Source organism: Podarcis tiliguerta (assembly GCF_965153285.1).
Source record: "Podarcis tiliguerta genome assembly, chromosome: 2".
NCBI lineage: Eukaryota > Metazoa > Chordata > Lepidosauria > Squamata > Lacertidae > Podarcis > Podarcis tiliguerta.
This window is the reverse complement of record NC_139535.1, coordinates 49,954,234-50,088,342: the sequence shown is the minus strand read 5'-3', so window position 1 is coordinate 50,088,342 and position 134,109 is coordinate 49,954,234. Positions and strand designations below refer to the sequence as shown.

The 134,109-nt window shown below is 44.1% G+C and overlaps 1 protein-coding gene and 2 long non-coding RNA genes across 7 annotated transcripts; all 3 read left to right on the top strand.

The window, feature by feature from the left end:
* The first annotated feature begins 13,974 nt into the window (after positions 1 to 13,974).
* Positions 13,975 to 23,383, top strand: LOC310672425. Of its 2 annotated transcripts, XR_014508566.1 has the most exons (4): positions 13,975 to 14,554; positions 21,858 to 22,145; positions 22,414 to 22,491; positions 23,189 to 23,383. It is a non-coding gene; the product is annotated as an uncharacterized lncRNA (long non-coding RNA). The 2 variants fall into 2 exon arrangements; XR_014508565.1 differs by lacking the exon at positions 22,414 to 22,491.
* Positions 23,384 to 35,993: 12,610 nt separating this feature from the next.
* Positions 35,994 to 75,710, top strand: POC1A (POC1 centriolar protein A). Of its 4 annotated transcripts, none has more exons than XM_083429476.1 (12): positions 35,994 to 36,466; positions 40,130 to 40,214; positions 40,351 to 41,305; positions 43,849 to 44,028; positions 45,427 to 45,534; positions 47,626 to 47,741; positions 49,282 to 49,415; positions 52,954 to 53,022; positions 55,064 to 55,216; positions 61,896 to 61,955; positions 70,486 to 70,638; positions 75,421 to 75,710. In XM_083429476.1, exons 3-12 carry the CDS (start codon positions 41,073 to 41,075, stop codon positions 75,517 to 75,519), a joined length of 1,305 nt encoding a protein of 434 aa, XP_083285602.1. In that variant the 5' UTR covers positions 35,994 to 36,466; positions 40,130 to 40,214; positions 40,351 to 41,072; the 3' UTR covers positions 75,520 to 75,710. The 4 variants fall into 4 exon arrangements, with proteins under 4 accessions (XP_083285602.1, XP_083285603.1, XP_083285601.1 ...); XM_083429477.1 differs by having other exon boundaries at positions 35,995 to 36,466; positions 41,138 to 41,305; XM_083429474.1 differs by having other exon boundaries at positions 35,996 to 36,466; positions 41,134 to 41,305.
* A 21,551-nt stretch (positions 75,711 to 97,261) lies between these two features.
* On the top strand, positions 97,262 to 105,367 carry LOC310672422. The gene is made up of 3 exons (XR_014508562.1): positions 97,262 to 97,389; positions 101,041 to 101,196; positions 104,264 to 105,367. It is a non-coding gene; the product is annotated as an uncharacterized lncRNA (long non-coding RNA).
* The last annotated feature ends 28,742 nt before the right edge of the window (positions 105,368 to 134,109 follow it).

Below are 134,109 nucleotides of genomic sequence, written 5' to 3'. Positions count from 1 at the left end.
ATGGACAAATACAAATAGTAAAAACAAAGAAGGACTAAGAGACTAAGAAATAAGTTTATCATAGAAGGGATACAAAACTATATGCAGAACAAAAGTAATACACTCTAAACCAGAAATGGAAGTTGGGGGAAGTCGTGGGGGGTAGATTGAGTATGTAAATGTAATTTGAGTTTCTTGAATATGTTAAAATTTGTTTAAAAACCCTAATAATTTTTTTTTATTAAAAAAATGTCCAAAGAAAACTGAAAGCATAAAACTTACCAATAAGACAAGTAATAATATGCTAAGTAGACCCAAAGCCGATGGCAATACCTAGCAGCGCACAGCTTTTATAACTTGATTCTAAAGGCCAAAATTCCCACCACAGTTTTTCTGGCAGCTCTTTCATTATGCAGGCCCCTGGGAAAGGATGGTAGAGCATGGCAGGTGAAAGCAGTAAACACACACACACACACACACACACACACACACACACACACTGTCTCTCCCCTGGTTATTATCTGGCATTTCTATTAACAAAATCCTGATGAAAAGCGGTAGCTGTGCTGGCTGCGATTTATGGCATTTGTAGTTCAAAACATCTTGCAGATATCAAGTTTGTCTTTATAAACAACAACAGTGACAGCCCCTAAAACCCAAATCCAATGGTAACAGATTCTTATTGGTTGTTCATTGTGTTCAGGATGTCATGAACAGGCCTAACTGTGTCCTTTCCTTTCCTCAAGTGCAACCCAACATAGATACAGACTATATAGCCTGACTTGAATATGTGTAAGGACTATAGCCAAATGGTATAAGTGCTGTAGCTCAGGAGTATAGCTCATGTTCTGCATGCAAATGGTCTAAGTTTCAAGTTACCAGGTAGGAGATCGAAATCTCCTATCTGAAAGCATGAAGAACCACTGTCAGTGAGTAGACAGTACTGAGCAAGATGGAACAATGGTTTGGCTCAGTAACAAGCAGATTTCTATGTTCCCAATGAGAACATCTCAAAATTGAGATGGCAAGAATAAATATTGACATCCTGGGCATCAGTGAACTAAAATGGACGGGAATGGGTGAATTCAGTTTGAATGACCATCATATCTAATACTGGGGGCAAGAATCCCGTAAAAGAAATGGTGTGGCCCTCATAGTGAACAAAAGAGTGGCAAAAGCGGTACTGGGATGCAATCTCAAAAATGATAGAATGATCTCGATACGAATCCAAGGCAGACCTTTTAACATCACAGTAATCCAAGTTTATGCACCAACCACTGGTGCTGAAGAAACTGAAATTGAGCAATTCTATGAAGACTTACAACACCTTATAGAAATGACACCAAAGAAGGATGTTCTTTTCATTATAGGGGATTGGAATGCTAAAGTAGGGAGTCAAGAGATAAAAGGAACAACTGGCAAGTTTGGCCTTGGAGTTCAAAACGAAGCAGGGCAAAGGCTAATAGAGTTCTGCCAAGAGAACAAGCTGGTCATCACAAACACTCTTTTCCAACAACGCAAGAGACGACTCTACACATGGACATCACCAGATGGGCAGCATCGAAATCAGATTGATTATATTCTCTGCAGCCAAAGATGGAGAAGCTCTATACAGTCAGCAAAAACAAGACCTGGAGCTGACTGTGGCTCAGATCATTAGCTTCTTATAGCAAAATTCAAGCTTAAACTGAAGAAAGTAGGAAAAACCACTGGGCCGGTAAGATACAATCTAAGTCAAATCCCTTATGAATACACAGTGGAAATGAGGAACAGGTTTAAGGATTTAGATTTGGTGGACAGAGTGCCTGAAGAACTATGGATGGAGGCTCGTAACATTATACAGGAGGCAGCCACTAAAACCATCCCAATGAAAAGGAAATGCAAGAAAGCAAAGTGGCTGTCCAACGAGGCCTTACAAATAGCGGGGAAGAGAAGGCAAGCAAAATGCGAGGGAGATAGTGAAAGATATAGGAAATTGAATGCAGATTTCCAAAAAATAGCAAGGAGAGACAAGAAGGCCTTCTTAAACGAGCAATGCAAAGAAATAGAGGAAAACAATAGAATGGGGAAAACCAGAGATCTGTTCAAGAAAATTGGAGATATGAAAGGAACATTTCATACAAAGATTACCATAATAAAAGACAAAAGTGGAAAGGACCTAACAGAAGCAGAAGACATCAAGAAGAGGTGGCAAGAATACACTGAGGAACTATACCAGAAAGAAATGGATGTCTCTTACACCCCAGGTAGTGTGGTTGCTGACCTTGAGCCAGACATCCTGGAGAGTGAAGTCAAATGGGCCTTAGAAAGCACTGCTAATAACAAGGCCAGTGGAAGTGATGATATTCCAGCTGAACTATTTAAAATTTTAAACGATGATGCTGTTAAGGTGCTACACTCAATATGCCAGCAAATTTGGAAAACTCAGCAGCGGCCAGAGGATTGGAGAAGGTCAGTCTACATCCCAATTCCAAAGAAGGGCAGTGCCAAAGAATGCTCCAACTACCGCACAATTGCACTCATAGCAAGGTTATGCTTAAAATTCTACAAGGCAGGCTTAAGCAGTATGTGGACCGAGAACTCCCAGAAGTGCAAGCTGGATGTCGAAGGGGCAGAGGAACCAGAGATCAAATTGCAAACATGCGCTGGATTATGGAGAAAGCTAGAGAGTTCCAGAAAGACATCTACTTCTGCTTCATTGACTATGCAAAAGCCTTTGACTGTGTCGACCACAGCAAACTATGGCAATTTCTTAAAGAAATGGGAGTGCCTGGTCACCTCATCTGTCTCCTGAGAAATCTCTATGTGGAACAAGAAGCTACAGTTAGAACTGGATATGGAACAACTGATTGGTTCAAAATTGGGAAAGGAGTACGGCAAGGCTGTATATTGTCTCCCTGCTTATTTAACTTATATGCAGAATTCATCATGCGAAAGGCTAGGCTGGATGAATCCCAAGCCGGAATTAAGATCGCCGGAAGAAATATCAACAACCTCAGATATGCAGATGACACAACCTTGATGGCAGAAACTGAGGAAGAATTAAAGAACCTTTTAATGAGGGTGAAAGAGGAGAATGCAAAATATGGTCTGAAGCTCAACATCAAAAAAACGAAGATCATGGCCACTGGGCCCATCACCTCCTGGCAAATAGAAGGGGAAGAAATGGAGGCACTGAGAGATTTTACTTTCTTGGGCTCCATGATCACTGCAGATGGTGACAGCAGTCACGAAATTAAAAGACGCCTGCTCCTTGGGAGAAAGGCGATGGCAAACCTAGACAACATCTTAAAAAGCAGAGACATCACCTTGCCAACAAAGGTCCGTATAGTAAAAGCCAAGGTTTTCCCAGTAGTGATGTATGGAAGTGAGAGCTGGACCATAAAGAAGGCTGATCGCTGAAGAATTGATGCTTTTGAAGTATGGTGCTGGAGGAGACTCTTGAGAGTCCCATGGACTGCAAGAAGATCAAACGTATCCATTCTTAAGGAAATCAGCCCTGAGTGCTCACTGGAAGAACAGATCCTGAAGCTGAGGCTCCAATACTTTGGCCACCTCATGAGAAGAGAAGACTCCCTGGAAAAGACCCTGATGTTGAGAAAGATTGAGGGCACAAGGAGAAGGGGATGACAGAGGACGAGATGGTTGGACAGTGTTCTCGAAGCTACAAACATGAGTCTGACCAAACTGCGGGAGGCAGTGGAGGACAGGCGTGCCTGGCGTGCTCTGGTCCATGGGGTCACGAAGAGTCGGACACGACTAAACGACTAAACAACAACAACAACAATGTTCCTAATAGAAGTTTATTCACTTCATATAGCAGTATTCTCATTTGACATTGGACTGACCTAGTGGACATAGATGATTCAGCAACTTACCGTAATTCAGTTGCTTTTCACAAATCCATTTGAAGGCATATAATCAACGTTGATACATAATTGGGGCAAACAGCCCTCTGAAAAATAAATAAATAACAGGCTTCTATTTTTACCCAATCCTCCCTAATGGTACAGTTCAGGTAACAGCTTAAAAACAAACAAGAGGATACAACCCACAAACTACCAACAAGATGCAACCCAGTATTAAAGCTACACTTCCTCACATCTGTAATGTTACTTTTAACCCACAGACCAAATGAAGTAACTGGAAAATCTGCCACATATACGTGAGCTGGGACAAAACATCACACAGTGCCAGGTTCTTGCCTGGGAAATGTGAACATCGGAAGCCTATTGGGTCAGACCAAAGGTCCATCAAAACCCAGTATTCTGTTTCCAACAGTGGCAGCTAGATGTCCATAAGCAGGGCATGAAGGCCACAGCCCTCCCGTGTTGTTTGTGCTGAGCATCTGGGCTTCAGAGGTACACAAGCTCTGAACAAGGGTGTTTATACCCTTTATTTTATTTTTTCTAAATGTGAACTAATTTATATCTAAAATATTGTATCTTGCCTTTGGGGCAGAATCCCCCAAGACACCTTACAAAATTTAAAACAATACAATATAGATGTACTCAAACATCATGAGATAAAAACAGAGGGTCCACCCTTGTACCACCAGGTATGTTCATATACATAAGTGGAAGACATTTTCTCTCTAGATAGCTGAGGGATGGGGTGGAGCATGCTCTGCCCACCCCACCCTCACTTGCCAGTATCACACTTCTATTGAAAGAAAATCACTTGAGGAGGGAAGTGCCTGTAAAAGGTAAAAAGTAAAGGACCCCTGGATGTTTAAGTCCAGTCAAAGGCGACTGGGGTTGCGGCACTCATCTCACTTTCAGGCCAAGGGAGCCAGCATTTGTCCACAAACAGTTTTCCGGGTCTTGTGGCCAGCATGACTAAACCACTACTGGCACAATGGGACACTGTGACGGAAGCCAGAGCGCACGGAAACACCGTTTACCTTCCTGCCACAGCGGTACCTATTTATCTAATTGCACTGGTGTGCTTTTGAACTGCTTGGTTAGCAGGAGTTGGGACAGAGCAACGGGAGCTCACCCTGTTGCGGGGATTCGAACTGCCAACCTTCCAATCAGCAAGCCCAAGAGGCTCAACGGTTTAGACCACAGCGCCACCTGCTCCCTGCTGGAAATGCCTGCAGAGGTGAGGGGAAGGCAGAAACCACTGCAGGCCTGGAGTGTGAAGAATAAGCTGGACTGTACTTAAATAAAGGTGTTCATGTTTGAAGTCTACCTGAAGTCTGTTTCTAAGAAAGGCAGTCTTGCTGAGCAACAATCGATAAAAACAATAGACCAATTATGTTGCTTGTCTGGAGAGAAATCGCAAGTACAGTACGAGAGAACGGTATTTGGGTCAGTCTCCCTTGTCACTTGAGGCCAACTCAATATATCCAGAGAAACTTTTTTTTTCTTTAGAGAGCAAAAAGAGCAGGTAATAAAGAGGCATAACACCACCAACAGCAGCACTTTCCAGAGGTAACAATAGCAAGCAAACAGCCAACCTCAAATGCCTCCTGGAAAAAATAAAAGCTCAGACAGGCTTCTCAGTTATGTGTATCCATGATACTATGTTTAGAGATTTATAACAAACATTATGACATCAGAACTCTAAGGTGACCCTGATTTACTTGGATTGCTTTACTATCCCATCCTATCCAATGCTACAATACCTATATATTCATATATCTTGGTAGCGGCTCCCACCCTGTGGAATGCCCTCCCATCAGATGTTAGGGAAATGAGTAATTATATAACATTTAGGAAACATCTGAAGGCAGCCATGTATAGGGAAGCTTTTTAAGGTTTATGGTTGTATTATGTTTTTATATATGCTGGAAGTCACCCAAACCTCTTTTATATGGGGATAAGTAAAAGCGTTAGCATTTTCAGTACAGGTGTTCCCCAGCTCATGCGCAATCCACTCGTGCGCGACAGCGTATATGCGTGGCGCCGGGGAATAATTAACAAATTCAGTTCAAACCCGGAAATGGTGAGAGAGAGCTGGAGAGTCCTTCTGGCTTGCGAGGAGACTCTCCCCGGAGCCCGAAGAGGACATCAGTGAGGGCAGAGGAAGCCCTGAAGAGACTATAAGGTACAGTGACCCCGCCTAACAGCTGATGTGTGGGGTAGCGCAGCCACCACTTTCCTTCATGTCCTCCATTCTCTTGCCAGCCCCAGAGCATCAAGTCTAGTCGTGGATATTTTTGGACACAGTATTTTTGGTACAGTTTGAAGAGAGAGCAGCAAAGAGGGCATTTAAAGGGTGTTTAGAGGGTGCTCCCCACTTCATGCAATTTCATTTATGTACACGGGGCGCCCAAATGTAACCCTTGCATAAGTGTGTGTGGGGGAAACGCCTGTAATATTAGAAGCTTTTGGGGTCTGGCTGGATGAGCTGTAGTCCCATTAAAAACTTCCTTGCTGAAGTTCTCAGTGCTTTGATCCCATAAGGAGCAGCAGAGGTGTGAGATGGCAATGCTGATAAGCATCACCTGTTTTTTCCAGTCACATGCCTCCCTGAAGCAGGCTGGTAGGCTGTTGTGCTTAAAATACACACCCAGACATTTCTCAGAGGATTTTAGACACTTCTCATGGCTGTTGTAGCCAGAGCTAAGTTGAGTTAGGCTGCAGGCTAAGCGTTTCATCTCAAAGGTACATGTGCTAATGTTCATTAGTGTGTGCAACTGCAAGGGGGGGGTGTGGCTTAATATTTCTACAGCACTTTATTGCAAAACAGACTCTGCCTTAAACTGAGAAATCTTGAATGGCAGGGCAAAGATGGAGGGAAGAATGGTGTGTGTACATGTTAGGATCTGTTGTACAGCCTGGCTGCATGTATACACAATATATAGAAAGTAACAAATACCGTATACCGTATTTTTTGCTCTATAAGACGCACCAGATCATAAGACGCACCTAGTTTTTGGAGGAGGAAAACAAGAAAAAAAAAAAAATTCTGAATCCCAGAAGCCAGAACAACAAGAGGGTTCGCTGTGCAGCGAAAGCAGCGATCCCTCTTGCTGTTCTGGCTTCTGGGATAGCTGCGCAGCCTGCATTCGCTCCAGAAGACGCACACACATTTCCCCTTACTTTTTAGGAGGGAAAAAGTGAGTCTTATACAGCAAAAAATACGGAATAAGGTGGTATATTCAGCTGTGTATTCAGTATTTATGCTGAGGGTGCCTCAGTTTGGTCTTCTGGTGAACAAAAGGCAATGTGCCCAAATGCACACTACTGTTTGACCCATTCAGGGCTGGAATGGAGCGTTAGCATAGGTGGGAATGCGCAGAGAACCTGCACCTCATTAGGGAGCCCACAGCCAAGAGCTCCTTGGACCAGCCACACTGAGGAAGTAGACTCACTGGTGGGGGGCATGGAGGGGGTGTTGCCCAAGGATCCTCCAAAACCTGGAGCTGACACTGATTATAACAATACCATAAAAATAGCCTACTGGATCGGGCCAATGGCCATCTAATTCAGCATCCTGTTCTCACACAGCGGCCAACCAGATGCCTGTGGGTAACCCACATGCAGGACCCAAACATTAGAGCACTCTCTCCCCACTGTGGTCTCCAGAAATTGGCTGCATTATATGCAGAGCCTAGGTAAGGTGTTTGGTTTGGAATAGCACTTCAATTGGTCAGCATTATTCTGGCTGAATTTGCAGTAATGGGTTGTTGTCATGCACACTTTCTTGTGCTGAAATTATTACAGGAATTTATGTATAGGTTGGGGGGAGCGTTGCCCCTCCAGCAAATATCATGCACATGCAGCCCACTACCAAAATCAGCACAAACACTTTTGTGACTTTTGTGATTTGTCCCCACAAAACACTTCATCACAGTTTCTTCCTATCAAAGGGCCTTTGCTGCACAATACCAAATGTAACAATTCACTGATAAATGTATCTCTGCACTGGCTGACTGGGAAAACTTCAGAAATTCATATAGACATGTGAGCTGAGCTACTCAGCAGCCCCTCTGCCTTGGTGATTATCCCTGCCATCCTGATACCTGATTGCCAGACAGGTAGCCATTCCAGAAATAAGAAACCCAGATGAAGACAAAAGGGTGTGATTGGTTCATGGGGTCACGAAGAGTGGGACACAACTAAATGAATAAACAACAACAACTTGACAGAGAAACAGGGAAATGTAAATATCTCTTTTGTTACACTTGATAGGTGCTTGGTGGAGGGCAAGGGGAGGCATGGGGCAGGGTCCAGCATGCTCAGATTACTGCCTCTAGACCTCCCCTTTCATGATGTAACCATGATGTATTACTGACCGACTCTGGGGTTGCGGCGCTCATCTCGCTTTATTGGCCGAGGGAGCTGCATACAGCTTCCGGGTCATGTGGCCAGCATCACTAAGCCATTTCTGGTGAACTAGAGCAGCACACAGAAACGCCGTTTACCTTCCCGCCAGAGTGGTACCTATTTATCTACTTGCACTTTGACGTGCCTTCAAACTGCTAGGTTGGCAGGAGCAGGGACCGAACAATGGGAGCTCGCCCCGTCGCGGGGATTTGAATCACCAACCTTCCAAACAGCAAGTCCTAGGCTCTGTGGTTTAACCCACAGAGCCGACCGCATCCCACAACATGGGGATTAAAGGTAAAGGGACCCCTGACCATTAGGTCCAGTCGTGACCGACTCTGGGGTTGCAGCGCTCATCTCACTTTATTGGCCAAGGGAGCTGGCGTACAGCTTCCAGGTCATGTGGCCAGCATGACCAAGCCGCTTCTGGCAAACCAGAGCAGTGCATGGAAACACCGTTAACCTTCCCACCGGAGCGGTACGTATTTATCTACTTGCACTTTGACGTGGTTTTGAACTGCTAGGTTGGCAGGAGCAGGGACCGAGCAACGGGAGCTCACTCCGTCGCGGGGATTTGAACCGCCGATCTTCTGATCGGCAAGTCCTAGGCTCTGTGGTTTAACCCACAGCGCCACCCGTGTCCCAAACACATGGGGATTAGCAACTAATAAAAGTTTGGGTTCTCTTTTGTATGGAGCTTCCATCTTGTTTCACCTGGTGGCAAGTGGGAGTTCTGTCGCGATAGTCTTCAATAAAGACCAAGCCTTCAAGCCTAATGGCTGCTGTTTTGCTCTGGTATTCCTGGCTGGTGTCCTTGTTTTTTTGTCCAAGGGAGCCCTCAGATTTCTCTGTAAACAAATGATGATGGTACCAGGGAATTACGGTATTGATTTGAGGTTCATCAGTGAGGGAAGTGAAAGGCTCTTCCACTGAAGTAAATTATGTCCTTAGCCATAGATTATTTGCTCATTTTTTTTCATTGTAACAATTTTTGTGTTGAAATACAAATATCCATTTAAAAGTCAAATACTGGTATTAAAACCAAACATCAAAATCTCAGAATTGATTCCTACATTTCATTCTGACTCAAAAAGGACTACTACATCTGAGTACTGTATACGTATTACTTTTGAATACAGCTCATTGAATTTGATATAGATTTTCAAATGTTAACTTCTTTAAGGACACAATTTCAGATGTGATTTCGGATGGTTTTTGTTTTCAGCTGCTTTCCTTTAAAAACATTGAAATTAACCTTTCCTTGCAGTGTTTTGTTTAATTAATTAACAATATGCTACTTTTTGACTTGAGTCCCCAGAACAGCTTGCAGTGTTCAGCAGAAAGAACCATTCCATTAAAAATCTCACACTTTAAATATTAAAAGAAGGGGGGGAAATACTTTCATGAGTAAAAGGTATTTGGAGCAGGGGTCGAGAAAAAAGAAAATGGATTGAAAACCAGTGTAAAAATACCAAACTAAATCACAAAAACAGGAGGGGGGGAAATCACAAAAACAGAAAAACCCCAAAATAAGCCAGAATAAAGCTTCCCACACATGGTGAAGTCCAGGGGGGTTGAACCAGAAGCAGGCATGTGTTGACGTCTTCACATGCTTTTTTTCCATTTGTTCAGTTGTTTTATTACATGCTTGCCTTTCATTATATGTTATTCACACATTTAATTAGCTGACCAGGTGCCTCTTGAGGAAATTTAATTTGAATTGTTTTTCATCACCACAACTGGCCACTTGCCTGTCGCTAGAAGAACAGCACATTAAGCAGATCAAACTGTACAAGGCAATCACGTTGCAAAGCAGATTAGAATCTAGACTCTTGGCACTGTCTCCTGAAGAAGCCGCACTGAAATGAATGGAGTTGCTCAAGACTCCGTCCTCCAGCTACTCCCCTTCATTCTAGATAAGATTTGCGTCAACAGATATTCTGGATGAATCAGTTTCATAATCTGAGCCTGTACACCTCTTGAACCTCCAAGAATGCCATTTCCCTCTTGCTCTTGCTTGTTCTTACCTCTGGAGAAGGAAATGGGCTTATGGCATTGGTTAGCTGCTTGGTACATTTCAGACTACAGTGGTACCTCGGGTTACATACGCTTCAGGTTACATACTCCGCTAAAGCGTGTTCTCCAATAAATGAGAGCACGTGTTGCGGTGTGGGCCACCGGGCCAGGCCTCTTGTTGCCAGGCTGGTTAATAGTTATTGCCTGGCATCTGTGATTGGATAACCGGGTTGCTGGGGCAAATTGTATGTTGCAAATTGAGTGGGTGGGACCATAGTCTTTAAATATTGGTGCACTCTGGTTTCTCTTTCTCTTTGCAGAGTGCATCGGATCACCCGCCCACCCGCCCTCTTTTCCGGTTGACCTCGCTTTGCCTGTCATGGGGTCGTCTGCCTTGGCGCAGGGGCCTAGTAGGAATTTTGCCATTTGGTGATTGGCTGTGCCATTTGGTTTTTGCCTACTACTCTGCAATTCATCACAACTTGTAAGGTTGCGGTTAGGCATTGGTTATAATATGCTGGTGGTGGAGGGGGCTGAACAGGCGGTGCCTGCCCCTCCTATTGCGATGAAGGGAATTCCGTTATAGGAATCCTGGGGCTTGCCATGATTTTGTCCAATCCCTGTTATGGGACCGGGCAGGCAAGCTTTCGGGGAGCTGCTGGGGAGAGCGGCGTGGGTCCGACGCTTAGCTCAGGTGACCCCCCACTTTGACTTTCTCTTCTACTGGCTACCGATCGGACCTCAGGATGCCAGTTCTGTCCCAGGCGGGGGGACAGATAGTCATAACCAATGTCTAAACAACCACTCACTGATTTTGTATTTTAATAAAGTTGTGGCCAAAATAGTGCCCAAAAACCAAAACTACCGTATTTTTTGCTCTATAAGACTCACTTTTTCCCTCCTAAAAAGTAAGGGGAAATGTGTGTGCGTCTTATGGAGCGAATGCAGGCTGCGCAGCTATCACAGAAGCCAGAACAGCAAGAGGGATTGCTGCTTTCACTGCACAGCGATCCCTCTTGCTGTTCTGGCTTCTGAGATTCAGAATATTTTTTTCCTTGTTTTCCTCCTCCAAAAACTAGGTGCGTCTTGTGGTCTGGTGCGTCTTATAGAGAGAAAAATACGGTAAATTACGTGTTATGTGTGAAGTTATTTGAGGGGTGGCCTGGGGACCTACACGCGCAACCCAGAAATAGTGCTTCAGGTTAAGAACTTTGCTTCAGGGTGAGAACAGAAATCGTGCTCCAGCGGCACAGCAGCAGCAGGAGGCCCCATTAGCTAAAGTGGTGCTTCAGGTTAAGTATGGACCTCCGGAATGAATTAAGTACTTATCCCGAGGTACCACTGTACATTGGTGTATGCTGCTTTGCTTCAGTGCCCCTGTCCATGACACATTTCGCACAGCAACTGGTTTTTTCAGTGCCTTGAAAATTCTTCCTGTTAACTATCTGGTGACACATAGATCAGATGATGTATCTCCCCTGCCTCAGTCTATGGCCTTATTTTGGCTGTGGCCTAATTAATTATATGCTTCATATGTGGATCTTATCTAAGCTTTGCATGTGGATTGTATCTAAGCTTCTGCTGAAGTAAGTTAACTTGTCACGTTGGCTTAGTGTTGTTGCTACACACACACACACACACACACACACACACACAAACAAATATGATTATCAAGCTTCTTGCTGTATCATGTTACATTCATTTCTTTTGTGAGCGGCCTACTTTAGAAACTGTTTCTTGCGTATACTTAATACCTGTTTATAAAGCATTCATTCTGACTTGTTTGAGGGGAAGTTACACAATGCTGCATCAAGTAAATGTTATCCTACACCTGGCACATTTAGGCACCAGGCGAAAATGTTCCTCTTCAACCAGGCCTTGGGCTGACTAACACCCTTTTTAATGTTTTTGACGGAGGGGGTGTTACTGCTTTGTTTATATTATATATTATATATTTTGTGTTTTTATCTTGTATTTTTATGCTGTGAACCACCACGAGATAGAGGGCGGTATACAAATTTAATAAATAGATAAAGGTAGATAAATAAATATTGCAAACACTCTGATTTTGGGAGGGGTTTGTGGTACAAGAGCAACAGTTGTACAACTGAAGCCACAAAAGCTGCATTTGCTGGTATTGTATCCCACCAGAAAATTGCCTGGAAGTGCTCTGTGATAAATACTGACCTTAACTTGGGAGAACTGGGTTCAAATACGTTATAGATCCTGACTGTAGAAAAGATGGGATGCATATTCTGGCCTCTGCCATCAGGCAAGGGACCCAGGACCACTGGGAAGTTGCTCATACACCCATCTTGCAGGAAGAACAAAATGACAAGGGGCTGTTGGTCCAGCGACGTTGAGAATGGGGCTAGCATGTATGCCTCTGTCCCTCTGCACACTTTTGCCCATGTGTGTCCCATCTGAATGTCTACAAGGCTTAAATCCATGCCACAAGTGATGAAATATTATCCATACAACCAGTGCTTTTTTCCAAAAATATGTTTAGGGGTTCTCTCATTTTGACTCAAGAAAATCACCATTTTATAGTTCAAATCTGGAAAAATAAATACAGTAAATGGACAAAAATACAAAGATTCACAAAATGTTTAGGGATATGTGTACCCTTGCGTTCCCCCAGAAAAAACCCCACTGCATACAACCTCCAGCATGGTGTGCCTTAGTGCATTCTTTATTTGTGAACCCAGGCTTTTGGTTTGCCTCCCCAGCAGAAGCAGGATTGGGGGGGGGGGGGAGTGAAGTAGCAGTGATTTTTTGCTCTGTGTATCCACACACTTGCTTCTTCATGATTAGCTGTGGTATGGCTAAGTGGTATGGCTAAGCTGGACTTTATTGTATTTATCATGGGTAATTACAAAAGAAATCTCAAAGAGTGGTACAAGTTAAAAACAGGCAAAATAGACAATAGCACAAATTCTAGTTCCACAGAAAAAGTCTGTAAATGGGAAACATGACATTGGCAACCATTTGCAAATCAGTTTTCTATAAATACCCCAAGACTTCACCTTTCCGTGATCTGGTTACAGTAATTTTATCAAATTCCTGTCTCTGGGAATCATCAAGCAGGATTGGCCTGTTTCTGCTGAGCCAGTGACAGGTCTTCCGCTTTGCTCTTTTTGCAGTGAACTGAAACATTTTTATTTGTTTCTAAGGTTGGGCAGAACCGAAGGGTTTTGCTCCGCTGGGTTTTAGAAAAGAACACAATGTTTTTATTCCGCTCTGCCAAAACACTGGAAAGGATAATGCAAGTCTGGAATAGATCTTCTAATTCACTCAAGAACACTCACCAATAATCTGAGGCTGATGTTTGTGCGCACACATTTGTGAGAGAGACAGAGCACACATGCAGGAGTTCCAACGAAAAAAATATATTGCAGGGGGAGGTAGGTCAGCTACAGTGTAATAATAATAATAATAATAATAATAATAATTTATTTATACCCCGCTCATCTGGATGGGTTTCCCCAGCCACTCTGGGCGGCTTCCAACAGGATATTAAAATACAATAATCTATTAAACATTAAAAGCTTCCCTAAACTACAGTACCCAGAATTCTTTCAGAGAACTCAAAAGGTATATGAGATACAGTGGTACCTCGGGTTACATATGCTTCAGGTTACAACCGCTTCAGGTTACAGACTAACCCAGAAATAGTGCTTCAGGTTTAGAACTTTGATTCAGGATGAGAACAGAAACAGCATGGTGGCGGCACAGCAGCAGCAGGAGGTCCAATTAGCTAAAGTGGTGCTTCAGGTTAAGAACAGTTTCAGGTTAAGTACGGACCTCCGGAAGGAATTAAGTACTTAACCCGAGGTATTACTGTACTTGTTTTGTTTTAGCTTCCCCCTCAACAAATTGCTTCTTTGTTCCCTGGGTCTTGGTCTCAGGAATGTTAAAATGACAAGCCACCATATGTTCTAAGGTCTTGTCCAGGGCCAAAAATATTCCTCCCGTTGCAGTAGAAATCTCCCTGGATGCCTCGATATGTGGATGATTTAGCAGGGAAAGAACTGAGAGGAGGAGGTTGCCAGGAGTAACAAGGGTGTATGATGTCACCACTGGAAGAAAGGTGTCCGTTTGAAACAGGAGTGGTTTCTGCAAGTGCTGCTGGGAAGGGGAAGGAGGACGTAGGCAGAACTGCATGCTGGCTGGCTGGATCAGGCTGTTACAGAGAGACACGAGGCTGCTGCTGCTAGGAAGGACAAGCCCCTCTTGGGATGTAAACGCTGGGAACTTTCTCTCTCTCTCCATAAAACTCAGGTGTAAATACGTTTGAATAAAACATATTTCTTAAAGGAATACAAACCCTGGTTAAGTGCCAAGACCCCTGGAATCTTGCAACCGGTCAGCAGAGATTGGTGTGGCCTGGAACAATGCAAAATGAGAACACAAAATCCATACTAAAAACAAAACAAAACAGGAACAAACCAATAACCCCTTCCCACAAAAACATTTCAAAGGCCATATCAATCAGCCAAAAGCCTGGTTATAGAGAAACGTTTTCATCTGGCACCTAAAGGCGCCAGAAAAGGCCCATTCTCGTGTTGCCATCCTCTGGACCTCATGTAGAAGAAGGGCCTCAGGTGGTGATCGTAGGGTCCAGGTCAGTTCATATGGAGAGAGGCAGTCCTTGAGGTATTGTGGTCCTGAGCTGTTTAAGGTTTTATAGGTCGAAATCAGCACTTTGAATTGGGCCTGGAAACTAATTGACAGCCAGTGCAGTTGGGCCAGGATCAGTGTAATATTAATGTAATATGCTCAAACCGTCTTGCCACAGTCAGCAACCTAGCTGCCAAATTCTGCACCAGCTGAAGTTTCCAAACCGTCTTCGCAGGCAGCCCCACATATAACGTGTTGTAGTAATCTAACCTAGAAGTTACCAGAGCATTGACGACAGAAATTAGGCTATACTTGGGAGCTGAAGTGGGCCACCAACTGAAGCGGATGGAAGCCACTCTGCACCACTGAGGCCACCTGAGCCTCAGGCGACAGCAAAGGATCCAGACGAAGGACAGCATAACGTGTCTTCGTAAAAGACTCTTGATTTTTCCTTTCCTTCTTTCCTCTCTTACCGCATGATAAGGCGATGAAATGCTATGGTGGTGGAACTTGCCATTGTAATTAGACCCAAGTGATGGAGCACCATTGCAGAGAGCTGCCAGCCAGCCAAAGGAAAGGTTAACCAGAGCCCTGTGATTCCCGACAGAACCTGCAGCCATGTGAACACCATTTTGTAATTCTTCAGGGGGCTGAAATTGCAGCCGAAGGTTCTTGAATTTGTGTTTGTTCTCTTTTCTGTCAGAAACTCAGAATGCTGAGTGCTTTCTCCTCATGGGGCCCTCGCTCCCATTCGTATCCAGGAGAGCTGTTTACAGACTGCACAGGGTGGGACTGCAGAAACAAGATTGTTTTGATTGTTCTCAGAACAGTGCAGTAGGAAAAGTATTCAGTCCTTTTTTTCTCCTGTGCCACAGGGGAGGGAAGAAAAAACACCAACTGTGCTTCAGTGACATTGTATGTAGGTCATATTAAAGCTGAAGACAAGCACAATTAGAAAGTATGTTTTCTGAAACTGCTTCACAAACTTAACTGATCTTTGGAAAGAGTATGGTCACCTCCCTTTCCTTCCCCTCTTTTAAAGATTTTTTAAAAATAAGCAGCAGCAGGATAATAAGCAAACAAAGTGATAAGCACTGAAAGGGCCTTTTGGCATGGCCACGGAATGCCTGTCCTCCCAACAAGTTAAAGTGCAGCTTAGCCCTTGCATCATACTCCGTCTCCCTCCAACATTTTGCCAGTGAAAAATGCAGGCGGATTATTTATGGGGCAGATATTTAGCTAAGAGTCAGAGAGCCTTGTTGTAAAGGAGCAGTTATGCTGCTATTTCCTTCCCTCTCCCTTTGAAAAAAAAAACCACAATGATAAATCTGCTTTTGCAGTAGTGAGCTTTGCAGGGGATTAAGCAGCTTTCGAAGAATGTTAAAAACCCTTTCAAATTACCTAAACATTAGAACAGATGGCTAATTAAATGACACCGTTGCTGCTGCTGAAGAGAGGGAGGTGGGTGAAAAAGAACAAATCGTAGAAGAGCTAGTGTGGTAGAGAGTGGGGAGAGGCAGACTAGAGTTCAAATCCCTGCTCAGCTGTGAAGCTCATTGGGTGACTTTGGGCCAGTCTTTTTCTCTGAGCCTCTACTACAGGGTCATTATGAGGATATACAGGGAAAGGAAGAGAATCATGTAAGCTGTTTCCTTAATGGCTGCAGATGAATTGGATAGGAAAAGGTCAGACTGATAACATTTCAGAAACCTAAAAGATTCATTGATTTTAAAAATCTGCCAGTTTAAGACCAGAGTTAAAACTACTTCATGTTGGCTCAGATGCCATAAAGCCAGGAAATTGGAAGCTAAGGCAAATGACATAACAGATGTGTCCCATGATCAGTAATGATTTGCAATGTCATAAACTGTGCTTGCTTACCACTTAAGTGCCATACACCCAGATCTATATTTGGAAGGTGGAGTGCCTGGAACCACACTGTACTGATTCTATATTGCCTTATGAAGCATCTGAGCCATACTGTGTTGCTAAAGGCCTCTATTGGCACTCCCAGTCAGGCAACTTTGACTCTGAGCTTATATTTAAATGAAGAAGTAAGTCTCTATCCCACTGAGAAAGAAAGTTAAGAAGCAAAATGTGCAGGTACCCTTCTAAGCGATTTCTGCGGAAAAAAGCCATCCTGTCAGGATTTTTAGATAATGAGTTTTGATTGATAAGTGCATTGTTTGGACACCAGTAAGTAGGAATCCCTGGAGTCCTAAAGAGTTGTATTTTTCCTCTTCCATTTATAGCACTTTTCCAGCTTTTGTCCAGTAGTCCTTGGCATCTCCAGCATTTGCCCTTCCTTCCGCCCCTAGCAACCAGAATGCATCTTTCCTGGGTGTGTTTATTAGGTGCTTCCCAGAAGTTACCGGTATATTTTGCAAATGCTGTTATGTGATAAGTGAAGGTGGATGCTGAAGAATCCCTTTCCCAAATGACAGGTGCAAAATGTGAAAACTATGCACAGATGTTTCGGCAGGATCTAGAGCCAGACACTCAATAAAAATTCACTGTGTAGTTAGTTACCTTATAGTACAATGTCAATTCAGAAGTGAGTCTCTTTGTGTTTAATGGGGCTTATTCCCAGGTAAATGGGAACAGGATGGCATGGGGGGGGGGGGGAGGTTATTGTGCCATTAACAGCTCTATCTCCACAGTCAGGACCAGCAGGACATGGCTGATTTCCTACGGCAAGCATTAATTTGTCTAGGGTGTTGAGAGAAGCAGCAATGACCACATTTTTCCTAATGCCGGCTAGGGATGATGGGTGTTGATGAGAGACCAACATCAGGCTGGGGAGAGGGGGTCTCATCTGATGAAGTAGAGATGAGAGTGGAACCACTGCGAATGTTTGTGGGTATGTGAATCCCACCTGAACAGTCTGGAAGCACTCATACTCCAACTAAACCAGAAGGCCCTGTGGGGATGGAACAAAGAGCAAAAGATAAACTCACAGGATCCAGCTATGAGAGAATGCATATCCAGGCAGCAGCTGTTTATGCTTCTGGCAGCAGGGCAGATGTCCTGGGGGGACAGTTAGTGTGACTGGAAGGATTTCCAGAGGGGTAGACATGCTAGTCTGGCTATGTGTACACACTTCCAATCACTCTACATTCTATGTGTTCCCACTGGTGCATTGGAAAGTGGTGTACACACAATATTAGCTACAATCCTTATATATCCTTGTGTTTCTTATGAAAAACAGTACCGAGTCCCCCTCCCCAATCAGCATTGATCCGAATAGAGAAACCTGGCTGCGTTTTGAGTTGGTAATATGTGCATAGCCACGGTTGCAGCAAAAAACAGCAAAGAATTTTGAGGCACCATAAGTTGTCCTCAAGGTACTCAAAACTCTTTGTTGTTTTTGAAAGAAAGAACTGGCGTAGAATACTAATTCAGCTGTGAATTATTCCATGCTGTTTCAGAGTCATGAAATGCCCCCTCTCAGGTTGCTGTTGAGGCACTCCTTTAGGTATTTCTGCTTGCCACTTCCTCATTCTCTCCAGGAACCAGGAAGAGCTAGAACTCTGGAAATTTCAGACTTTCTCCCTTTCAGACTCTTTTTCCTCAAATGGGAAGCTATCCAGGAAGCCTATGCTGGGTGGACTGCAGGGATCAGATGGACTGCAGCAGCTCCGCAGATGAGCTTTGTAGTCACCCTTCCTCCTCACATGTTGTGTTAGCTTGGCCTGTGGGAAATTCTTTCCACTGTTCATAAGTCCACAGGGCAGATCCTGTTGTGAAGCCTTTCCCTGGCATGTATTGTCTCCATCACTAGAAAAATAATTTCCCTTCCCCTCACTGAGTGTGAGCTCATGTAGTTATTTGTGTTAGCACACGGAAGTGAGAATGTATGTCAGAGTTGTGTGGTGCTTGGCACTGTTCAGTACACTACCCAGTATGAGTAACCCATGCCTTGAAAATGGCAATTTTTCCATTTATTTGACTGTTGATTTACATATTATTTAAATACTGTACTGGATACCTCATGCTTTCAATAGCAGGAAGAATGGGGAGTTCCACAGGAAACTGTAAAACAGTAAAATAATATACAATACCACAATATAAAGCAATAAAAAAATCCATAAAGTGCAGTAAATGAACAATGACGCAACAGCATCACATTAAAAACACCAACAAAAGCATAAGCACACAGGGCATCATGTAACCGAAATGTGTGCAGGATCTGGGATCAGAGAGGGATCAGACGATGACAAACCAAATGTGCTCTATGCGCTGTGAAACTAAATCATACATAGTATTAGCAGGGAATCTTGCAGTGCAGGCATGGCCTCTGGCAATATTAAGATGGAGAGTGAAGCATATGACTACCGGTCATGTGCTGTGTTGCGCCATGGTAGTTTCACTTGAGTAAAAGCTGTAGGTGATTATTATTGTTCCCTGAGCATATTGCATCTGGCTCCCCACACAGCTACCCAAGTTACTGTTTGGTGGTTTCAAGGTTTTAGGGGGGGGGGGACCCATCAATGTGAAATTTGCCCACACCTGCTCTAAGCCATCTCATCAAGACCAGATTTGAACTTTGGTTACGGAAACCCACTGCCCTTGCCTCCAACTGTCTCTCCATACCAAACAGCAAAAAATTTGGCACCCGGCTTAAGGCACTCTGGTTTTCTTTGAAAGACACGTCTCAGTTGGAGAGTTGAGTAGCACAGTCAGCAATAGTGTGTGTGTCTGTCTGTCTGTCTGTGTGTGTGTGTGTGTGTGTGTGTGTGAGAGAGAGAGAGAGAGAGAGAGAGAGAGAGAATCTTGCAGGGAATAAAGAAGTGTGCTTATTATTAATGTCTACTGGCAGACGGTCTCATCAGAGTGTAACGTGCAAAGATACTGAACAGACTTTGTGACCACAAACTGATGGCCTTTTATGCTGGCCCCAAATCTTGGTATGATCAAATCAAAACCATAAACAGCCTGGCTTGCTACAGATCACTGCCTAGGATCATATACAGTGGTACTTTGGGTTAAGTACGTAATTCGTTCCAGAGGTCTGTTCTTAACCTGAAACTGTTCTTAACCTGAAGCACCACTTTAGCTAATGGGGCCTCCAGCTGCCGCGCTGCTGTAGCACGATTTCTGTTCTTATCTTGAAGCAAAGTTCTTAACCTGAAGTACTATTTCTGGGTTAGCGGAGTCTGTAACCTGAAGCGTATGTAACCTGAAGCGTATGCAACCCGAGGTACCACTGTATTTACACACTGTACTGTGATTAAATGGTTGGCTTGTGCTATTTCATAACAGAGGCATTAGGCCTCTGAATACCAGTTGCTGGGAATTGTAGGTGGGCAGAGTTGTGTTCCGTTCACATCCAGGTTTCAGGTTTCCCACAGGCATCTGTTTGGCCCCTGTAAAGACAGGATGCCGAACTGGATGGTCCATCTGCCTCATTCAGCAGGCTCTTTTGTTCAATGCTGCATGTGCATGTAAGACACGTTCTAACTTATCAGGCAGATTCACAAAAAAGGTGCATTTAACAGAAAACGCAACAGAGCATAATCTAGAGGTTCTGTGTAGTTCACATATTACCTTTTACATGGCTGCACATCCTAGCCTACAGTTTTTACCACTGGCACTTTAGGAGTATCAGTTGCAGCCAATTCATCCCCCAAAATGCAGCTGCATGCCCTGTGAGTGCTGCACAATTGCTTCCCCTGCAAAGAAAGAAAGAAAGAAAGAAAGAAAGAATTTGAGAGGTTCACCCATCCCCTCTAAGATCCGCTACTGAACTAGTTAATTTAGACAGAACAGTTTAAGCAAACAAAGGTTTTTGCAATGTGGTGTTTGTAGCACTGGAAAGATGGAAAATACACGTTTGCTGCAGAAAGCCAGGTTAACATCTAATGCTTTATGAATCAGCGGGTGATGTGCCTATCAAGGTGGCCCTTTCTGACCTACATTTAATTTTCATAAAGTGGATTGAAAAAGTACTGTTCCTAGTGCTCTTCCAGAAGAAAGTTTACATTACCCTAAGGATCTTCATCTAAAGGATGGCTGTTCCCATTCCTCTAGGTTGTCAGATGGCTCCTGAGATCTGTTGCTAACTTTCTCTACTTCATGTTTTGCCATGTTAAATCTCTGTTGGGGTTCTTTCACCAAAGAGTGCTTGCCTCAAACTTGAATCTTGGCATCCGGGAATTAAACGCTTCCCCCAACAGTATCTTCTCCCATGCTCAATCCGCAAACGGACACCGTTGCTGTTTTGGGGTTGGATTCAGGTTGCGCAATTAAAGTTGATTTGGTGCAACAAACCAGCTTTCTGCAAAATGTGACTTTCTGCAATAAGGAAAGTGATGAGAAAATGTGGGATAACAATTGCTTGGCACAATGGCATATTACCTCCCCGCAGAATGAATGCTCAGTAAACAGGAAGCCGGGAAGCAACCTATACGTGTAACTGAAGCATGTATCACAAAACGCCAGCAAGATTCCAGTGACCTCTTTTCAAGGAAATGAAATGAAGAATTGGAACACATTTAACAATATGTTTATGACTCTGATGCCTGCCCTCAGGCTGCTTTGCAGGGTTGTTGTGAAGGTGAAATGCAATAATCCCATATATTCTATAGGGCTATTGGAGGAAGGACATGATAAAAATGTTAAACAGACATTATGCATTTAGAATAGGCTGACTGAGCCAGAGATATGGAGGTTGCAGCAACTTGTATTTTTCTGTCATAACCATTATCCAGCTCTCTTCATCTTGGGCGATTCAGGGCCTTTTTCCACAGAAGAGGAAAGGAACAGCATAATAATGCTGCAATACAACACCACAATAACTCATAATAGGCCAATGTGGTCGTTCTGCAATTATTTACGCTTTAAGTGGTTTATGTTCCCTTTGGCATGGCTGCTGCACAGCACATCCTGGTTGTGCTCTGAAAAGACTCACCCATCATCCCTCAGCTCACTGTTCTTGACAGGTGCGTTTTGTTGTGTTTCTTTCAGAATACACTCCCTGTGCTATCAACAACTCATGGTTTTGACATCCCTTTGGTTACACTCCAAGATTTTACCTCAAGTGCCCATCATCCTGAGGCACGTTTGCTTCTAAGTGCTAAATTTTCCTCAGGTGGCAGCATCATGTGGGATGAAATGAAATCTGCTGGGTGTGCATTTTATTCTTTCTGGGGGTGTTTATTTTTAATATGCCATTTAGAAGCCAATTCATTGGGATCAGTTGGATTGTACGACACATTTTTCCTTCTGGGTCAAACCTCTCTTCAAGACCAAAGGGTGAGATGGGTTGAAGTTTCAGTCAGCACTTTTAAAAGAGATATTTTAATTATCTGCTTGCTGGTACTAATCTCCATGCTAAACCACCATCGTGATTAACTACACAAAGATAACCGAAACCCTACACCAATAAAATGATTAGTTATGCTATCTGAATATGATGTACACAGTGTATACATTGGTTGTAGTTGTATAATGTTATGATGATGATCTATAACATTTGTAAAAGCACATCATGTAATGCTAAACAATAATCTGTTTCTGGTAGGTGTGGCCAAAGTGTTAACGCTGTCCAATACTGTGACGCTCTGGGAACTTTGGGAGGATGGAATCTGGACATTACCCTGTATTTATTTATTTATTTATTTATTTATTTATTTATTTATTTATTTATTTATTTTTATTGCATTTATATCTCATCTTTTCCTCCAAGAAGCTCAAGGTCTTCCCCTCCTCATTTAATCCCCATAACAACCCTGTGAGGTAGATTAGGCTGAGAGGCAGTGATAGGCCCCAAGTCACCCAGTGAGCTTCACGACCAAGTGAAGATTTGAACCCTGCTATTCCAGTCACACTGACTCTCTTGTTGCCTAGTTGTTTACTATTTCTGGAAAGAAAACGACTTTGCTCTGACAAAAAAAGTATGTTTGCTCCATTAATTTCTCTGAACATGTGCCATAATAGGTAGATAAAGAGCAAGGCCATGTCCCAGCCAAGTGAACATAGCCCTCCATTTGTGACTTGAGGGATATTTTTATTTAGCAGCATCGCTTTCCATCATCTGCAGTTGCTGCCTCTGAAGCTGCTCAAGGTTCTGTGGGCTGGTTGCGTCACGTAGCATTTAAATGTTTAAAATCGGCTTTGATGTTCCTGTGGAAATTAGCAGCATGCTGTCTCCCACCTCTCAAGGCTCTGGGGTTTCAGCTGAGTCTCCTCCAGTGCTGTATTTTAAATACAGTGCTGTGCAAGGGGATCAAGGCAGGGTGATAAGCCGTCATGAATGTTCTTGTTCTGACAGTGCTTGTTTCTGTTCTGCCACCCAGGCTGAGAAATGGTCTGATGCCGAATTGAAGGCTAGGAGCCAAAAGGACATCTGTGTCCACAGACTGATAGGGAAGAACACCACAATGATAGAACACCACAATGACTTCAAAGTTTTGTACAAAGGAAGCAAACCTCTTGTGGGAAGACTTGGGAAATTCTGTCATTGAGAAATAAACCCAACTTGCAGAATGTGACTCAGTTCTCTCTCTCTTTTTAGACCATGCTTCAAAAGTAGGTAATTTGTTATGTTCTTTATCAGTGATTAGGATCTTTCTTTTAAAACACAAAACTGGACCCTGACTTTAGAGAAAGTGCTATGCCACTTCTGGTCTAAAGCCTGCTTTCATATGTGTCATATCTGACTCTTACAACAGAGTGATGAGTACAGACACAGCTGTTCTTGAGCCAAGATGGGAATGTTCCCTCTGAAAGAACAAGCTGAGATTTACTGGGTTCTTGTGGATCCACTTTTGCTGCTAGAAGCTCAGGTAGCCTCAGTGGCTAGGAGTGTCCTTTACTAGCTACAGCCAGTGCATCAACTACAGCTGTTCTTGGACAGGGATAGTTTGGCCAGAGAGATCCCTACACCGGTAACCTTAAGACTTGATTATTTTAGCATAGCCTTGGGTCTGGTCTAGAAGTTCCAGCTAGTGCAAAATGCAGCAGCTAGACTGTTGACGGGGCAGATGACTGTCAACATATAACTCCACTGCTCAAAAGCATGTGCTAGCTGCCCATACGCTGCTGAGCAAGCTTCAAGGCTCATGTATCAATTTACAAGGCCTTTATAATAATTATTATTATATTATTATTTTTACCCCACCCATCTGGCTGGGTTTCCCCAGCCACTCTCGGCGGCTCCCAACAGAATATTAAAAACACCAAACATTAAAAACTTCCCTAAACAGGGCTGCCTTCAGATGTCTACTAAAAGTCAGATAGTTGTTTATTTCCTTGACATCTGATGGGAGGGCATTCCAGAGGGCGGACGACACAACCGAGAAGGCCCCCTGCCTGGTTCCCTGTAACCTCACTTCTTGCATCAGATAGGCAGCCGTGTTGGTCTGACACAGACAAAATAAAAAATAATAAATAAATAAATTGTCCAGTAGCACCTTAAAAGGTAAAGGGACTCCTGACCATTAGGTTCAGTCATGACCGACTCGGGGGTTGCGGCGCTCATCTCGCTTTATTGGCCGAGGGAGCCGGTGTACAGCTTCTGGGTCATGTGGCCAGCATGACTAAGCCCCTTCTGGCGAACCAGAGCAGTGCACGGAAACGCCGTTTACCTTCCCGCTGGAGTGTTACCTATTTATCTACTTGCACTTTGACGTGCTTTCGAACTGCTAGGTTGGCAGGAGCAGGGACCAAGCAATGGGAGCTCACCCCGTTGTGGGGATTTGAACCACCCACCTTCTGATCGGCAAGCCCTAGGCTCTGTGGTTTAACCCATAGTGCCAGACTAAGTTTGTTCTGGGTATAAGCTTTCGTGTGCATGCACACTTCTTCACATACACTGAAACAGAAGTCATCAGACCCTTATATATAGGGTCCCTCCCACTATATATAAGGGTCTGGCATCCCAGAACATGGTACCCCAGTTTTCGCCTTTGAAGGACCCTTCCAGCTGAGATCAGACAAGCACCCCTCCCTGTTGAATATCTGGTTTCATAGTTCTAACTGGTTTTTAACTTTTCTGTGTGATATTTTCTGTATACTGCTTAGCGACAGTTGCAGTTAAGTGGTACATAAATTGCTTAAATAAATAAATATAAACAAATATTTCTTTCAAAGCTGCTGTATGAAAAAGAGGGAACACAATCAAACACAAACACATACACCTGTAACTGCTAACAGACAGGCATGTGAGGTAGCACTGGCCAACAAATCAAATGAAAACCTTCTAAATGCCGGAGCACAATGGATGTTGTGGGCTTAGTGCACATGTGCCTCTGAGATTTATATAATACCAAACTCCTGCGGCAAAGACTTCGGCAGCCGCAGCAAGGAGACAAAACAGCTTGACTTCTTTGTGTGGCAGGCTATAATGAGGCTCATGTGGCGAGTGAAAGCTGATGCACTCTACAGTGGACTCTTAATAATTGCTGTGGGTAAGTATTAAAGGCACATGGCAGTTCTTATGCAGCTGACTGTCCTCGCAAAATCTCCACTTTGCCAGGCCTCCTCTATACCAAGAAAGCAAGCGCAGGTAGTTACTACTGATTGCTCAGCATCATCTTGATAGGGGCTCGTACCCTCCCTTGAGACAGCCAGAGAGAGAGAGAAGATATCCCTGAGTCTTACACCTCAGGTGCTACCAGAATCAAACATGTAATTATATTTCATTATAATTTAGAATAATATGTTGATAAAGTCAATTACTTAAAAAAGAATAAATATGGTAGTTTACACTAGGGGTGTAGGTAGGGATATACTGGTAGATTTATGGGTGGTTTAAAGCATATCAAGGAGGATTTGTGACTCCCAATGGCATAACAAAATGACTTCCCCCCCTCCAAATTATACTGCTGAAATGAAAGCTCAACAGTGGGTGGGCTTTTAGTATGGAAGGATTGAGTGCTCGGTTAGTTCTGGTACTCAGAATAATTCTTTGACTCTGGGTTCTAGTGAAAAGCAAAGCAGGTCTGCCTTCCCATGGGTCTGCATAACATCATTGATTACAACTCCTGTGGTTTGTATTATGCACTGTACACTCCCAAGCATTAGAAAGCATCCTTATTCCGTAATCTCAAAGAGACTGTGGAGTACGCTTTGGAATATCTTCTAGACTATAAATTTAAACATGGAGTTTGGGCATGTAAAGGAGTAAAGGAGACGTTGGGAAAGAAGCCCTTTGGGACTCAACTTTAGGCTTGGAAAGAAACTTGCAGGCAGTCCAGAGAGAAGACTTAAGAGCCTCGGACATAAGGGAACCGGGTTGATGGAATTAATGGCTGGCAGAAAAGACAGATAAAATCTGTAGAAAAGACTGGCAGAATCCGGAACCAGGGGGAAGAGATGGTGGGGAAAAATTGGGAATTTTTAAAAACAGCATTCAGTATAACATAGTATGATTAAGGACTCTTGGGAGATGGTGGAATGAATTTATTTGGCTTTAGTGGAAATAAGATAAAGATTTGAGATATTAGGGTTTAAGGGTATATGATATTAGGATTTAAGGGTATAAGATTTAAGGCTTTTTTCTTTTTTTTCTTTTTCTTTTTTTGTCAACTAGATTGGAGCTTGGATAATTTTCTAGATGTTAATGGGAGAATAAGGTTTAAATGGATTAAGACAAATAAGTGAGTAAGCAGTGAAAGATGGAAAGAACTTGCTGATCTAATTAATAATTGGAATACAAAAAGGGAGGTGGGAGGAGGTCGAGGAAATAAGTTATCGAAAGATGGAATTTGAAAAATGGAAGTGCTTTATCTTTTTTTTTATTAAATGGGTTTTTTTGTTTCCTTTTTTTGTTGGTGGGGTGGAGGGGTGGTGTTTTTATGTATTCTTAAATTTTTACTTTTTCTCTTTTTTCTCCTCTTATTCTACTGTATTTGGTCTTTTTTAACTTTCTTTTTGTATTTGTGGAAACTGGAATAAATATTATTTAAAAAAAAGAAAAGAAAGCATCCTTATTCTTTTACTGTTTCAGAGGCTCCAGATTATGAAGCAAGGATATGGACTATTAAAACATTATTCTACAAAGTTCAAGCCCCTCCCTAGTAAGAGACAGACATTTCGAATATTTACAGTGCAATCTTATGCACATCTAAGCACATTTCATTTATTTCAATGGGGTTCTCTCCCGGGTGAGTGCAGATAAGATCGTAGCCCTAATTTTCGGAAGCAACTCCAAGGAGGCAAGAATCATTCAAAACAATGACTCATAAAGCTGAGCTAAACAACAACAAGAACAACAACAACAAAAGCCTGGCACAGATAAAAGTCTGCCCAGGCTGGTTTTTTTTAAAAAAAGGCCATGTGGCAAGCAAACACATGGATATTTTTAAGCTGCTCAAGCAAGGGCTGCTCTTGCATCACAGTAATTCCTTCTACCCTTTCTGAGGCACTGAAGTAGACAAGTAAGAAAGATACATGCCAGTTGGTGGTGAAATCACTGTCTCTAAAACACGATTTTGTTTGAAGTAAAGATGGTGCTTACAGAACTCTCTCCCCCCCCCCCCCCGCCCAATGTTGCACAACAGCCAAAAGCTGTTCTGTAATCTTGGCACATCTATTTTGCACCTACTTCCAAGACTTGCTGCTCTGTTCCACTCTCAAAAGCATTCTTTCATGCATGAGACATGTAAGGCAAGTTTCTCTCTTGTATTATTTATTGATTAGTCAAATAATAGTCCTTCTTGATTAGAGATACCAACAGTACCATTCATATTTGCATTCAGTCTTGAAGTTTCGTGGTAGAGATTAGGTCTGGGTGATATATCGATGTATTGTCCAAAACTGGTTTGAAAATCCGTATTGTGATATTAGTTTCATAATTTTTGACCTGGCAATATATCGCAAATCGTGATGTGTGTTAGGCCTTGTCCAAAACAGGTTTGAAGCCATGAACTTATCATGGCCAGTGTGGTTCACCAGACCAAGTCATGGAAACACCCAGAGTAATACCAAGTTATGGTGATCCTCTGGTATAGATGCAGGTTATGGTTCACATGGCTGAGCCCACAATCTGCACAAGCGTGCTAATTTTATTTTCCACAAATATGGAGCACATGATCAGCACATCTTCATTTAATTGACTTTTAGAGTGGCCTGGTAAAAATGACAATCTATATGGTGAATCACCCAGGAAACACCCATATGGATTCATTGCATACCATGCTAACCTGCACCCTAGTGACCAAAAGGGTTGTTATTTTAAGGCACCATTCGACTCCTAGTCTATTGGAATAGCCTTATCAAAGGAGGTTCTGCTACCTGCTTGGATGGTACACTTGGCACCTTTCTAGTTAGGCACTCCCAATCAGCTCTGTAAGATCACTACTAAACAAACGCAGAAGGGTTTAAGTACTTTGCCTACAATTAGGCTTCACATTTTGCCTCCTTAATGCTGATTTCCTTTAGATGATCTTGTAAGTCCCGAGACACTTGGCTGACTTTGGTGCAAACATCTGAGAGCAGTTCTGTTCCCTGTTGTATCTAATATGTCACATGGCTTTCGCTTTGTGCCTTTTCCTCTCTGAAGGATATGACTGATTTGATGATCTCGTGGGTGAATTTCTTCCATCTATCAATATCCCTGTTGTTATCTACAAAATTGACAGGCTCTTCAGCTTTTCTCTTATGCTCCATACACATCTAAACTACATTTTTATGAAAGGTCTTGTCTTATTGAATAAATCCCTTATTGTATGTGTGTGTTTTAAAAACAAAGCCCTTGCTATCTGTATTTATCTGAGCTTTTCCATTGGAGTTTTTGCTCTCAATGCAAATAGTAAGTTGTGCGGGGAGGTGGGACATGGCGGCATGAGTTTTGCCAGAATCATGAGGGGGGGGGAGGTTAAACAATTAATTCTATGTCTACTTCTAATCCTCATAGAATCATCCTTGTGCATTTCACTGGCAGCTTACACATGATTGTGATTTTTGAGCCAAACTAGACATGATGCTAAATGTGTCACATGGAATTATGTTACTTAAAACACACACAACAAAAAGCAATCTAGCAAGCACAAGGAAGAATGGGGAAGTCCTTCAAATTAGGGGCTATGTAGGGCAAGATCAGGAAGATGGATTAGCCCCAAGTCTCTAGTAATGTATCCATCCCTGCTCTGTAATTTACAGGGCCGGCCCTACCATTACAAAGAGTGTGGCAGCTGCCTCAGGTGGCAGATGTTGATGGGGTGGGCAGCTGCAATGCATACACAGTATGTTTAGTTTCTGACATCTCAAAGTAGGACTGGGAAAAGGTCCTCTCTAAAATCCTGGAAAGCTGCTGCTAGTCAGCAGACAATACTGATATACTGAGGCAAAGCAGTGGTCAAAAGCAGTGTTGCAGACACTCACAAATAACAGTGCTTACTAAGACTGGCATTAAGCTAATCGGGCAACTTTCAGCAGTTATATGTGGAGATCTGGCTGAGTTGGTCTCCAAAGAAATGTGGTAGGAGATGAAGAAATACAACAGAGGAGCTGAGATGTTTGCAATGTGTCTTAATTCACAATGGTGGAGCCAACATCATCATCATCATCATCATCATTACCCTGCCCACCTGGCTGGGCTTCCCCAGCCACTCTGGGCAGCTTCCAACAAAATATTAAAATACAGTAAAGCACCAAACATTAAAAGCTTCCCTAAACAGGGCTGCCTTCAGATGTCTTCTAAAAGTCTGGTAGTTGTTGTTCTCTTTGACATCTGATGGGAGGGTGTTCCACAGGGCGGGTGCCACTACAGAGAAGGCCCTCTGTTCTCAGAAGACAACAGAACACCACTCATGTGTTTCCCTCTTCTGTGTTCTCAGTGGGAATGCACAGACAAGGAAACCCCCTTTCTACTTCTTCTCCTAGGCTGCTTGGACTCTTGTAAATGATTAAGCTGGATGCCATATTCCTCCCCCCCTCCCTTTCAATGGCAGAGTCCGTAAACATAAACTGTAATGAGAGAGCAGCCATAAATGGCTCAGTGAACTGGACAAGTGCAGAGAAGCAGATTCCCAAATCACAGGCAATGGAGAAAGGAAATAAAGAGGAAACGTGCAACAGGAGGATTGAAGCTGGGTACAACCGGATTTTCTTTGTTCTGCCCTGTACAGTGCAAGAGCCTTCTGTAAAGACACATTTATAAATAAGCCTGTGTGTCCTGCATCCAGATTCAAGTCCTTTACAGACATCCTGCCAATTAGCTGCCAACAAAACAGCAATGGCAAACTTTCCAGGTCATCTGCTTGACTCCCACACAGAGAGGCACGTGCTCTTTAATGTTTCAATGAAAGTAGAAGGTTGGGCAACTGTCTTAGAGATATTGCGTAAAGTCTGAATTACCCATGGGAACTTTAAATATTCTTGTTTGTTTGTTTGTTTGTTTGTTCATCTATCTATCAGTTTTTAGTCATGCTTTTCTATAAAATGTATGACAACTTTCAAGACACTTACAGTACAATCCTACGCATATCCACTCGGAAGTTAAGTCCCCCACATCCTGAATGACACAAAACGTTAATATCATCTAATGCGATAAACATATGTATAATCTTAAAAATTATGATATGAGCAGATAAATAAGCAAGCAGTAAAAAGTAATACATTTAGACAGTGGGCTGTGAGGACACACAGGCTCGCTGCAAGTAAATGAATTCAAGGGTTCTGTACTTTGAACCATTGCATTAATTTAATTGCACAACCTCTTCCCGTTGCATAAAAGTGACATACATATTTAATAGTTAATAAATGACACAACATAAGATGCCCAAATGCTTGTTGAAACAAAATCGCCAGGCATGGCAATACTGAATAAACAAGGAATAAAATAAGCAAGCGCATGCTGACCATGCTTGATAAAAAGTAAGCCCCAATGAGTTCCTAAGGAAATGAGCATCAACTTCCTATGCTCAGTGTATACAAAAGGCCCTTGGTTCACTTCTCAGCACCTGCAGTTCGGGCTGGGAAAGAAGTATGAGAGCTGCTTTTCTGGAGATTCACCCCACAAGACTCCTGCAATGTCCTAAGGCTTGGAACCAACTGGGCAGGGCCAATTGTGCAAGCCTTTACCACACAGTCGCCAGGGATCAAGTAATGATTGTTGGAGGGAAAGGAACAGTGTGAGTTATTCTGCCCATATTGTGCTAGGACTACAGCAGCCCTGTGGGGTGGGAATGGAGGCTCTGAACAAAGGCTCTCACCCACTGCTGTACCTGCAAAGCAAGCCTTGAAGTTGTCTATGAAGATTCAGACATGCAGGACATCATTTGAAATTGCGGGGGTCAAGTGATAATGTATAGCGTCCAGAAGAGTGACAGTATAGTTTGCCTTGGAGAAGAACCCAGATGTGAATCTTGAAGTCTCCCCGCAACCACCACCCTTTTTTTTTTATTGCTGCTACTGCTGCTGGCCCAACAAGGCGAGTGAGGTGGTTCCTTCTGACTGGGGCAAGCACCAGTGCTGTAAACACCAAGATCTACAGGAAACATCTAGAATTCCAAATCATTACACGTGGCATTCAGCAAGTTTTTATCTAGACTAGGCAATCTCTCATTGAACTTGTATGAACCAGCTGGCTCTGTGTCATGAAGCCAACCTTTCAGATTGAAAAATTTGCAGAATGAGAAGAGCGGGGCAGAAAAAGGGCTGGTGATAAAAGATAAGAGTTCTGGATTCCGTTCAATGCTACAATACATCAGTGTTACTCATCCTTTGCCAACAGGGTTCTTGGCAAGGCATAAAGCAGAAATAAACAGTGTGTGTGTGTGTGTGTGTGTGTGTGTGTGTGCTCTCTCTCTCTCTCTCTTTCTCCTCTTATTTATTTCATCTACATCTCACCCTTCCTTTAGGGAGCTACGGGTTTGTCAGGCTCAGTCTCACCAAAACCACCTTTTGAGTTAGGATAGGCCAGAGTTAGGCCTGGTTCTCATAAATGTGGTAAAGCTTGGCCAGGTTGGTCAGCTCTTTCCATTCCAGGAATAACAAAATAAATCAGCATTCAAATGGGGTAGGAAACCTGAGTACACAGAATGAAGTCCGCTTGAGCAAGGAGAAGATTCCCACCTCTCTTCTACCCACCTCCCTGAAACTGTTTTGGGTTCCACCCCCACCCAGAGCACTTTTAGGGGGACCAGGGGGAGAATTGAGGAGGGGGTCCCACTGTGTGAGCAAACCTTGTTCTGTGCACACAACGTAGCTGAATCTCGCAAAGAAGCTTCTACACACCACCTCCATATGAAACATTCTCCAGGTACTGTATAGGCAATACATACACAGGGTTATATTTTGAGGACAAAGTTGTGCAATTGCTACTTTGACTTGTGATGGGTTTGCTCTACCGACAGATGGGCTGCAAAGGGGGTGCCTGTTACCTACACACTTGTAGTTCTCCCAGGCCTTTGGGTGTTCAGGATGACTCAGCAGTTAGACCTTGAGGGTAATCAGAGGGAGCAGGGAGGAGGTGAACTTCCGTGAACTCCAGTGGCGTTCACCTGATACTAATCTTGGCATATTTGTGTCAATGTGTCCCTGAGTGCAGCACAGGTTGCGAACTTTGTTGACCTTCGTCAGCCCAAAGGAGTGTGTGTGGTGGTCCAGCAACAGAATGAGTACACATCAAGGCCAGAACTTTGTGCAAAATGAATGTCATGATTTCTCCCCTCTTCTTTAAAGGAATGTTTATTAAAAGGCTAAGTATCTCCTGCGTCAGACGTTTCAGAGCACTTGTTCTCGGGTTTTTGCTCAGTTATCCCTGCCTCTTTCAAAGACCTTGACTCCTCCTGAGCTTTCCAAGTGATGGTTGGGCAGAATGTCCTCCAAGCCCAGTTGCTCAGCTGGTCTTCTGCTCTTCCTCAGGTATGTTGTCACTTGTGCCAGTGTCGGTTACTCTCCTGCCCTGCTTCAGAATGCCATGAAGAGGCAAGTCCCTCTTTCCATTTCCTGTAGATCTTGCGTGTATCTTCTGTGAGGTTTCATCTAAAGGTTTTGAAAGCCAGCTTGCTTGGAAGGGAAACATCCTCACACTATTAGAATACAGAGACATTCATCAGTAACGATCCACTCTTACAAGAGAGGATTCTGGATTAAGAGATGCATATTTTTAAAGAGCTGCCATTGTGGAACGGAGTCAGACTCATTTTCAAACCATTTAAGAAGATCCAAAACATCCATCTTCCAGTCCCCCTCCCAGCTACACACACACACACACACACTCCTCTGCATTTGCCACACAACCACACAAAAGCTGCCTTAGCCATACGTACTTTCCCTCTCACTGTTTTCCGAATTGGAGATACCATCTTTTCTTACATAAAAGGTCATCAAACTGATTTGCTCTCTGAATTTCTATGACAGGAAAGAGTCCATTATTGTGAAAACAGTTCTCTCTGCTTCTCTCCCCCCACCCCCGCATCTGTTGTGTCCAGAGATGGAGGAAGGGGAGAGGACACTGATAGGCATTTTATTTTATTCTACAGTACTTAGTGGCTGAGTCAGTATTTCATTAAATTAACCCAGATAACTGGAATTTGAGACAGACAAAGGAATATAGGACACAGTCTTATACTGAGCCAAAGCACTGATCAACCCTTGCTGACTGGCAGTGGGTCTCCAGGATTTCAGGCAGGGATCTCTCCCAGCCCTGTTTGGACATGCCAGGGAATAAAATCTGGGTCCTCCTGCATGAAGAGCAGATGCTTTTAGCCCAGGATCGCCTACCCAGTAGTGAAACATTTGTTTTATATATAGAGAGAGAGACCAGGAAATGCAAATAATATAGAACAAAGGCCCATCCCAGCACTGCTACTTGAGATCTTAAAACACACACAGAGAGAAACTGGCAATGTCAGGGATTCAGCCTAGGATCTTAGAGATGTAAAACATGCACACTTATCATTCATCTCTCTGTGGTGAAATACCAGCCTTACCTGCACTGCAGGAATTTTCTCTACCTTTCTTACAGGACTAGCAAAGAACTCAAAGGCGATACAAAGTCAATACTCAGAAAAACCATTTGTTACAATTCAGCAGCAAACAGCAGGTTTTCCCAGGGGAAAGCAGAAGTGTGGCTGAGCCCTCAAATATTTCAGATTAGACATTGCATTCAAAAGACCATTTTACGTTGCACTTTTCTAACACCTAGATTTTAGTCGCCATCTGGTGGCTCCAATATGGAACAACCATTGGAGGAACTTGTTAACGTGCATTTTCCAAAATGAGGGTTGATCAGTTAATGCAGTCCGTTTTGGGGGCCTAATCTGGTTCCTGTAGCAGTATATGTCCCGGAGTAAAATCCTAAAAAAAGCTCATCAGCAACTCCAATCCTAAAAAAAGCTCAAGAACCTTGGTCGGCCCTCACGCATATTCACTTCATCAAATCTGGCCCTCTTTGAAAAAAGTTTGGGTGCCCCTGAGTTAATGTAATTTATAGAGAAGAAAGTTTTCTTCACAGTTAAGACTAGCTCATAGGAATGTAGTAAACTTCATTATATCAAATCAAATCAAACCAAACCATTGGTACATCTAACTTAGTATTGTCCACACTGACTGGCAGGGGCTTTGCTGTGGATTGAACCCGGGACCCCAAGGAAAAGGCAACTCAGTGCAGCTGAGGTGCTATATTGTTCAGCGATGCATACTCCTGAATAAGTGCTTTCTGCACTTTTCCCAAGTCACAATTACTTGGGAGTAAATCTCGCTACACTCAGCGAGACTTACTTCTTGAGCTAACATGCATAGGTCTGTTCTTTTAGGCACCCTTACTTGGGAAAAAATACTGATGAGATCAGTGGTGATTATTTTTGCAGCAAAATGCACTGGAAGTAGGACTGATTTACTTTTCCATTAAAACAATCACATTCATATGTTGCTGGACCACGGCTCCTATCAGCCCATCAGTGCTGGGCAATGTTTGTGGTAAACTGCTTGGTGAATTTTAACAACAACAACAACAACAACTTATTTATACCCCACCGATCTGGCTGGGTTTCCCCAGCCACTCTGAGTGGCTGCCAGCAGGATATTAGTAATAATAAAAAAGCGATAAAACATCAAACATCAAAAACTTCCCTAAACAGGGCTGCCTTCAGATGTCTTCTAAAAGTCAGGTAGTTGTTTATTTCCTTGACATCTGATGGGAGGAGTTCCACAAGGCGGGTGCCACTACTGAGAAGGCCCTCTGCCTGGTTCCCTGTAACTTGGCTTCTCGCAGTGAGGGATCTGCCAGAAGGCCCTCGGCGCTAGACCTCAGTGTCTGGACTGAACAATGGGGGTGGAGACGCTCCTTCAGGTATACTGGACCGATTAAATAAATAGTAGGGCCCTCAGTATCTAGCCATTTCCAACTTGACTCCCCCCTCCCCACAGTCTTAGGCTGTAATCTTGTACCCACTTTCCTCAGAGTAAGATTTTCTTCCTTTATTGCGTTTATATCCTTCAAGGAGCACAAGGAGGAGCACATAGTACTTCTCCGCATTTTATCTTCACAACAACCTTGTGAGGTAGGTGAGCAGAGCCGGATTTAGGTTTGATGAGGCCCTAAGCTACTGAAGGTAATGGGGCCCTTTATATGTCCAGCAGTCCCTTGTCAACAACACATTGTCGCTGTCATTTGTGTTGAATATATGCTATATGGCAATTTATGAATCTAATAGGTATCTAAAGCCATTTGCCACTGTTGCTGTATGTAGTTTTTATTTTATATGTGTTTTATCTTACATTTTGGAAATGTAATTTTTTTGGGGGCCCCCAAGAGAGTGGGGCCCTAAACTATAACCTTTTTAAAGGTAAAGGGACCCCTGACCATTAGGTCCAGTCGTGGATGACTCTGGGGTTGCACACTCATCTCGCTTTACTGGCCGAGGGAGCCGGCATACAGCTTCCGGGTCACGTGGCCAGCATGACTAAGCCTCTTCTGGCGAACCAGAGCAGCGCACGGAAACGCCGTTTACCTTCCCGCTGGAGTGGTACCTATTTATCTACTTGTACTTTGACATGCTTTTGAACTGCTAGGTTGGCAGGAGCTGGGCCTGAGCAACTGGTGCTCACCCTGTCGTGGGGATTCAAACCGCCGACCTTCCGATCGGCAAGTCCTAGGCTCTGTGGTTCAACCCACAGGCCACCCGTGTATAGCTTATACATAAATCCGGCACTGTAGGTGAGGCGGAGAGGGAGTGCCTGGCCCAAGGTCACCTAGCGAGCTTCACGGCTGAGTTGGGATTATGAACCCTGAGCTCCCAGGTGATAGTAAGACACTCTTAACTTTTGCACCACTGAACTCAAGGAGGCTTATTCCTGAGTTCACCCATCCACCCATCCATCCATCTATTCGAGACCCCTGCAAGCCACATTCTGGCGCCGAGAGCGTCTCTCGTGCAGCATGAGCTCCCCGCCCCCTTCGATTCGAAAACCAGGCGCCGCTTCCTCCATTCAAAGGACGCCGCTTTCCAGTCGGCGGACACTTTCCCGCTCGCTGCCCCGCCTCCCCTTTAAGCGCACGACGCCGTTACTAAGGCGGCCCGAGGAGCGGGCAAACTGAATCGCTCCGGCGGCGAACAGCAGCGGCGGCCTGTCGGTTCCGCTCCGGCTCCGGCTCCCGCAGCGCCATGGCGTTCGCCTGCTTGGTAAGGGGCCGAGGAGGGTCGGGCAGCCTGGCAAGCGGGGCTTCGAGGCGTCGGGAAGAGGGAGGCCCCTCGGAGCAGGGCGGGCGATGGAGACCGCGGCTGCTCGGTCGGCACAAGTTTGCAGAGCCGCAGCGCCCTGTTAGCAGACAAAAAGGGGTCGGTGGGCGCGGGGGGGGGGGGCGGCGACCAGCACCACACGTTTCTCTATTGCAGTGGTTCCCAAACTTTTTTGAGCCCCATCTAAGCATCTCTAAAATCCTAAAGCGCCCGCCCCCGACATATAATTCTTATTACAGTGTTCAAAAAGTGAACTCCTATTCACGTGGAGGAAGCCTAAAAGGCCATTAACTGTTCATAACTCATTCTCGAATTGCCCCCCTTAGAAATCCAATTGCTCCCCTGTGGGAAACCATGGCTCTATTGGGGCTGTCTAAAAAGTCACAAAGAGAGGAGCCAGCAAGCTTTTTCAAAACAAAGCACGTTTAGTAACATCTCCTTCTCATAAATATATAGTGGGGCGGGCGGAGAAAATAGGGTTTGAGAGCGAAGTACGTGGTTTGGGCGCAATGTTAAACGCTCCTGCCTATAACACGCTTAAAAATGGCACTTTGGGCTTGAAGTCGGTTGGATTGTGCTTGGTGCAGGAAGAGCTGCTTGCCCTTCTGTGTCTAGGAAGTCCTGCCGCCCGTCTCCTCCCGCCCCGTTAAATAACAGCTACAGGAGAGTAAGTCAGGGACCATTTCGGCTTTGCAGAATCGCTCTGCTGGGAAAAGCGTCACATGAATGCCTGCCAGGCATCATTGTAATGAATAAAGACACCGGCGGGGGTGGGGAAGGCTATGGGTCCTGATGTGTTGTCGCAGTTTGTCAGATTTGGGATAATTCTGATCCCTTCCTAAGGCTAACCCTGCCCATTTTTGCTTCTTTGCAATTTTAGGTTGTATTGTTTTTCACATTGGCCTCCTGAGTGGGTTTTGTCAGGGTTGTTTTGCCTGACTTGCAGGAACTACCTGAAAAACAACGTGTAGAGATAGACATTCTGGAGCATTGCAGTTTTTATATCATTTTAGTGGTGCTGTAAAAAAACCTAAAAACGTTTTTAGATCAAATACCACAAACCCCTTATTGTTACTTAGAAGCAGTGCTTTTTCAGGGGGTACTCAGGAGTATGCAGTACTGGCACCTCTTTTTTGTTGTTGAAAAGTGTAGCACTGTAACAACTTCATGGTTGTTTTGTTTGCACAAAGTTTGCAGGAAGGTTATTTAACAAGCATTCGTTCTGATTTGTGTTTGTGGATGTTAGACAGTGCTGCATCAAGCAAATGACTTCCAAACTTTCCAGTGACTTTCCTGTCAATTTCCTTACAGCAAAAAAAAGTCTGGTTTGTGGGGAGAAAGTGGGTTTGTTGCATGAGAGCTCCTCAATTTGCCTGTTGCTGGATTTGAGTCCCACTCCAAATAGCGATGACCTGGAAGCTCCCTAAGTCTCCGTTGATTCTAGGAGAGTTTCCAAGGAAATATACTTAGGATTGTGATGTAATAGCTGCTACTCACAATACATTTTAAGGAGACAGGTGTGTACACCTGTGGCTGAAAATATGCATGAATGTAGTTGGGTGTTGCATGTACACTGTATGTCAGTGATCACGTTATATAAACTGTAATTCTTAGAACTGTTCTATAAAAAGTTATCACAAGATTTAGTGATGGCCACAACTTGATGCCTTTAAAAGAGGATTAGACAAATTTATGGAGGATAAGGCTATCTCAGTGGCTACTTGCCATGATGTCTGTTTCAGAGGCAGTACAGTATGCCCTTGAATACCAGCTGCTGGGGATCATGATCAAAGAGGTGCAGTTGCACTCATGTCCTGTTTGTGGGCTTCCCATAGTCATCTGGTTGGCCAGTGTGAGAACAGGATACTGGACTAGAAGTTTGGTCTGATCCAGATACCATTTGGTCTGATTCAGCAGGATCAAACTGTTGTCATGGGCACCTTAAGGACTAACAAACTCAATAGATGGTATTGGCTTTTGTAGGCTAAAGGCTATTTCATCTTCCTTTTTTATATTAAAATCCATTTTGGATAGCTTTCTTCCCCAAAATTATCCCAGGTCTATGTGTATGGTGTTTAGTAAAATAAAATTTTACACAAGAACATCCAGTTTATGTAACAGGATGAGCTGGAGTATTCAAATTAAATCAATTTGCAATTTGAAACTGCTAAACAAATGCAAGAAACCTGGCTTCTGCAGTTTTAGCAGGATTTGATAACACACAGACAAATATGGTATATTTTCACAGTCACAAGGGATAGAAACTTTTAAAAAAATGAGTACACACTTTATTAGGAAGCTGAATTCTGAACACTGCTTCTTTGGAATTATAGTTTATATACAGCCCTGCACTGATCCTTCCAAAGAAGTATTTGTGTGTTGAATGTTGAGAGTATCTAATCAGAGTATTAAAGTATAATCCTTGGGCAGAGCTCTGTAGCTTAAAATGGCCTTGTGCATCCTAAACTAGATTCTGAAGAAAAGAATCCCAGGAAGAGAGGTATACTGCAAAGCTCAGTGTACAGAATATACATGTGTGAGTCTGGTGCTTGTCATTTGTCTCTGCCGCTACTGCACTTCCCACAGAGTATGCAGAATGGTACAGTATTTAAATGCTTACATTTAAGAACATGGCTCCAGCATTTTTGTGAAATAAAAAAATATCCGTATGAATTCTGCCCTTATGCTCTACTCTCCTTGCCTTTGTGTGTTTTGTAGTTGTTAACTTTTTTACTGATAAGAAATGCATTGGAAAACAAAAAGAAACAACAACTAGCAGTGCTTGATTTATAACATAGAACACAATTACTTTATAATACAATCATTGGACATACAGAAAGTATGATGTTTTGCACAGCGATTCTGGATCACAACTAGGATTTTGTCCTCAGTATCACTTGGCACTCCTGCTCTCATTTTGAAAAGATATCTATCCATATTATGCAAATAAAAGAAATAAATTGATTGAAAATGTATTGTAACATTTGAATAAATGTTTTTAAATTTTTTAAAAAGAAATATTTTGGTAATATACTATACTATGCTACACTGAAATGTTAAATTGTTTTTTGATTGTCATTGAATCTTTCTGCCACACTTGCCATCTTCTCCTGCCACACCAATGTGGAGAACCACTGACCTACAGGATTGTCTTACTTGGTTTCTACCAAGTGAGCCAATGGAGAACAGATGGATCTTTCCAACCCTTGTCTGCCTTCCAGTTCCAGCCCACTTGGTTTCTACACTGGCTGTGGAGGACAGGACTTGCCTTCCCCTATGGCCATTGCGGAAATGCAGTGGGCGGGCGGATGAGGAACTGAGTGGCTTGTCCCTTCTCTGCTCGCGTGCATCCTGAGCTGATTGGAACTCCTTGTTGCCTGTTCCAAGCAGGCAACTCACAGTAAAAGGCTGTGCTATTAATCTGAAACTAGACTGAGCAAATTAGAAAATGAAACTGTTAAACCAGTAAGAAATCACAATAAAAACGATGCCTGCTATGGCAGATATGCAGCATCCAGAAACATATAAAGTGTGCTTCTTGCTTCGGAAATACTGTCTGTAGTCGTACAAAAATTTAGTCCAATATCGACTTCTTTCCTCCTGCAGGAAGATCCAACATTGGAGAGGCATTTCAAAGGGCACCGTGATGCTGTAACGAGTGTGGATTTCAGTCTAAATAATAAACAGCTAGGTAAGTTGTCAGCTAAGCAGAATTTTCTTTAGTATAGTTTTCTTTCATAGAACAAAATAGCACTCAGTCTGCTTTTAGCAGTTCTCCCAAATTGTTTGGACTTGACAGCATACTAAAGTACCTTCCTTGGTTTTAGCTATCAGATATTAAGAAAAGTAGCAACAAACCTGAGATTTTACAGCAGAGCAACTGAGTCATAAGATGAAAGGCTGGTTCAACCATGCAGATCTGTTAAGTTTTATTCAGTTTTTGATTATTATTTTTTAAAACATCACATATATTTATGGATTATAATCTTATTTTTTTAGTTGAAATTCCCCTTGAACTTTTTTTGTTGGATAGTATATAAATATTTGAAAACAAATAGCTTGGTGGAAGCAGCTAAAATGATGTGATAATAAAGGATATTTGTACTAAATTCTCTAAATGGTTGCTTGTAATTCTTTGGTTTCCTTCCTTGCCTGTTTTTAAGGTGAGACTGCATATACTTCAAGAGGTATTTCTCTCAATTACGGGGATGAACTGGAAAGCTTGTGTGCTTGCCTTCAGTTCTGTGATTAGTGAATACAGTAATACCTCCGCGAATGTCCGCCGTGTCGAGCGTCCATTTCGGCGAACGTCTGCGGCAAACCCGGAAGTACCGGAACAGGTTACTTCTGGGTTTGCCACTCGCACATGCGCAGAAGCGCAAACCGCTCCACGCGTGTGCGCAGAGTGGCTCTTTGTCAAGCGCCCCTTTCGCTGAGCTTCCGGGGCTCCGGAACAGATCCCAGACTCAAAACAAGGTACCACTGTACTTTCATTCAGGGAAAGGAAGAGAGAAATTGAAATAGTGACTGAAATTCCTGCCAAGTGTGTATGCCAAGTGTGATCTCTCCTTTGAGTATAATTTTGAAAGGTGGTATATTCTTTTTGTCAGTAAGTGGCTCTATGGATTCATGCCTGATGATCTGGAGTATGAAACCTCAAATGAGAGCCTACCGCTTTGTGGGTCACAAAGATGCAGTCCTGAGTGTGCATTTTTCACCATCCGGCCATCTGATTGCTTCAGGTTCTAGAGACAAAACAGTTCGCTTGTGGGTTCCAAGTGTGTAAGTATATGTATCTGAGCACTTTGTATGTGTGTTATTTCTCTTATTAGGAACACAGGAAGTTGCTTGTACAGAGCCAGACCATTTGCTGATCTTACTCAGCATTGCACTGACTGTCAGTGGTTCTCCAGCCTTTCAGAGCGGGATATTATTTCTATCCTTGCGTGGGGATCCTCGTCAGGGATTGAATCTGGGATCTAAAGTAGGTGAAGCGTGAGCTCTGCCAATGAGTTACAGCCGCTCTCTCCAAAGTCTTCCAAGATTTGAATTTGGCTTTTTGTTTTAACCAAGTTCAGTTACGGTGAATATGACAGCTTATTAACGATGAAGGCGGACATTATTTTTCTGGATAAAGTGCATCGACTTTCACTGTAAAACAGGTGTATATAAGGGAAGAACAATGGCAAAGACACTGTTGCTGTTCACACTAAAGACAAGGTTAAGAAGTCCTTTGTGTGTCAGCTCATGTGGGTACACTTATTGGACGGAACTCACATTATTGACCTCTAGTTGTAGATTGATTCCAAATACAGCCATACCTTGGTTTTTGAACGCCTTGCGAGTCAAATGTTTTGGCTCCTGAACACCGCAAACCCAGAAGTGAGTGTTCCGGTTTGGAAACGTTCTTTGGAACCCGAATGTCCAATGGGGTTTCCGCAGCTTCTGATTGGCTGCAGGAGCTTCCTGCAGCCAATCAGAAGCTGCTCCTTGGTCTCCGAACGTTTTGGAAGTCGACTGGACTTCCATAATGGATTGCGTTTGACTTCCGAGGTATGACCGTATGGTCCCTGTTAAAAATGAGTTGACGATCAGCATATTGCTTCAACAAGAAAAAGCTACTGCTTCATCCCATCTAGTTTGTGTTGCATTGGAAGGCCTCGGGGTACACTTTCCTTGAGGAAAGGTTAACTATATCGATATTGTAAATGTTCCTTCTGCGATATTCAGGTTTTTTTTGAAACATGCTGAATTAGAAGTTTTTTATTCTTGTTCCGTGTATGTACAAAGAGCTTTTCACTCCAGTTTTTAAAAAGTAAAAAGGTAAAGGTACCCCTGCCCATACGGGCCAGTCGTGACTTACTCTGGGGTTGCGTGCTCATCTTGCTTAAGAGGCCGGGAGCCAGCGCTGTCCGAAGACACTTCCGGGTCACGTGGCTAGCGTGACAAAGCTGCTCTGGCGAGCCAGCACCAGCGCAGCGCACGGAAACGCCATTTACCTTCTCGCTATAAAGCGGTACCTATTTATCTACTTGCACTTAGGGGTGCTTTCAAACTGCTAGGTGGGCAGGAGCTGGGATCAAACGACGGAGCTCACCCTGCCGCGGGGATTTGAACCACCGACCATACGATCGGCAAGTCCTAGGCACTGAGGTTTTACCCACAGCGCCACCCGCGTCCCTTTTAAAAAGTAGCCACACACTATTTGAGAAGAAAATACAGTGGCACCTCAGGTTAAGAACTTAATTCGTTCTGGAGGTCTGTTCTTAACCTGAAACTGTTCTTTACATGAGGTACCACTTTAGCCAATGGGGCCTCCCGCTACTGAGCCGCCGCCGCCCGATTTCTGTTCTCATCCTGAAGCAAAGTCCTTAACCCGAGGTACTATTTCTGGGTCAGCAGAGTCTATAACCTGAAGTGTCTGCAACCTGAAGCGTCTGTAACCCGAGGTACCACTGTATGTGTCAGTTGGCAGAGCTTTGGGGAAGGACTGTAGCTCAGTGGAAGAGCTTCCATGCAGGAGGTTGTGACTTCAAATCCTTGCATGTCTAGGTAGAGCTGGGCATATTTGTGTTTGCAATCCTGGAGAGCCACTGCCAGGCATTGCAGACAATATTGAGCCAGATGGATGGGCGGTCTGACTTGCTACAAGGCAGTTCCTATGTTTCACACACATTTCAGGTTGTTTTTTTTTACAATCAAGTGGTGTATAAATTTTATGAAATATATTTAGAAGAGGGAACTCGGTGCCCTTTTTATTTTTTAAACCCTGGCTCTGACCTTTCTCAGCTTGATGTTCTGTACTTTCATGTAAGCAGTAGAATCATATACAAGAATACACAAATATGCTTGTAGCTTGTCACTTATTTGTGCAAGAAAGTTCAGGGCGGAATGATGTATGTGTATAATTAAATGTGAATTACTCTTGTAAAGTTTCTCAAACTCACAGTATGCCCCTCATGTTTAGATGTCTTTCTCCTTTTTGTAGCAAGACCTATGATGTGATGTTCTTACATGATATTTCTTTAAATTGCATCATTGGAACGAGTCTGTTTGACGTTTACCACTTTAAACATTTTTTTTTTTTTTTTTTAGTTCTGCGTAAAAGATACAAACACAGGCTGTCTTGCGTTAGGAGCCATTCCAGTAACTAGATTTAAGTAAAACAGTTTTCTTCCTGTATTTGGTATGCTCCAGAGGCCTAAACCAACAGTTTTAGCCTAATGTAAATATATATATTAGAAGCCAGTAGGCAAATGTTCATTAGCTTCATACTGTGTGGAATGCAGTATGTTAATCTTTTGTGTTTCCTCCCCTAAACTTAGCAAGGGAGAATCGACTACCTTCAAGGCTCATACAGGAACCGTCAGAAGTGTTCACTTTTCTAATGATGGCCAATCATTGGTTACAGCCTCTGATGACAAAACAGTTAAAGTTTGGGCAGTCCACAGACAAAAATTCTTATTTTCACTAAGTCAGCACATAAACTGGGTTCGCTGTGCAAAGTAAGTAAAACTCTTTCCCCCCTGACATTGTTGCAGTGATATATATATGGCATAAAACCAGTTTGTATAGCAAAAGTACACAACTGTAGGAAGATCTGAAATTCTGCTTAACTCACTTATAAACCCACTCATCTTTTAACCTGGCTATCCATATACTTTAGGAGTTAGCCCCCTTTCAGAGCTTCAGTTGTGTTTCCAACTAATTCCTGTCTTGTTGGAAGGGAACTGTCATTGTTAGAAGAATCCGTCAGTTGGATATAACCAAGCAGCATTATCTTAACTCATCCTGAGATTTCATAGATTCCATAGATTTCAATAAGTGCTTTGGTTTCTTTCTTTTTTGTAATAAATTTTTATTATTTTTTCACAGTTTTATACATACTATATTATCTCTTACATGTATCCAATTACAAGGTTGTGTGACCCTTCCGATTTCCTCCCCTCCCTCCCATGGGTTCTTAAATTAACCCCCCACACACATATTTGTAATTTTTCCAACTATTGTGTGTCCCTAATTTACCAATTTCACGTTACAAATTTCATTACAACGCTACCGATGATTTTAACTGCTTACTGTGGTTTTTTAAGATAAACTACGAATTTATTCCAATCTGTAACAAATACTTGGTCTTCTTGGTTTCTGATCTTCCATGTCAGTTTCTCTATGTGCTTTGTTTTCGATAAGTCTACTGACTATGACCACTGTTCTTTAAAATGGTTTCTAATAATTACTGGTACTGCCAAAGAGGCTTAAATGTTAGATAACAAAAAGAGGGGAAAAGGGGAAATAATTGTAAGGAAAAATAAGACTTACTTGTACAGTATTTCATTAATACAGTATTTCATTAATTACTGGTCCAGTAGGATTGTTTAATAGAAAAGCTTACATTTTAATGCTATGGTTTTTGTTGGTTACTGTAATATCTCAAAAGGATTGTCCATGTATAGAAAAGTCCATTGTTCTGACTATATGCATAGTTGATGGAATCTTGTTGAGATAGATTGTCAAAGAGGAAACTCCCAAGAGTTAATCAATAGCAGTATTTATTATTTATTGAATTTCTTACCTGCCCTTCATTTTATAGTCCCAGGGCAACTTACCAACTATAAGTAAACATTACAATTGGTTAAAACAAATTACAATCAGAAGAGTCCTTGAAAAAGGCCTATGGGTGGTATTCAACTACGTTTTAACTCAGAGTAGACCCATTGCAATTAATGAACATGACAAAGGTAAGTCTATTTTGAGTAAAAGTTAGTTAAATAACACCCTCTTTGCTTAGCACAAGTGCCTCTTAGCCATTGACTTTTGAAATAATGGTCTTGTTGTCACTGAGGACAATCCAGATCTAGCTTATATTGCTCCTAATCTTGCTTTAATGAATGTATTTATTTTAGGTTTTCTCCAGATGGAAGATTGATAGTATCATCCAGTGATGACAAAACTGTCAAACTTTGGGATAAAACAAGCAGAGAATGTATACATTCTTTCTGTGAACATGGTGGGCAAGTATTGGTGCAATTCCTTGGGGCTTCAGGGGACTGGCCTTCAGCTTGTGGAACCTTGATTAGAGCTTTGCTATATTGATGTACAAGAACGTATCTCCTTATCTGCTGTATCTTTCATTCTGTGAACATTCTCTGTAATTTGGTCACATTCTCTAAATTTTTCAATATAACGTTTTACACCACACTAAGCTTAGAAGCCAGATAATAACAATTGCATTTGTGCATAGGTTGTTGTTTTTTGTGTAGACTCGCAAACATTTATTATATGAGTTTTCAGCCTGAGTCACACTAGTGCTCACTAGTTGTCACAGTTTCTTTAAAAACAATGTTGGTTTTACATGGTGGCTGTGCCCATTTGAATGTACCCACGTGTGATAGAAATTTGTATTGTGAGGGAGTCTTGTTGAAGACTAGTGCCATAAATATTATTTGTAGTCTATGCTTAAAACGTGTCTGTGTTCTGGACGTTGTTTTCGCTTCGCTCAGCCATGCCCCTTAGGACAGCTCCTATTTATCTCAAACATTTCTGTCACACCTTTCTTTGAGCCCCAGGTGGCTAACAACATAATATAATATGGAATACGTAGAAATAAAACAATGAAAGTCACTCCCACCCGGGATTTGGGATAAGGCTCACTTTTGTCCCCAATGGGGGACTTGAGGACATACCACAGAGGGTGTTGGATTCAATTGGGTCATGCATGAACTTGTCTTAGTGTTCTAGCTTTCCTAGAGTGCTGGGGAATAGCAGATACAGTTGTACCTTGGATCCCGGACGCCTTGGTACTTGGACGTTTTGGCTCCTGGGCGCTGCAAACCCGGAAGTGAGTGTTCCGGTTTGCGATTGCTCTTTGGCACCCGAACGTCCGACGGGGCTTCTGAAGCTGCGCTTTGGTTTCCAGACGTTTTGGAAGTCGAATGGACTTCCGGAATGGATTCCGTTCGACTTCCAAGGTACGGCTGTACTTCTCTTTTTTAGGCTCTTCTGTGGCAATGCAAGGTTTTTTGTGATTCCTTCTCAGCCCTGAAGTTGTTTGGGTGACCATGGGCCTTTCACTGTCTTTCAGCCAGCCTACTTCATCTCACAGGGTTGTTGGTTAAGCTAAAGCAGGATAAGTGTGGAGAAGTGTAACCTTGACTCCCTGGTGGAAGACTGAGGCAAAATATAATAAACATTGATTGTCAGCCAAGGGCTCAGCAGTTACTTGCATCTGGAGCTTAATTGGAGAAAGGAATGTTTAATCTTTGGGATGATGTTGCTTTTTTTTTAATGTCTGTTTTAAAAATCCGACAGCAAAACAAACCCACTTACAAAAACAAAGTTTTATCTAACGTAACTTGAAGATGCAAATTTCAATAAGCTATCAAATTCATTTATTGACAACATTAATAGTCAAAATAGTTGCGCCATTAATGGTCTCAGCAGTTCTCAGCTTTCAATTACTCCTGTTCATTTCCCCATGTCTGACAGCTCAGATGTTTCAGGAGACTATAGGAGACTGAATGTTGTTCCATTTTTTAAGTCCTCAGTATTTTAGCAGGAATCGGTAATTTCATAATCACTGATTTCAACACGTTAGGTTAATTTTATTTATTAATGTTATGTAAAATCATTAAAGGCTCTAATTTAAGAGAATATTGTGTTACCTGTGAGATTGTATGTTACAGCTTACAGTAGTTTTGTGCAGAGAGGACAAGACTGCTCTCTGGAGTGAGCAGTGTTCTGTAGGGCTCCTTATAATCACATCCAAAGAGATAAGCGTCCTAATGGAAGTTTCTCTAATCCCGAAACCATGGGGAAGATAGTGCAGCCCACCCTTCTGTGGCTTTCTTTGCTGCACAGAGAGCCAGTGTTGCAGTGAAATAGTCAATACAATGGGCTGAGCAAAGTCTCATGGTGACTTTACCATGTGGGAAGGCAAATACTGGCTGATAAAATTAGGGGAAATTTACTATGAAGTAGCACAATGTTTAGTAAGAACAACTTTTGAGGAGCTAGTATTTTTCGCTACTTGCTTAGATTAAAATATTGTTTTCTTCCTCCAGAATAGAAGAGAGATTTGATCTTGTCTTCCCATCTTTTTGCAGCTTTGTGCCTCATGTGGACTTCCACCCTAGTGGTACATGTATTGCTGCAGCTGGCACAGACAACACAGTGAAAGTATGGGATGTTAGGATGAATAGGCTTCTGCAGCATTACCAAGGTAAACAATGCGCTGTCAGAAGTCTTCATTGCTAAACTTGTAGCTTGATTCTTGAAGTGGATAATTAAACAAAAAAGGTAGTTTCGCCATCATAGCTTCCAAGCATCAGAAAGAGCTGCATGCAGAATTTAGAATTAGAACCATTGGCTTAGGACAGGCATAGGGAAGCGTTGACCCTCCAGCTGTTGCTGTACTACAATTCCCATCATCCTTAGCCATTGACCATGTTTGCTCAGGCTGATGCGAGTTGTAGTTCAGCGACATCTGGAGGACCAAAGCTTCCCCACACCTGGCTTAAAAGAAGATAATTTTTCTAAAACGTACAGTACCAAAGCTAAAGAAATCAAATAAAAAGTGATCACACCATTATGCAGAGAGAGTGCGCTAGGTTTTAGTTAAACTTCAGGAATGACATTTTTGTTTCAATAAGGTATTTTGTGTATAAAGCTTAATATTCATAATAAAATGCTACTGCAGCTGTAGGGAATTCCTCTGTGTAAACAAATTGGATTGAAGACTCCAGTTTCTCGCTTCCTTTTCAAATATACAGAAGCTGGTTTAGGTTGCTTTTAATCCAGAGATATTTCACATACCATGGTCTTTTGAATTACACTTTGCTTGTGGTATCTGAGCCATACATACTGTTTAATTTAATAGATGATGCTGATGAACTTTGGATTTCCAAGTCTGATGTCTGTCTCCACAACTCTCCCTTACTACTTACCGTATTTTTCGCTCTATAGGACGCACCTTTTCCCCTCCAAAAATTAAGGGGAAATGTGTGTGCGTCCTATAGAGCGAATGCAGGCTGCACAGCTAAGCCCAAAGCCAGAACAGCGAGACGGAGGGCTCCGTCTCGCTCTTCTAGCTTGGGGATGGCTGTGCGCAAAGCCTCTGCAGAGCAGCGGGGCGCTGAGCTCCAAAGGCTTCAGGGATCTTTGAGGCTGGCGGTGGGGGAAAGCAGTGCTTCCCCCCACTGCCAGCCCCACAGGCTCGGGTGAATGCACCTTGAACGCACCTTGTTTTAGAGGGGGAGAACAAGAAACACCCCCCCCCCTGTTCTCCCCCTCCTATGGTCCCGTGCCTCCTATGGTCCGGTGCGTCCTATAGAGTGAAAAATACGGTAGTTGCCTTCTCATGGCTTCTCACGCCCTATCTGACATCAGTGCAGCTAACCAGAGGGGCTCAAGATGGGTGTACTGGTCAGAAATCTTTGAAGAGTTGCTTATTGCTACAACTGGGACTAATGTGTTTATTCCGTTAAAAATTAAAATTTGGAGGAAAAGAAGTGTGTATGTGTTTTAACTTGCAGTTATTGCAGACCTTGAGCTTCTGAGGCAGTGCCAGTTTTCATAGGACTAGATTTTTCTGAGGGTCCTTGAAAACTTACATAGATATAGGATGAAAATCATAAGAAGGGGGGAAATGCCATTCAGCCATTTTTTGTATGGATGTATGGACCTTATCCACCTTTCTATTTCAGTTTGTATTTTTTTAATGTCAAACTGTATTGGTAACTTGTGCTGTCTTTCTTTTTTAGTTCACAGTGCTTCAGTGAACTGCCTGTCTTTTCACTCCTCTGGAAACTACCTCATTACTGCTTCCAACGATTCAACTCTAAAAATACTGGATTTACTAGAGGGGAGACTGCTATATACACTTCATGGCCATCAGGTGAGGAGAACTTCTTTAGACATGAGTCGTTTATTACTGTAGACCTTTCAAAGCTCCACACACATGTTTGTGTACACTACACCTTCTCCTGTGATATTATAATGGACTCAAGTAGATTTGCCTCCCCTCTCCTCTCAAAGGCAGGAGTGCAGTTGTCTCAAAAGTCTTTTTGGGTCTCCTCTCTTATGCTCCTGCCTTTGCTTTGAGTGGTTCACTGAAAATTCTTCTCCGTATTTCTTTGTCTTCTCCTTTCTCCTTCTCTTTGGCTTCCAAAGAGTCTGAAACTCCATTTCATGGAGTACGTTTCAACCAATGCTTGCTTGGCAGTACAGAAAAGCCATTGCTCTCGTTGCCATACCTTTCTTCATTTGCCTTGCTGCCTCACCTGGATCCAATGTAAAACAGAAATAGAGCAGGGAGTGTAAAATCTCTGGGTGACCTTGCTCATCAGTTTCATGTAGGTGCTAACAAGCGTGGGAGATGAGATGGAGTTCTGTGGGACCTAATAGCATAGATGTTCTGAATCTTATAGGACTATCTGACTCCCTCCTCTGGCAACCTGCACATAATTTTGCCATTAATTTGATTTTAATTAATTTTTATAATGAAATGTTTTTAGAATGTTGGATTATTTGATTGTTTGATTATTTGATTGTTGTTAGCCGCCCTGAGCCTGGCTTCGGCTGGGGAGGGTGGGATATAAATAAAATTTATGATGATGATGATGATTAATAATTAGGCTTTAAATGGCTTTTGATAGAAATGACAGTAAGTCAAGTGACTAGTCTACAGGGAATATTCGTTACTTGGATGAACAGCTTGTTAAATTCTTGTAATTTGCGTGTTAGTGCCTGGTTCAGATTTGGTTCTTGTTCTGACACTGGACTGGTGCTCTGGGACAATTACTCATGAGAGAAGCCTCAGATTCCTTAGAAGCGCTTTGCTTTGACGCAACTATTGGTTTACCAGGAATTCATTACTAGCTGATTAGTACTAGTTTACATAGAGAAGGCTGCCAAGTTTACATTGCTGTCTTCAATTATAATGGTGCTTACTCTTCATACCAGAAGGATCATTGGGGAAATGGTGTTTTAACTCGCTGCTGATATTTGCAGCTGCAAAATTTGGTTTGCTGTGATTGCGTCTTAAGGCTTTCAGTTTATGGAATACATTCTTCTTGAAGTACAAACAGGACTTGGAATGAATACATAGGCCCACTGCTGACATTTTACTTGTACAGAAACAGAACGCTTCATTCTTGGGTGGTCATTAAAACCTGTGCAGAAGTACAGCGTCTCTCTCCCTCTCTCTCTTTGTGTGTCAATTGGAGGGTTGTGGGGTTTTTGTTTGTTTTTTGATAAAGCTGTACTTGCTGTCTAATTTGTCCTACATGATAGAACAATTCATCCTTCCCCAAGTTGGTGCCCTGCAAATGTTGCTGGACTCCAACTTCCATTAGCCCCACCCAGCATGGCTGATGGCCAAAGACGATTGGAATTGTATTCCAACAACATCTGGGGGGGCACCAGCATAGGGAAAGCTGGAACAATTATTGGGATAGTAGGTTAGACCCATTCTCAGGACATGTAATTGGATAGATAAACCAGGCTTGATACAGACAAGGCTATAATCATCTTTAGAGACACAACTTTTTTTTAGTGGGGAGCCATAGAATGTAACGTATAGACCACAAATGAGAGTCTGTTTCAAAGAATTAACAAGACTGAATAGGTGTGGGTACAACACAGGAGTACTGTATAATTCAAGTAGAAGCAAATCTAAGCATATTTATTGAGTAGTTTTATCTGGAACAAGTCCCAGTGGATGTGTCTATATTAAATCTGGACTAATATTAAAATGCTTCTATAATGCTACTGTTTTTTATGGTTTCTCACATTAAGGTCCCATCTGCACTATATATTAGATGCACTTTAAATGGTCGTGGTTTCTACCAAAGAATCCTGGGAATTAAGGATGATGAAAGTTGTTAGGAGATCCCTATTATTCTCATAGAGCTACAGTTCCCAGAATGGAAATTGTAGCTCTGTCAGTGGAATAACAAATAACAACTTTCAGCATCCTTAACAAACTACACTTTGCAAGTTTATTTAGGGGAAGCCATGGTTGATTAAAGTGGTATCATAGCTCTTTAGATGTATAGCGCAGATAGGGTTTTAAGATTAGTTTTGCAGTAGAATCCATATACTCACTGTGGTTGCTTTGTTTTAATTTAATCAAATCAAGGAAGATAGTTGTGGGAATTTGCATTGCTCATTATTATAAAAAGGTCCCTAAGCATAATGTTGAGGATAATGTACAATTGCAAGTACAGTATCTCCCTTGTGTGAAAAATTTACATAGATTATAATCCGTTGAGGTAGGAATCATCTGATTGTAAAGCTCAGTAATGCACATTTCACGTCTCCTTCAAAATGAGATCTGGCAGATTCTGGACATAAACGTTTGGAATTATATTTCCCACACACTTATTTCTAGATTAATCATACCAGTGACAAAACTGCCCTAAACAAATGGTTAGTCTCTTGTTTACATTCAGTGGCCATGATTTGTCATCTGGGGATGCACAGATGGCCCTGTGCATGTGTGTTATAAGTCCCATTGAGTTCAGAAATAAGTCCCATTGAGTTCAGTGGAGCTTAATCCCAGGTAAGTGGCTAGAAGAGTGCAGAACAAATCTGTGGGTACATTCAGTTTTTACTCAGGGGAATTTATCTTCGGAGAAGCACTAACCTTGGAATATTGGGATTGAATGACTATGCTGGTTGAGCATAACATTATTGTAACCAACTTGTATTCCAGCTACTTTCAAAAGTTTGCACGGCATGACTTTGTTCACATAATTTAATCAGCCAGCAATTTTTTTGAGGTTAAATCTAGTATTTTAGTAGTTTGGAACCTATCGTACACTCTGGAGATCTTTTTTAAAAAAAGGGAGTAGGCACTTCTAAATTTTGCATCTTCCCTTGCTCTGCTTGGCTGTGGGTGGTTCTGTGCAAATATAATTGAAGGTTCAAGATACTATCACTGGGTAAGGTTATTTAGCGTGTCATAGCTGTACATTCTCAGCTCCACTCCCTTGCCTCCGAGGACGTCAGTGGGAGTTGTTGCCTGCCAGCAAGGGAAAACATGCTGCCATCATGGGTTGCGTGTGATCTAGCTGCTCAGCCTCACCCCCTTGCAGCCTCAGAGGACCTCAGTGGGATGCAGGTGGGAGGGGGAATGCCACCTGAATAATCTTGGCATCATGGGGACACCATGTTATTTCTGTTCCTGACTCCAGAGAATATTTTGTAAGCTGCTGCGGCAACCTCTTTGCTTTATAGCCTCTCGGGGCTGCAAAGCAGGATATAAGTATGCTTTCAGTCAACATTAATGCTTAGTTGTGATTGAACTACATGGGGATTGCAACAAATATTTTGCAATAGATAGTAGAGAAAAGCAGGTCCACTCCCACTGCCCGTTTCAATATATAGTTTCTGGCTGTTCAATCCATACTATATGAGTTGTTCTCTTACAGGGACCAGCTGCCTGTGTTACTTTCTCGAGAACTGGAGATTTCTTTGCTTCTGGAGGCTTCGATGAACAGGTATCTGCTTCATGTTTATTTTCTGTTAAACTCCCCCCTTTTTTTCTAATTCATACACTTCACTCAAGATGGATTACAACAAATTACAAGTGCAATTTCACAATAAAGACCTATTTTATTTTATTTTAATATATATATATACAGACAAAATGCAGTGGGCCAAGGGCAGGCATCACAGATAAGAGTCTCCTCTGATTCCTTAGAAAACTTTTGTTCAGCAAACTGTTTTTCACCTGAGTTTGGTGATCGAGTATAAAAGGCCATCAGCATGTTAGTATTGCCCAGCCCTTTCATTCCTTTTCATCAGAGTCCAAGATTGTGGGCTGTGTTACAGTGTTTAGCCATGACTGGTAGTGGAAGACAGGATAAACCAGCTGAAATGGAGCTCAGGAAAATGAGTTGCAATAAGTTAGATAAATATAACTCTGTCGTGTCTCAACAGTGGGATTTTAGGGCCAGTTGGAAGACCAAATATTTTGGTGGTGTTTCTAGGCCTAAATGGGGAAAGAGAGAGAGCAAGAGCTTTAGCTATGGTCATGCTGTTCTTCTGTTTACAAACTTGCCTTAAAATATTGTCTGTGTCTGCAAACTTGCCTTAAAATATTGAAATCTTGTTTTTTATTTGAAAGCAGTTGAATGCAATTTAGAAAAGAAAAATTGCTACCTTTTCATAAAAATGCCCGAGGCAGAGTACAAAAGAGTATTGCAACTAGAAACAAACAAGAAGATATCAAAAGCAGCCTTTTAGAAGCATGGAAGCCTGGAAGAGTGGAAATATGGCAAATTGGTGTCAGAATTAAGGAAGTTCTTTGATGAGCTTGCTCTAGAAGTTGCAGCACTGCTAGAGAGGAAGCCCTGGCCTCCTGGTACTGATATGTCTGGCATCACTGGGGTGATGGAACTTTGAGCTGACACTTCCTGCTGATCTTAAAAGAACAGGGAGAGATGTATGAGGGAATGCATTCCTTCAGGTGTGCTGGGCCTAAGGATTCCAGTACAGTGGTACCTCGGGTTACATACGCTGCAGGTTGCATACGCTTCATGTTACAGATTCTACTAACCCAGAAATAGTACCTCAGGTTAAGAACTTTGCTTCTAGATGAGAACAGAAATCGTGCTCCGGCGGCGCAGTGGCACCGGGAGGCCCCATTAGCTAAAGTGGTGCTTCAGGTTAAGAACAGTTTCAGGTTAAGAACAGACCTCCAGAACGAATTAAGTACTTAACCCGAGGTACCACTGTACCTACCATCAGTTAGCCGTCTCAGTTAGCGGTATTCCCCCTGTAGTCTGCCCTTGCCAAGAGCTGCTAATAGGAATCACAGACATTACCCAAAGGATCTAATCTATGTTTCTTACCTATTTATTATATAGAGGCAACTTACTAATGGCCTAACTTCTCATTTTTGTACTGAGCGGCTCTCTCTCTCTGTTTCTGTTTCTGTGTGTTGTTAAAACAAATAAAAATGGGAAAGCATTAATAAGTGGATCTTCCAATGAAGGCTTGTTAGAGCCCCAAACATTCTGCATGCTTTTGAAAACTTTTTTAAAAAGTAGCCAGTTTATTTACTAATCTCAAAGTTGCTTTTGATCATCTGAAGGCAGCCCTGTTTAGGGAAGTTTTTAATATGTGACATTTTAATGTATTTTTAATCTTTGTTGGAAGCCACCCAGAGTGGCTGGGGAGACCCAGTCAGATGGGCGGGGTACAAATAAATTATTATTATTATTATTATTATTATTATTATTATTATTATTATTAGTTTTATTTTGCATCAGTGCTCTCTGGCAATACGGAATCATAGCTTCAAAAACTTAATAGCATCATGTGCTCTCTGGGCCAATCTTTCAAAAGCTTTAAAAAAAATTAATAGCTTGTAATGAAACTACTCTGCTGGGGAGGCAATCTTACTTAAACATAGTTTGGAAAAGCTTCATAGTATTATTTATTCTGGGGAAGATGTAATCTTAATCCTGTGAATTGTACACAAGCTATTACCCAAATCGTTGCATGTTTGAAAGCTGTTTCAAAATGGCTTTACAGGTAATGGTGTGGAAAACAAACTTTGATGCCGCTGATTATGGCGACCTGCTGAAAACACGGAAATGCAATATGAATGTGAATGGCACTGACTATGGTGATGCACTGAGAACACAGAGGTCCAGTATGAATGTGAATGGATCTTCCAACAGTGTGGTAAGTTGATGTCCTTGATGGTCATTCTAGATTTTTCGGCTCTCTGGTTATTCCACACTTTGGTAGAACCGATAGCTCTCAAGAAATTCCATTACCAGAGTTCTAGTTTTCTGGGACAGATTATTTGTAATCCCGGTTGAGCTTCTCATTGCGTGTTGATGATAAAGAAAGCAAAGCCTGGCATTCAAGTCCAATAGCCCCATTATTACCCATCTGGTTACTGTGTAAGGCACAACACTTCTTGCATTTTGTCAGTGGTCTCTTGGGCTGTTTCTGTTGCGGACGATAACATTTTGTTCTTTTTCATCCAGCTATTCTTTATACAAGCAAATTCTTCTCAAACTGCTCATATGCCAGATGTGCTTTCTGTTCTGACCTTGTGGCTCTCAAATTAGGAATTCATTCTAATTTGGGCATTTGTTCATCTCCCTCCCCCCACAGCAGATTTTTAATGCATTTTGAGGGGATGAGGGGGAGTAGGATAAACAATTTCCTTGGAACTTCTCTTAGGAGAAGTGATTAAATTAAATAGCTTACATCGTGCGCAATGTAATTCTTTGAGTATTTGTCATAAAAAGCAACTCCAGTGCTATTTTTCTAGGGAAAAAAGGGTGCCAGAGCTCACCATAATAAGCCTTGTTCTCTTATAATGGCAATGGCATCCACCTGAGAGGTGCAGGAACTGAGTTCTGGCAAGTTCCGGCTGACAAAAAAGCCCTGAGCAAATTTCTATACATAGTGCAGCCTTTTATAAATGTCTGTTCAGAAGTTAACCTCATTAAGTTAACCTCACTAAGTAGAGCAGTACTTACTCCTAGCTAAGGTGCGTTATAGGATCATAGCCCAAACCTAATTTTTTTTTGCAGAGAACCAGTTATTGTTTTTATTATGTCATGCATTTTGAATTTTGTGTTGTAAACCACCCTGTGATCTTTGGATGAAGAGCGGTATATAAATTTTATAAATAACAATACTATCCCGAGGCTTGTGGAAGAATGTCTTGAAGAATCAACCCAGAGTTTTGTAAGAGTTCCTCTTTGTCTTTCTTGACTACTGTTCCCTGTGCCTCTTAGAAGCCTACACCTATCCCTTGCTGCTATATCTTTTCTGTTTATCCTGTCTCTGTGGCCCCTGTAGGATAAAAAGGTTCATCTTAAAAACAAAGCAAAAAAATTAACCAGGTTAGTAATCATGAGAGATCTGAATACCTCTGAGCACATGATTTGGTTTTTTTCTGCCTTTAGTCACTTTTGCAGTCCTCTTCTGGCCTGTATCACTCTAAACAGGTGTGGGTGAGTGTCGAATAATCCTTCCCTCTTTGGCCTGTGCCTTCACAGGTACATTTGTATACATGAAGGATTCCATACAACCTGGAACCTCAATTGTGTGTACAGGGATACCACGCACATTCCAGCTCCCATTTAGAGCAGCACAGGATATGCGATGCTTCAAGAGGTCTAATGCATGACGTGCTCCTTACATAACCTTCTCAGAATTGAATGGCTCTGATCTGTTACCCTTTTTTTTCTTTAAAGTATCAGAAAAAGAAACGAGGGCAAAAGGTTATGGCAGTGTTCAGTCATTCAAACTATTTAAGTGTTCTTCATATAAAAGACACCTTCAAAAACTTATTTATTTATTTATTAAACGAATGTTTTGGATTTGGGGGAAATAAAAATGAAAGTGGTTAGATTTCCTGCCTCCCTCCCTCAACTTTTCCCAGACTGTGTATAAAAGAAGTAGGAAGGAGGAATCAATGATAATTGGTTCCCTATCTTCAGTGGGGAACCTTCACTGGACTGCAGTCTCTTCTGTTCTTTGGCGGGGGGGGGGGGGGGAGCAGCTCTGGGTCCACCCCACTGCTTATAATGAACACCACCCTGGTATGCATTTATCGAGCAACGGAGAAAGTTGCAACAAAACGTTGCTGAGCAACCATGAAATTGCTTATATTTCTAAATGCAACTTGGAATTATTGTCGTGTGCATTCTTTTATTTTTATGGTTGACCGAAGTTCCAAAAGACAGAATGCAACTTTTCGTTCCCCACACTAAACAGTTTTAAAATGGCACAAAATAAAACAAAACTATCAGGTGGCACAAATAACTCTAGAGTAGAGAATAGTGACATGGTGTGTATTGAAAGCTGAGGGTCCCCCCCCCTTTAAAGTGTTTTTTTATCTCAGCTCCTCCAATATTTGAGGCAATTTTAATCAGTTTAGATTAGAATAATATGGCATAATCCTAAAAGGACTTCATATTTGCAGAGCGCTTGTGAGCATCACCGTCATCATCTATTTATCATCCTCATCTATTTATTTATATCCCGCCTTTCTCCCTGACAAGGACTCATAAGAACAGCTAAAAACATTTGTAATCCTTAAAAAAATATACACTAATAGAATTAAAAATTGTAAGATCTATTACCGTATTTTTCGCCCTATAGGACGCATCGGCCCATAGGACGCACCTAGATTTGGGGGGGGGGGGAATAAAGGGAATTTTTTTTATTTCCTACCCCCCCAGGCGCGGGGCTGGGGCGGGGGAAGCCTGAGCTTCCCCCGCCCCCAGCCCCCAGAGCGGGTCGGCGAACGCTGGCGAAGGTGTGCGCACGTTCGTCATCGCTCCCGGAGCTTGCGGGGCTGGGGGTGGGGGAAGCCCGAGCTTCCCCAGCCCCCAGAACGGGTCGGAGAGCGATGGCGAAGGTGCTTCGGCATCGCTCTTGGGAGCTTGCGCGGCTGGGGGCGGGGGAAGCCTGAGCTTCCCCCGATCCCAGCCCCCAGAACGGGTCCCAGAGCGATGGCGAAGCTGCACACAGCTTTGGCATCGCTCTTGGAGCTTTCCGGGCTGGGGGGATAGCTTCCTGAAGCCTGGAGAGCAAGAGGGGTCGGTGCACACCGACCCCTCTCCCTCTCCAGGCTTCAGCGAAAGCCTGCATCCGCCCCATTGGATGCACACACATTTCCCCTTCATTTTTGGAGGGGGAAAAGTGCGTCCTATAGGGTGAAAAATACGGTAAATATGTACACATAATTACAGTAAAAACATTGCAGCACCAGCCCTTTTCATTAATAGCAGTCAGTTCCCAAAAGTCTGTTGGAATAAGGAGGTCCTCACTTCCTCATTAAGTAATTTGCTAGTTCTACTAAGCAGCACTTCCAAAATCAAAACCAGATTTTGCATTGTCTTTCATTGTTGCCTAAAGAAATAGCTTGTTTTGATTGTACAGCGCCTTACTAATTTTGATGCTTATTATTTATTTCTAATGTTTGTGAGCATACTTGACACGTTTTGTTTTGAGCTGAACCAGACTGTTGATGGGTTTGGCTTTCAGGTTTCAAGAAAGCTTTTGGAAGAATGTAGATTTATTGTCTGGTTGGATTATCTTCCAGTTACCTTGACTTTATCCCCTTTTCCTTCTTATCATGCATTTTATAACTCTGCCAGTTTTCTACAAAAACTCATGCCCCAGAGGATCTGATGCTCAGTGTTTTCTTTTTCTTAGGAGAGTTATTCCACTGGGTGTCACTCTTTACTCTTTTTCTGTGCAGCTAGGGATGAAATAATCCTTTACCCATATCTAAAATAACTAGTCTGATAGGTGAAAATATTTTTATTATGACCTGACTTTTGTCATGAGATGTAAGCATTCTTTAGTTTAAAAATGAAAATCTAATGTTTCTCTTTCTATTCCTAACTAGACTATCTGATGCATTAGACTAGCCATATACTTTCAGTTGTATACAATCTCCATAACATTGGCTACTCTGAGTGAGAGTGGACTTTCTAGTTCATACCATGGCTACACAAATTCTAGGGAGGATAGGAATACAATTTGCTTTCTTTCTCTTGTTCGGAGTTCCCTTAAATGTAAAACTGCAGAGGTCCCTGGTTCATATCTCACCTCTCCCATGAACTTGCTACATTATGTAGTGCTAGGAGGGATTTCAGCCTCAATCTCCCCCAATTTGTGATATGGAAATTAGAACCTAATCATAAGATAACGTATAAAGTACTAAAACATTCAAAAGCAATATATAAATGCCAAGTAATGATTGTTGAATTTTATGTTTCTATGAAGGATGGCTGCTCTTTATAACCCAATAAATATGGACTGACACCATTGAAACAACTTGTGAATAAAGTTCAGCTTCTGCAGGCCCAGATAAGTTGCTGGACAAACAACCTTTTTTTTTTTTTTTGCAAACACTTGGCAGGAGCGAGCCAGCAGTAAATCACACTGAGCAAGTTGGAGTTAACTCTTTGTTAACCAAAACAGGATCTGCACAGGACAATGACTCGTCTGCGGCAGGTTGCCTCCATGAAGCAGTTGCTGAGTCTGAAGCTTCATGTCTTCCCACAGCTGCCTAAGTCCCCTCTTCGTCAGGGTTTTCTCCAAGACTTTGCCTCCCACTAAGCTAACCTCCTCCCTCTTCATTCCTCTCCTGGTTCTGGGAGACCAGTGGGAAGGGGAGCTTGTCACAGCAGGAGGGGGGAGACTCCCTTGCCTCTTCACGAGCGGGACTCATCTCATTTTCTTGGCCTCCCTCCTCTCCTGCTTCAGCTTCTGCCCCAATTCTGGACTTCTCTCAGCCACAGACTCTCCCAGCTCACTAAGCCCTGTTACCTTTTCAGCTTCCAACACTTCCTCCCAGTCTTCTCCCTCTGAGCCTTCTTCACTTGGGGGTTCCCCTGCTGGTTCCTCCCACCATTCCTCTGGGTCCAACCAGTCTGTGACAACCCCCTTAGTTAGCAAGACTAGCCTGCTGCCTGGGAGTGTGATAGGGATTTTCAAAAGAGGATTGCTTTTATTCTCCCCAACCCACAGTAGTTGCAGCTCTCATCTAGTAGAAGCTATAAATTAGTCAATTATGTTGTTGCCAATAATAGTCCCACAAACGGCTTGTCTCTCCTACCGTTCAGTGTTCTGTTCTTTTGAATATTTCCAGTACCTGTTAAGTAGGTACTTAGTATCAAATACCTTTGTTCTGTTGTGCTCTTCAAATTGTGCACAGGAACAATGAACTAAAATAGGATTATTCTCTGCACTTGTGTAATTATACAGTACCCCTTCTAAATAGTCCCTGTTTAGAATTTTGCATATTGGCTGCGAACAAGCTCTGAAAAATGTCTTGTGCTTAATTTTTCTTTCTGTGGCTTGATAACCATTGAGTGAGTGCCATTGTCTTCATGCACATGTATGTGTGTTTGCTTGGCTGAAAGGGTCTGAAGGCTCCAGCTTCCTTCATTAAAAAATAAAGTTAAAAACTAAGTTGTGGATGACGTTAAGTGTGTGCTAGGAATTAAGGACTTTGGCACTGATCTTATGATGCTGTCTAGATAGTACCAAATATTGGTTTGCTAGCATTTGTCTTTGATCATCGGTACTGTGATTCTGGGGTGGGGGCTGATCTTCTTAAAAGGCTTGGGAAAGCCCCATTTGAACCTTGTGTAAACTATAGGTGTAATTATGGAGAACTTGAGTCAGTTTTACATGCCCTTCTTTAAATTTAGTTTTTTACCACAGTGCTAGAGAAACTCGTGATATGCTCCAATATGCAGTCATTATCAGGCTGAACTTCAGAATATCCGTTTGATTTTTTTTATTGGGAGGTTCTGTTTTATCCTATTTTTTAATCAGAGCAAGTTGAAAAATTCTTAAATGGAGCCATTTCACTTGGCCGATCTATGATTGCTTTTATTTTATGTCATACCTTTTAAAGGTTTGTGTCCAGTAAGGTACAGATGAAATGGGTGGCACTGTGTTCTAAACCACTGAGTCTCTTGGGCTTGCCAATCAGAAGGTTAGCAGTTCAAATCCTCGCAACGGGATGAGCTCCCGTTGTTTGGTCCCAGCTCCTGCCAACTTAGTTTCGAAAGCACGCCAAAAATGCAAGTAGATAAATAGGTACCGCTTCGGTGGGAAGGTAAATGGCGTTTCCATGCGCTGCTCTGGTTTCGCCAGAAGCGGCTTAGTCATTCTGGCTACATGACCTGGAAAAACTATGCAGAACCAGACAAACGCTGGCTCCCTCGACCTGGCTCCCTCGGCTCATCCCTCGTGATGAGCGCCGCAATCCCAGAATCTGCAACTGGACTTAACTGTCAGGGGTCCTTTACCTTTACCTTTAAGCTACAAATTATGTGAAGCCTCAAGGAAACTAAAGGAAGTGATGGTGGGGCTGTTGCCCATTATGGAGAAGCCAGGCCCCGTAATCCTGGATGACCTTTCCTTCTACTCACAGTGCAGCTGCTTGCTAAGAAATGCTTACTAAACTCCCTGCTGTTCTATCACCCTCTTTTCCACAGTTCTAGTAAGGCAACTGAAATTATTCTTGAGGATCAAATTATGGGGAAAGCCACTTAACTGTAGATCTTGAGGAGCAGCGGCTAATGCCACAACTTGTGAGAATAAGTGATGAAAGCGCTTAGTCTTCATTTTTTTGACTGCATTATTTGAAACAATCTTTCGGGGCAGAACCCCAGGTTTGGGGGCTGTCGAATTGGACATCAGGGCACTGCTTTGCACTGTGACATTGAGGTCAAGTGTGCAGTTCAAGTCAGCAGGTAGCTAACTTTTGAAAATCTGTCAGAGACAGAAGGGAATATTTAGGGTGCATCGAGTTTCACATCTCAGGTAATGCAGAATAACACAACCCTCTTGGATTCCTTGCTTGTAGAAACCAATGGATACTGGCAGTAGAGAGATTCAGAAATCTGGAATTTACAGACAAGAAAAGGTAAGTGAAACCAAACATCTCTGTAGGGTATTTTTCCTGTTACTGTGATGAGTAGAGGCAAGCCTTCACAAGTATTTTGACAGAGCTTTGTCACAGCTTCACTTATTGACTTTGACAGAAACACACTTTGTGAGCTGTGGAAAATGATAATCAAATGTCCGCTCTGAGCTGGTTCGCATGTAATGCTAAGACATGGTTTTAGCACTACCTACATAAGCTAGAATGAGATCAAGCAAAGCCTGAAAATTGCATACGGCCCCCTCTCTATCCTGCTACACAGCCAGAAGGAAGACTTACGTAGACTTTTTTCCAGCTTCCACAAATACTATCATTGTCTATGACCTAGACATAGTGGTTTAAAGCAAACATCTCAAACAACTACATTATAACCCATGGCTTGAAGTTAGCCTGTATTGAAACTTCCATGGGTTTGTTTTGAACCATCATCTTTGCTTCAGATGCAACAAGAAGCCAGGATTTGTGGAAACTGAAAGTAAACACTGTCAAAGTCTTTCCCTAGCATTGAGGAAAAGAGAGAAGAGGGGATTGCGTGGCAATACCCGCCCTCTCCCACAGATGTAGAAATAAAGACACGGACACAATAATATAAGGTTAATTGGGCGTAAATGGCCACAACTTTATTGATTACAGGTAAGAGAGGTATTGGCTTTAGGCATTGGCCCCTAACTTTCAAACCGGTCTAACCGGGAAGGGTTAAGCACCAACAGGGGGAGCCCCCCGAGATGTACATCCGTAGGCGCCCCCCCAGGGGTTACCGCTCGGGGGCGCGCTTTAGGCCCTAGCCTCCGTAGGTTTCGGACGAGGCGACGCCCCTCGGAGTCCTTTAACGAACTACCCTTCATGATGTGGGGGAGGTGATGGCGCTCCTCCCCCCGTCCTCATATGCATAACAATACCCCACCAATGCCTAACCGCCACCGAGCTGAAGCTCGCCGCCAATACCCTCAGACCTGTAACCAATCCCTGATCCCTTGAAAGATATCCGCCAACCATAAGCCATTGCCGGCATCAGAAAGATACACGCCATCCCCACGGTAGAGTGCCTCGTTGCTGAACTGTATACCTGGGTGCGTGATGACCCGACCACCCATCGCAGCCAATCTGCGTGCAACCGAGCGCACTAAAAGCCTTCTGGCCTTACTGACAGCCACCTGACTCGTGGCGTCCCTTCAACAGCGCCTCTCCAGCAAAGAGGACCATAAGATAGACCGGGTTGGATATGCTTCCTGCACCCGACCACCCATCGCAGCCACTCTGCGTGCAACCGAGCGCACTAAAAGCCTTCTGGCCTTACTGACAGCCACCTGACTCGTGGCGTCCCTCCAACAGCGCCTCTCCAGCAAAGAGGACCATAAGATAGACCGGGTTGGATATGCTTCCTGCACCCGACCACCCATCGCAGCCACTCTGCGTGCAACCGAGCGCACTAAAAGCCTTCTGGCCTTACTGACAGCCACCTGACTCGTGGCGTCCCTCCAACAGCGCCTCTCCAGCAAAGAGGACCATAAGATAGACAGGGTTGGATACGCTTCCTGCACTTTCTCCAGGTCCCTAATAATGTTCCACATCAGATCGACCCCTTTTCTGTATGCCAGGTCGTTCCCGCCCAGTTGGATAACGAGCGCCTCAGGCGGGCCCTCAACTGCCATCTTGTTTGACACCATTGGGAGGAATTCCTCCCAGCGCATCCCCCGTCGGGCCACCCAAGAAATTTTAACATTACTTGGGAGGTGCAACTCGGCCCGCCGGCCCATAGTGCTCAATCTCAATCTCGCCCAGTGGACGATGCTGTGCTCCACAATCCACAGACGAACCGTCCCAGCACCTGAAATAATAAAGCAAGAGAGGCGGGTCAGGGGGGGAGCGTGAGGAAAGGCGGGGGGAATTCAACGCGGCTTCCGGATGTATCCTTTATACGCATTCGTTATACGCATTCGATTTCCACCGGCCAAGGTCCATTATACACTCGGCCGGTAACCCCATGTGCACAGCGGTGGTAGCAGCCCCAATGCAGAAGGAATGTGCTGCGAACTCCTCGGGTGGGAGCCCTAAGGCTGCGATCGCCTTGCGCATAACCCTCGTGAACTGGTGTTTGGACAAGCAGGACCCGTCCGCATGTATTAAGAAAGGTCCCCCAATTTTTGGCCTCAATGCCGGTCTCGGGCCTTGCCTTGATTTACCGTCTGGCATCTCGACGCGCAGTTTGCAGGCGTGTTTGGGGACGGTTATGCTCACCCCCGCCCTGTGGCGTCGCGCCGGCTGTGGATGTGGAGGGCCCAGCTAGGCCCTGCTGACTGGAAGTGGTATCCGGAATGCAATCTTGAGACAATTCAACTATATTAGGGGTTGGGGCCGCTGTAGGCCCACATTGCGCGTAAAAATTTTGAATAGCCGAAAACAGTTGAACCAGGGCTCGGGGGTTGCCCTGCGCGGCAGGCAGTAAGGCCCCATTCGCCTGCGCTGACTGTGCTGAACCCCTGTTCACCATGTCAATTTTAAATTGTGACAGAGAGTGAGCGTGAGAGTACTGAGTATGTATTGGTGTATTTATTTATTTATTTATTTATTGATGCTGTTGGAAGAATAGAGTGAATGTGATCTACAGCTCCAACGCTGCCTCACTACGTTTATTGCTGCAGCAGGAGGAAGAGTTTGGATTTGATATACCACTCTGTCACTGCCGTGGTATTGATAATTGCGCAGCAGGGAGAAGAGTTTGGATTTGATATGTTAGCCCAACACTGCTTCAAGCAGCCTCGGCGCCACTTGAGCTCTCACTCCACCTATCCCCTCAACGCCCACACCCTGCGAAGAGCAGTGTGTGTATATCAGTAACACGACTTGTGTTTCTCTAATTTTCTATTCCTATTATTTCTATTTTTTAAGATATATATATATATATATATATATAATTTTATTTATTTATTTATTTATTTATTTATTTATGCACTTATTTATTATTACTATTAATTATTACTATTATTTATATGTTTATTCAATGAGATTATACGCTTATTTATTTATTTATTATGTATCTGTCCCCTTAATGTTTATTGGTTAGGGTTACTTCCCAATGTCAACCAATAAATAAATGTACTTATAATACAGTATGGCTAGTTTTAAACCGAAACAGTTGCTATCCTCAGCGAAAACAGCGGCACCAGGAGGACGAATGCACAATGCTGTGCCCGATTATCCAAACACGTACCCCCATGTTTCCTGTAAGAAAATTGACAGAACAGGCCATTGCTATACCACAGGAACTATGCACGGTGAAGTATGCATCGTTCGATCAAGCGGTTAAGTTAGTCATAGGCAGAAAGGTTGTAATTGTAAGCATGAGCCCTACCTCTTGAGTGCTTTTGTGTAGCTGGAATGTGCCCTTAAAACATCACGATGCCTCTTGCATTATGGGATGCTAGGAGGATCTAGGAGTCTTGGTTGACCACAAACTTGACATGAGCCAACAGTGTGACGCGGCAGCTAAAAAAGCCAATGCAATTCTGGGCTGCATCAATAGGAGTATAGCATCTAGATCAAGGGAAGTAATAGTGCCACTGTATTCTGCTCTGGTCAGACCTCACCTGGAGTACTGTGTCCAGTTCTGGGCACCACAGTTCAAGAAGGACACTGACAAACTGGAACGTGTCCAGAGGAGGGCAACCAAAATGGTCAAAGGTCTGGAAACGATGCCTTATGAGGAACAGCTAAGGGAGCTGGGCATGTTTAGCCTGGAGAAGAGGAGGTTAAGGGGTGATATGATAGCCATGTTCAAATATATAAAAGGATGTCACATAGAGGAGGGAGAAAGCTTGCTTTCTGCTGCTCCAGAGAAGCGGACACGGAGCAATGGATCCAAACTACAAGAAAGAAGATTCCACCTAAACATTAGGAAGAACTTCCTGACAGTAAGAGCTGTTTGACAGTGGAATTTGCTGCCAAGGAGTGTGGTGGAGTCTCCTTCTTTGGAGGTCTTTAAGCAGAGGCTTGACAACCATATGTCAGGAGTGCTCTGATGGTGTTTCCTGCTTGGCAGGGGGTTGGACTCGATGGCCCTTGTGGTCTCCTCCAACTCTATGATTCTATGATTCTATGATTCTCCCGAGGATCTGTCATTGGACCCAGGGACACGTAGACTGTAATTATGTGTGAGGATGCATAAATGGATTGCTACCCAAATGTGGAACCCTAAATAAGGAGGGCAAAGTACAAGGGAGCACAACCAAGCTCCCCAGGAGCCCTTAAGCACTTTTACAATTAAACAAGTGAATTAAATATAGCCTTAGAACTAGCAGATCTACTTTTAAATATATAGAAAGGCTTATTTAAAAGTGAGTACATTTATTTAAAGTACTCACTATTTGTGAAGAGGCCGCAGTGACCATGGGCCAGAATTGTTGGTAAAAGGTTTCAAAAGCAGAAGAGACACTGACTAGGCCTGTGGGTTGCAGGGCACAGGAGGCTACCCTGACCCATCTCGGACACAGGACATCACTGTTGAATCATTGGCTACTCTCAGCACTGCCGCGGTGGCCGCGGATGCCGGGGCGGTCCACCACGTTAGGTGGCGTATCCGGGATGCATTCTTGGGTGAGCGCCAGAGTTGCCGCTGCCACCTGGTCTGCGGGCTTATATTGCCTATAAAATGTCAAAAAGGCATTGAAAAACTGTGCCAAAGCCTGAAGGTTACTAGACACTACGAAGGCCTGAGGCCCCTCTTCCCTTGTGCCCCCCCCCCAGATATAGCGGCATTATGCTGGTTCTCTTGAGGAGACATAGTTTGATATCCTTAATTAGCCTGGTACAGTAAAAACAACGCCAACTAGCTTGAATTATATGCGTGAGCTGCAAGCAATTACACGGTAGTTCAGTATTGTCTTCACTGGTAAGTTTAAAGGACCCAAAGATGCCTAACCAATCTCCAACAAATTGTATTTAGCTGCAAACAATATCGCCGTAGCTCAGTATTATCCGCACCAGATAGCAGTCCAAAATACCAGCACATACCTGAAAGTAATGTATTTAGAGGAATACTGAGTCTATAATAGACAGAAGAGAACCTTTGAGAAGGTGAGCAGCTATGTAGCAACCTAGAGGTAGAATTATAAATTGTAACCCAGCAATACAGCAATGAAAAATGATAAATTAATAGTAATAATAATAATAAATTTTATTTATATCCCGCCCTCCCCAGCCGAAGCCGGGCTCAGGGCGGCTAACAACAATCAAATAAAACAATCAAATAATCCAACATTCTAAAAACTTATGCGACAACCTATAAGCAAAGTGAAGCTCCCAAGAGCCCTTAAGCACTATTATCAAAATCAACCAAATGAATTAAATTGCCAGATTAAATATATACTTATAAACTAACTGATGAAATACCAGAAAGATGAACGTAGAAGAGACATGAGCTATTTACCTTAGATTCCCTATAAACTTGTATGCAAAGCTTGCAAGAGATTGTGGGCGAAGAAGCCCTTTAATAGATCAAATGATATAAAACCCGGACCTCTTTTCCCTTATAACTATGAATTGACTATACCAAATTATAAAACTTTATGCCTAGGTAGAGAGTAAATGACACAGCCCCACAAAGCACCGCAAGCTGAATGAAATAATTTGACTTCCATATACTGTGCACTAATGCTTCAATTTAATTTAAATGAGTTTCGTAAATTCCCAGAATGAAATTCTTAAGAGTGTAAGTATAAACCAAAGCAGTCAAATTAATTAGAGGATATTAATTCTACGATCAGCCTAGCCAGAGACACTGTATCCAGCTCTATACTGTACAAGCTTATGCACCAAGAGGAGGGGCTCCCTGCAGCCCCTTGTGCACTCTTATTTAAGGTAGGCTCTTTTAATAATTGCGCTATCATCCTTTGTTTATATTGCTTATGTTTATGTCCTTTGTTTATATTGCTTTGCATTTAAAACCAACGAGAAAGTGCGGGGCACTCGAGAAGGAGATAGCTCCCACGTGGTTTTGCCTCTCCTAAAATGGCTGCCGCCGCAAGGCCACGTGGGCAATCAAAATGGCGGCCGTAATGCGTTCCCATTGCCTAGCGCGAAAACACTACGCTAGCCCTTTAACACGGAAAAAATTCCGCAGCCTCAAGAGCCAAACCTGCAGGCATTCCCCACGTACCCCTTATGGACGTTAATTATCTCCCTGGTTTTCTCGCCGGTAAGGCTTAAAAGGGAGGGTTTGTAAAATTTCTTCCCACGTGGAATGCCTATAGTAAAATGGCGGCCGCCCGGAATGCCGCATGGGCGGATGGAATGGCGGCCGGGGCGCGCTGGTTGCCCGGCAACGGCGCAGCAGCTTCCGACGCTTTCCAAGTCTAAACTTCCGCGCGAAAATAAAACATCCTGTAGAGGAAGCGATGCCCTGCGGAAGCCCCTCACCCCCTCAAGCATGCTGCAGAAATGATTATTTAACAAGTAATTCTGCCCCTCACCCCGGCAGGAAACAAACACAACCGGCACAACACACAGCCCACTCTCCTCCCGCAGCTGCCGTTCTGCCTAATTGCACCACGCTCCCCTGCACAAACCCCTAGCTAAAACCTGAAGCCCCAACAGCAAAACCTGATTGGATGGGTGCGCTGCGTCCTCCGAACGGCCGAGGAAATAAGGAAGAGGAGCCAAACGTTCTTCCTTGAGCTCCTTGCAGAACAGGCAGTCAGCAGCCGAGAGCACCAGAAAAAGCTCCACAGAGCTGAATAACTTCCTCTGAAGGGGGCATGCAGCAGCAGGCACGGCAAGCTCCTGAGGGCAGGGAACTTGCACTGAAACACACAGAGCTCCCTGCAAAACTGTAGACGTGAAAGAGATGCTGGAAGGAAAGCACACAAACACACACAGTGATTTTAGCTCAATTACAGCAACTGGAATGGAGCGCAAAGGGGGGAAACCCTCAGAAGGAGAAAACCCCCAAATTGGTTTCAGCTCCAACTAGAGATAACAACTCCTGAAAATCAAGCAGTTTAGAAATCAAGCAACACCAGCAGCGAATGCTGGAAATTCTCAGTAAAAGAAAGGGAGCTTTTCTGTGAAGCTACAGCATATTCCACGAGGTGCCCTGCAGCTCAGGAACAAAGGCAACAAGGAAGCAAGGCAGGAACGCTCCAGGCAACGCAGATAAGATCAAAATCCGGTGGCTGGCGAGCAGAGAAAGGGGCGAGCCAGGGCTGCCCCGACCTTAAATTCACCTGGTGGGACTGCCCCCCCCCGCCAGCCGATTGGCTGGCCCGGGAGGAGGTGCATATTAATGGGACTAGGAGGAATCCCTGACTCCCGCGGGGCTTTCCTGCCCCCGCGAGACTGTAGTCGCGGGACGGCAGCCCGCAACCCCACCCCCTCTCTAGGTCGGGAGTGGCTTTGTGCAAGACTGAGGCAGCACATGAGTCTTTGTAGCCCATGCATGTAGCTGAACTATGACTTAGCCTTCAGTGAGTTACGGACCTATGCGTGCTTGTAGTGAACATTAGAATACTTGAAGGGCAGGCTTCTGCCTGCAAGTGTGATTAATAAAATCTTAGAGGCCCTAGATGTCTCCTTTGCTGCAGGAATAAATCTCCTGTTATGGTGGAAACAGTGCAAATGCTCTTCTTCCCTTTTGTGGGAAATAGCCCTATGCTAGGATTTGAACCTGCATTTTTCCAAATTCCACATTCGTTGTAGATGGACTCTCCTGGCCTGTGCACCTGACAAGAAACACTGAGGAATTATTGAAAGAGAATGTTGTATGTGGATTGAGCTAGAAAGGATGGCCAAGTATCCAGTAGGCTAGGAAAAGACTGTGCTGTTATTTAATAAACACACACTTTACATTGCATTTTGAGTTATATTCATCTAAAGGTGCAAAATATCAACTGAAGTGCCTTGGGGTGTGAGAAATGTTCCTCCCCTGACATCAAATTGAGGAGCCAAGGGCTTCTAAATTTCTTGATGAGTATAAAAATATCAGTTGTCTGCTCTTTCTTTTGATTCTCTGGTTATATTTCACTTTTATACAGTCATACCTCGTGTTGCGTTAGGTTCATATTGCGTCTTTTCGGCTTGTGAACGCGGCAAACCCAGAAGTGTATACTTTCGGGTTTTGCTGTGCGCGCAAAAGTGGCACTTTACTTATGGACTTTTTGGGGTGCGAATGGCACCCCGGAATGGATCAAGTCGGTAACTAGAGGTACCACTATACTTACTTTAATTGAAAGATAAATGCTGCACTGGGAAAGGGTGGGTGGGGATGGCTTACGGGCAGAATGTCTGTGTTGCTGATCACTACTAAGTAGCTTTCATGGCCACCATGCACAAATTGGAAGGTGTCAGGAGTACAGCTGCAGTACAGTGACTTGAGCAGCCTCCCTTCTCCGAATTTCTGATGCACATGATCCTTAACTGTGTATTTCACTTGAGCTGATGTCTCTCTCCACTAGCCTCCACCTACCCACTCCGCCAATTTTCATTGAATATGGTAAGCAATTTTTTTTTCATCCTCTAGCAATCAGAGATGGATTTTGCAGAAGTTCCGGATAAACATATTCAAGAAACTGAAACAGCAGAATCCGCCAGAAGACAACATGAACAAATTGACAAGGCTGGTCTTGCCAGCACCCTCCAGCATATTGTGGGACAGCTGGATGTTCTCACTCAGGTATGCAATACTTTCAGGAGTCTCCATGAAACCTTGAATAGGGTCATAAAACTTCTACATTTCCTCCCATTATTTGTTGATAGAGCAGGTATTAAAAGGAATTACCGTATTTTTCGCCCTATAGGACGCACCGTCCCATAAGGCGCACCTAGTTTTTTGGGGGGGAAATAAAGGAAAAAAATTATTTCCCCCCCAGGCGCGGGGTTGGGGAAGCCCGAGCTTCCCCCGACCCCAGCCCCCAAACAGGCAGCTCTCTGCAAGCCGTGGGAGCCCAGTGCTGGCTCCCGCTGCTAGCGGAGAGGTCCGCGAAGCCTGGGCGCGCTGAGCTCAGCGCGCGCAGGCTTCGGCATGCAGGCACCTCTCCGCCAGCAGCGGGAGCGCTCCCGCTGCTCGCGGAGAGGTCCGCGAAGCCTGGGCGCGCTGAGCTCAGCGCGCGCAGGCTTCGGCATGCAGGCACCTCTCCGCCAGCAGCGGGAGCGCTCCCGCTGCTAGCGGAGAGGTCCGCGAAGCCTGGGCGCGCTGAGCTCAGCGCGCGCAGGCTTCGGCATGCAGGCACCTCTCCGCCAGCAGCGGGAGCGTTCCCGCTGCTAGCGGAGAGGTCCGCGAAGCCTGGGCGCGCTGAGCTCAGCGCGCGCAGGCTTCGGCATGCAGGCACCTCTCCGCCAGCAGCGGGAGCGTTCCCGCTGCTAGCGGAGAGGTCCGCGAAGCCTGGGCGCGCTGAGCTCAGCGCGCGCAGGCTTCGGCATGCAGGCACCTCTCCGCCAGCAGCGGGAGCGTTACCGCTGCTAGCGGAGAGGTCCGCGAAGCCTGGGCGCGCTGAGCTCAGCGCGCGCAGGCTTCGGCATGCAGGCACCTCTCCGCCAGCAGCGGGAGCGCTCCTGCTGTTTGCGGAGAGGTCCGCGAAGCCTGCATTCGCCCCATAGGACGCACCCAGATTTCCCCTTCATTTTTGGAGGGGAAAAAGTGCGTCCTATAGGGCGAAAAATACGGTACTACTTGAGACTTTTCCTTGAAATGGATGCCTTGAAATGGAATATCCCAAAATATATTCTCAACCGATTCTTCTTTGATGTATCTTAAGTCCTTTTCTACTTGTCTAGTCCGCAAATAAAGAGAGGAAATGTTGTATCTTATAATTCAGCATGTGTGTGCTTCCTATCAGCCCAAGTTTTATTTGATTTAGCATTGGGGCCAAATGGTGAGGCATGGCCCATGAGACCCTAGGAATAGTGTTCATGGCAAACCAAACATTTGTATTGAACTTCACAAATGACAGCTTGTGTGTTTTCTCTTATAAGGGCATTATCTTAGTAAAGGGAAAAAAACGTCATGTGTGGCTGGCCCCATTTGGAAGGTTGCGAGGCATGGCTTCGTAGTATCACCAGCTTCCTCTAAATTATAAAATGGGATATTGTGCTCAGAATAGTTTCTCTCTTTGGCAGACAAAGACTCTCCGCTTCTAGTTGTCATTGGTATGCAGCTAGCTTTATTCTAATTCCGTTGCTTTATTTGAATTCTGCATCTGGGGAGGTCTATTCAATACTCAAAAAATAGAATGCACAGTTCTTCAAAAATGAACTCAGTTCATGTTTATTGTGTGTTTAATTGTGGTGTTTTTGTGTTGTGAGCTTTGCACCAGGATGGCAGGATAGAATTTTTTTAAAAATTAAGATTCACTGGCCTATTCTCAAACCACTGTGGTGGACGACTCCAGTTGCGGCCAGTGGCGATACTGTGGAATAGTCCGCTTCCTACTGAGACAAAAGTGTCAAGTGGCGTTTCTGTGTACATGAGAACAGCAGGACTGTTTTTATTCTGTTAAGTAGCTTCCATCTGCCAGACACTAATTATTTAGGAATGATGAGGATGGAGTGGTATTACATCCTGCACAGCAAGGTGTTCATATGCAGCCTTGCTTCTTTTTGCACTTTAGCTGAAGTGTTCATTTTGTCAGCAGCCTCTGTCTTGTTCTAGCTTGCTGAATGGGCGCTCCCTGACAAGTCAAGCATATATCTCAAACCCCACAGCGATTGAGTGAGTTGGTGGACGATTACATTAAAGAGACTTAAGTCCACCGGTCCTGGTCTCTGCAATTGCTAAATACAGTAGCATTATCATGAGATCTTTCTTGCTTGGAGTTATCAACCAGGAGGCTTGTCCAGATAAAGTTTCCTGGAAGAATGCGGAACTGGAAATTCAGTGGCCCAGAGATTACAGTTGAGTGTTTCCAAGTGGTTATAGTCCTTGGCCAGCTTGCTAGTGCTGCTGCTGCCAGGGAAGCCTGCCAGAGGAGCCCTCTGTTGAGCATTCCTGGCAGTAGCAGCACTCCAGGAAAACAACATGATGTTGGGGGAACATTGTGGGAAACCAAAATGGCAGGTCCCAGTTGCTCAGACTGTATTTGTGACAGCAGTTTGAAACGGCTATTGTCCCACCTTGCCTTTATAAAAAAGAACAAAGCTGCTGATGCCAGAGAATTGACTTTAGACAAACAGAAGTTGATAGGTAGGGGTGTTTGTGTGTGGCATCTCAGAGTAACAGTACTTCCTTCTGACAGGTTAATGTAGCAGAATGGTTCCCTTCTTATTGAACGTCTTGTTTCTTGGGTCATGTTCTAACCACCGGCAGCCACTAGGGCATTGGAATTGTTAGTTATGATCTGGAAGTCTCCAGTTCAGACCTTAGCTCAGCCTCTCCCCTCTCCATTCTGTAATACAAGGATGATATTATTGGCCTACCGTACAGGGTGTTTCTGATGATTACTGAGAGTGTATATGATACAATGCTTGAAGGAAGTGTTGTATAAATACTAAATGTACTGGGTAAATGATCTTTCACACTTCTTTTACAGTTCCTTCATCAGTACTTACAACGGCATTAAATGTGAATATATAGGCCTCAACTTGTATTCTGTTTTGAACCTTTAAAAACCATATTAACTGCACAAATTCACACCTGGTACTTATTGGAGATTTCTTACTATGGTATTCCTTTGGACAGTGCCATAAAAGAACCAGCAGAGGGCCCTAATACCCAACACGCTGTACTGAAAGATACATGTTTAGCTTTATATACATGTGCCTTCTATATTTGAACTTCAGGGTCAGGTTCTAATGTGATTGCTTTTAATATGTGCCTTTCTCACCCATAAGAGGCTTCAGATGGATTAAGGAGGCTGTTATTGCTGGATGCCTTAATTGGTCCTCTAATATTACATATCCGCAAACATCATTCAGCTCATCTTGCAAAATATTCTTCCCCCAGGCTTTACAACACACAATGAAGTAGCAGTTTGCTATCTATTGAAGGGTGACAGCGGCCAGTTTTAGGTTGTATATGACTGGTGATTCTTTGGCTTATAATACTTTCACTGTATAGAGATACCTGTAAAAACCAGTTGTCAGCATCCTGTGACCAAGAAACGGAACCCAGGGAATGGCTAGGCAGATCTGGGTTGATTCTCACTTGCTCCCATTCTTCTGCTTTAAGTCTGTGTGGGGCACACTTAAGAGGAGGCAAGCTCTCCTGTCAATCCAAGCACCAGGATTGCTGGCAAGCGAGACCCAAGGCTAGCTAGCCCTGTTACCACCCCAAGGTTGTCTCTCAGTGTTTAATAATTTCTTTTTAAAAAATTCTTTAATTTTTTTTTATTACTCTTGCTTTTCTGTCATATAACTGAATTGCTAGCATTCATTCCTATGGGACAGATTAGAGCACCACATGGGGAGGAAGAACCTGCCAGTCACTCCTGATGTGGCTGGAGTGGCCTCCACGATGGTTAGCCCGTGGAAAGGGAGCCCACCCTCCTTCCCAGGTCATTCAGTCATTATAGAGTTCTCTCCTTGCCCCACCCTGGCCAAAGAAACTACCTCCCCATGCCAGACAAAAATCCAAGATTTGACAGCTGAGTTGGTAGAGCATGAGGCTCTGAATCTCAGGGTCGTGGGTTCAAGCCCCATGTTGGGCAAAAGGTTCCTGCATTGCAGGGGGTTGGACTAGATGTCCCTAATGGTCCCTTCCAACTCTAGGAGTTCTAGGATTCTATGAAAGGGCATGACCTTTCATCCCAGGAAACACAATTCCTGATTGGGGAATGGGGGTATATCTGTTGTTGGCTTTGTCGTCTTGAGGGCTGCAGTCTATATTTGCTTGGGGAACGAGGACACCAGCCCTGTTTTCACCCCTTGCTGTGCTTGATGCAGTAATGTCAATGAATGGGAGTGTACAGGTTGGCTGTGTGGTGGGGGAATTCTCCCTGCCTTCCCTGTGGCTCAGACCCAGTCGTCCTTTAGTTAGTGTACAGTAAAAGCCAGACATTCTTTCACACAGTGGCTTTTTTCAGCGGGACAATATTATGGCAAATCCTTTAAATTAAGGTTATTTTTCTCGGTCGGGAATTAATTGTGGCATGAAATAGTGGAGAGCAGCAGGGAAATGATCTGCAGGGAAATAATTCCCTCCCCCTGGTCACCCCCCCCAAAAAGTCTGCGTCTAAAATTGAAAATAACAAGCTGCTTTGCTCCCATGTTGTGCCAGCATCCTACATCTCAAAAGTAGACATTTTAAGTTCTGTTGTGTGATTGTTATTATTCTCTTTGGAAGGCTGTTTGGTAAGGCAGCAAAACAGCCCGCAATGCATAAATAGAAGATGTTCTACACACCCTGATCCTGGGCATATTTGCTCAGAGTGAAGTCCCACTGAGTTCAGCTTTGTCCCAGGTGGTAGGTTTGCATGCTAAGGTTTTCCAACACCTTTCAGCTGTTGCCTTTCTCCTTTTGCAGACTGTTTCCATTCTAGAACAAAGATTAACATTAACTGAAGACAAGCTGAAGGAGTGCCTTGAGAATCAACAGAAGATTGCTCAAAGTAAATCCAACTGAGTTTGCTGGGGAACTGACGGCAGCCAGCATTTTTTGTGTGTGTGTGTGCGCGCGTGTGCACATTCTCAGCATATATTGTGTGACTAATTTGTAAAGTGAAAACATTTCCTTTTTTATTAGAATGAATTGTACAGCTTAATAGTGTCTGTAAATACATACTTTTTTTCATATTAAACTTTCTTACTAACGATGGTCATTTGTGATACTTGGCTTTACTACCCCGATTCGCATTTCCAGGTGTTGAGGAGTTGTTCATTTTTAAAGTAACACTGGCTTTGCTTCTCAGAGCAGCTCTGTTAAGAATTAAGACAGCCTCGTTTTGGAAATGACAAGCTTCTGGAACCTTTGTCGTAGACTTCTTGAAATTGTGTGTGTGTGTGTGTGTGTGTGCGCATCTGAAAACAGTGTGGGAGTTTCCCTTCAGACAGAGATTTCCCAAAGCACTAGAGGAAGAGGAGGAAGAGGACTCCGCTCCAAATGTTCTGCAAGCATTTCAAGCAGAAATGTGACTCCCTTCTGGGAGATACTGCTAAAAAGCTTCCTCTTAACATTTGAACGTTACCTGCACAAAGCAGTCCTGCTATGTAGGATCTTTATACATCTCTTACAGTTCATTGAAGCAGAAAATAACACATGAAGCACTCAGAGTCAGATCCAGAATGGTTTCCATTTTTTTTGGAACATTAGCTAAGTAATGTCAGATGCCTTGTCTATTTTTCTACATGTGTTTTGTGTAGTCCGTGCCAGCTTTGCATGCATGTTCATGATCATAGATTTCTTTTGCCATGAGTATACTTATATTCCTGGTAGATAACCCCCCCCCCATCACCTTTGCATACATTGGAACTGTGGCGTGGGAGACCTTGCAGTGCAGCTTTTTCGCACAGTGCAAGGATGACACAAAAAGCCCTGGGTCGTGTGAAGGGAGTCCCAAGACATGGCTCCCTGCCAGATTATTGTTGCCCCTCCTAGAAGTTGGGGCAAAGCTGGCATAGGAAGGAGCCTGATGGTGAATTTCATTCATGTGATCCTAGGTGTCTGATGGTTACCTAAGCAGAATAGGAAGGGACTAGTCAGCGGTTTCACTGTTACAATAAAGGTAATCTATGTAGGGTTATTTGCCCGTCATCTTAGCTTTGGGACCTTTAGTGTTGCCGGTTTCAAAGACTGACCTGCACTGATTTCGCTCATTTTATCCCAACCCCCACCTGATCTTGTGGATAGAAATTCAAATCTCCCACTCACACTCTTTATATTTCCTAGAACCATATCTCTTCTCTGCATCCCTTTCCATGGAAGCCTGTATTGGTCTGTGTTTTGCTGAAACCTTTCTTTGGACCTTACCATTTCCACGCAGGAGGATTCTTTTAAAAAAAACCCAATTCCATAAAAAAAAACCCCACACCTCCTTTCATTAGACTTTATTCCCACCATCTCAGAAAGTCTGTTAAGAAACTACAGGTTATTTTGCTTCCTGGCTTGAAATAAAATAAGGGGAGGGAGAAGATTTGTTCCCTGCTTGGTTTTTGAAAGCCATTTTTGTTGTTGTGTTGTTTTGGAAACATTTTACCCAGGGGTTTCTTGCCCATTACGGGAAGCGGGTCAAGGAGGAAGCAGGGGTGGTTTGGGACTGCATGAGTTCCAGATGTGAGAATAACTTGGCATCTTCCCATGGCAAATGCTTTTTGTCCTCTGTACGTTTATAACAACGATGGGGAAAGGGCTCGAGTGAGTTAGGCTTTCTCCTTTGCCATTTGCATAATGTGCAAGAAGCCGCCTTGCTTGCAGGAGTGGTTTTCGCATCTTTCCCTCTGGAGTTCCCTGTATGGAAACACCTTTTTGCAATGCAGTCCTGTGTGCTTGGGGTCCTTCTTTAGTAGGGGAGAGAGAGAGAAAGTATGTACTGCGGCAGAACTTTTAAACAGAATGTTCTTATCCAGGGGAGCTATAAATACACTCTCACTCCTTGTATTTAGCTCTTCTTCCTGACAATGAAACAGCTGTTGTGATCATCTTGTAGAAAACGGCTGGTGCAGGAAGCAATGGAATAGATGGTTGAGGGGGTGTATGTTGCAAATTCCAGGGTTAAACGTTCCAAGAGTTGAGAGCGGATCGTTTAAGGGAATTGCTCTGGGTGGCTGGTCCGGGAGGAGCTGACAAAGGGTTAAGGATCTGCGAGGCAATCACTAAGCCAAGTTCCTAAAAAAAGCAGTTTAATATGTTGCTATTAGGTTTGCCAAACATATGACCTCACTAAAAATTTAGTAACAGCTCTTTTTATTCAGATTGGTCCCTGGGGAAGCTACATATGCCAGAGGGCTGAAGCAAAGGGAATTTTTGGCTGTTACGGGCATGGAACATGTTAAAACATACTCTGACACTGTGAAAAATAGCAGTCTCTAAGCAATGCCCACTTTTCTTCCTGTCTGGGAGTTTAAATTAAAGCAACATCACGGTTAATTCATAATTATATTGGCAGAAAGGTGCAGCGCTATGAGAGTGACTGTAGGGCTATATATAGGTCAGCTGTCCAGCACAAATTGGCTTCTTTCACAGTGACTATGTTTGTTAAGACCAATCCTAACCCCACTTAAGTGGGAGTAAGCCCATTGAATCCGAAAGGACTTTTGAGTAGCCAGGTTTGCAGCCTGAGTCTGTAGAACGTACCCACAGTTTTTAATATTGATAGTTGTACATCTTATTTTTGCTTTTAATTAACCTCTGAAATGGCACAAACGTTTTTTTATCATGTGTTATTCACTGACATGATTTCATTCACAACTGATTACGAGATAGCAGAGCTTTCCCAGGCTATTCTGAAAATTCAGCATATAGGAAGCTTTCTCCTATTTTTCAAACATATCAAATAATGTTTGTGGGTTAGGCACACACGTTCTGTGACTCCTACCTTTTCACCGGATCATTCAGTTTTGTTTATAGCGGACAGCATTGGGGAAGCAGGCGAGCATGAATTTAATTCTTCTGTAATTTAGTACTGAGCACACACTACCCCCCCCCCTTTTTGACAATTTTGTTGAAGGTTTCTAACATATTAAGCACTAGAATCCAAACACATTTATAAAAAGATAATCAAAAAGAATATATTGGAAAAGAATACAGAAAAAGAAAATATAGAATACCGTATTTTTCGCACCATATGACGCAGTTTTTCCGTCTTAAAAACTAAGGGGGAAAGTCTGTGCGTCCTATGGAGCGAATGCAGGGGGGGGAGGCAGGCAGGAAAAGCCCCCAAGAGCCACACACAAGCTTCGCGCGGCTCTTGCGGGCTTTTCCCCAGGAGGGAGAAGGGACTGACGCGGCCAGTCAGTCCCTTCTCCCTCCTCTAGAAAAGCCTTGCGCAATCTCTCCAGCCGGGGGGAGGCTGCGCAAGGCTAAAGAGGAAGCCAGGGCAGTGAGCGCGATCCTCCAGATGTTTTGAGACTACAATTCCCATCATCCCTGTCCCTGTCCACTGGTCCTGCTAGCTAGGGATCATGGGAGTTGTAGGCCAAAAACATCTGAAGGGCCGAGGCTGAGGAAGCCTGATCTTGGTAGCTGCTCTGTAACAGTTATTCATGGATGTGTCCAGAGGGGCCACCACAAGTATCTCCTGGGAATGGGGCTTGGGATACGATGTACCTGCTGCTGAACTGATTGGGAACTGACCATAGTGCTATCGAATTCAAATGCAAGTGGGCAGCGGCCAAGAAAATCTATCACATTCAGTTTTTATTTCAGAGCAGGGAACTGGAGGAGATTGGCAAAAAGGCAATTGGAAGGGAAAGTCAAGAGAGTCAAATCTCTCCAGAATTCTTGGGGGTTCCTCAAAACCACAATAGTAGAAGTGTAGCTAGATGTATATTGTATTTCGGGAAAGTTGCTCCCAGGGGCTAGATGATGTCAGCATGGTTTCCTGCGTGGAGTCAAGAAAATCTGAATGGTAAGAAGGCTCCCTTTAGCAAATGGAATTATTGTCCAAATGAGGATAAAAAAAGAACACAAACTTTAGTAAAAGAAGAATACAGAACAGGGTGCAAAAAAAGAAAAAAGAAAAGACTATCAGGACCAAATTCCTAAAACAAAGCCCAACAGCGAACAATTCTTTAAATACATTAGTTACAGGCACTCAGCTTAGGAAGGTTATATAGACCTTTGAGTCAAAGGTGGGCTAATGGAGGGAAAGGAAATAGCAGAGAAGGTGAATGAATTATTTGCACCGATCCTCACAGAAGAATATAAAGCACTCCTTGGGCCCGAACTGCCTCAAGAAGGGAATATGAGGAACTGAGGCAAAAAGCGATGAAAGGCAACAAAGTTCCAGGCCTTACTGCTAAATGAAAAACTGACAAATTGCCAGATGCAGATGGCATCCACCTGACCATTCTTTAAGAACTCGAATGTGAAACTGCTCATCTAAAATAGCTACATATTGGAGGACTGGAGAATGGCCAATGTAACAGTTCTTAAAAGGGGGTCTTGAAATTATATCTTGGTTATTAAGTCTCTTCTGGTTGGGGGTAATCAGTGAGGTAGCCAAGTTTAGTGACAATACTAAATTGTTTAGGGGCATTTTCATTTATTTATTTTTAAAGGGAATTGTGAAAAGCTTGAACAATCTAAACTGGGTGAATGGGCATCAAAATGGCAAATGCAATTTAATGTAAGTGTAAAGTGTTTCACATTAGGGTAAATCCCAATTTCACAAATATGCTAAAAGGGTCTGAACAGGCAATGAAGGACCACAAATGAGATCTTGGGCTCATGGTGGATAGCTAGAAGAAGATGTCAGCCCAGTGCGCAGCAGCTGTGCAAAGGGTGAATTCCATGTTGTTTTTTATTAGTTATTAAATATACCACCCTTCATGCGGAGATCACAGCAGTCGACAACATAAAAATGCAAAATGAGAACACAAAATGCATACAAAAACAAGAGCAAGAACAAGCCAACTCTACAAACATAGGACATCATTAAGCCTGTCACACCTTTGATGGGGACAGAGTGAGTGCTCCAGCAGCTGCCATTGATAAATCCTTGGCTGCCTACACATTCTTTGGGAACGCTGTCACATATAAATGTACTTACTACATGAGTTGGCCCATTCACACTTAGCAGCATGCCAGTAATCGGCTCCTGCAGGCGTACTAATAGCCTGCTTAAGGGTACATGTGAATGGGAGAAGCCTCAGTGGTGGGCCCAGCGTGGGGTAAAGATTCGGAGTGTTGCTGCTGACCCTGATGTCTACCATATCTGTTTTCTTCCTAAATCTTGGTTTTGATCTGTGGTTTCTAATCCTGGGTGAGGATATTCCCTCCTTTCTGCCTCCCTGGACTCTCTCACCCTGACATTTCCATCTGAGAAAATGAATTGGCCTCAATGCATCTTCTAGGGCCCACATACGCGACTGCTGTTGCAATACCCTATTTTGTTTCCAAAGCTAATAATTATCTTCCAACGCCTGCATCCATCTCGGGGGTGGAGAGGCATTGCTTTAAATCATTCTTAATTGTACCATGCTGCCTGCATCCACCTCACTTTCCTCTTCCTCCTTTTCAATTCAGCCAGGAACCATCAGCATCATCCCCACCCCCACAATGGGTCACAGGAGCAGACCTGCCTGCAAAAAAAGGGTTAATGTAATACTTTTGCCATGCGGGTTGTTTGGAATGAGTTCAGCATTGCTTCACTTCCCTTTTACACTCCCTCTGTGAGTATTTTCTTAACAGCTGTCTGGGATCTGTTCCATTCAGACTTCCCCTAGTGTGGGCCTAAGAAAACATTCAGTCTGCAACTCTCAGTAAAGTTTCCATTGTCGCACCCTTTACTGGAAAGACAGAGAAGCGTACTGCACAGGGCTTAAGTTTGAACATACAGTGCAACGTTTAATATCCTTTTTTAAAGGATTAATGGAAGAGGATAATCCCATCACGGTCTAATGCGATGATGACAAACCTGTGACCCTCCAGAACAGGGTGGTCCAGAGCATGGCCTGAGGGCTACATGTGGCCCTCAACACCTTTTTTTGCTGCCCTCAGCAACATTTGACACTCCCCACCCCCAACCACAGCCCTCACCCTGCCTTTCCAAAGCAAGGTGCTGGGCTTTGGGAAGCCGGCATGAGGGCTTTGGCGGGTCCTAGACTACTCCTTAGGGACGCGGGTGGCGCTGTGGGTTAAACCATAGAGCCTAGGGCTTGCCGATCAGAAAGTTGGCGGTTCGAATCCCCACGATGGGGTGAGCTCCCGTTACTCGGTCCCAGCTCCTGCCAACCTAGCAGTTCGAAAGCACATCAAAGTGCAAGTAGATAAATAGGTACCGCTCTGGCAGGAAGGTAAACGGCATTTCCGTGCGCTGCTCTGGTTCGTCAAAGCAGCTTAGTCATGCTGGCCAGCTCCCTTGGCCAATAAAGCGAGATGAGCGCCGCAACCCCAGAGTCGGCCATGACTGGACCTAATGGTCAGGGGTCCCTTTACCTTTACCTAGACTACTCCTTCCTCCTTCCCAAAGCCTAGTTAGCTCTTCCTTAGCTTTGGGAAGGAGGTGGGAGGGCTCTAGGACCTTGCCAGAGCTTTGCACCTTCTTCCCCAAGCCCCGTGCTTTGCTTAGCCACTTTGGGAAGGCAGCATGAGGGCGTCCAATTTTGGCCTCGCTCCCTGCCACCCCACATGGCAAGGCAGTGAGCAGCCCGCGGGTTCCTTGTCAAAGTACTCTTGGTTTGCAAAGTTGGGCCGCCCTGTTCCAGATGTTATTGGACTAGCTGGCATGGCCAATAAAAGGTAAAGAAAGGTAAAGGACCCCTAGACGGTTAAGTCCAGTCAAAGGCAACTCTGGGGTTGTGGCGCTCATATCGCTTTCAGGCTGAGGGAGCTAGCATTTGTCCACAGACAGATTTCCGGGTCATGTGGCCAGCAGGACTAAACTGCTTCTGGTGCAACGGAACACTGTGACGGAAACCAGAGCCGTTTACCTTCCCACCACAGCGGTAGCTATTTATCTACTTGCACTGGCGTGCTTTCGAACTGCTAGGTAGCCAGGAGCTGGGACAGAGCAACGGGAGCTCACCTCATTGTGCGGATTCAAACCGCCAACTTTCTGATCGGCAAGCCCAAGAGGCTCAATGGTTTAGACCACAGCGCCACCCGCATCCTAAATGGGGGTGGGAATTATTGTCCAGTAACATCTGAAGAGCCACAGGCCCCCATCCTGTTCTAACACTATATATCTAAGAAGCTCTACGATCCTTGAACATCCTCACCACTCTGGTGGGTGTAACTGAAACTCCTTCTGAAATGCACTTACAATAAGGAAGTAGATGAGGCTTTGAGTATGAAGTAGAATTGCTACCATTATTCCACCAGAAAATATTTGCCTTTTTAATAGTAAACAACTGCAGGGCATGCAGAAACTCAGTGGGCTTCCCCACCATTGCAGGAAGCTAAACCAGTTGAGTATCTGCTGCTGTGTAGGTGCCCCAAGGGTACAGAATTCCTCCTATTGCCATGTCTTTACCTCCTTTTGTGGTTTTGAGTAAGCCACTGTTTCCCCCCTGATCTCCAAAATGACAATATCTCTTGGTGAAGTTGGAAAAAACAGCTATAAATCCATTTGCAGAATTAATGGGCTTTAGAAATCATTTTATATTTTTTTTTAATTGCCTGCATTCAGATGTGGGGTTTAATGTGTTAGCGTTAGTGGTTATAATGCTAGTGTTTCTAGCCTGACTTCGAATATTCCTTTTATACTGTTGTGTTATGCAACGGTGGCATTTTAAAAATCAAAATACTGCCATCTTGGGCTAAATTTTAAATGGTGGGAAGGAACTGTGTGCCAGGATACCACCGCAAATGTCATCACATCAGCAGTGGTGGTGTGATCATGAGAACCACGGGGAAATTACAACGCAGAACTCCCATGATTTTCTTTGTTAAAGGATCTGCAAGCAGATTTCTTTCTGCAAGCAACATGGAAACGAGCGCTAAACTTCTGCTAGATTCAGCTGGATTTCCAGAAATGGCTTTTACGTCGTGTGAAATATCACATAAAATGTGAAAATTAACAAGTAAGAAAACTCATTGAAATTGAGAAAAAGAACAACCTGTCTTTGAAGCGGGTAATGTGAACTCACCTTCTGTGCCATCTAATTGAAGAAATGTGTGCTTTTCCTGAAGGACCTTGTCTATTAGCAGACCAAATTGGGGATTCAGCTGTAGCCAACCTGTAGCACACCAGGTCCCAGGTGCAGGCACCAGGCACCAGGAGGCTGTGGTATACCTGAACAGGAGGGTACCAGGGCATCTCTGTGGCAGAGAGTGTGACCTGCATTCTTAGTGGCCATTTCTGTGCCCTGCTGCTGCCTTCTTTCCAGAAAAGCAGACTAGTTTCGAGGCAAAATGGTATCAACACAGCTGCACAGGAAAGTGCTTGAGGGACAGTCTCATACTTTTGATGTGACATGCTCAACGCTTGCCAAAAAAAGTTGGCCGCTATGCTGCCTTCAGTCATCCACGAGAAGAAGCGAAGCCGCTTCTCCTCCTAAAACCCATGTAAGCTCTTTCCAAAATAGTACATTTGCACAAGGTCACACACCCCGTTTTTGCCTTTTAGGTATAACCCTAAAGTACACATCCTTGAAAGTTAAGTTCTATTTATAGCATTAATGCAGAACAGACATTTTCTTGTGCCTCTCCTTATCTGTAGTAAATACTGATGGGTGAAGTAATATATTTCCCTGCATAAAAAAGAAACCTGAGTCTGCAGAGCTGAGCCAAGCACAACAGTGCCTGACAGATTGCTCTAATTCAGGTTCATGAGAGGAAAAGTTGAGAAGGCTCGATGGCCACTCGTAACTGATGTTTGATGGAGCCTCGCTGACCAAATACCCAGTAAGAACAAAAAGAGGCCTGCTGGATTAGGCCAAAGTTGGTGTAGTTCAGCGTCCCAATGCTCACAATGGTCAACAAGATGCCTTTGAGAAGCAGGATATGAGCATAATAATAACCCTCTCCCTCAGTTGCCTCGCAGCAACTAATATACAGAGACATGGTGCCTCTGAACCCAGAGGTTTCATACAGCTATCGCAAGTGTTGCTCTTGATAGCTTGAACCTCTATGTGTTATGTGAACTTCAGGGCTGAATTGGAGAGACTTGTCTGGAAGGTCACCAAGCCAGCCAAAGGTCCCAGACAGATGGAAATGGATAAAGGTCGATAGACCAGCTCCAGACCATTCATTTATCTCCAGTTCAGGGAATGGCAGTAAGCAAAATTCAGAACATTAATTCCCCTCTGTGCTATTCTGTTTGTGGGTATTTAGGCCTGAAAATCACCAGCCTGCAATTTGCCAAGCATCTGTCAGTAAAATAGGGGGGAGGGGGGGCGTGATTTGTGCTATATAAACACCAGCATGCAGAAGCCATTATGTGCTTAGAGTACTAATCTATTACTGTCACTCTACGTGGTGCTTTTCAATGTAATTTAAGAGAAAAAGGGCCAGGTACCTGTCCTGAGGACGTTATGATCTAAACTGCCAGAAGTCTCTTTTCCCGTTATATGGGGTAAAACATCATGCCACATTTTTTTCCTTTATTTTTAACAGATAATCTGCTTTTTAAAAAACCTGCAATCAGTTTGTCTCCATGCAAGGAACTGTAATATCTGTTACATTTGTTCTTTTCATGTACTTGTTAAAAGACCTGAAGTACATGAATCTGTCCATTTTGGTTTCTCGTTTTTCCATTCTTACGCTCCGTTCATCACACTTCTCCACCAGCTTGCAACTTTTTAAAAAACAAAATCCTTATAAAAATGGTTGACATTGTTAAGTGCTGCTCTAATATACCGTACACATTTCTGAATGTGCATTTGCCTTGAATAATGCATTTTAATATGCTATTTTCACAAAAATATATGCATTTTTATGCTGACATCCACCAAATACATGCATTTTTTCAATAGATACATTTATTGGAGAACTGTATTGCAAAATTTAAGTTAGGTCTTCTGTCCACCAGCTTATCATGTGTAGGCTGGCAATCAGGTGTCAATGCCATTCAAAGCAACCATTTTTAGTGGCAGGGACAAGGAGTTGGATTAATGGCACCATATTTCACTTTGCTCCATTCTGGCTAGGGTGTTTTGTTGTTTGGTCATTTGAATCCCAGGTCCCAGCATTCAACATAGCTCTAAGCAGATAGCTGTGCTGGCATTTCTGCTTTCCTGATAGAAAGATCTACCCACTCATCTCCCTCCCCACTCTGTGCAATGTTCCATCCCCCAGACCCCTGAGCAAATTTTTTTTTGGTGGGGGGGGCACAGGGGAAGAGAGAAGGGGGAAACCCTGTTGCTCCAGCAAAAGCCATTGTCTGGCTTCTGCCCAAGGAACTGCTTGGTTTAATCTGGACCTTGATCTCTGGTTATGCCCATCTATTCATTCTGAGATGAGGATGGTAAAGAATAATGCATACAATTCATATGTGAAGAAGAAGAAGAAGAAGAAGAAGAAGAAGAAGAAGAAGAAGAAGCCATCCATCTGCCATTGACTTCAGTAGGATTTTGGGTTTCAGCTGTCCTTTACTGCCTCTCTTGTTTCGGTCTGAGAAGGAAGGCTTCTACAAAGGATAGAAGTTTATAACCTAAACTGATGGAACACTGGCATGAAAACACCACATGTTATTCTTTTTTAGATTTATAGGAATGGTCTGCTAATATGTCAAAAGTGCTAAAGAACAGACTAGGCTGAGAAAAGTCTGCTTCCAACAGATATGTACTGCGCTTTCACTTTTCAGCTTTTACTGCCGAAAAACAGTTTAGGACCTGTAAGCAGAACAGTGTTTGCCTTAACGGTTTGGATAGCATCTGACACGATCTCTCAGTCAGCTGCTTTTATAAGATTATTTTGATATGGACCTCTTTTGGGGACAGCCAGTGATTGCAGATAACCCAAGCGATTTGGATAGTAATAATAAAGTTTTGGACAATGGGTACTCTCTTTGTGCTACAGTTGCATGTCAAGGGGCCCTCTGAGACAGAGCGGGCGCAACACAAACACTGTGGTCCGCAGACATGACACAGACTTCACCCACTTCACAAACTTTACCCGCAGACTACAGGTTCAGCTGTAGCCTCCAGCGAGATCCCCCCTGTAGAACATAGAAACTACCACAATCCCTCTTTTATTTCTTTATTTGCCTTTATATCTTGCCTTTCGACACTCAAGGCAATCTATTCACCACGGTTTTGGATCCCATGTATCTACTGAAAGGAAGAGCAGCAAGCATCAGCTTCTGGGGGAAAGGTATGCTGTTGCTATCCTCAGGTCATATGGAAGTCTCTCAGGCAGCCTCTTGAAAACTGATGCATTCCTTTCCCCCTGTGTTATTTCCACGGTCATAGGAAGACACTAGATGGACCACTGGTCAACCTAGCTCTGCATTGCCTACACCATGGATGGGAGACCTGGACCTTTCATATGTTTCTGGATGACATCTCTCATCACCTCTGATCATCAGCCATGCTGTAATGGGAACTGGAGTCCGGCAAAACTAGAGTTTGCCCTCCCTGGTTTCCAGCCCTGAGAGGCAGGGTCTCTTCGGGGTTTAATGCAGGACTCACCCATTTCTCCCAGGGACCCCCTGCATGCAAAGCAGCCGTTTTCTCAATTCCGATTCACCTGGAGCCACAGCTTAAAAAAAATATTATTAGGTGCCCCTTTGAGGTCTGTTTGTGGACTGTGCTTGCGTTGGGAGAAAGACTACAGTTCCAAGCTGTCCTGCTGGACTCATTTTATTCATTTAGAGTATTTGGCCCCTGCATTGGCAGTACCCAGGGGTGTCAACTTAAGAGGGTGATTCAGGGGACAGGGGCAATATTGCATACATGATATCAGGATGTTGGGAGGACCTGGGGGTGGAGCCGAACACGGCAGCTGCATGGCTTTAATGGTTGGTGGCTCCTCCTCCTCCTCCTCTTGGTGCTGCTCTGACCCTCTTTCCCCTCTGCGGCAGCAGCAGCAGGAGGAAGAGCATCCACACTTTTCAGACAATGGGGGGGCCCCTCAAAATGGCTCATCCCCCTGGAGCTAGCACCCCTGACAGTAGGTAAAGTCCTGTCAAAGGTGACTATGGGGTTGCGGTGCTCATCTCACTTTCAGGCCGAGGGAGCCGGCGTTTGTCCACAGACAGCTTTCCAGGTCATGTGGCCAGCATGACTAAACTGCTTCTGGCGCAACAGAACACCGTGACAGAAACCAGGGCACATGGAAACGCCGTTTACCTATTTAGCGGTACCTATTTACCTACTTGCACTTGCATGCTTTCAAACTGCTAGGTTGGCAGGAGGTGGGACAGAGCATAGGAGCTCACTCCATCATGGGGATTCGAACCGCCAACCTTCTGATCGGCAAGCCCAAGAGACTCAGTAGTTTAGAGCACAGCGCCACCCACTGTACAAGGCTCTCTCCTTGGAATCCCTTCCTGCTCAACATGGTAGGTGAGGGCTACAGTCATAGTTTGACTTCCCGTCCCCTCCAATGTCGGTAATTGTGCGATGAAATGTCGAAGAACAATAGGGACAAGTGAGGCATATTCTGTCTGGAACAAGAGGTGGGGATGTTTAACAGCGTGTGTGTCGTGTTAAACGATTCCAAGCAATTAGCAGGCCAACCTGAACTCCCACAGCAACTGTTCGCATTAGATTGTTAAGGACTGCAGGAGACTTAGCAACCTCTCCCCTCCCCTCCCCTCTTGTCTTTATTTGGAAACATGGGCTGCACAGCCCATTAAACCTGCTGCTACTTTATGTAAGTGAAACCTCCACAATTAGAAGCTGGGGGTGGGGGTGGGGATGGACCTGGATCTAGCAACCTTCAGGGTTTGGATATCGATTTAACTCAGTTGATTTAAGAAGCCAGTTACGGAAATTGCTTTGCTTAAGAATCCATTTAATGGGAGGCTTTTTAAAAGACACCACTTCAAGCATCCTATGGGAGATATCATTTGATTGTACACTGATGTTGGGTTTTCTTTCAGTGTGTAATTTAACAGGCTTGATAGACCATAAACAGCAGCCTACTCCATAGGGGCAAAGTTACTCAAGCAAGCAGAGTCATCGCTCTTCCTATAGGGAAACTTAAGAACTATCTTCCTGCAGGGACTGGAGAGAAATCACTCCCTAAACCAAAACATAATTCGTCAGTTTACACACACACACACACACACACACACACACACTCTTATAGCATTTATATCCCTGTCTTCATACAACCTATTTAGGTTGTATACAACTTATTAAGACAGTCCCTGCTCACCTATTTAAAAAAGACACACACAAAGGAAAAAGGACAGGAAGGGAAGAGGAAAAAGGCAAACTCAGGCACTAATTCTAAAACAGTAGTTCATATAATGATTCCATATGTTATAGTTCCATGATATTTAACATTTAGCTCAGGGTGGTTTACAATAAGCATGAAATGCTGCAATAGAGTAAGGTACAAAATACAAGTGACACACAACTTATGTGCATTTAACTTGTGCACGTTCAGCTTTACACACTTGGTAACAACAACAACAACAACAGGGCAGGTGTCTGGCAAAAAATCCCACCTGCCACTGAACCCAGCATGTATTGACTATATGTGATTTTGGCTTTATGGACTAACCCTTGCATAAGTTGAGAGCTGCCTGTAATACAAAGTACAAACTCTGTGACAAAAGGCAGCAGAATGAGTTGCATGTACAATGGAAGAGCCAATGTTTAAATCATGTGCAGACCATAAACAGAAACCTTAAGTCTTCAGGAAGTATCATTTCACAATCATCCAAGAACCACAGAGAGTATATAGAAACTGAATTCATGCAGAGGAAGGGAGAAAGAATGGGAACGGCATGAGAAAGTGGTGACACACCTGACAAGGATCTCGGATAAATAACGTTGGCCAGTGCTTGAGGTGACGAACTAAGTGCCAGTCTTCCCCAACAGAGGCAGTCACTGACTCTCTTGCTGCTCCCACAAAACAACTCATAAATTCATTTCCAACTCCATCACTCCACGTAGCTTTAAATGGTCACAGGTGTAACACAACACATTAGCAATACCTTTGCTTTCTCTGGCAAGTCTGTTCAGGAAAATGTCTGTCCTGACTGCAAGAGTAGAAACCTCATTCTCAGGGAAATTCCTTCCATACCACTAATCACTGCACCATGCAACTTAATTCAGGAAAGTTATGGAAACTCCGGCTCTGTCAGTAGCTGATGAAACTTAATTCCAAGGGCAATTTCTGGCCTGTTGGTCACGGCAGCTCTGTGCAGCCTAACTCCAACAGTTATGGGATATGCAGGCCTGTCAGTAATAGCTGCACCATTCAGCCTGCAAATACAAAATGTATTGCCAATCTGTCAAACACCAGCAATGACGACAATCATTCCCATACCAGTCATCACTAGGCAAGGTGGCCCATCTCCTTCTACTGAAGGAGAAAGGCAATTATGGGAAGCAGCTCAAGAATATTAATGAAAAAGTATTGTTACTGGATTCCCCCTGGCCATCTCCTCAAAACAGGTGCCAACATGTTGAAATTCAATTTATAACTGATATTTGTCTATTCCACAGCAGGAACATATTTGCAGCTAGAGTTTAGGGAAGCTTTTAATGTTTAATAAAGTATTATATTTTAATATTCTGTTGGAAGCTGCCCAGAGTGTCTGGGGAAACCCAGCCAGTTGGGTGGGGTATAAATAAAAAATTATTATTATTACTGCAAAAACTGATCTTTGCAAAACATTGCTTAGTATGCGTTGTTTTTGAAATGCAATTATATCTATACGTACTTCTAGATATGTACTTTTATTTTGCTAATACAAACCTATGTGTCTGATTCCAGAGGTACAGTCACCCCTCAAAAGGGGAGGTTCTCTTTCTGTTTGAGAAATTGAATGTGTCTGTACTTAATCTGTTTTCAGGGTTACCTCCTCAAAGGGAAAAGAAGACCCAAAAGTTTTGAGTTCCCTGAAAGGCAGAATAGGGAACATCCTTACGAAATGGTTTCATGAGGTTCCACAAAAGCTTGTCAGTCACACAAATATTGAAGTGAATTCCTTTCGCTTCATGAGGAATTGAAAAGAAAGGCCAGAAGGACAGTTTCAGAGCCAACCTCCCCCGCCCCAATCTCAGACGAGAAGCATTCGAAGGACTTCCTTTTGCTCCGTAGATGTAGCAATGCAATGTCAGAACAAACTGTTGGAAGTGTTTAGCAGTCACAAGGTTAAGATTAATATTTGTGGCAGTTGCTTCACTTCTGGTTAAGGGTGCATGAGTATGTAAGAATTCGAATGCATCAGAAAATGAAGATTTTTGACTTGATTTCGCGCTAATAATAAAAAATGGAATGATAAACTGGATAGGAATAGCCATTAGTGTTTTCCGTTATGGGAGGAAGGTCTGCAGCTCAGTGGTAGAACATCTGCTTTGCATACAGAAAGTTCCTGATTCAATTCCCGGCATCTGCAGTTGGAGGTTGGAATGTCCCTCAGCCGAAACCAGGACAGCCATTGCCAGTCAGTTAAGGCAACAAAAGCTGCTTCCTATGTTGTGATGTTCCTATGTTGGAGTAACTAATTCCAGCGACGCATTCCCAACACAGAACTGCAAATTAAATGCATTATATTGTTGTTGTTGTTTAGTCGTTTAGTCGTGTCCGACTCTTCGTGACCCCATGGACCAGAGCACGCCAGGCACTTCTGTCTTCCACTGCCTCCCGCAGTTTGGTCAGACTCATGTTTGTAGCTTTGAGGACACTGTCCAACCATCTCATCCTCTGTCGTCCCCTTCTCCTTGTGCCCTCCATCTTTCCCAACATCAGGGTCTTTTCCAGGGAGTCTTCTCTTCTCATGAGGTGGCCAAAGTACTGGAGCCTCAGCTTCAGGATCTGTCCTTCCAGTGAGCACTCAGGGCTGATTTCCTTAAGAATGGATAGGTTTGATCTTCTTGCAGTCCATGGGACTCTCAAGAGTCTCCTCCAGCACCATAATTCAAAAGCATCAATTCTTCGGCGATCAGCCTTCTTTATGGTCCAGCTCTCTCACTTCCATACATCACTACCGGGAAAACCATGGCTTTAACTATACGGACCTTTGTTGGCAAGGTGATGTCTCTGCTATATATATATATATATGGCAAAGCAGTTCTCTGTACCAACCATGCCATCACCACTACACTGGCCAACCAGCCATCCTATGCGATGTGTGTTCAGACTGGGAAGAGAATGGAGAACACACAGCTGGAAGAATTACAAAATGGCATTTAAAACAGCAGATGTGTCCCCCAGCAACCCTGGAAATACTACGAGCCCCCCACCATCAGGAATTGTGCTGGTGATAATGCCCAAATTATCCATATGGAGATAGCTAATCAGTACAAGTTGAGTCAGGGTTGTGTTCGGCATTTCAGCAGCATGCAAAGAACACAGAGAAAACAGGCACCAGCTAGAGGTGCCCAGCCAAGCAAGCTCCCTGACACTGCCTGTTAAAGCAGGCCTAGCAAATATGCTGGTCAATGGGAGGCAAATGCTTTGTGTGGGATCTGGGTCTGCAGTGAAGTTCTGCTTCTCATGGGGACACATGGCTGTGGTTTGGAGGAGTGTGGGGTTTAGCTGTGCTCCTCCCCTGTGTAGAGGTGGGCAAACTACCCATTTTAGTTCCTCTCAACTTCTCATTTTTCCAACCTTAAGTTCAGCCACATCGGTGTGCGATTTTTTTATAAGTCCTCATGAAAATTTGCTCACATTTTAGAGCACATTTCTTGTAATACTTTGTGCGCAATTTTGCGTAACATACATATTTTTAGAAGGTAATTTCCCCTAAAAGAAGGCATTTTTTGCATGCTATTTTCACTAATATTTGAATTTTGATGGACTACCTCCAGTATATGTACTTGTTTATATACATAAAGGGGCATTGTAAGATTCAGAGAAATGCAGATTTTGAAGGACAGCCTTGTCTTTTGGGTTGTTTCAGAAAGTACAAATTAGTTAGGTTTGCCTTTAAATGTGAACTGAATTGAATTCCTCCCCTGTCTTTATCCCCTTGCCACACCATATCTCAACCCCATTTTGGCTGCTTCACCTACATATCTTCACTGACAGAAAGGCTGCCCTGACAGTGTTCTGCTGGCATATCTGTGGTAAGCCTATTTATCATGGAGGTGGCATGTCTTGCATTCCACCTTTGTAGCAGGGCTTCCACTGGATCCTTTGGCCATGCAGCTGCAACATTGCAAATGGCGCCCTGTAGGAAATGCTCCCTAATCAAAGAGAGAGACGTTTCAGTTTCCATTTTCTTGAACATTGCAGAAATATTAATAATGGTCCTCCTCAAGTGGCTGCTTTAGTCCGTAAAGCAGCAGATTAAATAGCTCGAGAAAGCAATATGACTAAATAATCAGCACTTCCCTTAAAGAACTGAAGCACATTTGTGGCACACCAGTAGGATCTTCTCCCTAATATGATGCTGGACTTTTAATAACACTGCTACATAATGGGCAGTAGCCTAGAATCAATGTCTGTGTGAGGGTACACAGATATATGTGGATCCCTAGTTAATAAAGGAAATCCCACAGTACTGCTTATCTAGGATATTCTAATTTTCAATTAAAATGAAAACAAAGTTGCAGACAAATATGGGGACATGGCTTATAAAGGCTAGGCAGGGCTCAGTGTGCACTTCCAACACTCTGCTCCTAGGAAGAGGGGGAGATACCTCTTTGAGCTTGGGGAAGTGGCCATTGGGGATGTCAGAGGCTGGAGTGAAAAGATTGGCATACATTGTTGTTGTTGATGCATTCCCAACACAGAACTGCAAATTAAATGCATTATATTGTTGTTGTTTAGTCATTTAGTCGTGTCCGACTCTTCGTGACCCCATGGACCAGAGAACGCCAGGCACCTCTGTCCTCCACTGCCTCCCGCAGTTTGGTCAAACTCATGGCATACATTACAAAATACCATACTAATGAACAGTTCAGAACATAGAATCATAGAATTGTGGTGTTGGAAGGGACCCCAAGGGTCATTCTGACATGGGCTTGCATTTGTACCCTAAATAGCCCTCATCATGGTCTAACCACATGAAGAATGCTTGGAAGATGCCTGGGATACCTCTGAAGCTCCACCTCCTCCTGTCTCTACCACCCTAGAGAAAGAAGCAGTCGGTTTGAGCTTCAGCAGGGAAAAGTTTTGGTACGACTGAAGCAGAGGGTAATAAAACTTTACAAAACCCTGGGAAAAGCTGCTTTGATCATTCTGCTTCTTGCACTCCATAATTAACTTTCCCTTTTAACTCCCATAATTCAATTAACCTTCATTCTAATTGTTAAACTCATTTAATTACCTCATAGTTGCAAGACCATTGTATGCCTTGGCTGGCTTATTCTGCCATGTCCTTCAGCTGTGCAGAGAAGTCTCCAGTGGAATAGTTTATCCTCCTTTCCATCAAATTGCCTCAGAAGTCCTTGTATTTGAATGCTTGTCTCCTTATGAAGTGGTCAGAGACAGTGACAAGAGTAATATTGCATCAACCACCACTACAAAACTGAGTTTGTGAGGAGCTAGAGGAGCATTCTTCCGATGCCTAGTAGTCACGCAACCCCGGCATGTAGCAGTTGGGGTGGTGGTGGTAGATGAAGACAAAAATGACAGACATCATGGGGCAAAACCTTCAAATGCTTTGAACATAGCAGGGGAAGGAATGGGAGACGACTTGGACTCTGCTTCATTGCCACACAAGCACTGCTTCTTTGGACAGGTCAAAAAGCTACAGGCTGCTGCAATATCCCTTGATTCCATGTGCATCACCATTCCATGACTAGGTAGCTTACAGGTTCCACTCAGAGTAGACCCACTGAAATTAAGGAACCTACATTAGTCATGTCTGTTAACTTTAACAGGTCTATTGTGAGTGGGACTAGCATTAGATACAACCCTGGGTTTAGCAACCCAAGCACAATGTATGGTCGAAATAAATTAAAAAATTTAAAAATTGTCCAGTAGCACCTTAGAGACCAACTAAGTTTGTTCTGGGTATAAGCTTTCATGTGCATGCACACTTCTACAGATATGAAAGCTTATACCCAGAACAAACTTAGTTGGTCTCTAAGGTGCTACTGGACAATTTTTTATTTTTTTTTACTTATTTCGACTGTGTCAGACCAACACGGCTACCAACCTGAATCTACAATGTATGGTGTCAAGAGTGTATTTTATTGGTTATTCAGTTAGATGCCGCACAGGGAATTTCATGGCAGAATGGGGATTTGAAACCAGGTCTGCTAGCCTAGGATGCTCCTTCCTACAATTCCAAACAGTATGCTTTTACAACTGGGAAAGAAGGAAGCCCTTAAGGAAAATGCAGTGTCCTTTTTACATATCAGATGGAAAATCTTTTTCACCTCACCTCAAGGACCACTTTGTCTTGTGGGGAACGTTTCGGGAGCCACATGCCAGTGATGTGTGTGGAGCAGTGGACATGACTCTTCCCCTTCCACAGGAAGCTACATTCCAGCCACGCAAAGGTCAGAGGTCATGCCACACACCACTCCCCGTCCTCCACAATCACATCATTTCAGCCAGGCCAACAGCTGAGGAGATGTTAGTTCAGGGGTGGCAAGGGGTGTGGCGTGGGAAGGGTCAGAGAGGCCGAAGGGCCTGATAGAAGAGTTCTGGAGGGCCACCTCTGGCTGTTGGGCCTGCCGTTCCTAATGCTTGTTGTATAACACTGCTAGGATCACTGAGAGAATAATACGCAAAGCGGAAAATAGCAAGCATTATTCATCCTCATCAATAAGAGCCATCTGGCTGTTTATCACCACTTGGCGACTGCACCCTCAAGTGCCTGAAAGAAGCCATCCCTGAGCAGCGCAGCTCTCACCTTACCCACAGTTTCTTCAACAAAGACAGTTTGCACACTCAGCTGCAAGTCATCGAGTGATGTGACATCATGTGATATATATGTGTGTGAATCAGCCCTGGGTTTTTGCCTTACCAAATAAAACATCTCTATCGGGGCAGGAAGTCTGACGCTGCCTTTTAGCATTATTAACTCAGCTTCGGTGGTATCCTGCCCCCACCTCCCACTGGACCAGAATAAGCTGCAATGCAGCGGCTGCTGAGTAAGCAGCCTTGGGAAGTGGATGTTCTCCGTCTCCTTCCTGCGGCCTGCAGGTATCCTTGTTCTCTTTGACCTTTGGAAGCAGCCATTGAGAAGATCTTCCTGACAACACGTCGGGGAGGTTGCATTCTTCACAGCAATTACCCGTCCCTTTGCCTCTCAGGATTGCCCTTTCGCTGCAAGGTTCCAGGCAAGAGGCAAAGATTAAAGAGTGGGGGGAGATTAGTATACTAAGTCCCACTGGACATTGCACAAGGATGTGTGCATGTGTGTCGTTTATTTTGCCACTGGTTTCTTAAAGTTATAGCTCAGCCTTCTGGCTGGGGTTGAGGGACGCCACAGTTCAAAACGCCTGGAAGGCGCCAAGTGGGAAGAGACCGGAATATATCTTTGAACTCAAAGCCAGGTTCCTCCTGCTTGCACAACTCACCTGTGGCCCTCCAGATGTTGCTGTTGGACACCAACTCCCAACAGCCCCAGAACCAGGGATGGTGGGAATCGCAGTCCGGCAACACCTAGTGGACCACACGTTTTTCCATCCCTGCTCTGTACCATCAACACCATGTGGCCCTCTAGATGGTGTTGGACTCCATCTCCATCAGCTTCAGCCAGGCAGTGATCAGGGTTGATGGGGGATGTAGTCTAACAGCTGAAGGACACTGGGTTCTCCTTATTTTCCAGTGGAATGGGTTATTAACTGTCTCACCAACTGCATACATGGGAAGTGGGGTGGGTTGCTTTTCCTGTAAAACTCTCAAAAGCTGTTTAAAAAAATGTTTATACCATTCCACAAATGAACTTTATTTTTGGTGTGTATGCTCTGTATTTTATTACTTTAAATTTTTTAACAATTTTAAAATTAAGGGGGGGAATTAAAATGCAAAACTGTCGGATGAAGGTATGGGAATCAGCTGTACTAGAACATTGACATATAAACTGAAAACCTCTAGGGGTCCAAGAAGTAAGGACAAATTTATTTCTGTTTGTTATGAGTTTGTTGTTTATGTGAATAATGGCTGTGGATAAAAAAAAGTAGGACTGTGTGCAGAACTTTACAAACGAAGGTTATCTGGAAAAGCATCTCATCCCACTGGAGAATAAGGGATTTCCATAGCAATTGTGTCTTTATTTTTATAGGCTTGTTATTAATTTCTGTTGTATAAAAAGTTTGGCTTGTATTACTGATGTCTCTGGCACCTCTGTGTCTCATAATTGTTTTCTGTGATGATTATGTCTTAGGCCTTTTATTTTATTTTATATAAATCTGGCCAAAGGTGACATGCCGAAGTATTTTTGTGGGGGGGACTTTCTGGATGCCAACATATCTCGTTGCGCCCAGCAGCGAACCTTTCCTAATCCACACCTCCACACTCCAATGGGGCCAAATGCAAGATCGTGTACAACATTCTGGCTTCTGGTGCTGCTGCATGAATAAGGTGGGAGGGGCAGAATTTCTGCGAAGGACAGCAACTTTCTTTTACATGCAAATGCCCTGGTAATTAACATTGATGGGAAAGGAATGGTGGAAAGCACCTGACAGCTAAATGAGAGCTTGCTCAAATACATTTCCTTGTGCTTTGCCTTAGCATAACAGGCTACTTTCGTATGCTGTCTGTATGAAGCTTTTCTCTTCTTTGCTTCAGGAGGAATTCCAGGTACCTGGATCTTGTTTCCTTATCTAAGGGACCATTAGAAACCCCTTAACACGTGTCACATTCCAGGTGAGGCATGTTGTTTGTTCCTCTTGGGGCAATAGCTGAGGGTGGGTGGGATTTCCATTTTGACTGCAGTGGAGGAGTGAAAGAGTCAACACCCCCATCATCAATGTACTCAGTTTGGACTGTCCCTCTCCCTATGCCCAAAATCTTCTTTGTTACATTTACATCCTGCCTTTCTTCCAAGGAATTCAAGGCAGCGTACATGATCTGTCCCCTCTAACCTTTTACCCCAACAACAACCCTGTGAGGTAGAGAGAGTGTGGCTTGCCCAAAAGTCACCCAGTAAGCTGAGTGGGAACTTGAATCCATGCCCCACTGGCCCTAGTCGAACATTGTACTTGCTCATGAAACAAGGGAAGGCAGACTTAACTTTGGGAGAAGATAGGTCTTCTGTTTTCTTTATCAAAGTTGTTTGTTTTTTTAAAGAATGACAGGCCATGAAGGTTTTGGCTTAACCCAAGAGCAGCTAACCCTTTTTGATCCCAGGGCCACATTACCTGTTGAACAACCCTTGGAGGGCCGTAAGGCCAGTGGTGGGTATGAATGATGCAAAGTGGGTGCGGTCAACTTACACCACACACACACACACACACACACACACACACACACACACACACAGCCCAACATCACAAAGGAGGAACAGCACCTCTCCACCTGGGACCACAAAGCAGCCGTTCATTAGCACTCTTTAATTCTCCAGAGTCTGATTCTACCCCTCAGTGGTGCCCAACCAAGCACATTCATCCATTCTTACCCATGCCTCTCCCTCTGCTGAATAGTGAATACAATAAAACTCCTTGACACAGGAAGCGTTCAGCTTACAAAACTCCACAATGCGCCATGCGTTTTAATGGGTTTTGTCATCGCCACAGATGTCGGCAACAACACATCTTATTAGTTCTCACCAGCCACGTAGATTGGCCAAGCACACAACATTCTGCAGTTACACACGGGGCTGGGATGGACGTGCCAAGGAGTTCACTCCGCGTCTGGGAGTAATTTTCTGAATGGCAAATGTAAATTGGGAGAGGGCAGCCCGTGGCAAGGCAGGCAGCTGGGCTCTTAGCACACCTGAAGAAGGAGCGGTGGGGCTCTTGAATCTTCCGACAGGCCTAATGTTAGGCTTCCCCCACAGCTCACTGGGAGCAGAATTGCCAGGCTGGGAGAAGGGGATGCAAAGAGAGTTAAGGATAGGGATATGCCTCCTCCATTTTGTGCTTTAAAACACAGGGGTAAGTGTGACTTCTGCATTGCTTCCAAACATCTAATTCTTAACTTTGGGTCGTGCTCCAAGAGACACGGAACGAGCGAGAGGAAGCTGCTTATTTCCCTGAAGCTTTAGTGTACCTGCTCTACTGCTTTTGAAGCACGATGCCCTGTCCACTGTCAGGCAGAGTAATTGTGCTTATAGTTTCATTAAAGTGCAAGAGTCTACAAGCGCCACTATAAAAATGATTATAAGTCCTGAAGGGGAACACATTCTCCTTAAGGGGCTTATAATCATTGGCACGCTGGCGCTCCGTCTTGAGGAGGAGACGCTGATGAGAGGCTGCCTGCATCTTAGCAGTTACTTAATTAAAAACCACAGGGTAGATCCTGTCGTTGGGTACAGCTCTGAGCAAGGGATGGTGCGTAAATGCCCCACCCGAGGAGTAGCCCTGGGAAGCATTTTGCTCCAAAGACGCTGAGTCACGGGCATCACGGCACATTTAATGGGCTGGTCTGAGCGTATTTATCCCAAATCACCGTGGCAAAAGTGTTTAAGACAGCTGCTTCAGAATTGGGAATGGGACAAGGAGGAACTGGATTTATCCAACTCACAGCTCTTTGAGGGGCAAGGCTTCTAGGCTGTTAACAGGTTCACGAAAGGCGGAAATGGCCAACATTCAAAGGGATGTTTGTAACGATAGTAAAAAAATGTGCTATTTCTCTTCCTCTGTGTGTGTTTGTGGAGTTTTCCCAATTCTAAAGCTCATCAACATGGCACTGGTCTTCATTCGTGTGCACTTTTTAATATGTCTGTACACTGGGGTTAGCACTCAGAGATTTAACTGTAGCTCTCGAGGCGCTGAGGAGAGAACCAAAACCCCCATAAATGGCAACTCTAGTACATGCATTCACACATGAGCCACAGTTAAAGGATTAAAAATGTCAAATTCTTCCCCCAAACACAAACTACACTAGAGGAAGCAATTTACCAGGGGCAGGTACCAGAAAATACAGATAGTCCCAGGTCAATAGTTGAAGCATTTGTCTTCTGCTGAAGAAGTTTGATGCCGCTTTTGCCTTAAAGGATGTAGGAAAGTATGGCTCATCGTTTGATCAAATGGCAGAGAAATTATCTCCTTTGGAATACATAGCTGCCTGCCATCAACAAGAATGGGGAAAGGCACAAGCAACTCCAGCTATATTGTTCTCCATCCGAGTAGAGGTTGGGACTGCCATTTTACACAACAATGGTCAAGAAATGCTTGCTTAGGGGAACAGGCGTCTCTAGGGAACGTGAATGAGTACCTTTCATACCCACATCTCCCAGCAGATGTCACCTTAATGCAGAGCGAGGAAAGCGAGGGAAAAATAACCAGTGTTACCTGCAAAAGATTGTATCTATGCCTTCTCATTAAAGACACGGTGAAATGGCACTCGCTCCTTCGGTCGCAAGGAATTCCTGCAAATAGCATGCAATTGTTTGCATATTGAAATGGTTAGCCAAGGGCAAAAATGAATTGTATTGCCATTAATGTGTCCCAGAAGAGGAGTCTGAGATCTGGCCCATGAGCTTTTAAAATCCCCATGTAGTAGGAAAACGGCAGCAGATGATAACAAGAGGATGTGCTCATGAGTAGCTGCTGTATCTGACAGTTTGGTCAAAGCTGAATGCCACCGTAAAGTCATAGGGATGGAAGCCAACTTTCAGAGTCATTTCTAAGCTTAAAAAAACTAAAACCTCATATTTATTTCATCTGGACATTTTGGAAAGCAATTTTCTGCCCCTTTCGACTCATCTACACAAGTGGTTGCCCCCTCCCCCACTTTCAATCTGAGGGAACTTCAAATGTTGCTCCCATTCACTACAAGGTCAAACTGATTATGGAAATAAAATAGCAGAATTTATGGTCTTCTGAGCACTCAAATACTGCTCTTGCATGCAGCTTTAAAGGGATCCCCCCCCAATATACACTCAGAGACCCCAATTATCCAATCTGAGTATACATGAAACAAACCCTGATAATCTCTTTTTGTGCAGGCAGGGGGGAAGATTAAGGTTGTATAATGAAACATTCTGAAGCCATACCACCATCTGATAATAAATATAAGCTGCATCTGGGCCAGAAAATAAAAACCAGAATCTTAACCCATAATTCACCCTGATGTATTTTATTTCAATCCAATGCTTAGAGTTGGTTCATCCCTTACTTGGAAGAAAGGGGAAATGGTACACCTCTGGCTACAAACCTATGCATACTTACTTGGAAGTAAACACCATTAATGGATCTTATTCCTGAGTGAAAACCCATAGGAGCAGACTGTCACTCATGCTGCTGCTTCTCCATTCCTGTGTAATGTGCAAACTGGCTCCTAAGGTATTTTCATGTGTATCGTGAAAAAATGCATTTAAATAGCTCTCATGTGGCTGGCGTATTATTCATGCAGAGGATGAAATAGAAGACACAGACGATATACATCTTGGTCAACGCTGGCTTGACATTTGCAGTGAAACTGATTCAATCCTCATGTGTTATGATGACCTTAGTGTGTGTCCACAACAAAACAGTCGCTGCACGAGAATCACTGACAATGGATGCACAGGTACCTAGGGGGTCTGCTTTTTGCATTCCCATTGCAATGTCTGAAATGATTTGCGCATGGGTGATGCAGAGGCTTCAGGTGGACAGATCATACGTTCTCTCTGTAGGAGTTCCCCACTGGAGATGATGATGCCTACCACGATGAGTTGCTGTATAAAAAGCGTTAAATTATATTAAACAGAACCTGCCCCAAAACTTTCAAAGGGGGTGTATTAGCAAGATGGACACTGAATGGCCATTTCAGTGCATTGGTTCTTTCTGAATAGCCACAGGAAATCATTGGATGTAGTAGCCAGCTAAGTTTTACTCAGAGTAGACCCAGGAAAATTAATGAACGGTGCTAAATTAGGTCCATTGAATACCACCCTGGATGTTATAAGGCCCACCTTAAAATCAGAATATTGGAAACCATTGGTTGTTTTTAGGGACCATCTTCAAACAGGGATACAGTTGTACTTTGGATCCCAAACGCCTTGTGAGTCGGACGTTTTGGCTCCCAAATGCCACAAACCCGGAAGTGAGTGTTCCAGTTTGCGAACATTCTTTGAAAGCCAAACATCTGGCGCAGCTTCCATGACTTCTGATTGAGTGCAGGAAGCTCCTGCAGCCAATCAGAAGCCACAACTTGGTTGTCAAACGTTTTCGGAAGTCAAACAGGCTTCTGGAACGGATTACATTTGAGAACCAAGGTACCGCTGTATTTTAGCAGAGCATGATGGTGCTTTGATTCTTCAGACGAAGGGCTCAGAAGCCTGGGCCCAGTTTAATGGCGCAGTGTGAGAAAGCCAGGAACAGGACGAGTGCAGTAACAGTTCAGACTTGGCGTGCATATTGGTAACCGATTCTGGAAAAATAATAATAAAAAACTAAATCTGCTGGTCTGGGCTTTGTCTTACTCACTCATTTTTATCATTGCTCACTTGTTTGCTCTGCCTTGCATAGGTTCCAGCAGGTTTGGTTGTCAGCGTCTAAATTTCTGGCACTGCAAAGGTTTCCGGATTTAGGCTTTTGGAAGGTGGAAACTATTCTGGACCAGCTGCTTAGTAACTGTTTTGCCTGCATCAGTGTGTTGCTGTCTTTTAGTCATCCATTCTGACTCACGTGGTAGTTGGAGTCAGCCTGTCCACCAAGGCCTGGTTTTCCCATCAGGGATGATAGTGCCCCTCCTTGCTGTTTGCAACATGCCTCGGGTGATCTTGTAAACCTCCAAACATTCAGCGGGGATGCGTCACTCCCTTCCATTGATAATAGGCACTGATGCTGATGCACACTTTGCATGCAACCTCTAAAAGGCAGAATGGGTTATGGACACCATGAAACTCCAGTTGATGAAAACTCATCATGCTGTTCAAGTAACATACACATCAGAGATTCCTTTTTTTGTGTGATGCTTCAGAGGTCTGCCTCAGCGGTCACTGTAGTGGGGAGCAAAGAGTATTTCAGAAGCACTCACCCCCCTTTTACAACTTTGATGCTGAATTCACAAAAGAATTGAAATGCAGTGATTCCCAAGCTTGAATCTGGTAAATTTTACCAGTGATCTATTTTTGGTCTTGCACTTGGGATGCCTGATAATCCCCCCAAAAGCAAAGGTACTCATGTTAATCCATGAGGGTGGGAAATCTCCAAAGTCCACAATTGGGTAATACCTTTATTAGGACCAAGAAAAATGAACTGTGGATGAATAATCTCAGCACCTCACTTGGGTATCACTGGTTGGCATCATGATAAACTATGGTTTATTCCTGTAAGACCAACTGCAGTCGTTAACAGTCATCAACAGGTTTACCACACCTATCAGCCAATCACCCATTCTCACCACCCTTCTGAGTAATACCCCTCCCCACCCTCTCACTATCTATAAGGGTCTAGTGACTTCTGTTTCAGTGTATCTGAAGAAGTGTGCATGCACACAAAAGCTCATACCAATAACAAACTTAGTTGGTCTCTAAGGTGCTACTGAAAGGGATTTTTTTATTTTCTTTTGACTACACATAATTAATGTCTTTTTTACATTGAGTTGTTGTTTCCTTTACATTGAAATTAGTGTAAGTTACATGTTACACGACTTATGTAATTTAAGTTAAATAGTGGACAGTGAAGTGAATAATGTACCATTTGGCAGAAACCAAACTGCAGCGGAAGGGAGACAGTGATGACTGTGATAAATACAGATAGGAATGGAAATCACTGTGTTCTTACATCTCTAGCCTTAACGATGGTTTGCTGAAACAAGCCAGCTTTATCAACCACTGTTTGAAGTTTGCTTGCTTCAAAAAAGCCAAAAGATTAACCACAGCTGGAGATTAGATGATATGGCAAGCTGTCGTTAAACAGAAAGAAAGCTCCTTCTCATGGCTGTGCTAGAGATGGATTGGGCTCAGGGAGAAACTAGTTTCATTCACAACATGAGAAACTGTATTATGTGGTGATGTCCAAAGACAGACATTATTTGGACAGATGTCCAAAGACAGACATTTTCTGTATCTTTTTGCTCCATTTTAACCCTGCTTCTGACAGCTTGATGCCCCACCAGCCCAGTGGAAAGCACTGTTTCGGTATGTTGAGAACTGCTTGTGAATGACAATGACCTTTTCAAGGTGGATCCCCAAAGCTGCTATTCAGCCCTTGATTAAAAAACTTAAAACTAAAGCTTAAAACTGTACACACCCGGTAGAGGAGTGTTAAATTAATTTAGCTCACAATACAAGGATTAATGAATTAGCAGCACAGGGGTCTTTGGGAGTGTGAATCTGTGGGAATCATAAAGATGCACTTTCCCATTAACCTCAACACAAAATGTGCGGCAGAGTCCCTCTTCACTGCATGGAATGTTTACTGCACTGGGGCTGAGATCAGATACATATATGGAAATTGTGCAGAGAGCCTTTTGATCCAGGAATTGGACTGGAAAACTCCAGAGGCCCCTTCTAAGGTTATCATCGGCGATTAGGAGTTCAGATGTAAGCCATTTGCGTACGTGGAGGCAGCAGCGAAATGCCTTTTTTATGCATTAACTCCATGCAATACAGGTCTGTTCCAATCACATCTTTCTCTCTATTTTTCAGGCTTGAGGAGAAAAGCTGCTTGCATTTCCTTGCATGACATCCTGAGAGCTGCCCTCACTGGTCTGTGTTTGCTGTGTGGGTCAGGTTAAACTGCAGGCTTTTGGGGGGCTGGCCCTGCTAGGGTCAGGGTCATGACAGGGCAGCAAACTGACCGCTGTTGAAAGCCCTAAACAACTCAGGCCCCAAATACCTGAAAGCGCCCCTCTTTCTCTACCCACATCCTCAGCAGAGGGGGCACTCTATAGTCCCACCACCCTCAGAAGTTCAGGGGTGGTAGTGGTCAGAGAGAGAGCAGCCCCTAAACGGTGGAACTCCCCACAGAGCTTCATATGGCATCTTCCTTATACAGCTTTTGGCAAATGCTGAAGATATACCTCTTTACCTCAGCTTTTGACACCTAAGATTACATTTTTTAGGACCCACCCTATTTTTGTGATTGTAAGTTGTTCCAAACTGTTTGTAATATTGTGTTTTAATTGTTGTAACTTGCCTTGGGGCCCTAGGGTGAAAGGTAGGTAGTTAATTTAATAATCATACTTTGTGTGGTTTTGTGGCATTTTCACTGCTGTGGAGGGGAAATGGCTCTTCTGAAATTTTCTGCCTCGTGTGCAGAAACATCTTGGCTTGGAAGGGATGGGGCTGATTTGCCACTCCACCTCAGGGAACGAAATGCCTCGGGCTGACCAGCCCTGTATCAAGAGCAAATGGAACTAACTCAGGATCTATAAAGAGAATAGGAAGTGTTGGGACTAGAAATTGGGGCGAGGGTGCTCTTCCTCCTTACTGCAGCTTACTGAGAGCGGATTTGTGTGAGCACAACAAGAACTGAATAAAGTTCTGATCTGTAAAGCCTGCAAGTTCCTTCAGTTAATGAAACAGACCCTGAGGCCCAACTCAGGAGGTGTCCATGCGCATTCTTGCCGATATGGCAGGTAAGAGGCCAGATCACAGGAAGAAGCATGTATTCTTAGCATGCTGCAAAGGATTTCAAGAGGCAGTGGCAGAATAAACAGGTATGTCTATGTGGGGTAAATCTCTTGATTGGAGTCTTGAAGGTACCTTTGTACAGTGGTACCTCTGGTTACGTACTTAATTCGTTCCAGAGGTCTGTTCTTAACCTGAAACTGTTCTTAACCTGAAGCACCATTTTAGCTAATGGGGCCTCCTGCTGCAGCCGCGCTGTCGGAGCACGATTTCTGTTCTCATCCTGAAGCAAAGTTCTTAACCTGAGGTACTATTTGTGGATTAGCGGAGTCTGTAACCTGAAGCGTATGTAACCCGAGGTACCACTGTACCTGCTCACTTCCACTACTAAATATAAGGAAGGACCCCCTCCCCACCCTTTTCTCACACAGCATTATGTGTATAAATGGCTTAAGTGAAATAAATATACTCAGTTGTAATGTTCTGACATTTTGGTCACCTCATTTCTGCTAGTGATGGCTTGTGTTTCAAAACATACCTGTATCCTCCATCTGCATATCGTGGTCCATCAAGGGCCTGCCGATCCTCCTGCTTTTGCCACCTGCAGTCTTTGGCAATCACTCGTAGCTGAGGAAGATTGTCTTCCATGAACGGTGTATCCGTAAGTGACTGTGGAGGCCAATTCTGGATCCACACGTCCTTCCACAGTGGGGACATAGGTTTCCGTGCTTTTCTCTTAGCTTTTTTTTTTGCCTTTCATCCTGAGTTTGTGCTTCTTCAAAGTCCATGACGCCTTTGGTAAAGGCTGTTCTCCAACTGGAGCGCTTGCAGGCCAGTGTTTGCCAATTGTCTGTGCTTATACTGATTTTTTAAAAAGATTCTCCTTGAGAGCATCTTTAAACCTCTTTTGTTGTCTGCCAGTATTTCACTTTCCATTCTTAAGTTTGGAATAGAGTAGTTCCTTTGGAAGACGATAATCAGGCATCCGAACAACATGACCAGTCCAGTGAAGTTGATGTTGAAGAATCATTGCTTTGACACTGGTGATCTACTGCTGTCTGCAGTAGACACACACACACACACACACACACACACACACACACACACACACCTCTCCAAAGGCACTGATATACTGCCACACCAGGCAGGTGGGAACCTTTTGGTGTGGTGGACCACAAGTTATGCAGGCTTCTTCTAAAGGGCGGTCCCTTTGGCCTAGTCTCCGGTACATACTGGCCAGCTGTGGCTATCTAACAGAGGAATCATGGCACTCTGCACATACTCAAAGGCACAGAATTTGGCAGGTCACATAAACCAGGTGTGATGGGAGAGGAGAGGTCCATAACTTCCAGGAACGGAGGTGCCTAAGGGACTAAAATGTCAAGCGGCAGCCCTTGTAAGAGGACCTCTTGACTTGTTCCTCTGCAGCAGCATATTCTGAGGAGAAGGCAGCCAATGTTGTTTCTCCTTAACGAGCTACTCTGGAGTGCCAAGCATATTATGTAAGAAAACTGACTGTGAGCAATTTCCCTAATCAGGTAAAGAAATTGCATAATGAGCTCAATCATAATCATTTTCTTTAAGGCTCGTGTGATGAAAAAAGATGCCATTCCAACAGGGCCTTATGTAACAGCCAACCGTATCAAGCAAGGATTATTGCCCAGAAAACTCTGATGATGTGCGTAGTGCAGGCTAATTATTCCAGGTTGGGGACGGTGGTTCCAGCCAGAAGTGCTCCCATTACTATTGGCTTATTAGATGTCATTATCATGATTTGCCAGTCTGCAAATGCTCCAGCCGGAGAAATATACTCATGTACAAAGAGTGGGTGGCTTTAAAGACTGCACTGAGGTCCCCCTATTTCATGGCAATGCAGAACTGGGCAAAACGGTTGGGTTAACTCTTTCTGTTTCCCATCCAGCAGACGTAGACAGTAGATACTGAAGAGCAAGCAGCCTTTGCCAACTCTTTCACACACACAAGGAGTTGGATCTATGATGCCTGAGTTTCTCTCCTCCTCCTGTGGATTCATTTCAGGACAATGCGTTCTCTGTTAGCTTCCATCTCGCCATCTCTAAATAATGATGCACCTCACTAGATTTGGGGAGGGGGTTATAGCACAGTGGAAGACCACACAGTCTGTTTGCAGAAATCCCAAATTCAATCCCCAACATCTTGAGATAGGGATGAGAAAGATTCCTGTGCAAAAACCAGTGAAGCCTCTGCCATTCAGCGTAGTAATTGGAATGGACAATCTATCAATTCCTGTTTCTCTCTCTCTCTTTTTTCAATTTTAAGTTCAGTTTGTGATTTTTTAAGAAAGTCTGCATGAAAATCGACACACGTTTTTGTACACCTTTCTCTTAGATATACATTTTTTTGTGAGCACAATTTTGCCTAAATTCACATTTTTGCTATCAGAACTTTGTGTGCAGACATGGGCTAGTAGAGTTCATTCCACAGTTACTGAAATAATGCTAAGAAGGCAGTAATACGTTGTGAAGACCCACAAAAGCAGTGCCTAAATAAACCTGATGTCTTGGGAATTGGGATTGGCCAGGAAAAAACCCATTCCCATTCCAATCCCTGTTTGTTTTTCTATGAAATGTTTATGCAGCTTCCCTATAAACCCTTGCACCAAGTGGCATTCTTTTTTGTCCAGCTTGGTATAGTTTTGTGGACACCCACGGCTTCTCGATGACACATATATGCCATGATTCATCAGGCACTGATATTCCCATTTGAGGTACTGAGAGATTGCGAACTGAGCTTTTTTAAAGAAAGAAAGAAAGAAAGAAAGAAAGAAAGAAAGAAAGAAAGAAAGAAAGAAAGAAAGAAAAAGTTGCATTAGGAAACTGCTTTCTAGAGACTACCAAGTCTGACCATTAGCCCAGCTATCTCAGTTTTGTCTACATAAGGAATAGGAGTCCCCGAAAACCAAGGATGTTACCTTTTTCCTGTGAGCATTATGGGCACCATGCTGTCTCACAATTTCAGGCCAAGATCTCCCCCTGAAAAAAATGGGATTTTCTGGGTCCACATTTTTTTGGTACTGTGCCATGCCTGGAAAAAGTGCTTTTCCAGATCCACGATCTTGTGCCGGTCATGTGACCCCGGAAGATGGTGCCTCGACCCTTGACCGTGTCACGTTGGAGGATATGCCGTGCACCCAGACGCCCTGTGAGCAAAGGAAGAAGGGGGGGGGAAATAGTTGCAAAAGGGCGAAAGGAGACCTGGAGCTCAGAGCCGTCTTTCCCATAGGGCTTAGTGGTGCATCACGCCAGGGCGCTGGCCTCTCAGGTGTGCCCCAGTGAGTGGGGGAGCTGCATGGCTTTTGCCAGCGGCCTCCCCTTTCCCTGCACGCCCGCCAGCTGCGCCCCACCAACCATATGGCTGGCGGGCATGCAGCTTCCCTCCCAAGCCTCTGTGGGGATCGCTCTCCTGCAGTGGCATGGGGGAAGAGTTGTGCCCCTGGTGGCTGGCAGTGTGCAACTTCTCCCCCACTATTTGTGGAAATTTGGGGGTGCTGGGTGGATATTTGCACCCCAGCGCCGCATCTGCTAAAGAAGGCCCTGCTGGAGCTTATTGCAAAAGATCTGGGGCTCACCCCCTAACAAGGCCCCAGCTTCTCTACTTCAGAAATGATTCTTCATAATTATGCTTCAAAAACACATTCTGACAGGATGCCTAATTGGATAACCTTATCCCACCTAGCACTGATGTCAGGCTGCTCTCCAAGCAGCTCGGGGCTCTTTATGAAGTAATAGAATTCGTGCAAAACAAGTTGTAACCCTGTTTTTAAGGAGTTATTTCAGATTAAGGTGCCAGCACTGGCTTAAATCAGTTTTCTCTTGGATAATCAGCATATTGCCCCAATTTCACAAGGTTGATGCAGTGGCACAGCAGAGTCTTCCACTACTCTTACAGGCTGGGGGTAAAGTGTATTTCTAAAAGATTTGATCTCCTGCAGTGAAGCTGAGTATTACATGCTCAATCCTGCATAGCAAGGTGTGGGAGGTAACATGCACAGGTAAACAGTGAGTGGGAGAGCAATGAACCCTACAGGCAAAGTCAGATGTGTACAGTGCATGGAAGGGCATGTCACCGAGGCATTCCTGCATGCTAATCCCAAGATGGCAACCAAACCTAGAATGTAATTTTAGCACTGCAGTGTCAGAGCCCAACAGAGAAACATGTACACTGCAAAAGTCTTTAAAAAGCCACAAGGCAATTTGAAACATGTTTGGCAGGTCTCATTAGATCAAGCGGGCTTCTGAGATTAAAACGAGGGGCTGTTTGATTTGCAACTAACTTTTTGCTTCAGCAGTACTTGTTATGGGATCAAGATGACACATACATTGGACACTCGGGTTGTTATGCGATCAAAATGACACATACATTGGACACTCGGGTTGCGAACATGATCTGTGTGGGATGCACGTTCGCAATCAGCAGCGTTCACAACTCGCAGTGGCACATCTGCGCAAGCGCGGGTTGCAATTCAGCGCTTCTGCCTATGCGCAAAGCCCAACCGCCAAAACCCAGAAGTAACCCGTTCTGGTACTTCCAAGTTTCGGCGGGTCCGTAACCCAAAAAAGCACAACCTGAAGCTTCTGTAACCCGAGGTATGACTGTACAACAAAACTGAATGAAATCTTTATTGCTAAAAGCTATAAGCCGTCACAACTGGTCACAATGCGTAAAATACAAATAATTAATTTAAAACTGAGCAGCAACAACAGCAAAGCAAACATACAAAAATGCAAGAATCACACCTGCATAAGTTAAGCACTCCACTTCTCACACTCCCCCTTATGATACTTGTCTTGGCGCCAAATTTGGGACTATATATGACTTGTAAATTATTGCTTTAAAGATTGCTTTCACCTGGAAAGATATGACTTGGTCAGTTTTGTTTCATTTCTGCTGCATATTTCTATATGGATTCCATATTAAAGATTAGATTCAACTTGGGTATACTGTTAGATCACCCTTCATAAGTACGGTATGGAACCTTGGGGTTATGTTTTCATTTTGCAAGGTGTTTCTTAGGTTAGACCTAGCATGTAGACTCACCCTTGGCACAAAAAGTATCTTGCATCTTTATAATGATTAACAGAGCTGGAACTTCATTCATCTTTTCTCCAGTCATCTGGCTTAAGATAAGACGGATGCCTATCCAACATTCCTTGAAAATATCTGGGGAAAGAGGTTGCACAACAGGTGGCTGGGCTGTTCTGGTCCTGGAGCAAGAGTTCTGAAATGTTGACACTGCACCATGGTATGCACTTTGTACGTCATCATTCTTGTGTCAAGGCATGATTTGTCATTGTGCATGGATCGGCCGGAGCACAGCCTGATATATTGCAACAAAAGCCTGTAGGGTCAAAATGTTTAGTCTGGACATCATGTGCTAAAGTTGTCTGCTTATACACAACGCAGAGAGAAAGCAGCTGGTTGCAAGAGAGGAACACAGGTTTGGGGAGAACATTGTAAATCTCAGAGCAATTCTTTTAGGAAGGAGGCTGCATGCAGAGGTGGAAGAATTTCCTTCCATGGAAATGTCAAGGAATGCCAGGTACAAATTTGTATAGGCCCAGAGTTTCATAGGGGAAGGAGATGGATCAGACAACCCCACCCGACTTTCTGATTCCAGCCAGTGATATTTTTCTAGAAAAAAGAGATGCCAGAACTCACGATGATCGTCTCCCTTGTTTTCTTATAATGGCAATGGCGTCTACCTGAGAGGTGCCAGAACTGAGTTCTGGCGAGTTCCAGCTGAAAAAACACCCAGATTCTAACCCAGAGACTATTAGCTGGCTGAAATCCATGGGAATTAAACTGGTTGTCATTTGTTTCTGCCATTGCTTTTAATGGAACATACACATAACATGTTTCCCTTCTTCCGTATTTGACCTTTAATGGCTCCCCAGGCAGTTTATGACAAATGCAAATTTAAAAACAATTTAAAAACAAAAACAATTTGCAATTAAAACAATTCAAGAAGAAAAACCAATAGCCCAACTGTAGAGCAGCAAAAGCAGGCCAATGAAAGCAAAGCATCAGAATATGCAAAACAGCAACAAAATAACATGTTCACACCAGTCTCTGAAGAAACAGAAAACAGAGAGGAAGAGGAGAGGGCATTCCAAAGGTCAGGGGCCATAACAGAGAAAGCTCTGCTCCTTGTTAAAGGCAGTTTAGCATCCACAACTAATGACACGTAGAGCAGGCTTCACTGGCAGAGTTGATGTGGCATAGTGGCTAGAATAGCCCTGTTCAGGTGTGCTACTCATAGGACAAAATCTACCATGGGGAGCCTCCTCTACTAGTGGAAGCATCCTGCACAATTCAGAACCCTGATTTTGCAGGACTCCAAATCGTTCAGGAAGCCTGTGGGACTCCTTCCTGGTGCCCTGTTCTAGGTGGCGGTTCAAACTCAAACTGGGGGTTCCAGAACAGGCTGCTAGTTCCAGGCAGGATCTTAGACAACTCCAAGTGACACTTAGGCTGGAGACTCACCGAGAAAACAACCCAAATCTTGTTTCAGCAAGAGGCAGAAGACAAAGGCTTACAGTAGATTGGGCTACCTCCACCTTTGCTGGGAGAAGAAGAAACTTCTTATAGTTGCCTGCTTTAGTAGCCATTGGTGTTGACAACACAGATGGTTGTGTGGTTCCACTGTGGTTTCTGGGCTAGAGCCCTCAGACTCTGATGGCAACAGCAGCACAACCTTCTCAGGCTGGAGAGCTGATGACAAGATGGCCTCCTTGGGCGCTGGGACTTCTGGGGGAGTGAGGTTGTCTGGGGTTAGCACCAAGGGTAATTCCTTCCCCCTCACCATTACCTCATGATGTCATTCCCAAACATGAGGAGACTGACCCTGGAGCCACTATAGGCAATAATTCATATAGACGACCAGTCATATCCTACCCCACCCCACAACTAATCACAGTGCAGGTGAGCTCTTTAGACTGCAAAATATCTTTCTCCTTCTATAGACTGCATGGTGTACTGTCACACCATTTGCACTCTATACGTGCCAGAAGAGTAGCAGAACTAGAAATCAACATGGTGCCGTCTGGCAGAAAGACCCAACAGCCTCCTTCAGCAACAGGAACAACTTCAAGTCATTAAGCAGGGTGTCCATGTGAAAGCCGGCACTTGTGCCCTGATGTTTAATTTTACAGCCTTGGAATACATTTTGCAGCTTTACTCATGCATGTGCAGCTTAACTGGTCATGCCAGTACGAGGAACCTTTTCTGAGGGGCCGTTGCCAGCCATGCTTAGCGGACAATAATCACATAACAACTGAGTCACTGGGTAGGCTCCACCCTGGCTATTTGTGCCATGCCGCGAGCCGAGTGTCACAAAATACTCAGCTCCGACTCAGTTCACTTCCTCCTGTGACGTTTTTTTGGAATGATGCACACACTTTTACTGCTTGCTAATTGCTCTCGCCTTTTCCCAGAATGGCTTTGGGTGTGATCAAAACAATTAAGTCCCCAAGGAGCAGGGGAAAGCACTTGAGGATCTGGGTTAGAGGTAAAGCACTGACTCACGGACACCAGGGTCAGCTGTCACAAATTGCAACGTTTGGCTTTGTGGTCTATGGCATGGCTATCTTAGTTTTGTTTCTCAGGCAAGCGATACAAATAGGAGGGTGTGTGTAGGTTACAGTAAATGCCTGAACTTTGGGGAAAGCAGAGCACTTGCTTTGTGTGCAGACAGTTCCAGTTTCAATCTCTGGCATCTCCAGTTAAGAAGGAATCTCAGGTAGCCAGTGATATGAAAGGCCTTGGAGAGGTTCTGTCAGTCAGAGTAAGCACTACTAAGCTAGACAGATAAATAGTCTGACTTGATATAATGCAGCTATGTTCTTAAGATGGTTGGTTTGAATATATATATATATTTAAATAAGTATTTTGGTAAAGAGTATTTCATCCACTTTTGATCACATTTTTAAAAATTGCACAAGATTTTTATACTTCTTGGTTGTAATAAAACCTCAGCACAGTTTACAAAAAGAATATTTTTTTCCTACTCTGGTTTGTACACATCCAAAACATGAATCCAGATATTTCCAACATTTACCATTAAATCTCAAGACCAATCAATTGCCTCTGGTGAACCACCAGAGCTCATCCTTTGGTGTATCTGTCTGAAACAAGTTTCCTTATGTTACAGGAAGGCTAAACAGACGGCCTGTTTGCTGCCTGGTGTGGCCAAGGTGAACTTCCTTAGCCCTCATCTCACCACAGTGGCCCATAAAACAGAGGGGGAAGCAGCCACATATATGGTAGCCCACACTCATTGTGTCATGGCACCATCATGAGAGTGTTGCCACTGAACTGGGGCCTGGCCCAAGTTTGCAGTGCCTTAGTTCTGGCAGAAGTAAGCCATTTGAAGGTCCAACTTGCTCCCTGATGAAAATTCTAGTCTGGTCATTGCTTGAAGGCAGTGCTATTTTTGGGGGGGAAAGAACCATGAACACTTCCCTCATTCTCTTAGAATGGCAGTGGCACTCATTTTCAAATTCTGAATGTTCATGTAGAACACAGAAGTATCTTTGGGTTTTTTTGTTTTGTTTTGTTTTGTATTTTGTGTTTTGTATTTTGTTTCGCTATTATCAGTTTTGGCATAGCTCCATGCATATAGCATATGTGAATGGCACATGATGTTCTTCTTACATCTATTATATATTTTGGGGAGTTGTTTGCTTGTTCGCTATGCATCTGGAAACCTCTCAAGATAGTGTAACCAAATTTTGTGTAGTGGTTATTGAGAACAAGGAGCACATTTCCATCTACTTTTTGATACATTTGGGGGCTATTCTGAATCAAGATGTTGAGCTGACCTTTCAAAACTGTCCTGATTTTAAAATTGATTGAGTGTGTATGTGTGCGTGCGTGCGTGTGTGTTTTAGAATTCCTGAGTAACGTTGTGGATGAGGCTGTTAGTATTATTGTATGTTTTCAGACGATGGAGAAACATGGTCACATCATGAGATGGGATTTTTCCAGCTATAAACCTATCTATCCGTTTCCACATCAGAGGTTGCCAGCATTTGATAACATAAATATTTGCTTTTAATCTCTTTGCTGTTCACATCAAGCCAAAGGGCACGTTCCCAGGTGGAAATGCGAGGCTTCGCCTAGACTCAATTTCTGTGGATATTTAGCAGGGCCTCTTGAGAGACGTTCCATCTCCTTGCTATTCCTGCACCCTGGTTGCATGAGCATATTACTCTAAGCATATTTGAACATGCTGTGAAAGACCCGGAAGATTTGCAACCTGACCATTAGGCTGTGGGTGCAGGCAGGCTGAGATACCGGGACAAAAGCGAATTTGCTGACGGAAGTGAGAATGGGAGCCAGGGGAGCTGTCAAAAGCATGAGGTGCTGTTCAGAACTGGCTCATTGCTCCTATCTTCTTGTTGAGAACATGATCTTTGTTGTGTAAGAAAGCAAGCGAGCTTGAACATGAGCATTAAGCACACACCAGAGTGTGGACAGAGAGAAATGGTTGAGCACTCAGACCTAGGTGGCTTCTGACTCATTTAAACACGCACATACCATACCACTGACAATCCCTGGGCTCTGATGTCCCTGCAGGGAGACCAGTTTTGAAATCGCAAGATGTTATATTGTAGCTCTTAAAAAAAGCTGCAAAAAGGTGACCAGGTGCTCAACTATCATTATGGAACGAATCGTCTTTATTTAGCTTCTCTGCCAACTGCTTCACCCCCAGGGAAATGAAACTTTGCAAGGCTGCTAACTGTTTTCTTCTTGGCAAGGAAATAAAATGCAATGGGTTTCTTGGAGACATTACCTCTAAGGCACAGGCATTACCCAGAGATTCAGCTTATGCGCTTGCTTGCAGTGCACCACTTCTCCAAATGGAACCCAGCATTTGTCCTTGCTAGGGGTGGGCAAATTTGTCCATTTTGGTTTGTTTTTCTCATTTTCCCAGTTCAATTCTCCACAAGCCACATCAGCGTGCAATTTTTAAAAAAGCCCTCGTGAAAAGACATCATTTTAGTGTGAATTTCTCCTAATATATACACAATTTGGTGTGCAGTTTTTGCTTAGCACCCCCATTTTTGGGGCAAGCATTTCCCATGGATATAATGCATTTTTGTATGTTATTGTCAGTAACATACACAATCTCATGCACACTTTCCCCAAATGCACATATTTTTGGACACCTTTCTTGGCTGGAGGCCTGCCTTGCAAAATTCAGATAACTGCAAATTTCAGAGGACGGTGTTTCGGTTCACGTCTTCTTTTGAGCAGTGTGGATTAGGTAGGTTCACCTTTAGATGTGAATTGAACCAAATTCCCCCACCCCTTGTCCTCACTAGTAAGATGCCCTATTCTGGGGTAGAGGGTGGAGTTCCCAAGAAGGAGAAGTTCCAACTTGCTCATGTTCCGTCTTTGTTGACACTGGAGTCTAGATGTGTGTTGGATCTTCGCATCTTCCCATGTTGCAAGAGGCAGAGAAATGGCGCACACTTGTCCCTGCTGCCTTTATCTGGGCTCTGTGTGACACCTGGAGAGGCAGGCCAAAGGTTGCCACCGCTTGAGCTGGGTGTTGACTTGCGCTCACCAGGGAGTTTCCTTTCCTCTGGAAACCTTCCTGCATTTAAAACAGTGAAGTTGGCCGTTCCTGAAAGACAGGGTTTGCCTAGCGAGTCTGAAGCGGTTGTGCTGGAGTGGGCAGGCTCATTTGCAAATCTGTCTTTGTAAGGAATAGACTTCCAAGCCATTTCTTCCACCCTGTGGGCTTTCCCAAACCGTATCTGAGGCAATCTAGCATCACGTGCGCAACTCCTCTTTCCCTAGAAAATGAGGTGGAGGCGATTGTATGAGGAACCTCACAATCTCAGAGATCAAGCAAATGATTATTTCTGAGCTGCAAGTGAAAACTAAACAAACACGTCAGCAGCAAGAGTGTCCTCAGGGTGGAAGCTGGAAGCTCTGAAACTGCTGAGGACGGCGGCCAGTGGATGCACAGCAGCTTCCCACTGCTCTGAAGTCAGCTCTGAATTTCCTTAAACAGTTGCTTAATAAAACAGAACGTTAAAAGTCACATGAATGAAGGCTTACAGAGCAACCCTGGCCCTGATCTATGCTGCTTATGGGGGGGGGGGCTCTTCATCTCTTCATTGTAACCACCAAAAGTCAGAACAAGTGCACACTGCTGATATGCAAAGCCTTGGTGCAGGTTGGTGCAGGTTGGACCAGATCAGCTGGATCCAGTTCCTGGAGAGGGATCCAGTCTGGGCCAGCCTGGAAATGCCCCAGCACCACCAATTTTCTGCCTCCTGGCTGGCAGGAAGCAACAGGACTGGGCATCCCACAGAGAATCCATTGCTCCACTCCTCAGCCCCAGATAGTCTCTTTGTAACGCTACTTAGAAAGAGCACTTTCAAACTGGCTGGCAGTTCAGTTCTTGATAGCAATTGAATGTGCTGATGTTAATCTCTAATGCCTTGCCCAGCTTGGGTGCAGAGCACTTTATGGACTCGTGCATGTCCTCCCATATAGGTTTTCTGCCTCCCACCCCCACCCCCCGCTCCCCAGGTTATCTAATATGGACTTGCACCAAACTCCATCATAACGCAGGAACGAACCACCAGCAGTGATGTGCTCTGAGTGATGGGGAACTGCATTGATCAGCTGCTGCCCCGGAACGGTGGTGACTGTGGGATGGTTGCCATGTACCAGGGAAGCCACAGTGCTGCTTTTCTGGTTCATTTTGGAGTGTGAATAGAAGCAGAAGCCGCTGACCATGTGGGGCGGGGCGGCCATGCTAGCTTCCCAGCAGGTGGGTTGCTTTTGCTCACTGGGAGGGAGAGGGAGAGGCGGTTGGGGAGCTCAGCACTGTGGGGCCAATCTGATGCTCCTGCTGGCACATTTGCATTGCACCGCCCTCCCCGCTGCCTCAAGCTTCAGATGATGGCAAGTTAGCAATCATGCCCCCTTCCTCCCTGCCACCAACACCCCTCCTTGCTCTTTTGATTTGGTCCCTCTCTTTCATTCTGTCCTCTCTTGCTCTATTTAGATGTCTCGTTTTCATTCCAGATTTTAAGTCATGCTCTTTGTGGCAGTCAATCTCCATAACAATAAGGCAATTCTGAATCCTCTATTCTTCTCCCTGACATTTTCCTCCTCTTATCAGTCCCAGTAGTGGCATTTGCACATAACCTGCTATAAATATTTCTGGTTTTTACTCCCATGATAATTTGCTTGGCTTCAGAATAATTCACTCACGTACAAATGGAATCAGTATTATTCTCTCCCCGCATCACTTCCAACCTTCTCCCCCTCCTCTAGTTCTTCCTGTTGCTGGTTTCCTACCTTATGCCTCAGGCTTCCTTCAAGTGTTACTTCCAATAAAGATAGTCAGGAGTATTTGCTATGGGCCAAGCTTAGGCATTTACTTAATAGTATGCAACTACGTATCTTGCTTTCCCTAAAACAATTACAGGTGCAGGTTAGCCTCATTCCTACCAGAAAAGGCAGTGTATAGGGAGGGGTGGCTTTTCTCTTCACTCCCCACCAGGATCAGAAACCAGGCCCCCTCCCCATACAGCTAGGAGTGAGGAGAAGAGAATATCTGTTCTGAACATTGTGGGGAAATGAAGAGATAAGTTCCTGTCCCCATCCACATTCATTGCAGTGACAATCAGGCTCCCACACACATGCAGTTTGAGGAGAAACAAGATACATAACCATATGCTATGTATTAAGCAAATAGCTGCTTTTTTGGCCCTCATAAAGTCTCCCCCCACTGTTTAAGAATGTGAGAAGTGTTGCAGGATGCTGTGTGTCAGATTGATTGGTTTGTGTGCCCCTCGCTCCTTCCTGCCGTCTTTTCTACTCCTGATGTTTCTTAAATTTTGCTTTCATATTTCTGAATCTGTTTATGCCCCTGTTCCCAATCCTTCTCCTTTCCTTCTCCCTTCAGATATTCATTCCTGAAACCACTTATTTTCCCTCTGGGACAGATGACACCTGTTGTTCAGTTACTACAAACCACCCACAAGTAAATAGGGACCACTGACTCTGCAGGCCTCTTATCCTGAGGTGCACACTGCAGTGCACTGTTTGCAGACTGCGCCCACATGTTTCATACTGTCCGATATCGGCTAGAGAAAACAGGGATCCCGCAAGAAGATGAGTCCTGCTGGCTCAGCTCAAAGGCCCATCTAGTCTGGCATTCTGGGGGAAGGTCACAAGCGGGACCTGAGGGCAAGAGCATTCTCTTAGCAACTGGTGTTCAGAATTAAAAGTCTGCTGCTTTCTAGGGGTATACTGTCAGAGAGAAAGAGAGAGAGAGAGAACATCTGAAATATTAATTTATGAATACAGTGGTATCTCAGGTTACAGATGCTTCAGGTTACACACTCTGCTAACCTGGAAGTAGTACCTTGGGTTAAGAACTTTGCTTTAGGATGAGAACGGAAATCATGCGGCAGCAGTGGGAGGCTCCATTAGATAAAGTGGTACCTCAGGTTAAGAACAGTTTCAGGTTAAGAACGGACCTCCAGAACAAATTAAGTTCTTAACCCGAGGTACCACTGTACACATTTCCCTATACAGTCATACCTTGGTTCTCAAACGCCTTGGTACTCGTATGTTTTGGTTCCCGAATGCCGAAAACCCGGAAATAAGTGTTCCAGTTTTTGAACATTTTTTTGGAAGCCAAACATCCGACGCAGCTTCCGCTTGAGTGCAAGAAGCTCCTACAGCCAAAAGGAAGCCATACCTTGGTTTTCAAACATTTTCAGAAGTCGAACGGACTTCCGGAACAGATTATGTTCGAGAACCAAGGTATGACTGTAATCCATTACGCCATGCACATGTTGAAGTTTTGTCTTTCTCTCAGATTTCTCCAATCTGATGTTCACTTTTCCTGCTCACAGTGTTTCCAGGTACCTTCTTTGGCCTCTTCTCCTTGACCTTTGGTGTGTCTGTACACATGCACATTTGAACCTGTACCTTATATGCACGTTCGCAGAGCTATTACTTCGGGTGAACTTTGCTAAAGGTGATCATGCACTGCAGATGCTGTTGCAGTGGGCACAAATACTTTGCTTACTTTGGGGGAGATTATCCAAAGTGAATGAACGCCGATCCAAATGGAGAAGAAACATTCCTTTTTATCAACCGGCTGGCGGTTTGAGGCTTGAAATACAAAACCCTGAGATAGTTACAAAAGACCATAAAGCTTGAACCAGTTTGTATTACAGAGATAGAGACAGGCAGAGATATTGCCTTATATGGAGTGAAGGCGGCCATTGGGGAATCAGGCCAAATACAATGAAAGACTAAATACGCTGGCTGAAAAGCTTGAATGAAGATGACTGGGCTTTGGACAAAGGCGAGAGTTCTTCAGAGACAGTGAGATTAGGGAAATAAGACATGTGAAGATAGGGAAGGTTCCCAAGGTTGCCAATCATATCCTGTCCTGGGGAAGGGAGCATCACAAGTAGAAGCAGCCTGCTTGGCGGTGACTTGCAGCTGCAGGGTCATGGCTGGACCCAGAGATTCTCTGGAGGTGATACAAAAGTGGGCGGGTGGTCCTTTTATTTTTAACATTTTAAAATTCATTTTCACTTTTAACATTTATCATCATACCGAAATCATAATCATTTTACAAATAGGATTCTCAGAAGCCCCGAACTTCCCATCACCCCTCCATGGTTTCCCCAGATATTCTTTTCAAACTGCATCGTATCATATTCTCCATATATTCTTAAAACTCAATTTTTTTTTATCATAGTTCTCTCTTCATTGCAAGTGTTTTCAAAATCCTGCTAATGTTTTCAGTTGTTTACAGTGTTCTTTCAAGAAACTTAAAAAAAATCCCACATTCTTTATTAAATTTATTGTCCTCTTGATCTCTGATTTTCCCAATCATTTTCGCCAATTCCGCATAGTCCATCATCTTTATCTGCCATTCTCCTTTTATAGGTAAATTGTCCTTTCATCTTTGGGCAAGCAGCATCCGCGCAGCTGTTGTAGCATACATAAATAGTCTCTTCTGATCCATAGACCTAAAATTCTGAGGAAGAAAGCTTCAGGGTTGTTGTTTTTTTACGAAAGTACCATATTTTTCCATGTATAAGACTAGGTTTCCCCCCTAAAAATAATGTCAAAAATTTGGGGGCATCTTACACACAGACACATCTTCCCCCATTTTCTTAAATTGGAGCCCCCCAAAATAGGGGGCGTCTTATACATGGGGGCGTCTTATAGACAGAAGAATATGGTAATTGCAAACATTTATTTCAACTCATTATAAATCATTTCCCAATATACCTTTGCTTTTTTACATGTCCACCAAATGTGGTAAAATGTGCCTTGTTTCTCTATACACCTCCAACATGTATCTGTAGCAGTTCTATACATTTTACGGTGGTCAGTCCTTTTAGCAGCAGGGACAGCCAGCCACTTCTGCCTTCTGAAAGGATACAGGCAGGCTTCAGCCACAATGGGGTAGATATGCCGTTATGGGTAGCACTTGAGCCAACATTCGAATCCACCCTGGGTTTCTCAGGCCGCTCCCCCAAATAAGGGGGAAAGCACTTTTTGGGTGGGGATGACACTGGCCTGTGCTTCCCACAAAGATACTGACTAATTTCGAGAAAGAAATTCCAGATGCGGCTGAGGAGCAAGGGGACAGGGAGAGGAGGCGAGGCTAAAGGATCTAGCTAAGCAGAAGAAGGTGATTTGCATGCCAAGACCCCGTGACCCCAGAGCTCCCTAGGGAAAATGACTAACCACACAGGAAAACAGCATTCTGGGTTTGGGGCTTGAATATGGCCACAACTTTATTGGTTACAGTAGAGAATGGTTTGGCATAGGCATTGGGTAAAGCCATTGCTGTTCCACTTCAGCCCATTTGCTGGAAGTACATCTAAGGGCAAACCACAACTGTGGGGAGATGCCTTATGACTTATATCAAATAGGGGTACCCTCTGCAGGGTCCCCATTGCAGGAATAGTATGGTCCTAGCTCCTGCCTGAGTTTCAAACAGAAACCACTCTTCCTTGATTGGTTTACCAGGATACCCTTTTTCCAAGGAGGGGCAGGCAGAAGCTACAACCTCCCCTCTACCAAAGATCTAGGTTTACCCAATTCCTAACCACCTTACAAAGTTGTGGTGATTGCTACGAGCTAGGCGAAAACCAGATGGCTGGTGCCAATTTGCCAAATGGAAAAATTCCTGCCTGTCCCCAAATACGGCAACCAACTCTATCCATAGCAAGGTCAAAGCACAAGTAAAAACAAACAGATTGGGGGAGAGTGGATGGGAGAGCTGATTAAAGGGCAGGGAAGTCTACTGGGCAGGCCACAATTTAACGGTGCCTGGGAGTGGGCCAAAGCATCCCCATTGGTTGGTTGGGCCCACTGCTGGGAACATGCCTGAGCAAGAGCTGCAAGCATTGGCCAATAGCTGCCAGCCCAGGCAATCTGGCCTGCTATTTGTTGGATTACTTGTGGGTCCTGGCCTGGCCACAACACCGCCCACCAATGAGGGTGAGCGGACTTGTTATTGCGGTCATCCATGAGGTTGTAACAGGCTTCAAGAAGAGCAGTGTGGAACAGCCTCCTGATGTATTCCAAAACGAATGAAATGAAGACATCTCCAAGGCAGAAGACTAGAGAGAATTGTTTGGTATGGAACACTGTGATAAGGAAAGAGTGAGCCTCCTGGGACATCCAAAAGGCTGAACAAAGTGAGGACTAAGAATTGCCTAGTTGTATGAAGGAGATTTTCTGATAACTGTTATCTCTAACTCAAAGGATGGTCTTATTAAGGAGAGGGCTCAACATCCTTTCAAATACGGAGTTGCTACAGAAATATCAACACATAGTGGCAGAATTGGTCATGAGAAGCCAGTGAGAAAGGCCGAGTGGTTTCCCAGGGCATGTAAATTTAGACTTAATCCAACTACTGATGTAAGGTGCTTGCGGGAAACAGCTTTATTGTTAGCGTCCAGAATTAATTATTGCTACATCCGCATATCTACTTGTATTAAGTATGACAAAGGTTTCAGAGACTAATTAAGTTCCCACACACAATATCCCTTATGCATCTCAATGTTTACATGGAAATTCCCCTGTATAGCAGTTACTATGCAGAGGGCATTGGGCAGAAACCACTAGAATTTCCCCAGTGGAGTAATACTTAGCTGTACCACTGCTGCTTTCCCCAAGTACTTGAAATGGCACCGTGCTAATTGGTCAAAACAAAGCCAAAACAGACACATAGACTTGGGGCATGTGCAGAGTTCATTTGAACCGAGCTTCTCAGTAACACTACCTGCTGTTTCACCAATTCCTAGCCCATCTTGAGCTTTTGAGACTACCATTCTCTAACAATCTCCATTGGCGACCTCATATATTCCACTGGGAACGTTCCCAAGCTTTTCATCTATATGCTGGGCTGGATTCAGCGTAGAGTTGTGCTAGAGGAAACCTGCATGACAGGCCCCACTAGTGCCATGGGGCTTCCCCTGCTCTGTTTCCCTGCGCCCTCATTGGGGGTCCGGAGAAACTGCCCCTCATGCAGCATGCAAGGAGAGAAGAGGGGGAGATCATCCGTTCAGGCAATCTGAAATACTTGTACTGGTGAAGCAATCTCCTTAGCGCTACTTTGAATTCCACCCACTGTCTCCAGCTGATTTTTCTTGTTCATGGCTTCCACCATCTCTTTTATGCCACTTACGCACTCACAAGTCAACATCTGACCACATGATCTACCATGCAAGGCCACGCATCCCATCCGTCTCCCTCCCCGCTGCCTCTTCTGATCCCTCCCTGAGGCTGTCCTGCCAACATCTATGCTGATCATAGCAAGGACATCTGCTCTCTCCACCCAAGCCCCTCTCTCCTGCTCTCTTCTGTTGATTCATTTGGACTAGTGGGACCCAGAGGCCTTGCAGGTCTTCAGCGCCCTGATTTAGCATGCCCAACACTTGCAAACACCTCTGTCTGGAAGCAGCTGAAGTGATACTAAAATAGACACCGCTCTTCTTAGTCACTGCTCCTCTTAGAAACAAATATAGTTGAAGGAGGCGAATGCATTCCTTTCTTTCTCGCAGTGATCTCTCTTCTCTGTCCTTGTCGGTTTTGTTCTTCTCAGAGAAGTACCTGTAGCCATTTCACGCAAGTTGTTCTCCTGCTCTCTTTTAAAAAGAGCGTTGGAATGTGCGTTTCCAATCTCATGTGCACAGTTTCTGAGGGCTGCAGGCAATGCATTGGATCCAGTAGAAGAATACCGAGTTTGGGGGCATTGCTCACCTGTATGTACCAGCACTAGGATCCAGCAAAGCATGAGTACAATGCGGACATTGCCTGGTTGAGGTGCACTGGGGCAAGCCTATGGCAATTTGTTGTAGGCAGACTTTTGGGACAGTGGGTAGGAAGGAACACGGGGAGGAAAGAGGTACAATGGGACATAGGGTGCTGCTTTATACAGAGACCATTAGCCCATCTAGCTCAGTATTGTCTGCACTGACTGGCAGAGGCTTTCCAGGGTTTCAGACAGGGGACAATTCCAGTCCCAACCTGGAGGTGCCAGGGATTGAACGTGGGACCTCCTACAGGAAAGTAAGATGCTCTGCCACTGATTTTGCTTTGGGTATAGAAAGTCCCCAGCTTGTTCTTTGGCATCTCCTTTTGAAATAGTCATAAGGGAGCAGGGAAGAGGAGCGATCTCTGCTTGGAGAGTTATAGCCAGTTAGAGAAAGGTAAAAAGGTAAAGGGACCCCTGACCGTTAGGTCCAGTCGTGACCGACTCTGGGGTTGCGGTGCTCATCTCGCTTTCTTGGCCGAGGAAGCTGGCGTACAGCTTCCGGGTCATGTGGCCAGCATGACTAAGCCGCTTCTGGCGAACCAGAGCAGCGCACGGAAACACCGTTTACCTTCCCGCCAGAGTGGTACCTATTTATCTACTTGCACTTTGATGTGCTTTCGAACTGCTGGGATGGCAGGAGCAGGGACCGAGCAACGCGAGCTCACCCTGTCATGGGGATTCGAACCACCAACCTTCTGATCGGCAAGTCCTAGGCTCTGTGGTTTAACCCACAGCGCCACCCATGTCCCTTAGAGCAAGGTAGGCAATGCCTATCTAGAAAAACCAGTCTGCTTGGGTATCAAGCACCTTCTTTATCCCAGAAGCAGGAGACAGGCGATCTGGCTTTGTTTGCTAGGGCAAATAAATAATGACCCGGACCCTTCAATGCTCTTTGCACATGCGATAAGGACATAGTCTTGAAGAACAGCTAGCAGGTTCTGCATGAGCAGTTTTTCTGAGTTTCTGCAAGAGGAGACCGAGGGGCAATTTGCACTTTACAGAGGCTGGCATGTTTGTCATATTAACACCATTCCTCCTGTGGGAAACGCATAAAGAATGAAGAGGAGACAAGCAACGCCAACCAGTTGAAATATGCAGTGGAGGGGCAGGAAGAGTTGCAACTCCTTAAGATGTGTCTGCACACATCCCTTTGTACGTTAGGTGAGCCTGGTGCCTGTCTGCTTGCAGCGTGAGTTGGCTTCCTTGTTGTGTACAGATGGAGCTGGACCGTGCAGCTCTCTTGATCTGCGTTAAAACAGTCCTTCTTGTTGGCAGCACGACTGGAATAAAACAGACAGACCAGACAGAGAAAGAAACTGGTAATATTTCTCTGATAACAACAGAACAAGAACAGTTTAGAACCTGAAGAGAAACAAAACAGAGAGCTTTATCTCTCTTAGGTCAGGCTTACACAGGAGGAGAAACTCATTCAGAGCCACTTTCCCCAATTCTTTCCATTGTCAAATCTCAGTCTCCTTCCTCACTGACAGCTAACTCCCAACTGACTTAAGCCTCCAGCCAATCAGAGACTGCTGCCAGCCAGTCCAATAACAGAATTAACCCTTTTGATTACTGATTGAATGATCTCTGCTGTTGCACTCTGGCCACGTTTGGGGAACCTTGCTACTTGAATGGCGGACTCATCGCTGCCATTCTGCTCTTATGAATGAGCTACACAAACTCCCAGCACACAAAAAACTCCCCTAGACAAATGAGACCTGTAAGAAAATGTTGCAGTGTATGTAGTACTCCTGGTCAGGTTTTCAGGGTACTCCATCCCTTTCTTTCATGCTCCCCATGAATTTCACTCCCTCCCAAAGGAAAGTCAGTGCTCTGAGGCTACTGAGCATGCTCAGTCCTCATTAGGCTGTTTCCAGTTCCTCACTCACCACTTAGATTTTTTCAAAAAAAGTCCCCCCCCCCCCGGGACTTCTGCAAAATTTGGGTTCCAGGAATCTCATCTATACTTTCCTTTAGTATGTCGGTGTTTCTGTTTCAGTTACAAATGGATCAATACTCAGAGAACGAGTTCGCCATCACTATATAGGATTAGGCTCAAGTTTTACATGGCCAGTGGAATTTTAACATGATATTTAATACACGAAACCCTCCCCCCCCCCCGCCCAGAGTCTGGAATAGACTCCCAGGGACTCCATGCAGTATGATTTATCTGAATGTATGGATCAACCAGGCACAGTTCTATAAACAAGTAATAAAACCAGATGCTGAGTGTGACTAGGTGCTTCTGTGGATAGCTAAGCATGCAAAGGTGGAAAATGACATGAATTTTCATGTGTGTGTTTGGGCAATGGCACGACCGCACTCATGGTTTCGTGGAAGGTTGGGTCCTTTTCCCATTTCACCTGCTTTTTCAAAGTTACCTATCCGAAAGGTTCTTACGCAAAACTCTCAAAGCCTTCCCCAAGCTGTAACTGATTCCTTCCCTTTGTCTCGACATGCAGTAGAGTCATAGCATCGCGGAGATTTCTATAGCAACCGCACGTGCCCTGCTGCAGGAATGTCAGGTTGTGGCAGATCTGCTGTAAGCACCATCAGGGAAGTGTGATTTCTGTTGCAATGGCTCAGGCGCTCATGGACAGAGCTATTTGCACAGATTCCAGAGGGATGGTGTCTTTCATAGGATGCAAAGGGCAAAGCACTCGCCTACCTTGTATGTCTCTTCTTCTTATCTATGGATTGGTTTGATTTAGCCTCCTTTGCCACAGAGCAAGAACTCTTGATATATTCCAAGAATTCGACAGCAAAAGTACTTCAATCAGAAGTATTCACACATCCCTAAAGTATCTCTGCAATGACAACCAGTCTGAATGGATTCTTAGGCGCCCGGATGTCATGGGCTGGCTGGATGCAGAAGAGTGGTGCAGCTGGGGAACCCCCAAGGAAACCCCCAGGGGAAGAAGACTCAGAGCCAGGGGAGTGGTGGTGGGATGACGACAAGTGGTTGGGATGACCTCCAGAAGAGGCTGATTGGATGGAAGCAATGGCAAAACAGTTACTTGTACAGAGGTGCAACAGCTAGACTCTTCTGGAGTGCTGAATTGTTTAAGTGTAGATTTCTTATCAGAACGTTCCCACTTTGGACTTGTAGGGCAGCAGCAGGATGCCCTGATAGAGAGTATTGGAATTACTGAGCTAGAGAAATGCCCAGCTAATCCAGGTTCACTGCACATGATTACTGTCTAATGCCCACTTGATCGCCGGAGGAAATTCTAAGCAGATGTGTTAAGCCAAGCTAAAGAATGAGAAGCACAGCAGGAAACTGCGGCTCCTCGACTCCAGTGTGAAGACACTGCTAGAATTATCCCGCAGAACGTGCAGTTAGGGAAGATTCCCCGTCCTCTTCTTTCTGCTCTGCAGCCTCTCTGTGTTTTTGTGTTTTCCATACAGCACCTGGGTAACACTCCCTGACTCATGCGGCTTCGTATTTTTTCATTTATGTAAAAAAACACACACACATAAAACCCCCACGCAAAACCCAGAAGCAACCTGAGCGAGAAGACTGGCTTAGTTGTGAGTGCCTGTTTCACAGGTATCAGATGTTTCTTAGGGCTCCATTTCATTTTGGCTTGGATGACAGACTGTGGGATTCCCTCCCGTCCCCTCCAAATTGCTCCCTGCTGCATTGTGCTTCAGGAATAGTAATACACAGAGAGCAAGAAAACAACACTTGAGAGCTGGAGTTCCAGCTTTTGTCTGCTTTGCGGGATATGCAGGAGTGGAACTCGCCCCGAATTTTCTCTGTAATGTTGCAGTAGCTTTCGGGATTGGCTGCTGGTGCAACATCCTGTGTGGAGTGGGTGGAAATTTTGTGCTGTTTCATTCTTGTTGTTATTAATTAAGTAATTAAATCTGTTTTAGCTTCTCCTTGTACGAACACGCTTAGTAGCATTATGTATTTATATTGGTTTATTATTATTATTATTATTATTATTATTATTATTATTATTATTATATTGCATTTCATTATTGTAAATCCTTCTAGGATGCCCATGGCGGAAAAGCCATATGGCAATAGAAATATAAGAAATCGTGGCCTCGTCCCATTTGTCCTGCTGCTTCCCCCTGAGAAAACCCACCGTTTGCCGCTGAATCGAAAACAAATGTCAAATGGGTTTGCTGCAGATTGATGTTCTGATTCCGTGGTAAACAGAGGCTTTTCCAGGGGAAAGCAGTGAGGCAAATGAAAAGCCGCTCGGACTCTTGCCTAGAAAGCACAGGGGATAAGCGGAAGTATGAATGTGCATGGACTAGACGGGCCCTTGGCCTGATCCAACAGGCTCTTCTTACGCTCTTTTTCGTGGCCGAATGGAAGCTATGAAGAAATGGTTCAGCAGTTGATTAGAGAAAATGGCTGCTGGCTAAACTAGCCATGAGCAGAGTAAGAGAGGATTTTGACCTACAGTAGAGGGTCTCTACCTTTGGAGAAGGCTCTCTTCACATTTATTTTCTCTTCCTTCTCATGGTCTCTCTTGAACAAAGGATGCTAGCAATGATCAAATCAGGAAACTGACATATTTTGTGGTGATTGCTAATTTGCTTCTAGGCATAATTCGGTGTGTTGGTCATTTGCCTTAAAGCCACAAATCCGCATTATCAGGAGAAGAGGCGCCAGGTTGTCCCCAAGACCGAGGGGGTCTGGCGTGTGTCACACATATGTCATGTCACACGTGCACATCATTGTGTCCTCTGGAGGAGCTGGCTGATGAAGCTACGCTATGTGTACTTCACTACATGCGCCAGGCCGCCTCTACATTGAGGGGACCCGACAAATACTGAGGGGGCCAAAGACCTGTCAGCCCCCTAGAGCTGCCATGCCTGATCAGGAGAGGCCACCTGATGGTAACAAGAGACAGGGTCTTCTCTGTGGCTGCAGTGATATTGTCAAACACTTTGCCTCTGTGAAGCACAACCAGTTAACCAAGACACTTTTATTCTTGCAGGCTTTTACCTGCCTTTGGACCTGCTTTTGTGTTTTATCTGTGGTTTGTATTTTGTAACTTTATATGCATGAACCTTTTAACCTGGCTTTTTAATTTTAATAAAATTACTCTCTTTTGATCTGCTCAACCTTTCAGACAAGTTTCAACTGTAAGCATAGAAAGAACCCACAAAACCAGTCCCATAGGTACAAGCCACACTGACATTAACAGAAGTGGCAATAATAATAATAATAATAATAATAATAATAATAATTTTATTTATATCCTGCCCATCTGGCTGGGTTAACTAGATGCACCAATGTAAGGAACCCAGGAATCTGCTTCGTACCAAGTCAATGGAGAGATCTCAGTCAGTCTACACCAGGTGTGGGAACCTTTGCCCCTCCAGATATTGACGGACTACAACTCTCATCAGCCCCAGCCAGCATGGCATGATCAGAGTTGTGGTTTAACAATGTCTGAAGGGCCAAAGGTTCCCCACACCCACTGGTGGAGGAAGAGGAGTGCGGGGGGAGTGCACCGCCCCCGGCAGTGCAATCCAGGTGGGGTGCCATTGCGGCTGCCCCCTGCCCGCGCTGAGTGCCACACCCCCAGGATAACGCCACGCCCCGGGACGGGTGTCAACCCCGCCCCCACCTGCTCCCCGCCTCCTGGTGCCACAGCATGAAGCTCTGCCACTGCCCACACCTGGTCTGCACCCGGGTTTCAGATGGGCGTCTTGTCCAGCCCTACCTGGAGAGGCCAGGGAATGAACCCGGGACCTTCTGCATAAGCAGGTGCAGTGCTGTTCTTTGGCAGCTCTCCTTGATTTCTGGTTTCTTTCCTGATGGCTATTGGAGGGCTTTGGACTTGGGTCTGCTCTGGTCACAATCCTGGTTCCAAATTCTGTCTTAGACTTCACCCAGCCACTCTGCTCTTTGCCCGCTCTGGCACCAGCAAATCCTTCTGTGCATATTCTTTTTGACCAAGTAAGTTACTAGCTGCAATGGTCATAAATAGTTCCTCCTTGCTTTGCTAGCTAGTAATGTGTGGCGTTCTTGGCTTTCCACTGCAAAGAGAGAGAGGAAAGGAGGGAGAGACAGCTCTACTTACTGACCGCTGGGATAAAAAATTGGGTCGTATTCTCTGCTGAGGTCATGGAAAGTTGCACCTTTTAAAACTGGCAGCCAATCCACAGTGAGGAAATTGTTTTGTTTATTTCCGTATTTCCATGGCCGTTCTTTCCGCCCTTTTGAAAATGTAGTCATTGGGGGAAGCTGCCCCCCTTGCCTTTCTTGCATCATTTTTGGCCCCTGTTCTGTCTTAGCACTGCTCTCTTGGCCACCCAACCACTAACTTTTCCTTGGTAATACTCCAATAGTTTCCTTTGACTTTGCTACACCGCAGACGGAAGGGTGACTGCAGAGAACTGTTCGGCAACACTCTTCTCAATGCATTCTGCTTTGCCAGATATTTCGACCTTTCCAGGACTCTGCCAAACTGCCTTTCTCTCTCTCCTCAAAGGATGTCTCTTTCATCACCAGTGGGTTCCCCACAGTGCAGCTAAGGTTCTTGGGATATTTCCAAGTAGGCGGGTCAGCTTCCTCGCTCTCTTGCTCTCATTGGCAGCTGCATCAAGCAGTCAGGCTTGCTGTTGCATCTGTGGCACCTTTTGTGAAAGGGCTGGTACAGTAGCCAATCAGGAGAGCATCCTTGGTGCTGGCAAGCGAATCTGAAGCAGCAAACTACCGCTATTGTTTTCATGGTCCACAGTCAATGTTACGGGAGGAGCGGAGGAATCAGAAAAGAATCAAATGACTTCACAAAGCCACCGGGTGAATCAAATTATTTCCCCCTCAAAAAGGAATTCTGGCAGGAAGCCCAATTGAAGCCTTGCTGACTGACTTTGATGAAACAGGACTTGTAAGCAGGGCTTTTTTTCAGGAGGAAATCGCTGGAACTCAGGTCCGGCACCTCTCAGATTTGTTCTAGAACCTCTCCTTTAGGTGCCATTGCCATTCTAAGAGAAAAAGGGAGGTGTTCATGGTGAATTCTGGCACCTCTTTTTCTAGAACAATAGCAGTGCTTGTAAGCGTGGGGGGGGGGGCAGGAATCCATTTATTTACCACCACAAATACTTACTTTTGATCAGATTGTGGCTATTGGAAAATGACTATGTTTCAGTTCTTTGTATTGTTTCAGAAAGTGAAAAGCAAGTCAAGACACAAAACAAGTCAAATCCCCCCTATCCTTACCCTTGCCCTCATTTTGAAATGGTACAGTCCTGGGAGAGCTGTATCACTTTTTTTAAAAAAAGAACAGTGTTTACATCAGTCCTGCCCTGTCTCCGGCCATACCCGTTGCTAATGATGCCCATGGCTTTCATCATGCAGAAATAACAAACAGTATTTAGGCTAACTTCTCCTTCTCTTGATTTCCCCCCTCAGTGTGTAGCAGCTGTGACCCAAGGAAGGTGTGGAAGCCATTGTTTAAAAACTTAAAATGCAATTACATGCCCTTGACTGAGCAGCGATGAGGTGGCCTAAAACCAAAAAGGGCTGTGCTTCATTAGCCACCAAAAAGCCAGCAGCTGTTGGTAATTGATCATCTCGGAGTAGTTATTGCTTAAGTATTTAATTGATTTCACTGACACTCACTGCAGCTATTATAAAACAACCTTGCTAGGCCAGGAGGGGGACTGGGCTGGAAAGCAATTTGGCTACATCAAAGCAAAAATAAATAAAAAAGGACACAAAGACTGTGTCTAATTTGCTCAATTTTTTATTTGGGGGCTGAAATAAGTAGGTGGTCTCAAATGTGTTTCTTTCCTCCCTCTGCACCAAACACTTTCCACATTATAAAGGTAAAGGGACCCCTGACCATTAGGTCCAGTTGTGGACGACTCTGGGGTTGCGGTGCTCATCTCACTTTATTGGCCGAGGGAGCCGGCGTACAGCATGTGGCCAGCATGACTAAGCTGCTTCTGGCGAACCAGAGCAGCACATGTAAATGCCGTTTACCTTCCCGCCAGAGCGGTACCTATTTATCTACTTGCACTTTGTGCTTTCGAACTGCTAGGTTGGCAGGAACAGGGACCGAGCAATGGGAGCTCACCCCATCGCGGGGATTTGAACCGGCGACCTTCTGATCGGCAAGCCCTAGGCTCTGTGGTCACCTTCCACATTACAGCCCTAATTAAATAATTGGACATTAGCTTTACATATCCCCACACAAATCCTGTTTCATTCTAAGCCATAAACTGCTGCTGTTCTCCTAGGATCCTGCTGAATACCTGGGAAATGATCTTTTGGTGCTTAAGGCAATTAATTAAAGTCTTGCAATTAATTAATTGATCAAGGGACATGTTTTTCGGGTAAAAATGCAAGAGGTTGTATTTCTATGTATAAATGCGACACACGCAACAATGTCTCTTCAGCATGTTAGAAAATCTTGCATTTTAGAAAAATGTTGCTTGTGGTGTAGTTCCATAGCTCAGATATTTTCTCTGGAGGGATTGTGACTGTCTCCCCATTGTGGGCAAAATATTCTGACCCTGAGGCTCTGAGCAGGGAAGGCATTTATGATGTTCCCCTTCCCACTCTCACATGCCTCTCATAGGAAATTCACCCACCCCCTGCCATTTCTTCCCCATTCAACTTAAATTCATACAATTGTAGAGTTGGAAAGGCAGCTGAGGGTCATCTATAGTCCAATCCTTTACATTGCAGGAATCTCAACATGTGGTTCCCCATCCAGTTTGCAACCTCACTAGACTTCCTTAGCTTTGCAACTGTGCTAGCAGTTTTATTGCTGTACCACTAGGTGTGTGACTTTATTCATCAAGCTAAATGACTGACAACTGATTTTCTTTCTCTTTGGCATCAGCTATGCAAGGTGCCAGTCAATTTTTCAGGTGTTTTGTCTGCCCCTTGGGCTGTCTGGTTGCAGTGATCGTAAAGAAGTGAGAGGCATTTTGATTATTCTGGATGCTGACTGACATCCAACCATGTCTCACTTTCTAAAGGAATGCAGAGAAGCAGCCTGGAGTAAATAGCCCCTTAAACATCACTCAAGTTTTGTGCAGTAATTGCACATGCTCAGAAGTCCTCTAGTGGGGATGAGTACAACTCAGCATGCACAATTTATAGATGACTGCTCCTAGGGATAGGCGAATCTATCAAATTTGGATTCTCTCAGTTTCTCATTTTCCCAACCTCAGTTCAGTTCCCCACATTTCCACATTAGTTTATGATTTTTTTTAAAAAAGTCCTCATGAAAATTCATCCATTATTCGCGTAAATTTCTCCCGATAGACACATATTTGCAAAGCAATTCTCCCCAATATAATGCATTTTGCCTTGCTGTTTCCATTAATATATGCACATTTTGCACACTTTATCCTATTATATGCATATATTATACACAAACCTGGCTAGAACTGCAGTTCAAAATGCAGAGAAATGTGAATTTCAAAGGGTGACTGCATTTCGGTCCATGCTTTGTTGCAGGAAGTGAGAATTAATAGAAATTAAAGCTCTGTTTGCAGCATGAGTAAAGACAGATGCATAGAAAGATTATTTCAGCTGGAATGTGATATGTAAGGCACTAGAGCCTAAGACCAGATTGATGCTTGACACGCTTATTCTCTTGTTTATGCTCTGAAAATGGCTGTTTCTTTCCAAAAGTTTCCCTAGGTCAGAACCAACTTGCAGATTACAAACTCTCTGTTTGGTATGTCATGACATCCTTGTGTACTTGGGGGCAAGGAAATTGTTCTCTTGCGGCAGATAACTCCTGAAAATTAATATTCCACTTGGCATTTTATAGGGCTGAGATTTAACACAAAGAGCAGGTTCCTTGGCTGAACTCTGGTTAATCCTGACACAAATTAATCTCTACTCTGAGCACAATATGTCTTCCAGTCCGTTCTTCTTTCCCCCTCTGCACCATTGTCAAGGCCTGCTGGCAGTGGGGGAAGCTGATGAAAACTTTTTACCATTACTTCCTTTTTTTATATGGATGGCTTTGTTGTGTCAGTGCATCCTTTAGAGCCACTAAGAAAAGAAAAAGTCCATATTAGGGCAATCAAGTCCTTTATTAGGCCAATCAAAATGTCATAAAACAGTTTGCAAGCTTCTGAGCTCCCCAGAAATTTGTGTCAGGATAGATGTAAAAACAAAAACAAAAACCAAGATGGAGGTTGGGAGGAAATGAGAGGCCACATTCACACCATACTTTCAAAGCACTATAAACAGTCATGGCCAGTGACATAGCTTGGGGAGGCATAGGGGTGGTTGTCCCAGGAGTAAAATTGTTAGGGGTGCAAAATTTCAACACCTCGTGCTGCCTCAATACAGCTGTGCACTTCCATGGTTGGGCTCTGTTAGAAGCGGCTTCTCCATGCAAACCAGGAAGCAACCTCCAGACAACGAAATGACTCTTCTTTTATTATCTCTGCAGCTGTGATCTCCTGGGTGACACAGCTGCCATTAGGCAGTTGCATGCACATGCATACTCCATCTGTTTCCCTCCCTCCTCCCCTCCGTGCTGGCAACCCACGCTATGCCACTGGCCATGGCTTCCCCCAAAGAATTCTGGGAGCTGTAGGT

Coding starts and splice junctions, on each gene's coding strand:
- POC1A (XM_083429474.1), top strand. Junction 44,029..45,426: donor AACTGGGTTCGCTGTGCAAA/GTAAGTAAAACT, acceptor TATTTATTTTAG/GTTTTCTCCAGATGGAAGAT. Junction 70,639..75,420: donor AGCTGGATGTTCTCACTCAG/GTATGCAATACT, acceptor CTCCTTTTGCAG/ACTGTTTCCATTCTAGAACA.